The 144,179-nt window shown below is 47.0% G+C and overlaps 1 protein-coding gene across 1 annotated transcript; it reads right to left on the minus strand.

The window, feature by feature from the left end:
• Positions 1 to 7,192: 7,192 nt before the first annotated feature.
• Positions 7,193 to 97,757, minus strand: LOC135057140 (zinc finger protein 16-like). The gene is made up of 10 exons (XM_063963037.1): positions 97,727 to 97,757; positions 95,731 to 95,828; positions 88,901 to 89,105; positions 87,180 to 88,318; positions 45,888 to 45,995; positions 44,104 to 44,262; positions 41,657 to 41,735; positions 41,441 to 41,538; positions 41,017 to 41,284; positions 7,193 to 11,625 (listed from the first exon to the last, which is right to left on the minus strand). Exons 1-10 carry the CDS (start codon positions 97,755 to 97,757, stop codon positions 10,718 to 10,720), a joined length of 3,093 nt encoding a protein of 1,030 aa, XP_063819107.1. The 3' UTR covers positions 7,193 to 10,717.
• Between the last annotated feature and the right edge of the window lie 46,422 nt (positions 97,758 to 144,179).

Below are 144,179 nucleotides of genomic sequence, written 5' to 3' on the forward strand. Positions count from 1 at the left end.
TTTAGCGTGCCTATGTCTCCTGCAGAGCCTGTCTATACCCCATGGTCCTTACAGAGTTCCCAGCATCCTCTAGGATGTAAGAGAAATAGACAAGGCCGAAATCTGGACTTTTATGGAGCCTAGACGTAGGCCCGCATCCACTCCCGACTGCAGAGAAAGCAGGAAACGTCCCAGATGACATTACACTGCAGAATATTGTCTGCTCTCACACTAAGAGACATATTTTCTCCAGATACAATGGTAATGTTTAGACGATACCCTCTTTCGAGCCTGGATCATAGTCGGAATGACCTTGTCAGGAATGCCTCTCCTCGTTAGAATCAGACGTTCAACTTCCATACCGTTAAACGTAGCGGCGGTAAGTCTTGATAGATGAACGGGCCCTGTTGTAGAAGATCCTCGCGAAGAGGTAGAGACCACGGATCTTCGAAGAGCATCTCCAAAAGATCCACATACCAGGCCCTTTCTGGCCAGTCTGGAGCAAAGAGGACTGCTTGAACCTTTTCCCTTTTAATTCTTTTTAGAATTCTTGGGCTCAGAGGACGTGGAGGAAACACGTACACCAGCTGGTAGACCCACGGAGTTGTCAGAGCATCTACCGCCGCTGCTTGTGGGTCTCTTGACCTGGAGCAATACCGCTCGAGCTTCTTGTTGAGACGAGAGGTCATCATTTCGATTTGTGGATATCCCCGACATGTGAACCACTGGAACACCTCCGGGTGAAGGCCCCATGCACCCGGGTGCAGATCGTGTCTGCTGAGGAAGTCTGCTTCCCAGTTGTCTACTTGCGGGATGAAGACCGTCGACAACGCCACTGCGTATTTTTTCACCCAGAGAATTCTTGACACCTCTGACATTGCGGCTCTGCTTTTCGGTCCACCCTGTCGGTTTATGTATGTCACTGCTGTCACATTGTCCGACTGGACCTGAATAGCATGATTCTGAAGAAATGCAGCTTGCTGAAGGGCATTGTATATTAGGGTGAAGTGAGAAATCTAATTTTCACTTTTTTTAGAAATCAAAAAAATGTTTGGGCGTGAGAAAGTTGTTCCTCCATGTACCTAACATCGCCTCAAAATTGGATGTCATCTTGAGGTGCCACAGGGTGTTAAAAGTTTTGAAAAAAGGTATAACATTTCTATTTTTTCTCATTTCCGTGAATTCCATTATTTCAATAAGCTTGGGTATTAAAAATGTTAAGACTGATACTACAGTGCTCTTAAATAAAAATTACCTCCCAAACTGATTCACTTGAGGTGCCACAGGACCATAAAACATAGTTTTGAGCTTTAAAATTGGCTATTCGGTTTTAACACTGATGTTTTTGCAGCTTGTCAAGAATATCTTTTCAGGTAGTACTGCTACAAACTCATCTTTAGTTCCTTCAGAGCTTACATCTGTTACCAATGCTCAAATTTGCAAGAGCCTCCCAACTTTGGCGCGCAAATGTGACAGATGGGGGATATCTGATCGGGGTGCAGCAGCTGTGTCATCTGCACTGCTCCAGGATTGGGGTATAATCTCAATCTCTCTTGTAAACCGCAGTAAGATCAGACGGGAAAGGCAGAAAATCCGGTCTCACTTGAAATGTATCGATACTGATGATCAGACTCCCATGATACAGTCGATTTACTTTGATGGCAGGAAGGACAAGTCTAAGAAAATGATTACCAAAGATGGTGTGAGACATCCAGTAACAGTTATCAAAGTACATGTGGTTTTAGTTTGTGAACCAAATTCAAAATACCTGGGTCACGTAATGCCATCCTCAGGAAACTCTCTTAATATCGCCAAACCTATTACCAATTACTTGTCCGAAAAAGACTACAAAACAAAGAGTTTAGTCTCAATAGGATGTGACGCAAAAATTTGTGAACACTGGCTACGAAAATGGCATTATACTAATGCTGGAAACTCACTACAGGAAGCCTCTTCACTGGTTTGTGTGTCTTCATTTAAATGAGCTTCCTCTAAGACACTTGTTAATCCACTTAGATGGAGTGACACATGGGCCGAATTCTTTTGCTGGTCCCATTGGAAAAGCTTTAAAAGATTGCGCTTTACCTGTTGTTAAGTATGAACCAATTGAAGGAAATCCAATGCCCAATATCGATTTAAAACAGCTGAGTGGTGGCCAGAAATACCTCTATAAAATTGTCGAGGCTGTTACTTCTGGCAAGTGTACACAAGACTTGTCTAATCTTCAACTAGGCCCTATGTCCCATTCAAGGTGGCTGACAACTGCATGTTGGATACTTCGCTTGTTTATTAGCACTGATGACCCAACAGAGAATCTGGTAATTCTAACCAATTATATAGTAAAAGTATCCGCACCAGTTTGGTTTGAAATCAAAACGCTGCCAGAAGTTTGGAATGGACCCCGAAATCTGTGGAAATTGATTTTCTTCAGAAGATACCTTCCTGAAAGTTTGAAAAAACTTGTTGATCCTGTGATGCAGAGAAATGCGTATTTCGGGCAAACCGAAAATATGTTGCTAGCTATGCTAACTTATAACAGAGTGAATATTAGAAAACTGGCTTTTCACCAAATCTTACAGATTAGAAACGAGAACAAAGTTATGAAGCAAATCAGAAAATTCAAGGTACCTGAGCTGAACTTTCATGCTTCGGAATATTTCGAAATGATAGGTCACAAGTGCTACACCAATGATGATTATGAACCACCCTTAACATGATCGATCAGCCGTGAAAATATCGAGAGATGTATCACCAACAAAGAGTTAGTGACATTCCCCAGATTTTTGTGTCACACGCAAGCGGTAGAACGATGTGTTCGTTTAGTAACAGAGGCTGCTGCAGCAGTCTGTGAACCCGAAAGAGATGGATACATTAGAACCAGGTTGAAATCTAGAGACATCATACCTCAATTTAACAAAAAATCTGATTTTAACTTAGCGTGATTTTTAACTTTTAATGTTATCTAATTTAGAGTAGTATTTTGTTGTCTTGTTGTTGAGTTTTTTTGTTCTTGAATTTAGAAACAAGAGTACAATAAAATTTGAGATTGATTCCTATAAATAAAAATATTTGCTTTTTATTTTTTTCCGTCTTCCTTATACTTATTCAATTTTCAACATTTTTTGCTATTTTGTGGCACTAAAAAAGATTTTAGAAATAAGTGTCCATATTTTTTTTCTTACAATTTGTACTTTTACTAACACTTTTAGCACCCAAGCTATATGAAGTTTGAGATGGCTTAGGTATGACAACTCCATAATGAAGATACTCTTGCACCTGTGGTTAGTAGAATCCAATTCTGAATCCTGAACCTGCGGCCCAGACAAGGTGAGATGTTTGTAGCCACTACAAGAGGGAGATCCTGGCTTTTGGGGACAGACGAATCCTCTGGTGCATGTGAAGATGCGATCCGGACCATTTGTCCAACAGATCCAGCTGGAAGTGCCTTGCATGAAACTTTCCGTACTGAATTGCTTCGTAGGAAGCCAATATTTTCCCCCTGAAGGCGGGGACTGTGTCCAGTATCATTCTCAGGAACTGAAGCCTCTGTGTTGGTTCCAGGTGAGATTTTCAAAATTCTGAATCCACCCATTATCCAGAAGTAGTCTGGTCTAGAGGGCAATGCTCTCCAATAGTTGTTCCCTGGACAGTGCCTTTATCAGAAGATCGTCCAGGTACGGAATTATGTTCACTCCCTGTTTGCGGAGTAATAACATCATCTCTGCCATCACTTTGGTGAATACCCTCGGTGCCGTGGAGAGACCAAATGGCAGGGCCTGAAACGGATAGTGACAGTCCTGCAGTGCAAAACGTAGATAAGCCAGGTGAAGTGGCCAGATTGGAATATGAAGGTAGGCATCCTTGATATCCAGAGACACTAGGAATTCCCCCTACTCCAGACCTGAGATCACCGGTCTCAGAGAATCCATCTTGAATCTGAACACTCGTAAGAACGGTTTCCATGATTTTAGGTTCAGAATCGGTCTTACCGAACCGTCGGGCTTCGGTACTACAAACAAGCTGGAATAGTAACCCTTGTTTCGTAGATGATGTGGAACTGGAACAATAACTTGGATCTGTAACAGTTTTTGAATGGCATCCTGTAAGGTTATTCTTGCCTCTCTGAAACTGGTAAGCCTGATTTGAAGGGGTGAGGTGGGAGGTCCTGGAACTCGTCTGTAGCCCTGGGATATAAGGTCTATGACCCAGGGATCCTGGCACGATCTTGTCCATATGTGACTGAATCATTTTAGCCAGGCTCCCACCTGACAGTCTTCCAGGCATTGCGGTCCACCATCATGGGGAAGGTTTTGAGGAAGCAGAGCCTGAACTCTGTTCCGGTGAACCTGTAGTAGCAGGTTTCTGTGGTTTACCTCTAGCCCCTCTGGCTGAGGCAGAGGAACCGTTGGCCTTGCCCTAAATTTTGCTGTCCAAAAGGACTGTAGGTTGGGAACTGAAGAGGTCTTCCTAGCTGGGGGAGCTGCAGAAGGAAGGTATGTGGACTTACCTGCCGTAGCTTTGGAGATCCATTTGTAGAGTTCATCTCCAAATAAGGCCTCGTCTGTGAAAGATAGGCCTTCCACGCCTTTCCTGAAGTCCGCATCCGCAGTCCACTGGAATAGTCATAAACCCCTGCATGCTGACACTGCCATAGCTGTAGTACGTGTATTAAGAAAGCCTATCTCTTTTAAGGCTTCCACCATAAGGTTTGCAGAGTCCTGTATATGTTGCAGGAGCAAAATAATCTCCTCTTGATGCAAGGTATCTAACCCCTCAATAATGTTACTTGACCATTTTGCAATGGCTCGCGTAATCCACCCACATGCTATGGTGGGTCTCTGGGCCAGCCCTGCAGCTGTATACAAAGATGAGAGTAGTCTCAATTTTGCGATCATCCGCGTCTTTTAGGGAGGCTGCACCTGGTACAGGCAGTACAATTTTCCGTGATAGCCTGGATAACGATGCATCCACTATAACGATGCATCCTCTATTGGTAGATTTTTCAATTTTTTACTATCAGGAGGAAAAGGAAAAGATGATAACAACCGTTTAGGGATTTTAAATTTCTTATCTGGATTAACCCACGGTTCTTCAAACAGGGTATTAAGTTCCTTAGACACAGGAAAAGTGTCTGAGGACTTCTTCTTTATATTAAAATGAGATTCCTCAATCTTCCCTGTCACCTAATCAGGGATAGTCAGAACTTCTCTGATAGCTTCTATGAGAGCCTCTATTCCATGACAGAGTACCCTCCCTCACCTCTGAGTCCATCTCACCCACCTCCATGTCAGACCCCTCATCATCAGAGTCAGACTGCAGGACATGGGCCAAAGTACGTTTTTGCGGACAAATGGCAGGGGACTGAGACACTGACTAGAGTACGGAGTCTCTTTTCCGAAACTCAGTCATAGATTGTCTTAAGTATTGCACCTATTTCTCGTTCGGAGATAGCTTAGTAGAAATTGAAGAGATCACCCCCCTAATGGAGTCCAGCCACGCTGGTTCAGCCCCACTAGCCTGGGAAGGGACACTACACTAAGTACACACTAGTGACCCCCCCTGGGGAAGAACACTGTCTGACTCATTGTCTGACATACTGTATAGTGACAGCTTATACACAGAGGAAAAGGATAAATGCACAATTAACCCACAAACAGCCCTTTCAGGGATACACAGAGGTTTGGAACCAGCACACAGCGCCCCTATCGCTAATGCCAAGTTTAGCCAGTTCGCAGACTATGTACCTAGATTAGGGATTTAGTACACTAATAAATCGCTCCCCCCTGCTATGACCCCCTGGTACCGCTGAAGTAATCTGGAGTCTCTCCGGAGGAGCTGCGCGTCCCTGTCAATCAGTGTCTGTGTCACCTGCAGTAGGGAAAATGGCGCCTGTCAGCTGCTGGATCCACTCATATTGAAGCCTCTTCAATGACACGCGGTCTTCCCGCTCTTATTTATACTGGCTGAGGTAATTTTGTGCCTAAAATGGAGTCAGTCCCCCTTTTAAGTCTGTATTGCCAGTCTGGGTACTGTGTACACATCTAGTGTACTGACACTGAGTTCGCCCCCTCAGAAGCTGTGCGTCTGCACTGTGTACCGAGTCTGGAGACCCAGCTGCCCCATGCAGAAGTCGTGCGTCTCTGTACCCTAATACCACCATAATGGCCGGCGATCCGCTAACCAGGACGCCGGCTTTGTACTCACCACTCTTCATTCTTCTAGCTCTGTTAGGGGTGGCGGCGTGCTGCGGGAGTGTACACTCGCCGTGGTGGGGCTTGCGAATAGTTCCCTCAGGAGCTAGTGTCCTGTCAGCGGGGAACTGGATCATTAACCCTGAGAGAGGTTGGGCCTCCCCACCCCCACCCCCCACGAAGCAGGCAGGCTGGTGCCATCAAGTCCTGCCTGAAAATAACAGACTTAGAAAATAAATGCAGAAAACTTCAGGAGCTTCCAGAAGCGTGACCGGCTCCTCTGGGCACATTTTCTAAACCGAGTCTAGTAGGAGGGGCATAGATGGAGGAGCCAGCCCACACTATCATGTTCTTAAAAGTGCCCAATGCTCCCAGTGGACCTGTCTATACCACATGGTACTAAATGGATACCAAGTATCCCCTAGGACGTAAGAGAAACATAACATAATTTCACACAAAACATCTTATCCAGGCATTTTTAGGTTTTTGACGTTAACCCCACCAGCTTCACCTCAATCTATCACTTTCCTCTCTCTGTTGCACCTTGGCAACACATTCTACTGCACAATCAACATCTTCAGCTTCAGAAGTTTCTAAGGATGATCACAGGTAACATACAACAAAAGAGAAAAGAAAGATGCACTTGGAAACAGGCTAACACTAGAACTCTCAATTCTAAACCATAGGAGCTCTTATAATGTAAAAAGAAGAGGACGTGCTGACTACGGAGTCATTTGTTAGTGGAGTATTCTAAACTATGATTCCTAAGCTACAGCAATCCGAGGTTTATAAATGTTTCTAGTTTCACATTCACTAGGGGAGGGTTCATCCATTTTTACAAAAGTTAACATTACTTATCACCTATACATACCCCACCAACTAGACTGGTTATATACTACCAATAAATTCACCAAACATCTTTGATGACCCTTTGCCAAAAACTGCAAGATACATTGACCATCTTTTATGGCAACTTTTCCAATAAATATATGGATGACAAAGGAAATAAAGCCAGGAATACATTCTTATCAACTGAAACTCTAACGTTATTTTATTTTGTTTTAAATTTAATTACACAAGAACACCAGTAAAAATAGCATGATCTATAACAAGGGCATCCCAACTTTTTCTTTGGTGGGGTATCTTTAAAAAATGGCTTTAAACAGAGGTTCAGAACTGGCCTTGAAAAGGGGGAAAGACTTTTTCTGCAAAAAAACAAACAAACAAAAAAAAAACACTGACATGGCTAAAATCTGAACTTTCAGACCCCCACTTTTACCCTGTAACAAGAACCTCCTGTAAAGTTGTGCTAACTTAAAGGTTAAAATGGGAACTTACAGTACATTTGGGTGATGCAGGACACCTAGCATTCATTGTGGTCTTTTTCACATTATCTAAAATGATTTTGTATTTCAGTAACCAATTGGTAAATCTATTCTAGAGCAACAAGTATGCCATGCTCTTTACCTTTTCCAGGACCTTCTGGAGCATGATAAATGAGGGGATAAATCCAAAAGACCATCAGTATGTCAACAAACTTTGACTCCAGATCTCGTCTTGGCACAGTAATGTATTTCTTTGAAGTTCATTCTGGACTATCATATCAATATCTGTTTGAACTTATTTGTCCACTATCTGTTGGAAAACATCTGGATGAAGTGACCATTCCCCCAAATTTTTAGGTTGTCTGCAGAAATCGTCAGCATCCCAGTGCTCACACTGGGAAAATGCAAAGCTGTGAGAGTCGACACATTCTTCTCCACCCAAAGGAAGGTCCTTTATGTCTCCATGGTCTGGGTAATCTTGGTATCCCCTCTGATGGTTCAAAAATGCTACTGCAATAGCACGGTCTAAATCAGTGGTGGCCAACCAGTGGCTCTTGAGCCCCATGAGGCTTTCTTTATTCAAATGTGGCTCCCCAACACTCAAAATCACATGACCACAATATATCTGGAAACTGCTGCACTCCAGCCAGACACACAGCAGCACTACGGTCACTGAGAATTGAGGGAGCCGGATAATATAGGCAAACTGAGGACACATAAGAGGCTGCTTCAATGTCACGAGTTGTAGGGGCTGGTGTGATACAAGGGGGAGCTGGCTGGAGTTACACGAGGGAGCTGGCAGGGGTGACATAAAAGAGTGGTGGCAAGAGTGACACACGTAGTAACTGGCTGGAGTGACACAGTAGGGTGCTGGAAGTAGTGACACATGGGAGAGCTGGCTGGAGTAACACAGAAGGGTGGTACGAGGAGTGACACATGGGAGGGATGGCTGGAGTGATGCAGCAGGGTGATGGCAGGAGTGACTCACGGGGAACTGGCAGGAGTGACATATGCGGGAGCTTGCTGGAGTGATGCAGCAGGGTGCTGGCTGGAGTGACACATAGGGGAGCTGAAATATATTATGTGAATCTGGCTTTTTCAATAATTTTATGTGGAAGTGGCCTTTTCAATGTATTTTATACCGGGGCATGGTCTAGCAGGCACAAGGCCACACCCCTTTTTTGCACGTGTACCTTTGGCTTGATGACGGCTCTTTGATGTACCTAACTGGATTTTTTGTCTCTTTGGCTCTAACTGGTTGGCCACCCTTGGTCTAAATTGACTTAGACTACCTGACCCTTTATGTAGACTTCAGCTAAGAAAAGGTCTATGTAAAGAGATCTTTGGGCACTGAAGGCAGCTCAAAGTTTCAGAACACTGATGTGGAATGAAGGCTCCTCCAGCGTCCACTTGCCCTGAAACCTGTGCTGTCCCTCAACTTCATAGATTAAGGTCTATTGTTCTGACATCATAAAAGAATAACCTGTCTACAACAGTGAACTCAATGGTGAGATGAGATTACAGATGAGGATAGGGATCTGTAGCATTTCCATAAAATCTTTATCTGGAACTTCTAAGAGTGAAATTGGGTGAACGGATTTGCCTCATAGATGGAGACAATTTCGCACAATGCTTTAATGCCTTCTTTTTCAAGAGCCATTTTTGTAAGAATGGAATCTTGTTTCCCAGAAAGAAAACCCCTCCTGAATCTGGTATCAGTCACACTGCCCAGGAAAAGCTTATTTTGAGCTAAAACTATATTTGATTTTAAACAATATATTACCCAACCATGGGAAATGAATTCTTGTTCTGTTACTATGACATGATCTAACAGAATCTCTGGAGAAACTACTGTTCTCAAACCTTAGTAAAGACTCTCGAGTGCAGTTACCAAAATTACTCGTCTGGCTACTGCACGAGGAAAAGGTTTGACAAAAAAACCTCCCACCTCTCTGCCGGCAGGTATCGGGACTTTTGTATAACCTCTTGTAAAGCCAAACACTGGTAGATCTAGAATAAGATTTAAAAAAAGAAACCCATGCATAGGTCTTTTACCCAAGCATCTGAAGTTAAATCTAACCATTTAACCCTGAAGCATAACCTATGAGCTTCCACCAAGGGCTTTTCCTGATGGTCCTTCTTCTCAGTATGCCTAATGTCTGTGTGTTGATCCGGGCCTGGTTGGCTGTCCGACCAATCTGGCATGCCTCAACTACGGCACACTGGACGGGGGTGGTGTTGTATCAGATCCAACACACTCTCTTCCTATTTTCTGGGCATGAAAGGTATGTTTGAGACAAGATAAAGGCCCCCTGCCCCTGGAGGTAGTAGAGAAGGAGAAAGAACTCCCCCACCTACCTCTCTATCAGCCAAAGAGAAAACAAAAAAACATAAAATCTGCCAAACTCAAAACTAGATGGAGCGCATCCTGGAACACCAGCACTAAGAAAAACTGATGTTGGTTGGAAACGTTGTGTGTATGAGGAGGAGCTTGAGTTGGCTTCAGTTTTAAAATGTCCAGGCTCCTAACACCACGCACAATACCTATTGTGTCCAGCCTCCCACAGGGATGAAAGAGTTTGTTATCACATCATTCAGCCGGAGAAAACGACAGGCTCCTCAATTGGAGCTGGCTGTATACCTGTCGCAACTTTTGGATGGAAATAATATCACAGTTAACACAAATCAATTCCTTGGCTTTGGCCAAAATGTGGTGAAAATATATAGCAGACACCTACATCTAAGAGACTGCAATAAGATCCATACATGTGCGATGTGTTCCAGTCTTATGTCGATGACGACCATTCCACTTTGTGGATGGCAAAGACTCAAGTTTTGAATTGCCCTCCAAAACTGTTATGTAATGTTAATATACATTTGAGAATTCACTCTTTAACGGAACTGTACATATTACTATCAATGACTTTTACAATAGGTAGATGTTGCAAAACTCTTTCATGTCAGTCAGATCACCGATATGGTTTTCATCTTGTGTGACTTTTCTGATGTACAACAAGAGCTGATTTTCGCATATAACATTTCCCACACTCAGAGCATGGAAATGGTTTCTTATCTGTGTGATTTTTCAGATGTGTAACAAGACTTGACTTACGTGTAAAACATTTCCCACACTTGGAACATGAAAATGGCTTCTCATCTGTGACTTTTCTGATGTACAACAAGAGCGGATTTTCGCATATAACATTTCCCACACTCAGAGCATTAAATTGGCTTCTCACCTGTGTGACATTTCTGATGCTCAACAATTTTGCATTTCTTTGTAAAACATTTCCCGCATGTAGGGCATGAAAATGGCTTCTCACCTGTATGAATTCTCAGATGTGCAAGAAGAGTGGATTTATGTGCAAGACATTTCCCACACTCAGAACATGGAAACAGCTTCTCACCTGTGTGACTTTTCTGATGTACAACAAGGGCAGATTTCTGTGTGAAACATTTCCCACACTCAGAGCATAGAAATGGCTTCTCACCTGTGTGAAGTCTGTGATGCATAATAAGAGATGATTTCTTTGTAAAACATTTCCCACATTCTGAGCATGGAAATGGCTTCTCACCTGTGTGACTTCTCTGATGTTCAACAAAATTTGCTCTATATTTGAAATATTTCCCACACTCAGAGCATGGAAATGGCTTCTCACCTGTGTGAAGTCTGTGATGCATAATAAGAGATGATTTCTTTGTAAAACATTTCCCACATTCTGAGCATGGAAATGGCTTCTCACTTGCGTGACTTCTCTGATGTTCAACAAAATTTGCTCTATATTTGAAACATTTCCCACACTCAGAGCATGAAAATTGTTTCTTACTTGTGTGATTCTTCTGTCTAACAAAAACTGACTGATTATTACAGGATTTAACAAATTCAGAAGAGGGAATGACTGTAGCATCTGTAGGAGCTGCACTATGTGTAGAAACATCTGAATTAATGTTACCCTCCTCATGGTTAGAGGGATCAGATGATATATCTGCGCTATGAGGCACTGGATGTATAATTGGGGTAATAAGGTTTTCTCCTGCAGAATCTCGTGTGATGTTCTTCTCTTCTAATTTAAAATCTGGAAACAAAGTTAGATGTCCCTCCGAGGTATTCCTGCCCCTCTGTCCATCTGCTGGAGAGATATGGAAATATATACATTATGGTAAGAACTTACAGTTGATTACGGTATTTCTCCTAAGTCCACAGGATCCATAGGATAACATTGGGATAAGAAGAAGCGACAGCGGATTTGCAACATAACGATGAAAGTATTTCGGCCTCCCAGCATGCAACGGGCCCATCCATATAAGCCCGCCTCCTGGCTCAGGCAAATCAGTTGTTTTTCAAAGCTCAAGGCAGGAGGATCATAGAGAGCCCTAATCAGGCGAGAAGAACACACACACATGGACACCTTTCCGTACAAAAAGGAAGAGGTGAGTAAAAGGATCCTCAAATCAGGTGCTTCAGGGTGGGATCCCTGTGGAACCTGTGGACTTAGGAGAAATATCGTTATCAACAGTAAGTTCTTACCATAACGCATATTTCTCCGGCAGGGTCCTCAGAATAACATTGGGATGTGCCAAAGCAATTCAGTGGTAGGGACGCTCCTGATTGGACAGGAGAATCCTTCGCCCGAATTCAGCGTCCTAAGAGGCAACGGTATCAACGGCATAATGTCTAATGAATGTGTTAATGGAAGACCATGTGCCTGCCTTACATATCTGTTCTGCTGAAGCACCACGTTGGATGCCCATGATGGACCTACCTTAATGAGTACAGTGAGCAGAGACATTAGCCGACACATGGAGATCAGCTTGATCAGTATGCTTCTGAAATAGTCTTCCGAAGCCACCTCGCCAGTGTCTGCTTATCAGCAGGCTATCATCTCTTGTGAAATCCGTAGAGAACAAAGAAAGAATCTGTCTTTCTGATAGCACTGATACAATCTATGTAGATCCTTAAGGCACGGAGTACATCCAACGATGCAGAAAGGCCCGGCCCCTGGAAAGCCGGGACTACAATTTCTTTGTTAAGGTGGAATTTAGACACCACCTTAGTAAGATGCCCAGATTTAGTTCTGAGAACTGCTCTATATGGATAAAAAAAAATAAGCAGAAATGGAGGACCACATAACAATGCCCCTAAATCTAAAACTCTTCTAGCTGAAGCCAGGGCCAGTAGAAAGAGAACTTTAGCTGTCAACCATTTAAGATCCACTTTTTTAAGTGGTTCAAATCGGGCAACTTGAAGGGCCTTTAGGACTACACTTAAGTCCCAAGGCACTGTAGGAGGACAAAAGGAGGTTGAATGTGCAGCATTACCTGGGATAAAGTGTGCACATCCTGTAGGTTGGCAATTTTCTTTTGGAATACAGTCAATGCTGATACTTGCACTCTCAAGGAAGCCACCCTTAAACCTTTATCCATTTCTGCCTGAAGGAATGCTATGACCCTGGAAACTCTGAAAGACCTAGGGTCAAATCTCCGTTCACTGCACCACTGAATATAGGCTTACAATATTCTGTGATAAATGCGAGCTGAGGAAGGTTCCCTTGCTCTGAGCATTGTTTGAATTACCTGTTGTGAGAATCCGCTTGACTTCAGGATAGAGGTCTCAAGAGCCACATTGTCATAGACAGTCGCTCCAGGTGTCTGTGATAACAAGAACCCTGCATCAGTAGATCTGGACGTTGAGGAAGCAAAAGTGGGGCATCCATCGACATTCTCTGCAGATCTGTGTACCAATGCCTTCTGGGCCAAGCCGGAACTACTAGTATCACGGCACCCTTTCCTTGCTTTATCTTTCTCACCACCCTGGGTATTAGGGTGATTGGAGGAAACACATAAGCCAGATGAAAGTCCCATCTCACTGACAGGGTATCCACAAAGATCGCTCTGGGATCCTTTGTTCTTGACCCGTATGTGAGAACTTTGTTGTTCTGACGGGACGCCACGAGATCCATCTCCGGCAACCTCCACCTGTCGACCAGGGTCTGGAAGACCTCCGGGTGTAGCGCCCATTCGCTTGCCTGAATGGCGTGTCGACTGAGAAAATACGCTTCACAATTTAGGACTCCCGGGACAAACAATACGGACAAGACTGGATGATGAAGTTCTGCCTACTTTAATGTGCGACTTACCTCCTTCATTGTTTTTGGCTGCGAGTTCCTCGATGATGCCGTTGAATTGTCCGAGCGGATCTGAACTGGTTTCCCCTGAAGGATGTCCTTTGCCTGAATCAGCACCATGTATATGGCCCGAAGTTCCAATATATTTATTGGAAGGAAACTTTTTTCCTTGTCCACTGCCCCTGGAAACAAGACCTTCTTGACACTGCTCCCCAGCCCTGTAGGCTGTCATCCATTGTCAGAATTTCCCAATCTGAGATCCAAAAGGGTCTCCCTTTGTCCAGATGGGATGTCTGCAGTCACTAGGCTACCAGGCTAACAACCTCCTTACTTCCAGAGTAAGGACCATAGTCTGCGTTTTTATTGTCTGATGAAAACCATTCCATTTGGTAAGGATTAGATGTTGCACAGGCCTCGAATGGAACTGAGCATACTCTACCACAGAGGCGGCCAAAACGTTGAACGCAATCTACCGGTAGCTTGCGGAGCTCTCACCGGTAGATCGCGATCCAAGTGTGACTTGCCGCCTCTCTGAGTCTGGAGCGTTCCCATTGATGCATTGTGTGGGTGACATCATGACATCAGCCATGCACCCACACAATGCACAACTGGGAACGCGATGTGAGGATCCTGTGCGCCTGCTAGATCTGGTTTGATCCAGTCAGCTCAGCGCCAGCAGCAGCAGGACAGCAGTGGTGGGGATCCAGCCAGCCAGCGGGGATCCAGCCAGAGGGAACGCACTCAAGCCAGCCAGCGTTAGATAAAGTAATGTTAGTGTGGGCATATGGCACTGTGGGGCATATCTGGCACTGTGGGCACATGGCACTGTAGGGGCATGTGTGTATCTGGCACTGTGGGGGGCATGTGTATCTGGCACTGTGGGGGAATATCTGGCACTGTGGGCACATGGCACTGTAGGGGCATGTGTGTATCTGGCACTGTGGGGGCATATATGTATCTGGCACTGTGGGGGCATATCTGGCACTGTGGGGGAATATCTGGCACTGTGGGCACATGGCACTCTAGGGGCATGTGTATCTGGCACTGTGGGGGCATATCTGGCACTGTGGGGGCATATGTGTATCTGGCACTGTGGGGGCATATGTGTTTGAGGTTTTTACCTGTGGTGGCCAATGTGTTATTTAGTGTTATACCATGCCCCCTTTTGTTATGTCACGCCCTTTTTTGGGCACGCGCAAGTATCCCGCCTAGGTAGATAAAAGCTTTTCTGATTTCAAAGTAGATCACCGACTCCAAAAGTCTGGCCACCCCTGCTCTAACATGTCGAATGTTGAAACCTTCAATCCCATCACACGCATTGCTGCTTGAATGGATACCCTTCGACTATGAAGCACAGAGGTTCTCAAACTCGGTCCTCTGGGGCCCACACAGTGCATGTTTTGCAGGTAACCCAGCAGGTGCACAGGTGTATTAATTACTCACTGACACATTTTAAAAGGTCCACAGCTGGAGCCAATTATTTCACTTGCTATTCTGTGAGGAGACCTGCAAAACATGCACTGTGTGGGCCCCCGAGGACCGAGTTTGAGAACCTCTGATGTAGCAGCTCTTGAATAATTGACTGAACTTTGGATATTTTGTTCAGAGGCTCAAATCCAATACAGCTCCCAAGTGAGTCCACCACTTTGACGGAACCAGAGACGATTTCGCCCAATTTATGAGCCACCCGTGCTTCTGAAGACATGTTATTGTCTGTTGCAGATGACGCAGAAGCAAGTCCTGAGACTGTGCCAGGAGAAAAATATCGTTGAGGTATGGAAAAATTCTTATCCCCTGCTGGCAGAGATAAGCTGCCATTACCACCATAGTTTTGGAAAATACTATGGGGGCTGTGGCCAATCCGGAATGCAGGACCTGGAACTGAAAATGCTGTTGGAGGATAGTGAACCTGAGATAGCGCTGATGGGACTGGGCTATAGGAACATGTAGGTAAGTATAATGGATATCCAGGGATTCCAAAAAATACCCTGGCTCCATGGCCAAATTGATGGAACGTAAAGTCTCCATATGAAAACGAGGCACCCAAATGTACTTGTTCAGCACTTTGAGATTGAGTATGTGCCGGGACAACCCATTTATCTTCTGGACTAGAAACAGGTTGGAGTAAAAACCCTGTCCTTGTTGTGCAGAAGGAACTGGAATGATTACTCCTGACTGAAGCAATTTCTGAACTGCCTCTTGCAAAGCCCTGGCCTTCATCTCTACCAGAGACAGGCTGGTACAAAAAATACCTTTGAGGGAGCTTCCTGAAAGCAAATGCATAACCAAGAGATATCACTTCTTGCACCCAGGCGTCTCTTGTAGACTGATGCCAGATCTGTGCAAATTGAAGAAATTGACCTCCCACCCTGGGATCCAGCAGGTGGAGGCCCGCCCCATCAGGCTGATGGCTTATCTTCTGATTTAGAAACCAGTCCTCTGGGGGGGCATGGCCTGATGATTGAGGGAGGACATGCTTCCTACGAGCTCCCATAATTCCCCTCTAATATACCCCTTTTTTCTAACCTCAATTACCTTTTAACAGCCCCTGTCTTCCCCCTGGCCTCCTCCGGATCCAGGCAGAGTGGTGCAGAGGAGCTGGGGAGCGACTCCTTCACTCCTGCAGGTTGCAGCCCTCCTGTCCTCTCAAAGCCGGGACTTTGATATCCGGGAACGGCGACTGTAGCCATCCAGGGATGCCGCGGCTGACGGATTGCTCCCGCTCGCCATAGAATAGGGACCGAGTGAACCCACGGCACCCGCTGAGCATCCCTGCCAGTGAGGCCATCGACGGATTATCTGAAGAGAGCCCGGCGGGGACCTGCGGCTTGCTGGAGACACTGCGGCAGTGGTGTCCCCCCCAGCAGATGGCCATCCTGGGATCTTGCTTCCTCCTGCATGGCTGCCCCCGGAGCCTGAGGACTAGTGCCCTGCTCTCTCCATATAGCTTCCAGCTGGTGAGTGGCCCCCTGCCTCCACAGTTCTACAGCTGCTTTCATACATACGCTCCATAGCACTGTTACAAAGACCTGAGCAGCCTTTTGGACTGCAGCCTGGGCAGAGGGCCCAGTAGCTATTCCTGGCTCAGTTCCCTCAGATACCCTATGTCTCCTGCGCCCCGTGGAGGTTGGAGACAGCCCAGGCACCCTGGAGAGTTGGGCTATACCACCATACTTACCTCCTACTCTCTGCAACTCTTATAGCCAGCCAACGGCATTTATCTTTCCCTATATTATATTTCATCTTGCATATGTCGGCTGGGAATCGTGATAACTGTAACCACATGAAGCTGCCAATCCCCCTACTACTCTCACAGGCCAGTGAGTTATATCTTTAACTCCAATACCCCCACACAAAGGGTAAGTTTATCAGATATCTGCCTCATCCACTGCTGGGGTACCCCCGCACAAAGGGTCAGTTCTCATCGTCTGCGTTATCGCAATTTCATGTATCCCGCACTTCCTTAAAATATTTTCAAATCCATATTCCTACTAAGATAAAAAAAATTGTATGGCCTAAATCTCTCCCCCATTATTCGATCTATTTTGTCTCAACTACAGAAATGGATGCACTTACCTCTCTCACTACTAGGCAGAATTGCGCTTGTTAAGAGTGTAATATCTCATAATCTCTCATATTGCATACAGATGCTCCTGATTGCCATGTCCAAAGCTGATACTACCATATGTTCTAGAGCGTTCATAAAATTCATATGGCAATCCCAAAAAAACTAAAATTTCTCGTTTACGCTTGGTCTAACCGAAAACCCTCGGTGGAATGGCCCTACCAGATATTCAAGCTTTTTCCTGTGCTGGGTTCTTCCAATATGCCACAGACTGGCTACTAAACCACACTCACTTCACAAATTCCACTCTTGATGATACTTTATTCTCACCCTACGCCCCTACTGCCTTGTTACATCTCCATAGAAAATGTATTCCTCCTCATATACTAAATCATCCCTTTTTTAAAGATACATATTTGGCTTGGATAACGATTAATAGAAGAGTGGGTAGAGACTATACCAGCTCACCCTACATAACAGATGATTTTATGACTGGGCTTGTATAGGAATTAAAGCTATCTGCGACGGCTTCGACTCTGGAGGCCAAATACTCTCTTTCCAACAGTTACAAGAGAAGTTTCACCTTTCAACCTCACAACTTTACATGTACTTACAGTTAAGACATTATACTTCCTCTAAACCACCCTACTCGTTAGCTACAAACTCTATTGCTGCAAACAAAGTCTGTGCAAACATAGCCCAAGGGGGATCAACTTGCACCTGTGTCTGCCTTGTATATTTCAAGAGACCTTGGTCAAAGCTAAAACAGTTTGTACACAAACCATCTTGAACCATATCCTGAAAGGTTAACCCAACTTTGCAAGACAAACATGATACGAGTGTTGGTGCTGCTGTGAGTGTATTTTCCTCTCCCTTGCCGCTCTTAGACATGATAAATAATCAGACACTTGCACAGTGTACTACACAATTTGTGACTGAAATCACTTTAAATTTTGTTAAAGTGACATACAATCCGACCCTACCCTGCTTTGCACCAGCATTGAGGATCGGAATAGACAGAAAAAACTGACAGAATTATAGTAAAGTCAGCAATCACACTAGCAATCAGTCATAGATTATACATTAGTATAATAAGCAATTATGAGCACATAATCAATTACAAATACATTTTAAGTATGTAGGAGAAACATATTACTGCATTACTTTATATAAGATTTAACTGTATTCAGACGCATAGCAAAAGAAAACAACAGTAATAATGATCAGACTCATATGCAATAGCACTTATCCAACTATTCGTAATCAAAAGGTAGATAGAGATGTAGTGCTGTATTACCCATGCTCAGTACAGTGGGATACAGGGAGACTCACCCCGCTTCCAGCACCGATCAATACGTTGGCGAACGCTGAGTGGATCCAGATGCTAATAGTGTACATAGCCGCTCCATAAATCTATAGTGAACACAGACACCCAAGTGAACACTGACGCACCAATCACACAGCCGCATATGCTGCAACTGGGTTCCCTTAGTACACAGCGTCTCAGGCGGAAGCGGGAAAACAGTTCATGGCAGGAGACTTGGAGGAAACTGGTCATGACTCCTCACTGCTGACATCAGCCCTAGGGATTGCGGACTTAAATTACCCCTGGAGCCTATGATTCCTAAGGCCTAGCGCTGGAGCACCCCAAATGTTAGCGACTGTTTGGTAGTATACTCCAAAAACAGTGCGGCTGTGTCCGTGTTCCCCCTCTAAGCAGAACAGATGCCTTACCTTCTACCCGTACTCCGGCCTCAGTCTGGTAACGTCTGCTGGACTTGCTAGTATATCCAACAAAGGCCTGCCGAAACAAAACTGTACTCACGGGTAAGCATTGTCGCGACTAGGTGGGGAGTTGTAGGAGCGACTCTTTCTAAGGCACGTATAAGACGCTTTTTAAAAAGAGCACTCAAAAAAAAAAATAGTAAGACTATAGAAATAAAATAAGAAAGCTTATGGCTGCTAAAAACCAGCAGCCCATTGACCATGGTCCGGCTCCTGCCACACCAAACAAAAAACTGATTTCCCTGAGCCAGGGAGCAGGGATATATGGACGGGCCCGTTGCATGCTGAGAGGCAGAAAAGCTTTGACCATTTGGTGCAAATCCACTGTCGCTTCATCATATCCCAATGTTATCCTGTGGATAACCTGTGAACCCTGCAGGAGAAAATTCTTAAATTTTTTTATTATATATAAATACAACTGTTGAATAAGTAAAACATTAGCTTAAAATGTAACACAATCACGTCACCAAGCATATTGCATGGACCCAAAAGCAGACATTGGTGAGTAACAGTTTCTGAACATACACACGGCCCAGCTGGCATCATAGGACAGGAAGCTTCAATAATCAGATGCCAACCATAATGGCCATTCAGATTCTGTCCCTCACCCCCATACACATTGGTTACTTCAGAGCTGAATAGACATGAGAAAAATTAGCAAAACATCCTAGTCCAATGAAGATCTACAGGTGGACACAGAGGGCCTCAGTCAAAGTCGCTTGGAATGTGGCCGCAATTCCAACTGCCTACCACAAATGGAAATCTCATGTGGACATCAGACAGTATTCTGAGTCAGACATGTCTTATAAACGCTCTGCCCCCAGCTCTACGCTGACTAAAGCGGCCACCACCACTGGAAATGGCACTCACACCTACACCATGCTAGGTGGAACACATCTGACTGATAATGGCATGGAATGGGAGTACACAAGGCATCTCAGTAGAAGAGACATATCCTGCATGTAGCTGTGATCCCAGCACTGCGATCCAACATCGTGACCATCGTAACCCCACAGATGGCCAGCTTGTGCAATTGGCCAATGGAAGCGGGGCTGCAAGGCCAAGTAGTCTGCGTGGTGACATGAAGTCCCTTGGCTCTCCCCTCCTAGAAAACGAGGGCGACGTACCTTCTAATAACACAGTCTTCAGTCCGCCTTCTCCACACGCCCTCAACACCTCAGCCTGTCAATCAGGGAGCGGCAGAGGGGGACTCCGAACAACAGCGCAAGGCCCATTCTAAACATGGCGGACTTTGCACAACCACAGATTACTGATAATCAGAAATTGGTATGAAGCCACGCAACAGCGCAGAACTCTGAATCAGGACCATAGCCAGCAGCTGAGAGCCACAATCAGCATCAATATGTCCTTCTGGCCAGCCGGAGTCCAGCTACTAACTCAGGTGGATGCTTCGGTGTAGATCTTAGGGAGAAGGGAATCACCTGATACTTTGCTTTGGTATTGCAGTGTCATTTCAAATATATTAAAGTACTATATATTAAGATATCAATACACAAGGAAGATAAAGAATAATGTGGTAGAGCACAGACAGGATTATGGGTAATGTCACATGAGGACTCCCATCATTGTTCATGTGATAAAATTACTATGATAGCGTCCCATGGAGACTAGTAAGATCTCTGGGCTGGTAACACACATTGACATGATGTGAGGGGGAGAGCAGGAGTATAATAGAGGATGATGGCTCCTGATGTGTGAGATACACCAGAGAGTGTGGGGAAGAGACTGGTCAGATCTCTGGGCTGGTAACACACAGTGACATGATGTGAGGGGGAGAGCAGGAGTATAATAGGGGCTGATGGCTCCTGATGTATGAGATACACAAGAGAGTGTGGGGAGGAGACTGGTCAGGTCTCTGGACTAGTAACACACAGTGACATGATGTGAGGAGGAGAACAGGAGTATAATAGGGGCTGATGGCTCCTGATGTATGAGATACACCAGAGAGTGTGGGGAGGAGACTGGTCAGATCTCTGGGCTGGTAACACACAGTGACATGATGTGAGGGGGAGAGCAGGAATATAAATAGGATTTTAATTACCTACCGGTAAATCCTTTTCTTGTAGTCCATAGAGGATGCTGGGGTCAATATTAGTACCATGGGGTATAGACGGGTCAACCAGGAGCCATTGGCACTTTAACAGTTTAACAGTGTGGGCTGGCTCCTCCCTCTATGCCCCTCCTACCAGGCTCAGTATAGAAACTGTGCCCGAGGAGACAACATACTTTGAGAGAAGGAAATACACAGATAGTGGCGAGATTCATACCAGCTCACACAACAAGGCAAATCTGGCCAACATGCCGGAACAACTCAGCAACAACTGAAACCGTACTGAAACAGTAAAGAATGCAGAACTTACCTAGGAACCAGGCAGTACTGAACTAAATAATCACTGCAGGATAAGGCGCTCAGCATCCTCTACGGACTACGAGAAAAGGATTTACCGGTAGGTATTTAAAATCCTATTTTCTCTTACGCCCTAGAGGATGCTGGGGTCCATATTAATACCATGGGGATGTACCAAAGCACCCAGAACGGGCGGGAGAGCGCGCAGGCTCCTGCAGAACTGCTTGACCAAACCTGAGGTCATCAGAGGCCAAAGTATCGAACTTGCAAAGCTTAGCAAACGTGTTCGACTCAGACCAAGAAGCCGCTCGGCAAAGCTGAGACACCGGGGCAGCCGCCCGGGAAGAACCCAATTTACGAGTAGAGTGCGCCTTAACAGATTTTGGACACGGCAATCCTGCAGTAGAATATGCATGCTGGGTGGTGAACCTGATCCAGCACGAAATTGTCTGCTTAGAAGTAGGACACCCAATTTCCTTGGGATCATACAGGACAAACAGACAGTCCGATTTTCTGTGACGAGCAGTCCTCTTCACAAAAATTTTCAAAGCCCTCACAACATCCAAGGACTTTGAAGCAACTGAGGAGTCAGTAGCCACTGGCACCACAATAGGTTGGTTGAAATTACACAACCTTAGGAAGGAACTGTTGACGAGTCCTGAGTTCCGCCCTATCTTCATGGAAGACCAGATAAGGACTTTTACAGGACAAAGCCCCCAATTCCGACAAACGTCGCGCAGAAGCTAAGGCCAACAAAGTGACAGCCTTCCACGTGAGAAACTTGACTTCAGCCTCCTGAGGAGGCTCTAACAAATCTGATTGCAGGAAATGCAACACCACATCAAGATCCCAGGGTGCCGTTGGTGCCACAAAGGGAGGCTGGATGTGCAGAACCCCTTTCAGAAAGGTCTGAACCTCAGGGGGACAGCCAATTGTTTCTGGAAGAAAATGGATAAAGCCGAAATCTGGAGCTTGAGGGATCCCAATCTCAGGCCCATATCCACACCTGCTTCCCGGAATAGGAGAAACCGTCCAAGTTGAAACTCCACCACAGGAAACTTCTTGGTGTCACAACTGAGGGTTTAGGCTGACGGGAGGAAGCCTCAGTTGTAGGAGCTGAGATAAAATTAAACCTGGGAGGTTTAATCAGACCCCTGGACATGTAAGTGCAGAATAATTACCCGAAGGTGTGACCATGACAACCAAGTTAAAATTCAAAATAAAAGTGTATTAACAGACTCCGTGATACAACAAAGCAGCATTCAAGATTAGCAGTTGATAGTGGCAAATAACAGTTCCTGGAACACGTAGCCGTAGAAGGTATTGCAGAGCACTGGTAGGTTAGAACAGATGTTAAAAGTCCTTTGATAGAAATCCTTACCAGGTGTCAAAGTCAGAAAAATGTCTCTATGCACGTTGCCATATTTGCACCGCACACTGGTCCGCGCTGCGCATGCGTACGCTCTCCCGTGAAGGCGCATACCCGCGATAGCGTGCACTCGCAGGCGCGGTATGCGTATTTACGGTAGAGTTTACGTAGTCGTAGCGTGCGACCCATTCGTTACAACTGTTCACAATTAATGTAGTTTATAGATCATGGTCCCTTTGATAGATTCTGAAAGTTTGGTTAAAATAGAATGTCCCTGAGCTGAGGAATCCCTCTTTGCATCGTACGAAGGGTCTAACAGGAATCATACAGCAGTGTTTGGTACCCATCGGAAGAGTATTTAATTAGCAATATTCCGGTGTTGGTTTGGAGCGTATTAATCGCTCGTGCGAATAGTTATGGACATAAGAAGTTATGTCCATTTATTTATTATTATTTGTTCTTACTTAGTCATGCATCTGAACAGTAGGAGACAGGCATCAGTGGGTCTCAAATGTCTCTTTGACCTCAGAGATCCCCCAAACAATAGTTTGCATGTTAAGAGGGCCTCATATCTACACATGCATAAGGTAAACACAGGAATAGTAATTGAAGATCAATTGTACTCCAAATCAGTATCTTTCCCGCAGACGGAGTACAATAGCCTTTAATTACACTGAGTTTTTGAGACTCAATAAGGAGGGCCAACACCTGTGTTTACAAATGGGGCTGGATTTGTATACAGGAGAATGAGGGCTGAGATGTCATTGTCTCAACTGAAAGTGGACATCATGAATATAGAACAGAACCCAGACAGGATTCTGTTTTGTATTCGCCAAACAATCGCTCTCCAGAAGACAGGAATGTGTTAGTCATCACCCATTATTTTGCATAACCAGGGCCACTGATATGAATCAACTTATGACCTTTTGTTATGATGCAGGGCCGAATTCCTTCGGCCAATGAACAATGGGATTGTAGGGACTATGAGATTGCATTGTGTGTGGGGCATAAATAGGCAGGCCGACCACATCCAGCTCACTCTCTCTCATCAACGGTTATCTGCTGATAGCCGGGAGCTGGATATCGAGGCGCAGGCGATCAAACCCTTTGTGCGTAAGTTTCTCTCCGTAATCATTGTCTTTCTGTGAGCCAATTTCTCTCTCTCTCTCTATCTCTCTCTCTCCTCTTTTCTCTTATATCTCTCATAGTATTATAGTATTGTACTGTATTGCATTTAGGTCAGTGTAGTATTGTCTTTTTGTATTTATTGTTTAGTTCTGTGGTTAGGAAGTCCTTGTTATATTGTAGTGTATCATTTGTACTGTTATCCCCTTTTACAAGTATATTAGATATAATACAGTTAATAGGCTTTGGAACCTAAACCAGTATCTGTGTATTTTCTATAGTGTTAAGTGTTCACTTGAGCGTCGGTGACGCTCAAGCAGCTTTGTAGTTAGTCAGGTTACACAAGGTTGCACTTACACCCTGTACTCACATTAAGGTATTCAGTGTATTTCATTGGTATAAGGTTTTAACATAAAGGTATAGTGTTGTGAGCATCTGCATCGCTGGTGACCTCCTCGTGGTCTCGAGCGTAAGCTACGCCATAGCGAATCATTACCCTAGACATAACCAATAACGTGTCCTGTGATCGCTGGGCCGCGAGCGAACGTGACGCTTGAGCGTCTCGCCTACGGCCGAGCGATCGTTACGCCAACAGCGTACCATTACGGTACTTCTTAAGTAAACAGCGTACAGTGTTCTTAGCTTCATAAAGGGTTGTTTATACGACAAAGGAATTTAGCATTGTCAATTGGGAACTCGTCCTATACTTCTCACATCTGCACTAGGTAGATCAGCAGACATTATCCCCCAGCAAAGGGTGGGAGATTGTCTCATAGTGCTGGCGGGATAAGCGTCTGCTTCGCTTAGATAAAGAGTGCTGAAGGAACCCGGTAACCGGAAGTAAGAACAAAACGCTTGTGTCTTTTTAAAACTGTTTATTTTTCTTTTGTCTTGCGTACGCACGCATATATCTGCATTTCTGTTTCATTTTCGTATATCACTATTCCTGTTTGCCAATTTTATAGTTGATAGAAAGTGCTAAAAAGAGATTTGCTGTTATTTCATAGTAGAGGTAATAGTTAAAGTATAGAACAAACACACGGTTTGTCTGAGATACAAGGCAGTCAGTGTGGATTGCGGTAGATGATCAGGGATCATTTACATTGATAAAAATATATTGTGTTACGGTGGATCTTTGCATTGCGTACACGTGTCGCTAACAAAGACTAGCGTACGCAATCCAAAGGCAGACGCAACGTAGCGTCCGGTTACGCCCACGTAGCTCAAGTTGTGATAAAGTGAAGTAACGCAAAGGCGATAAGTAACGCACAGCGGTAGATAACGCGACGCGGAAAATAACGCAAGTCTATTTTTGGAGAATCTGAAATTTAGTTTAACAGATCCTGCTCCTAATTGGTAACACTGTTGGGCTAAAGACAAATTTCTGCGCAGAAATAGATATAGAAACAAAAGTGTACATGTGTTGAGTGAGTGTGTTTTGTATACAAAAGTTTATATAACTGTAAGGTGGAACAAAAAGGAAAGCCGGGTACTCGTCAAGGGACATACGTGTAAGTGACATATACGGTGGCTAGGGAGGCATCCCTGGTTAAATAATATTTGAGCATTAGAGTATAGCGGACCATAAGGTAACAAGACCAGGAGGTCATAAGGTAACAAGACCAGGAGGTCATAAGGAACAAGACCAGGAGGTCACAAAATAGACAAAGAGGTCCGCTATAAAAGTCCAGTGGCACAACGCCTGGGGTGTTGGTGCAGAACCCATATAGGCCATAAGCTCTTGCTGAAGGAATCGCGGCCGGAAACATCGATTCCATTGATCTCTCAGTACATAACAAGTAGTGCTTGTGTACTGAACGATTGGACCACACGTAATTGTGTGCAGTAGTTAGTAATCTGACCTAATACCATTAGAGTAAAGTGGTCACAAACGCTATTTGTACACTCTGACGTGATTTGTGTAATTTTTTATTTTTGGAAGGGAAGTTCGCTGGTCACTCAGGAACTATCCAACAACCGATACTTGCTGGGGAACGCGCCCCAGTAAATAAAGGTTCACAGGGGCCCTGGGTTGGGTACCGCAGCTCTGGATACAGTGATTGCAGCACAGGCCAACGTGGGCGAGAAGTAAGTGGGGTACTTGATAAACCGCCACCGCCGGCCTGCCCAGGACTTCTTGGTTTGTTTGTAAGGGTTCGCTGAAAGCCTTGATATTCAAGGAGGAATAAGCAACGCCTGCAGATTATGGGGGCCAGTTGTTCAGGTAGGGGGCGATCAACCTCGGTTCGGGTTGATTCAGAGAACCGATCAATTGGGTCGGCAAGGTACATCATGTGTGAAAAATACGGAAGTCACACAGAAATTTTATGTGATGAATGGGAGAGAATGACTGTACAAGACAGGGACAAATTCCCAAGAATAGGTAGCTTCAGTCCAGTAGTGTTACAAAATTTAAGGAGGAGGATAAGTCTCATTGAACCAACGAAGAGACAAAATAAACATTATGAATATTTACAGTTATGGCAACAGGAAAGTGAATTACAAAAAGAGTCTATTGACTTTTCTGACTCTTATCTTGAGAGGAGAGACAGTGGCATCAGGAGAGGGGTTGATTGCGGAGAGAAAGACACAAGGGTGAACAATAAAAACGCTCTTAGCAACTGTAATATAGATTATAAGAATAAGTGTAATAAATGTAACAATGATTATTGTAATACTGTTGAATGTACAACTATTAACCTGTGCAAGCTGCACCCCATGTCAAACCTCCCTCAGGAATACAAACAAGAAAGTGAGCCCAGAACGATGTCAGCACCTCTTCCAGCAACCATCACAAAAGCCATCCAGGTGGACGCGACAAAATTGGTAAAGGCAATAATCGAACCCCCTAACGGAGGGTCAGGTGAGGTCGTGTCCACAGGTACGTACAATGTTTCATATCACGCACAAACAGATGTACCCCATATTGTAAGACCAACACAAGATGATGTAACTGAGCTCGATCTGGCCAGGGTGATCTCAGTCCCCAATGGGAAGACTGACGATCAGGGAATCATTCCCGTCAAGGACAGTGCAATGCGCTGTCTCTTGTCCCGGACCGAATTGAGATCAATTATGTCTGAATTTCCTGATCCGAGGAAAAATCTAGCCAAATGTCAAAGGTTTATTAAAGAACTAGGAAACGCCACAGAACCCACCAACAAAGAGTGGCGGACAGTGCTGAGGGCATGTTTGCCCTCCAGTGTTGACCCTGAAAAATTCATTGCTGATTGTAAATTAAACACGGAGGTACCCTGTATGGAGGAACACAATCAGGAATGTATTAGGCAAATTAACCGACAGTTAGGAATATATTTCCCAACCACTGTCAAGTGGAATGAAATTTTCTCCATAAGGCAAAACGAAAAGGAAAATGTTTCTAATTATTTCAATCGAGCACTGCAAATAATGGCTAGAAACACTGGGATCGCAGACATCAAGACAAATGCACAACATAAAGGAATAGCGGTTAAGGTATTAATGAATGGTTTAAAGGATGAATTAAAAACAAGGGTACAGACCACCAACCCAAACTGGAGAGAGATCTCGGTGGCCGCACTAAGAGAGGCCGTCATTAATCATGACCAGAATATCACCAGGTACAGAGAGTCACTAAGAGATAAGTTAATGGCAGCAAATATACAGGCCCAAACCACAAGACCACCCCAACAAAAGCCACACACCCCTGCGAGAAATCCAGATATGGAAATCTGTTACAATTGTCATAAAAAGGGACACATTGCAAGAGATTGTAGATCAAGAGAAAGACAACACCATAATCATAAAATCCAAGGAATCAGGGAAGTACAGGGGAAACGATTGATGATGATGAGCATCCGAGCGTTTGAGGAGGCATCAAATCAACCAAAACCTCAGGTCATGGACACGTGGAGGAAGCCCAGGATTTGTTATCAGTGTAGGAGAGAAGGGCATTGTGCTAGCAACTGTAATAACCCACATAAAGTTAGACCCCCTAGACCAAGAAATGAGCAAAATTACAATACACACCATTATAATCAAGGATCACATAGGCAGGAAAGGTGATTATTAGGAATGGAGGCAAGCCTGAAGTAACGGTTAATGAAGTGGGAGGTCATTCACTAAAGACACAGGAATGACCAGGTGAAAAGTTGTAAATGTATTTGTGAAAAATGTTTTTCTCTCCCTCTCTCTATCCCCATCTCTGACTAGTAGTGGTAAGAATTCACACATTGCATATCCACTTGGTCCTTGCAGAAGTCTACCAAACCCCAGCATGACCTCCGCCACAATGTATTTCTGGCCAGATACAGACAGTGGAGTAATGCAGGTGCTGGTGGGAAGGGACTGCTCAGGGAGACCATTAGACACATAGATATGACAGCCTAATAAGTCTGACAATGTTTTTCTAATGCTAACAATGTTTTCTTACAATGTTTAAAAATGCTTTGTTTCTCTTTTCTTATTGATGGTTATTGTCGAGTTATGTAATGTATATATGCACATGAATTGTTCTCTATCTCTTTTGTTTTTTTATTTTCTCTCTCTTTTCACTCATGTTTCCATGGTTTAAAGATGGTATGTCACCCCTCAGTTGGACCAATGGTAATGCCAGATTTTTGCTCCTTACAGAAAGATCGTCGGTTAGGAAGGAATATTGCATCACCAGAATGATCGTTTTTTGAAGACTGAGAGACAGCACCTTTGAGAGGACAGCAGAACAAGAAGAACAACAAGACGAGAGAACTTATTATCGTAACGAGTTCTCCCCCCCCCCCCTCAAACTGTTTTCTTATACCCCCTTTACAAATTTCGTCTTTTCTCCTCCTGTAAGATGGACTTGCCCCAAGAGACTGCGATATGGATTTTCCCGTTAACCATGATGTTGACCAGAGCAGTCTGTTTCGGTGAGAGTACCAGTGAGGTCGAGAAAGGATCCAGAAAGGCTCTAATGACTGAGACGGAGGTGTAAATTTCCAATAGCAACCCAATCACCAAGCAAAGGCGAGTACCGGGCACGATCTAACAACCATGTTATCTGTAAACATTTTCTTTGAAGGATTGTTAGCTCAAAAAAGAAAACTGTATCAGTAGGCTCGGTAACAATAATGCCAATCCAGTTTTAATAACCATAGGGACCGGCATCCATTGAGTGACTATCACTCCTTAGTGGGTAGCGTGTTAAATGAGACAGATTTTTGGGTATGTTCTCAAGTACCTCAAGGGCATAGCAAATCAGGGCTAGTACCATTTCCTTTAACGTTAGGGGAGGTACTTGAGCTAAGTGGTGGGAGACCGGTGGACCGGAGGTTTAACATCTACAGCCCTCCTAGTTTGAAGCTCCACCAATACCATGTGGATAGGTCCCTCATATGTTTTAATATCTCCAATCCCCGTAAGCCGGGAAATTGGGAAGTGTCATGGAGCAACCTTACCATGACCTTTTCACACAGAGCAGATAGAATGCCTACAGATACAGAGCTCGTACGCCACATAGCCAGTAGAGGAAAATCTTTCCGGTATCGATATACCTTAGGAAATAGGATTACTAGAGTTGGAGAGGTATCACCAGGATACTGTGCACACATCGTACAAACCGATACGTGCATTAAGCAGTTGGAAGAATTAGGGTCAGGAGATTTCACCTGGAAGGTTTGTAACATGGTCATGTCCTTCTCCGTCCCCTATGTTCTCCCCGATGACGCATATTTCATATGTGGGAGAAAGGCGTACAAGTGGCTTGCCCCAAACTCTGAAGGATTGTGTTATATTGGAAAAGTATTGCCTGAAGTGATGACTGTTACACATGACAAAATGAAGGACATACACCGTGGTGCCCAAGCTCCTTATACTCACACTCATTACGAGCACCGAGTTAAAAGACAACTGTCAGAAAGGTTAGAGCATCCGGCCTCTGATCTTATCCATGAATCCACCGGGATTCAGGTTCTGGTAGCGTTAGATTTCACTCGCACCGCTCGAGGTGTGATGAATTATAGATACATTTCCGCACTCGCCAATTTGTTAGATAATATCACTGAAATGTATGATGACACGTTTAGATACACTGGAAGAGAACTTCAAGCTTATAAAACAGAACTAGTTCAGCATAGGATGGTTCTTAATTATCTTACAGCAGTAACAGGCGGATATTGTGTTACATTGGCAACACAGTACGGCATAAAGTGTTGCACGTACATCACAAATAGCACCGAGGATCCGGTAGAGGTCATAGACCAAAAGATGGATGATATTCTCCAATTGAAGTGGGAATTTCGTCGAAAACACAATCTCACCCTTGCTGCTGTAGGTAATGAGCTGACTGGTTGGGTGTCATGGTTGAACCCGCGAAATTGGTTCTCCGGTTTAGGAGACTGGGCTCAAGGAGTCATAATGGATGTTGGAAAGTTTCTCCTATGTATCTTGGGTGTCGTTATATCGATTGGATTGATATTTAGATGCGGGCAGGCTTTAATGAGGTGCAAACAAAGTACAAAAGTGATGAGCTTGAGGAGTGAGGAAACTGTAATTAACCTGGATTTGATTTATGACCCAATGATAGAAACCAGAATGTGATGAAAATGCGATTATACGGTCCGTTTCTTTCACCTGTTTTTCTGCTTTTCTCCAAGATACAAAGACCCCTTGGACGAGGAAGTTGACGAGACGGTATACAGACAAGACAACAGACAAGCACCAAAGATGAAGTTTTGATAACCTATGATATGGACACTTGATGAACTTTGCCATGGATCCCCAGTTTCCCTAGTACTTTTAAACTCACGCTAGCCCAACATTTTTTGTAAATCTGATGGCTCAGACAAAGCTATTTGCTCATGCCTAAGGAGCAATACAGCGCAAAGAAGACGACTCTCAACAGATACCGAACACAACCTCAACGACAGATGTACATTTCCCTGACATAGAATATCATTGCATTCTCCATAAGTGTTCTTTATCTTCATCTCTACAACCCTCAGGTAACGACACACATAGACGATAGGGAATACAGGCACAGATATCAGCAACCACATACCTCCCCCATTCATGTATCATCAACTAAAATGTGCTTCCCCATTTTGTTACAACCACAGCCGAAATGAGCTCGGTAGAGTTTGACAGCCCATCCACAGACCTGTACCACAGGATAAGAAGGAATTCAAATGTATACTTCGCAATACCTCGAAGCTTGATTTACCACACGTACGGCACGATGATACATGACCCTCCAAACATGGACTCATACACACATGCTTCTGCTTTCTCACTAGGTCATACCCTTTTCACACCTACTCCTCTCTTCTTCCTTACCCCACCATGGAAATCAATTAACCCCTGACTTACATTTTTCTCCTTAAACGTTTTGTGGCAGTTATTATTGACTGCCAAAGGGTGGACTGTCAAAGTCAGAAAAATGTCTCTATGCACGTTGCCATATTTGCACCGCACACTGGTCCGCGCTGCGCATGCGTACGCTCTCCCGTGAAGGCGCATACCCGCGATAGCGTGCACTCGCAGGCGCGGTATGCGTATTTACGGTAGAGTTTACGTAGTCGTAGCGTGCGACCCATTCGTTACAACTGTTCACAATTAATGTAGTTTATAGATCATGGTCCCTTTGATAGATTCTGAAAGTTTGGTTAAAATAGAATGTCCCTGAGCTGAGGAATCCCTCTTTGCATCGTACGAAGGGTCTAACAGGAATCATACAGCAGTGTTTGGTACCCATCGGAAGAGTATTTAATTAGCAATATTCCGGTGTTGGTTTGGAGCGTATTAATCGCTCGTGCGAATAGTTATGGACATAAGAAGTTATGTCCATTTATTTATTATTATTTGTTCTTACTTAGTCATGCATCTGAACAGTAGGAGACAGGCATCAGTGGGTCTCAAATGTCTCTTTGACCTCAGAGATCCCCCAAACAATAGTTTGCATGTTAAGAGGGCCTCATATCTACACATGCATAAGGTAAACACAGGAATAGTAATTGAAGATCAATTGTACTCCAAATCAGTATCTTTCCCGCAGACGGAGTACAATAGCCTTTAATTACACTGAGTTTTTGAGACTCAATAAGGAGGGCCAACACCTGTGTTTACAAATGGGGCTGGATTTGTATACAGGAGAATGAGGGCTGAGATGTCATTGTCTCAACTGAAAGTGGACATCATGAATATAGAACAGAACCCAGACAGGATTCTGTTTTGTATTCGCCAAACAATCGCTCTCCAGAAGACAGGAATGTGTTAGTCATCACCCATTATTTTGCATAACCAGGGCCACTGATATGAATCAACTTATGACCTTTTGTTATGATGCAGGGCCGAATTCCTTCGGCCAATGAACAATGGGATTGTAGGGACTATGAGATTGCATTGTGTGTGGGGCATAAATAGGCAGGCCGACCACATCCAGCTCACTCTCTCTCATCAACGGTTATCTGCTGATAGCCGGGAGCTGGATATCGAGGCGCAGGCGATCAAACCCTTTGTGCGTAAGTTTCTCTCCGTAATCATTGTCTTTCTGTGAGCCAATTTCTCTCTCTCTCTCTATCTCTCTCTCTCCTCTTTTCTCTTATATCTCTCATAGTATTATAGTATTGTACTGTATTGCATTTAGGTCAGTGTAGTATTGTCTTTTTGTATTTATTGTTTAGTTCTGTGGTTAGGAAGTCCTTGTTATATTGTAGTGTATCATTTGTACTGTTATCCCCTTTTACAAGTATATTAGATATAATACAGTTAATAGGCTTTGGAACCTAAACCAGTATCTGTGTATTTTCTATAGTGTTAAGTGTTCACTTGAGCGTCGGTGACGCTCAAGCAGCTTTGTAGTTAGTCAGGTTACACAAGGTTGCACTTACACCCTGTACTCACATTAAGGTATTCAGTGTATTTCATTGGTATAAGGTTTTAACATAAAGGTATAGTGTTGTGAGCATCTGCATCGCTGGTGACCTCCTCGTGGTCTCGAGCGTAAGCTACGCCATAGCGAATCATTACCCTAGACATAACCAATAACGTGTCCTGTGATCGCTGGGCCGCGAGCGAACGTGACGCTTGAGCGTCTCGCCTACGGCCGAGCGATCGTTACGCCAACAGCGTACCATTACGGTACTTCTTAAGTAAACAGCGTACAGTGTTCTTAGCTTCATAAAGGGTTGTTTATACGACAAAGGAATTTAACATTGTCACAGGCCTGGTTGTAGTAGTGGAGATAGCCGAGGAACATGCCAGTAGTTGTAACAGGTTAATCTGGTAATTTGAGTAAGCTGCTGTATCAGCTGGATGGAACCAGCCAGGTGGTAAAACACGGAGTGGATGCTGAATAGAATCAGCCAGGTACTAAAGTCACGGAGTGGGTGCTGGATGGAACCAGCCAGGTGATGAACTACAGAGTGGATGATGTGAGATGCTAGTGAGCGTAGAAACAGAATAGCTGATAGATGATTACCGGTGGTAGTGGATACTGCTGGTAGATATGATCCGCTGGATCAGCACCGGTGTTTTGTAGAAGCTGGAATCTGTTTGAAAGCTGGCTGCTGGAAGCAGATAGTAGATAGCTGGAAACTGGACAGCCACAGAGGACTGTAAAGTCAGGCTGCACCGCAGGATGGAAAGCAGGTGCGGGTCTCTTTGTGGATGCTGGAGGCAGGAAATGGAACCTGGAGAAACAAGCCACAGGAAAGAGAGACTGGAACAAGGTATGACATTCAAAGCACGGACATCTATCTGGCCTAGACACAGGATACTTATACCTGCTGCTATGCAGGCATTAGCTAGGCAATTATGCAGATTCAGAGATGGTGGATTGGAGGAATTGGAGCATGTGATCAAATCCAACATGGCTGCGCCCATGCTGGAACCTGGAGGGTAAACTGGTTAGAAATGTAATGTGTAAACATAGTGATAATGGCGGCGCCAGCCGCGGAGGACATGAGACGCCAGATGGCAATTATATGCCGAGACACGTGGAGACCGCGGCAGGCATAATAAACCACTCTGAGAACCTGCAGCAATATTACAGGAACGGCGGCGGAGGCCGCAGAGGACGGGAGACGCCATGTTGGATTCAAACATGGCGTCGCTGTAGTAGTGTCTCAGAACAACAGGAGGGATGCACAGAGTGTGGACACAGATGAGATCCGGACTTGGAACGCTGGGCCAGTCTCAGAAGATACCTGAACGGCAGGTAATGGCGTCCAGATACCCGGATCGTGACACTTGGATTCACACAAAGACACATACTTTTTCCAAATTCGATGGTAATATTTAGACGTCACTCCCTTCCTAGCCTGTATCATAGTAGGAATAACTGCGCTCGGAATACCGTTCCGAGCTAAGATCTGGCACTCAACTGCCATGCTGTCAAACGTAGCCGTGGTAAGTATTGATAAGCGAACAGCCCCTGTAGTAGGAGATCCTCCCGAAGAGGCAGAGTCTTTGGATCTTCCAGCAGTAAGTCCAGCAGATCCGCGTACCAAGCCCTCCTTGGCCAGTCCGAAGCAATGAGGATTGTGCCAGAACCTTTGTTCTTTTTACAATCTGCAGAACTCTTGGAATGAGAGGAAGTGGAGGGAACACATACACTGACGGGAACACCCACGGTGTTACCAGTGCGTCCACCGCCACTGCTTGTGGGTCCCTCGACCTGGAAAAGTACCTCTGCAGCTTCTTGTTGAGGCAGGAGGCCATCATGTCTATGTGAGGAACCCCCCACCAACCTGTTACCTCCTCGAACACCTCCGGGAGGAGGCCCCACTCTCCTGGATGGAGATTGTGTCTGCTGAGGAAGTCCGCTTCCCAGTTGTCCACTCCTGGAATTAAGATTGCTGACAGCGCCACTGTGTGCCTTTCTGCCCAGAGGAGGATTCTTGTCACCTCTGACATTGCAGCCCTGCTCTTCGTTCTGCCTTGTCAGTTTTTGTAGGCCACTGTGGTCACGTTGTCTGACTGCGCATGAACAGCCCGATCCTGCAGAAGGTGTGCTGCTTGAAGAAGGCTGTTGTACATGGCTCTCAGCTCCAGGAAGTTTATTGGAAGAAAGGATTCCTGACTTGACCACCTTCCTTGGAAGGTTTTCCCTTGAGTGACTGCTCCCCAACCTCTGAGACTTGCATCCATGGTTAGAAGGATCCAGTCCTGAACCCCGAACCTCCAGAAGGTGAGGCAGTTGCAGCCACCAGAGGAGTGAAATCCTTGCTTTTGGTGACAGACGTATCCTCTGGTGCATGTGTAGGTGGGATCCCGACAACTGGTCCAGGAGATCCAGTTGAAAGGACTGAGCATGAAACCTTCCGTACTGCAGAGTCTCGTAGGAGGCAACCATCTTCCCCAGCAGGTGGATGCACTGATGAACCGATACCCGGGCAGGCTTCAAGACATCACAGACCATTGTTTGTATCACCAACGCTTTCTCCACTGGTAGGAACACCCTCTGCACGTCCGTGTCGAGGATCATCCCCAGAAAAAGACAGCCTCCTTGTCGGCTCCAGATGAGACTTTGGAAGGTTCAGGATCCAACCGTGCTCCCTGAGCAGATGCGTTGTGAGAGCAATGGACCTTAACAACTTCTCCCTGGACGATGCCTTGATCAGCAGGTCGTCCAGATATGGAATTATGTTCACCCCCTGCTTGCGGAGGAGAACCATTATCTCCACCATCACCTAGGTGAAGACCCTCGGTGCCGTGGAGAGACCGAATGGCAGTGCTTTAAATTAATAGTGATCGGCTAACAGTGCAAACCTGAGGTAAGCCTGATGCGGCAACCACATCGGAATGTGGAGGTATGCATTCTTGATGTCCAGGGACACCAGGAACATCCCCTCCGCCAGTTTGGAAATCACCGCTCTCAGAGACTCCATTTTGAATTTGAACTCCTTGAGATAAGGGTTTAACGAGCTCAGTATTGGCCTGAACGAACCGGTTACCTCCTCCATTCGTCTTCTGTACCTTAAAAAGTTTTGCTTAGTAACCCTTGTTTAACTGATGAGGTGGAACTGGAACAATGACCTCCAACAGTTCCAATTTTCGGACAGCGTCCAGTAGAAAAGCTCTGTCTGCCGGCAAAGCTGGCAAGCCTGATTGAAGATTCGGTGAGGTGAAAGAGTTTGAAACTCCAGTCTGTACCCCTGGGACACAATATCCTGTACCCAGGGATCCAGGCCAGACGACACCCAGACGTGGCTGAAATGCCGGAGTCTCGCTCCCACCTGACCTACCTCCAGGCTGTGCGGTCCACCGTTATGCTGAGGGCTTTGAGGCACCAGAAGCAGACTTCTGGTCCTGGGAACCTGCAGTTGCAGGTTTTTTGGATTTGGCACGACCACCTCTAAAGAAGGTGTGAGAGGGCTTATTCTTTCTAGTCCTAGCGGGCCGAAAGGACCGTGACGTGTTGGGAGAAAAAAGTTTCTTCATAGCCGGTGCAGCTGAGAGAAGAAAAGGACACTTACCCGCGGTAGCTGTGGCAATCCACGCATCCAGCGCCTCCACAAAAAGAGCCTGACCTGGGTAGGTTCTCCACACTTTTCCAGGATTCCGCGTCCGCAGACCATTGGCGCGGCCAGAGACCCCTGCGAGCTGAGACGGACATGGAGGAGATCCCCACAGCCATGGAACCCGGATCCTTCATGGATTCTACCAGAAACCTTGCAGAATCCTGTATGGGGATCTGGAATTTTTTATCCGGGTTTTCCCAGGATTTTTCAAATATATAATTTAATTCTTTAGAAGCAGGGAAGGTTAGCGAGGCTTTCTTAATGTCTGTGAAGTAAGCCTCCTCAACCTACACAGGAATTGTGTCTGCAATATTCAACACATCCCGCATGGCCTCAATCATCAACTGCACCTCCTTAGCAAATGATGCCATTCCCCTCAACACATCCCCATCACCGTCTGCCGTGTCAGAATCGGTATCCGTGCCATCTTGCGTAATTTGGGCAAGAGCACGTTTTTGATAGTGTACCGCAGGGGGGCCCGAGTGAACAGAACCGGACCATACTACCATAGAAGACTGCAATACCTGAGTTGCATTCTCAGTCTATGCAACCCTCTCCGAAATCTAAGAAATAAACCCCTTAATAGAGGCAAACCACTCCGGTTCCATAAACGGGATCTGCGCTACAACAGTGCAATCCTGATTACATGGAATGGGATCATACTGAGAAGATATATCCTATGCAGCATATGAGACAGTCTCTAGACATGGTTGCTTGCAAACCCCACATACACACAGGTTAAAGGGCAGACAGAGTTTCCCCCCTCCCAATAATGGCAAAGAGACAGAGTTTGGAGCCAACCCACACACAGCGCTTTCCAGGTATAGGGAGACCCTTAAACAGCACTGACTGTGCCCCTTAATAGGTGACAGTCTATACACAGCCTCCCCCCCCCCTTCTACCATATAGATAACTGGAGTTGCTCTGGACGGACTACTCTTCACAGGCAGCTGCAGGCAGGAAAATGGCGCTGAACGCTGCTGGGTCCGCTCTGAGAAGCTCCGCCCCCTTAATAGCGCCGTCTTCCCGCTTTTTTAAGATTATACTGGCCTAAGGATTTTGCTGCTGGCTGAGTGTCAAAGTCGAAAAATATCATGATTCACATGCCTTGTACTAACCCCAATGCACATGACCGCTGCTCGGGCACCCACTTTCCCGTGCGTACGCATCCCCCCAGGTTGCGTAGGGGACGCTCCAACGTCTCATGCGCATGGAGATGAGTATTTACGGCGGAGTTTGTAAGCGTCTAGCGTGCGACTCGTTCGTAATACATTTAACACAAATAGTGTGTTTTATAGATATTATTCCCATAAACAATGTCAGCAAGTATGTTTAGTGTAAATGGTTCTTGGACAGAGAGATTCCTCTTTGCATGATAGGAAGGGTCAGATAAAGGTTGGTGTCTAGTATCCAGCTGTAGAGTATTTTAATGGTAACATTTTGGTGTTGGTTAGGAAGAGATTGCTCGCTCCTGCGTATACTTATGTACAAAAGTAGTTAATAGACATTTACTGTATTTGCTGTTCATTATCCATGCGGCGGGAAACCTGAGGATACCTCCCACCTGAGCAGTTGGAGAAAGACACAGCCCACCTGCTCGAACCCACCTATGACCTTTTGTTATAATGCAGAGACACATTCCTGTGTCCAATGAACAATGAGATTATAGGGACCATTGTATTGTTACTGTATGCTGTGTATATAAGGACCACCATTGCCTGAGCCAGTCACTTACTCTCTCTGAAAGGCTTTCTCATTGAATGATGAGGGCTGGATCCAGGACGCGCTCTTGAATCATTCCCACGTATGTATTGTTCTCTGTAGCCATTTTGTTATCCTTTGTGTTTGCCATTTATTCTCATTCTGTTTGCTCGTGTTTGCGATTGTATGCTATTGTTCATATTATTCCTTGTTATTCTGTTTAGATTTTGATGTTAGTTTTGTAGTGTTTTCCCTTTTCACTCTAAAGAATCATCCACAAAGTTTTTAAATCCAAACCAGGTCTTGTGTTTTCACTAGTTACTGTAAAGGGTTTTCTTAGCGTCTCAATCGCTCAAACAGCTTACATATTATCAAGGTTAATAAGCGTTACATCATTGTAGTATTACATTGCCAAGGTTTAGAGTATAAGCTTACCCTTACTGTGTGTGGTTAATAAGGTTTTCTGTGTAACATTCTGTGAGCGTCTGCGCCGCTCGTGTCTCACTCACGGCGCAGCGTCCGCTACGCCAATAGCGTAGCATTACGGTGCTCGGGACGCCTATAGCGTGCTCGATACTAAGCGTGATTCTGTGAGCATACGTGTCGCTCGTGCATCGCGCCCACGGCCTAGCGTCTGCTACGCTAAGTGCGTACCCTTACGGTACTCAGTGCGCCAATAGCGTACTTAGTCCGTAAATAGTATATAGCTTATGTTTTAAGGTAATAATTGACATTATCAATTGGGGGCATCGTCCGGGCCTCCTCATATCCACAGCCTAGCGGAACCAGGCAGACTTTATCCATCAGCAAAGGGCAGGAAGGTAGTATCCCCCTGTTAACCATTTGGTGGTCGGGGATATGGTAGTGCTGATTAGATAAGCGTCTGCTCCGCTTGGTTTGTAGGGATGCTGGTGGGATCCGAATCCGAAAGCTAAGAACGTTAAGCTATTGTCTTTTAAACCTGTTTTAATTTCTGTATTGGTGCATATAGCACACGCAACACACCTGTATTTTCATTTGTGTACTTTCACATATCTACCTTTCTGTTTGCCATTGGCATTGATCACGTGCTGAGAAAATTTGTTGCTATTTAGTTAAAAGTAAGATTAATACTTAAGGGAGTAATTGTAAAACACGCACGCAGCCTGACCCAGTTATAAAGGTTATACAGGAGACACTGTGTGGTGCTTGGTAAACGATTATAGTTAAATATCGTTTGCGTTTATAGAAGCGTGTTATTTGTGTTACTGCGGGAGTATCCGGCCTGTGTACACGTGTCTCTGACCGAGTGCGAGACAGCGTACGCAACGCAAAGGCCTACACACGTGGCGTAAATTACGCAATGTGCGTACAGATACGCCCACTAGATACAAATCACACGATAGCATTGTTTTAGTAGGCGATACGGAAGCCACGCGATAATAGCACAGATTTGTTCAGTTTCCAAAATTTTAGTTTAAAAAAGATCCTTCTCTCGTTGCATCTCCTCTGGGATTAGCCTGTGTTACCTGAATGAAAGAAATTTTCTGTACAGAAAAATCAAAGTATATATGAAGAGAAAGAGCATGTGTATGCAAATAAAGGTTTTTGTGTGAACCCCGGAAATCGAGATCTCGTCAAAGGACACCCGTGAAGTGAACACGTGGTGGCGTGGGAGAAGGCCATCTCACGTTAACAGTGTATAAGGTAAAAGGAGCAATTAGTAGTACAGCAGATCAAAAGGTCCGCGAGAGTCAGAAATCCGTTTAAGGTAAGTAACGAAGCACTGAAGACCCTGACTTAAGAAAGGTCAGAGGTAGTGAGCACAGCCCCGGGGGATAGCGTAGTACCCATATAGGCCCGTTTTGAGAATACGCTCCGGCTGAAGGTTTCGCAGCCTAAAAAAACGATTCCGTTGGTCGTGCGGCGGATAAGTAATAGTTACTTATATGCAGTGCGACTGTACCGCATGTAATTGTGTACATTAGTTGGTTACCTTGATACCCTTAATGTAGACATTGTTGATGTATACTACTTGATCTTAATGTTTGTGAATTATAACCTTATGATTTATTTGCTTTTTGTGACTTTCATGATGACTCAATAAAAAGTTATTTGAAAAAAAAAATTCCTGAGATGACACTTGGAAGAAAAAACACCATCTCGGCCAAAATCGAGACCTTAGTAAATATACCCCACTGTCTGTTCTCTAATCTTTTGTGCAATAAATTTTCTTCAGCACTTAACTCCACATATCCAGTCAGGTGTCGGCGTTGTCGACGGAGACACCACACACACACACATTTGCTCCATCTCCTCCGTAGAAGAGCCTTTTACCTCAGACATGTCGACACACACGTACCGACACACCACACACTCAGGGAATTCTCTTATCTGAAGACAGTTCCCCCACAAGGCCCTTTGGAGAGACAGAGAGAGAGAGAGTATGCCAGCACACACCCAGCGCTAATACCCCAGGAAAAACACAGCAATTTAATGTTTACCCAGTAGTGCTGTTATTATTATCTGTGCCGAATTATGTGCCCCCCCCCCCTCCCTCTTCTTTAAAGCCCTCTCTTCTACCATGGTATAAGCAGGGGAGAGTCCGGGGTGCTTCCTCTCAGCGGTGCTGTGGAGAAAAACATGGCACTGGTGAGTGCTGAGGGAGTAGCCCCGCCCCCTCGGCGGCGGGCTTCAGTCCCGCTAAAAGAGTAAAATTGGCGGGGCTCATGCATATATACAGTGTCCAGCTGTATATATGCTCTCTTTTGCCAAATAAGAGGTTTATATTGCTGCCCAGGGCCCATGTCTCCTGCGGAGCCCATCTATCCCCATGGTCCTTACGGAGTCCCCAGCATCCTCTAGGACGTTAATGAAATAGGGGCTGATGGCTCCTGAATCTCCCACTGGGCAGATACATTTCCATCATTAGTCTGTACTGACAGAGGAGGGTGTAGAATAAGAAACTGCTGCAGTGACTGAGTAAGGAGAACATGTGACTGTTCTGTAATAAGTGTTTATTACTCACCTGTGCTGATGGCTGTAGGTATTTGCTCCTCCTTACACTGCTGATCCCCCCTCACATACGTCTCTTCTTCTTCTCCTTCTTCTTCTGTATGTTTTGCCATGTTATCAGTAAAATACGTCTTTTCTTCTCCCTCTATAAATTCTTCTTTCATATCAGTCACATACGACTCTTCTTCTTCTTCTTCTGTATGTTTTGCCATATTATCAGTAAAATACGTCTCTTCTTCTCCCACTATATATTCTGCATTATTATCAGTCAGAAATTCATCCTAAATAACCCACAAAAAAAACACCTTTCTAATAATGTCTGATGTCATTACTTGAGATTAAACAGTATAATATCAGTGTATGATACACAGTTTTAATACAGACGAAGCAGTTAAAAGTCACTTTGGTATATTGGCGAGACCCTAAATCCCACCTACCTGATCCTTCTGTGGGATCCTGTGATTCTCCTCTGTACAATCCTGGGAATACAGAGGACGGGGACATCTCTCTGGGGTATCTCTGTTACTGGGTCCATCTGTAGGAGACACACAGTGACTGAGTACAGTGTATATATGTGATTATCAGATGATGTGTGTATATAGGGGACCCCATACCTGCTCTCCCCTGTACAATGCATGACAGTCTCGTCTTACCCAGTGATGTGAGGGGCCGGTGATTCTCCATCATCACGTCCTTGTACAGACCCCTGTGTTCCTCTATATACTCCCCCTCCTGCATGGAGAGATAGACAGTGACATTCTGACACCTTATAGGAACCTGACACACACAGTGATACAGTCATCACCCAGACACATCCCCTGGTGTTACTGTATAATGTCCCATTCCCAGCAGTCACCTCTCCAGTCATCACCCAGACACGTCCCCTGGTGTTACTGTATAATGTCCCATTCCCAGAAGTCACCTCTCCAGTCATCACCCAGACACGTCCCCTGGTGTTAATGTACAATGCCCCATTCCCAGCAGTCACCTCTCCAGTCATCACCCAGACACATCCCCTGGTGTTACTGTATAATGCCCCATTGCCAGCAGTCACCTCTCCAGTCATCACCCAGACACGTCCCCTGGTGTTACTGTATAATGCCCCATTCCCAGCAGTCACCTCTCCAGTCATCACCCAGACACGTCCCCTGGTGTTACAGTATAATGTCCCATTCCCAGCAGTCACATCTCCTGTCATCACCCAGACACATCCCCTGGTGTTACTGTATAATGTCCCATTCCCAGCAGTCACCTCTCCAGTCATCACCCAGACACGTCCCCTGGTGTTACTGTATAATGTCCCATTCCCAGCAGTCACATCTCCTGTCATCATCCAGACACGTCCCCTGGTGTTACTGTATAATGTCCCATTCCCAGCAGTCACATCTCCTGTCATCACCCAGACACATCCCCTGGTGTTACTGTATAATGTCCCATTCCCAGCAGTCACCTCTCCAGTCATCACCCAGACACGTCCCCTGGTGTTACTGTATAATGCCCCATTCCCAGCAGTCACCTCTCCAGTCAAAACCCAGACACGTCCCCTGGAGTTACTGTATAATGTCCCATTCCCAGCAGTCACCTCTCCAGTCATCACCCGGACACGTCCCCTGGTGTTACTGTATAATGCCCCATTCCCAGCAGTCACCTCTCCAGTCATCACCCAGACACGTCCCCTGGAGTTACTGTATAATGCCCCATTCCCAGCAGTCACCTCTCCAGTCATCACTCAGACACGTCCCCTGGAGTTACTGTATAATGTCCCATTCCGAGCAGTCACCTCTCCAGTCATCACCCAGACACGTCCCCTGGTGTTACTGTATAATACCCCATTCCCAGCAGTCACCTCTCCAGTCATCACCCAGACACGTCCCCTGGAGTTACTGTATAATGCACCATTCCCAGCAGTCACCTCTCCAGTCATCACCCAGACACGTCCCCTGGTGTTACTGTATAATGTCCCATTCCCAGCAGTCACCTCTCCAGTCATCACCCAGACACGTCCCCTGGTGTTACTGTATAATGACCCATTCCCAGCAGTCACCTCTGCAGTCATCACCCAGACACGTCCCCTGGTGTTACTGTATAATGACCCATTCCCAGCAGTCACCTCTCCAGTCATCACCCAGACACGTCCCCTGGTGTTACTGTATAATGCCCCATTCCCAGCAGTCACCTCTCCAGTCATCACTCAGACACATCCCCTGGCGTTACTGTATAATGTCCCATTCCCAGCAGTCACCTCTCCAGTCATCACCCGGACACGTCCATCCGGTGTTACTGTATAATGCCCCATTCCCAGCAGTCACCTCTCCAGTCATCACCCAGACACATCTCCTGGTGTTACTGTATAATGCCCCATTCCCAGCAGTCACCTCTCCAGTCATCACCCAGACACATCTCCTGGTGTTACTGTATAATGCCCCATTCCCAGCAGTCACCTCTCCAGTCATCACCCAGACACGTCCCCTGGTGTTACTGTATAAGGACCCATTCCCAGCAGTCACCTCTCCAGTCATCACCCAGACACGTCCCCTGGTGTTACTGTATAATGACCCATTCCCAGCAGTCACCTCTCCAGTCATCACCCAGACACATCCCCTGCTGTTACTGTATAATGCACCATTCCCAGCAGTCACCTCTCCAGTCATCACCCAGAAACATCCCCTGGTGTTACTGTATAATGTCCCATTCCCAGCAGTCACCTCTCCAGTCATCACCCAGACACATCCCCTGGTGTTACTGTATAATGTCCCATTCCCAGCAGTCACCTCTCCAGTCATCACCCAGACACGTCCCCTGGTGTTACTGTATAATGCCCCATTCCCAGCAGTCACCTCTCCAGTCATCACCCAGACACGTCCCCTGGTGTTACTGTATAATGCCCCATTCCCAGCAGTCACCTCTCCAGTCATCACCCAGACACGTTCCCTGGTGTTACTGTATAATGTCCCATTCCCAGCAGTCACCTCTCCAGTCATCACCCAGACACATCCCCTGGTGTTACTGTATAATGCCCATTCCCAGCAGTCACCTCTCCAGTCATCACCCAGACACATCCCCTGGTGTTACTGTATAATGCCCCATTCCCAGTAGTCACCTCTCCAGATGGCTGCTGAATGATCTTGTTGGTGAGTTCCAGGATCTTCTGGTCATCGTCCCTCTCATGTATCTGTGACTGAGGTGGAGGCACCGTGATGGAGGCACAGCTAATGGTTGTCAGATGGTCAAGGAATGTCTTCTTCACTACTGTGTAACCCTGTGTATTGATAGAGACAACGTTGAAAGTAAATTAATTAGTTTGCCTATTTGAAGTTACACTTTTTAGGGAATACCTGCAAAAAACACAACAGTGTAATCTATGAGGACAACTCCAATCTTACATGGAACCATTTCCTGTATACAGGATAGTGGAGTGTATATAGCACGTCTCCCGCCATCCTCAGTGGGCCCAGCACTCAGTGTCCTCGGTATATGGTCGGCACCCACAGATGAATCACGTGCCTTGGACAGAGTAGTGCAGACAGTAAGATGATGATGTGGAGGGAGCTGGAGGAAAACAGAGGACTGAGAACAGCCGCCCACTGAGAGTGGTGGAGATGCAGGAGAGGTAACACTGTGATACTACTGTTTCTGTAAAGGATCCACAGAGGCTGGAGGTCACACCTCATATTACCAGCTACATCCAAATGTACAAACCTTTTATTAATTATCCTGAATATGTCTAAATAGGTGCATCCTGGAGTCCAGAATCATAAGAAGTGGAGCCTCCCAGATCCACTCACCTCCCCAGTCATCTCCCTGTATTATTACTAAACAGTATATATAAGTGATGTCACTGTGAATCTCCCAGATCCCCTCACCTCCCCAGTCATGTCCCTGTATTATTACTATAGATATAAGTGATGTCAGTGTGAATCTCCCAGATCCCATCACCTCCCCAGTCATGTCCCTGTATTATTACTATAGATCTATAATGGCACTATGAAACTCCCAGATCCCTTCACCTCCCCAGTCATGTCCCTGTATTATTACTATAGATGTAAATTACGTTACTGTGACACTTCCAGATCCCTTCACCTCCCCAGTCTAGTCCCTGTATTACTACTATAGATATGTGATGTTACTGTGACGCTCCCAGATCCCCTCACCTCCCCAGTCATGTCCCTGTATAATTACTATAGATATAAGTGATGTCACTGTGACACTCCCAGATCCCCTCACATCCCCAGTCATGTCCCTGTATTATTACTATAGATATATGTTATGTCACTGTGACGCTCCCATATCCACTCACCTCCCCAACCATGTCCTTGTATTATTACTATAGGTATTAGTGATGTCACTGTGACACTCCCAGATCCCATCACCTCCTCAGTCATGTCCCTGTATTATTACTATAGATGTAAATGGCGTCACTGTGACACTGCCAGATCCCCTCACCTCCCCAGTCATGTCCCGGTATTATTACTGTAGATATATGTGATGTCATTGTGACGTTCCCAGATCCCCTAACCTCTACAGTCATGTCCCTTTATTATTACTACAGATAGAAGTGATGTCACTGTGATACTCCCAGATCCTCTCACCTCCCCAGTCATGTCATTGTATTATTACTATAGATAGAAGTGATGTCACTGTGACACTCCCAGATCCCCTCACCTCCCCAGTCATGTCCCTGCATTATTACTCTAGGTATAAGTGATGTCACTGTGACACTGCCAGATCCCCTCACCTCCCCAGTCATGTCCCTGTATTATTATTATTATAGATGTAAATGACGTCAATGTGACACTCCCAGATCCACTCACCTCCTTAGTCATGTCCCGGTATTATTACTATAGATAGAAGTGATGTCATTGTGACACTCCCAGATCCCCTCACCTCCCCAGTCAGCAGGTGGACGATCTCCAGGGTGAGATGTAATATCCTCTCATTTGTGTGACTCCGGTCCATGTCCATCCTCAAAGTCTCTGGATCCGCACCACGTAATTATCTAGAAATAAATATAATAATTAAAATAATTAACATAACATCACATTAAACACATGTAACATATTCAAATATCTGACCATTTATATCAGTAGAAGGAGCATAAGCCTGAGTACTAATCAGATGACGTTCTGGTATATAACAATATATAGCAGCAGCCTCTCACAGTGTGATAGTGAAAGTACTACAGTGGACGTATACACATCACCAACATTGGGTCACACTAGTGTCTGGCGTGGATGACATCTCTATAGTAATATATAGACAGCTGCATTATGCTCTGATAGACAATCCCACTACCAGTAACTATCTATATGGGCCGTAACATTTCTGAAGCACCCTCTTCATGCCTCACTCATTGCTGTGTCCCCTCTCTACATCCTGGGCTCCCCGCGCTCTATTCTGATTGGCTGCACCAGGAAACAGTAAATAGTTAAAGAATGTGGGAGGAGACAGGCAGGGTCTCTATGATCTCACTTCAGAAAGGATCTGGGCAACAGGAATCCCCTGCTATGTGCGCACCTGCAAATGTATTACTACACTCTTTATCCTCTCATTTCACGATTAATATGTTGTGTGATATTATTTACCCCCAGGTAGTGAGCAGAAGGGACAAAAATAGGATTTTGATATCTACCGGTAAATCCTTTTCTCATAGTCCATAAGGGATATTGGGGACACATTAGTACGATAGGGTATAGACGGGGTCCAAAGGAGCCAGTGCACTTTACATTTCTTCAACTGGGTGTGCTGGCTCCTCCCCTCTATGCTTCCTCTCACAGGCAGTTATAGGTAAAACTATCTGTGTATGTTCCTTCTCTCAAGAAATGACATACTTGAGAGAAGGAACATAATAATAAGTGTGGTGAGATTTACACACCAGCACACCATAACATAACTTGGCCAGCAACAGCTGGCAACATAAACAGCAACAGCTGAAGAGGTAACACATAACAGAGAATCTGCAGAAAGTCACAGCACAGAGGCGGGCGCCCAATATCCCTTAGGGACTACAACAAAAGGATTTACCGGTAGGTAATTAAAAAAAGTATTTTAATTACCTACCTGTAAATCCTTTTTATTCGTAGTCCGTAGAGGATGCCGGGGTCCACATTAGTACCATGGGCTATAGACGGGTCCCCCAGGAGCCATTGGCACTTTAAGAATTTGAGAGTGTGGGCTGGCCCCTCCCTCTACGCCCCTCCTACCAGACTCAGTCTAGAAACTGTGCCCAAGGAGATGGACATCTTCGAGAGAAGGATTATACACAGATAGGGGCGAGATTCATACCAGCTCACACATACAGGGCACATCAAGCTAACGAGCTTGAAAACCTTCAGCAACAGCTGAAACATTACTTACCAAGTAATAATAGGATTTTGATACCTACTGGTAAATCCTTTTCTCTTAGTCCGTAGAGGATGCTGAGGACACTTCAAGAACCATGGGGGTATAGACGGGATCCACAGGAGACATGGGCACTTTAAGACTTTGAAGGGATGTGAACTGGCTCCTCCCTCTATGCCCCTCCTCCAGACTCCAGTTATAGGAACTGTGCCCAGGGAGATGGACATTTCGAGGAAAAAGATTTATTGTTAAGCTAAGGTGAGAGCTCACACCACAAACACGCCGTACAACATGGCATTTAACAGAAACTCCAGTCAACGGCATGAACCATGTCAGCAACAGGCTGACTATAACAGAAACACAACCTGTGTGTAAACATAATTAATAACTAATAACTGCAGATAGAGTCCGCACTGGGACAGGCGCCCAGCATCCTCTACGGACTAAGAGAAAAGGATTTACCGGTAGATATCAAAATCCTATTTTCTCTTACGTCCTAGAGGATGCTGGGGACACTTCAAGAACCATGTGGTTTATACCAAAGGTCTAGAACGGGCGGGAGAGTGCGGATGACTCTGCAGCACCGATTGACCAAACATGAGGTCCTCATCAGCCAGGGTATCAAACTTATAAAATTTTGCAAAAGTGTTTGAACCCGACCAAGTAGCTGCTCGGCAGAGTTGTAATGCCGAGACTCCACGGGCAGCCGCCCAGGATGAGCCCACTTTCCTGGTAGAGTGGGCCTTCACTGATTTCGGTAACGGCAATCCAGCCGTAGAATGAGCATGCTGAATCGTATTGCAGATCCAGCGCGCAATAGTCTGCTTTGAAGCAGTCGTTCCAATCTTGTTGGCAGCATACAGGATAAACAAGGTTTCCATTTTCCTAAGTTGTGCCGTTCTGGCAACATAAATCTTCAAGGCCCTGACAACATTGAGAGATTTTGACTCCGCGAAGGCGTCAGTAGCCACTGGCACCACAATAGGCTGGTTCATGTGGAACGATGAAACCACCTACAGCAGAAATTGTTGACGAATCCTCAACTCCGTTCTATCCTCATGGAAGATTAAATAAGGGCTCTTGTGAGACAAAGCCGCTAACTCAGACAACCGCCTTGCGGATGCTAAGGCCAATAGCATGACCACTTTCCAAGTGAGAAATTTCAACTCAACCTTCTGTAAAGGTTCAAACCAATGTGACTGAAGAAAATGCAACACCACGTTAAGATCCCATGGTGCCACTAGGGGCACAAATGGAGGTTGGATGTGCAAAACTCCTTTCACGAAAGTCTGAACTTCTGGAAGGAAGGCCAATTGTTTTTGAAAGAAAACCGATAAGGCCGAAATTTGTACTTTAAATCGAGCCTAACTTTGGGCCCGCATCAACACCTGCTTGCAGGAAATGGAGAAAACGCCCCAGCTGAAATTCTTCCGTAGGAGCCTTCTTGGATTCACACCAAGACACATATTTTCTCCAAATACGGTGATAATGGTTAGACATTACTACTTTTCTAGCTTGAAGAAGTGTGGGAATGACTTCACTGGAAATACCCTTTCGGCAAGGATCCGGCGTTCAACCGCCAAGCCATCAAACGTAGCCGCAGTAAGACGTGATATACGCACGGCCCCTGCTGTAACAGATCCTCTCGTAGCGGAAGAGGCCAGGGATCTCTTAAGAGTAATTCCTGAAGATCTGGATACCAAGCCCTCCTTGGCCAGTCCAGAACAATGACGATCGCCTGAACCTTTGTTCTTCTTATGATCTTTAGCACCTTTGGAATGAGTGGAAGCGGAGGGAACACGTACACCGACTGAAACACCCATGGTGTCACCAGCGCGTCCACTGCTATTGCTTGAGGATCCCTCGACCTGGAACAATATCTCTGAAGTTTCTTGTTGAGGCGAGACGCCATCATACTATTTGAGGAATTCCCCAAAGAATTGTCACCTCTGTGAAGACCTCTTGATGAAGACCCCACTCTCCTGGATGGAGATCGTGTCTGCTGAGGAAGTCTGCTTCCCAGTTGTCCACTCCTGGAATGAAGATTGCTGACAGAGCGCTTGTATGTCTTTCCGCCCAGCGGAGAACTTTTGTGGCCTCTACCATTGCCGCCCTGCTCTTCGTTCCACCCTGGCAGTTTATGTGCGCCACTGCTGTTATGTTGTCCGAACGTATTAGGACGGGCAGCTTGCGAAGAAGACGTTCCGCTTGAAAAAGGCCGTTATAAACGTTCAGGATTTAAGGGCCATTTACGTGTAAACAAACTTCCTGGCTTGACCATTTTCCCTGGAAGGTTTCCCCCTGTGTGACTGCTCCCCAGCCTCGGTGACTCGCATCCGTGGTTACTAGGATTCAGTCCTGGATTCTGAACCTGCGTCCCTCTAGGGGGTGAGGGGTGTGCAGCCACCACAGGAGTGAGATTCTGGTCTTGGAGGACAGGATTATTTTCCGGTGCATGTGCAGATGGGATCCGGACCACTTGTCCAATAGGTCCCACTGAAACACTCTGGCATGGAATCTACCAAATTGAATGGCCTCGTAGGCCGCCCAGCAATCGAGTGCATTGATGGACTGATACTCTCGCTGGTTTCAGAATTTGTTTGACCAAACCCTGAATTTCCAGAGCCTTCTCTTCTGGAAGAAAAACTCTGTAGTTTTGTGTCCAGAATCATTCCCAAAAACGACAGCCGTTTCGTCGGATTCAACTGTGACTTCGGCAAGTTTAGGGGCCAACCATGTTGCTGCAGAACTGTCAGGGAGAGCGCAATGTCCTGCTCCAGCTTGTCTTTGGATCTCGCCATTATCAGGAGATCATCCAAGTAAGGGACAATTGTGACTCCTTGTCTGCGAAGGAGAACCATCATTTCCGCCATTACCTTGGTGAAAATCCTCGGAGCCGTGGACAGACCAAATGGCAACGTCTGAAATTGGTAATGACAATCCTAAATAGCAAACCTCGGGTAAGCCTGATGCGGAGGATATATGGGGACGTGTAAGTAGGCATCCTTTATGTCGACCAACACGCCTTCCTCCAGACTGGAGATCACCGCTCAGGGAGATTCCATCTTGAATTTGAATTTTCTTAGGTAAAGATTGAGGGACTTTAGGTTCAGAATTGGTCTGACCGAGCCCTCCGGTTTCAGGACCACAAACAGGCTTGAATAAAAGCCTTCTCCCTATTGTGACAGGGGAACCCTGATAATGACCTGATTTAGTCACAACTTCTGTATTGCATCGCATACAGCCTTCCTGTCCGGAAGAGAAACTGGTAAGGCCGATTTGAAAAATCGGTGAGGGGAACGTCTTGAAACTTCAGTTTGTTCCCCTGGGACACTGGCCCTCATTCCGAGTTGTTCGCTCTGTATTTTTCATCGCATCGCAATGAAAATCCGCTTAGTACGCATGCGCAATGTTCGCACTGCGACTGCGCCAAGTAACTTTGCTATGAAGAAAGTAATTTTACTCACGGCTTTTTCTTCGCTCCGGCGATCGTAGTGTGATTGACAGGAAATGGGTGTTACTGGGCGGAAGCACGGCGTTTTATGGGCGTGTGGCTGAAAACGCTACCGTTTCCGGAAAAAACGCAGGAGTGGCCGGAGAAACGGTGGGAGTGTCTGGGCGAACGCTGGGTGTGTTTGTGACGTCAACCAGGAACGACAAGCACTGAACTGATCGCACAGGCAGAGTAAGTCTGAAGCTACTCTAAAACTGCTACGAGGTTTGTGATCGCAATATTGCGATTACCTCAGTCGCACTTTTAAGAAGCTAAGATACACTCCCAGTAGGCGTAGGCTTAGCGTGTGTAACTCTGCTACATTCTCCTTGTGACCGATCAACTCGGAATGAGGGCCACTATTTCTAAAACCCATGGGTCCAGGGCCGAACGAGCCCAGAATTGACTGAAGAGTGTCACAACTGAGGGCTGATGACGGTGACTGGAAGCCTCAATTGTAGGGGCTGACTGGTACCGGAATGTAGGAGGAGAGAGTGGACTCCTAGACATGCGCACAGTAGTAGTAATAGAAGCCTGAAGGCGTGACCACGACAACTGAAATAACTTTGAAGGTTTTTATTAAATAAAAAGTCAAATAAGGTGCATTGAAATAATACTGTCACAAGGGATAAAGAACATACTGCTGGTTGAGACCAGTAATCCGAAATGAATAAAAAGTTCTGTATAAAGCTTGAGGACTCAGGTGAGGATTAACGTGATGATGAGGATGATTTGTGAAGCTGTAAATAATGTGAGTGTTCGTGAGTAAACAGAAGATGAAGCTGAAGTTTGCAGGTAAATGGGAAATGAAACTGGGGTTCGCTGATAAATAAGAAATAAGGCTGGGGTTCGCTGGTAAATAAGAAATGAGGCTGGGGTTCGCTGGTAAATAAGAAATGAGGCTGGGGTTCGCTGGTAAATAAGAAATGAGGCTGGGGTTCACTGATAAATAAGAAATGAGGCTGGGGTTCGCTGGTAAATAAGAAGTGAGGCTGGGGTTCGCTGGTAATTGAGAAATGTAATACCGCTTTCACATCGCTAATGCCGGATCCCACCCGGTAAAAGAAACGTGTCCTTACCGGGTGGGATCCGGCATTTGCTCCCTTCTGCTGGCTTTCCGACCCGGCAATATACCGGGTCGGTTGCCATAGCAGCGGGGGAACGCAGCAGCAGCAGGGGCGGGGGTGGAGGCGGCGCTGGGAGATGAGCTCATCTCCTGCGCCGCCTCTCCCTATGCTGTGAATGGGAACCGTGTCGCATCGACACGGCTCCCATTCACACCGCACCTGACCCGGTAATCAACCCGGGTATAATCCTTCTTTTATACCGGGTTGAATTACCGGGTCAGGCGACCCGCTAATTCAGAGAAAGTGCTTTCACATCGCACACTGACCCGTGTCGACACGGCAATTTGCCGTGTCGATACCGGGTTATTTGTGCGATGTGAAAGGGGTATAAATGAAGAGTGGCTGCTGGGAAGCCGGAGTATACACACTACTTAGCACTGGATGCGGGAACACAGAGAAGCAGGCTGCTCACCAAGCTGGATACAGGAGAGCTGGAATGCACCGCAGGAGGAAACCACTGGAGAGTCAGGCTGAGCTGCAGAGAGAGTCCACAGAGAACTGCACACTGGAGTAGCTGAAGGAAACAGAAGCACTGACAATCTTCTGGGTGTGAATCCAGGATATTTATACCCACAGCTTAGCAGGGATTGGTGGGCAATTAGGCTCCAGCACTGTCAGCACTGCGGATAGGAGGAACAATGTCATGTGATGAAGTCCAACATGGCTGCGCCCATGAACACACACACACAGAAGGGGAACAAAGTACTTTAGCCATGTAAAAATGGCGGCGGAGGCCGCAACAGCAGAGCTTCATGCACCCAGATGCACACAGCGGCCACAGGAATGGCAAAGACACATGGAGGACGTGTATCCAGGATAGGTCCTCGGATGCGGCGGTGACGGCCGCGGCGGGGCAGAGAGCACCGCACTTCCGTGAGTACACATACCCGGGTGGATGCTAAGACCAGCGCTGCAGGCCACAACCAAGGTTAAAGCCTGGCCCTAGCCTGCTGAGCCAACCTCAGGAGGCACCTAACGGGCAGAAAATGGCGTCTCAGTACCCGGATCGTGACAAAGAGCTTGAGACGTGCCCCCACCGGTGCGGACTCCCGCAGAGGAGCCCCAGCGTCATGCGGTGGATTTGGCAGAAGCCGGGGAGGACTTCTGCTCCTGGGAACCTGCCACGGCCGGAGATCTTTTACCTTTTCCCCTTCCTCTATTGGCAAGGAAGGAATAACCTCTGCCTTTTTTGTATTTATTTGGCCGAAAGTACTGTATCTGAAAGTGGTGAGCTTTCTTTTGTTGTGGAGGAACATAAGGCAAAAATGACGACTTACCCACGGTAGCAGTAGATACCAAACCAGTGAGACCCTCACCAAACAAGACACTACCGTTATATGGGAGAGACTCCATAGCTTTCTTAGAGTCAGCATCAGCATTCCATTGATGAATCCACAATGCTCGTCTAGCTGAAATTGCCAAGGCATTGGCTCTTGATCCCAAAATGACAATATCTCTCGCCGCCTCCTTTAGGTAGGCCGCAGCGTCCCTGATATAACCAAAAGTTAACAGGATGCTATCCCTATCTAGGGTATCTATATCAGATGACAAGTTATCTGCCCACTTTTCAATAGCAGTGCTCACCCACGCCGATGCAATGGCCGGTCTGAGCAGCGTACCTGTGGCGACGTAAATGGATTTTAACGTATTCTCCTGTCTACGATCCGCAGGATCCTTAAGGGCTGCAGTGTCAGGAGACAGTAAAGCCACCCTTTTAGACAACCGTGATAGGACCTTGTCCACAATGGGGAAGCACCTGACCTGATGATTCCCACTTATATCTATCCGCAGAGGGGAACGGATACGCCACCTGAATCCTTTTGGGAATCAGAAACTTTTTGTCAGGATTTTCCTACATTTTTTCAAAAAAGGTATTCAGTTCATGAGAGGGCGGAAATGTTACCTCAGGTTTCTTTCCCTTAAACATACAGACCCTAGTATCAGGAACAGCAGGGTCCTCAGTGATATGTAACACGTCTTTTATTGCCACAATCATGTACTGAATGTTCTTTTACAATTTTGGGTCTAATCTGGTATCACTATAGTCGACACCGGAGTCAGTGTCCGTGTCGGTATCTGTGTCTGCCAACTGAGCAAATGAACGTTTGTGTGACCCCGAGGGGTCCGGACCTGTGATAACACATCCTCCACAGATTTCTTCCATGCCTGGTTCTGAGATTCAGATTTATCCAATCTCTTATTAATAAGAGCCACATTAGCATTCAAGGTATTCAACAGATTTACCCAATCAGGAGTCGGTGGTGCTGACAGGGTCACTCCCACAGCCGTTTCTCTCCCTACCACAGTCTCCTCCTGGGAAGAGCACTCCGTCTCAGACATGCCGACACACTTGTACCGACACCCACAGACACACTGGGCAACTAGGGGACAGACCCGCAGTAAAGCCTGTCAGAGAAACACAGAGGGAGTTTGCCAGCTCACAACCCAGCGCTCAATCCCAGATCTGAACCTTTAATATAAAGCCCCAGACCAATAGAGCTTTTATATTTGCACCAAATTATGTACCCCCCCCCCCCCCCCCGTTTTGCACCCTGTTACTTGTATAGCAGTGTTTGGAGGAGAGGACCAGCATCTCTGCAGCTTCTGTGAAGAGAAAATGGCGCTGATGAGAGCTGTGAGAGCTAAGCCCCGCCCCCTTAATGGGGCACGCTTCAGCCCCGCTATTTTCTTAATATAATATACTGGCGGGGGTTCGGATTTTGTGCCCAGGCACTATATACCACTTTTGCCAGCCTGAAAATGAGGATTTTATGCTGCCCAGGGCGCCCGCGCCCTGCACCCTGTCGTGCCGCTGTGTGTGTGGGAGCATGGCGCGCAGCGGGATCGCTGTGCGGTACCTCAGAAAGCCGTCACTGAAGTCTTCTGTCTTCTTCTACTCACCTGTCTTCTGACTTCTGGCTCTGCAAGGCGGGTGACGGCGGGCTCTGGGAGTGAACCCCTAGGCGTTCCTAATGTTCCAAACCCTCAGGAGCTAATGGTGTCCTGTAACCAAGAAGCAGAGCCTTTAAACTCATTAGAAGTAGGTCTGACTTCTCTCCCCTAAGTCCCACGATGGAGGGAGACTGTTGCCAGCAGCGCTCCCTGAAAATAAAAAAACCTAACAAAGTCTTTTCAGAGAAACTCAGTAGAGCTCCCCTGTATGTGACCAGTCTCCCTGGGCACAATTCTAAAACTGGAGTCTGGAGGAGGGGCATAGAGAGAGGAACCAGTTCACACCCCTTCAAAGTCTAAAAGTGCCCATGTCTCCTGCGGATCCCGTCTATACCCTGTGGTTCTTGAAGTGTCCCCAGCATCCTCTAGGACGTATGAGAAAATGCCGTACATAACTAACAACAAAGTTGTACTGAACCAGATAACAACTGCAGGAAAACGAAGCGCTGGGCGGGCGCCCAGCATCCTCTACGGACTACGAGAAAAGGATTTACCGGTAGGTAATTAAAATCCTATTTTCTCTTACGTCCTAGAGGATGCTGGGGTCCATATTAGTACCATGGGGATGTATCAAAGTTCCCAGAATGAGAGGGAGAGCGCGGAGGCTCCTGCAGAACTGATTGACTGAACTTCAGATCATCAGAGGCCAAAGTATCGAACTTGTAGAACTTTGCAAACGTGTTCGTCCCAGACCAAGTTGCTGCTCGGCAAAGCTGTAATGCCGAGACACCCCGGGCAGCCGCCCAGGAAAACCCCACCTTATGAGTAGAGTGGGCCTTAACAGACTTAGGACACGGCAATCCTGCCGTAGAATATGCATGCTGGATAGTGACCCTGATCCAGCGAGAAATTGTCTGCTTAGAAGCAGGACACCCAATTATTGGGGGATTATATAGGACAAAAAGAGAGTAAAATTTTCTGTGATGAGCTCCTTTTCACATATATCTTCAGAGCCCTTAGCACATCTAAGGACTTAGATGAAATTGAGGAGTCAGCAGCAACTGGCACCACAATAGGTTGGTTGATATGAAATGCCGACACAACCTTCAGAAGAAACTGCCGACGCGTCCGGAGCTCAGCTCTATCTGCATGAAAGATCAAGTAGGGGCTCTTACAAGACAAAGCCCCCAACTCCGACACACGTCTAGCAGAAGCTAAGGCCAACAAAGTGACAGCCTTCCACGTAAGAAACTTGACCTCAAGCTCTTGCAGAGGCTCAAACCAGTTAGACTGGAGAAACTGCAACATCACGTTAAGATCCGTGGCGCCGCAGGCGGTACAAGGGGAGGCTGGATGTGCAGAACTCCCTTCAAAAAGGTCTGAACCTCAAGGAGGGCAGCCAATTGTTACTGGAAGAAAATGGATAGGGCTGAAATCTGGACCTTCACAGATCCCAACCTCAGGCCTGCAGGAAGAGGAGAAACCGTCCCAGTTGAAACTCCACCGTAGGAAACCTCTTGGACTCACACCAAGACACATTTTTTCCAAATACGATGGTAATGTATCAGAATAGGAATAACTTTGTTCGGAATGCCCTTCCAAGCTAGTATCAGGAGTTCAACCTCCATGCCGTCAGACGTAGCTGTTGTAAGTCCTGATAATCGAACAGCCCCTGCTGCAACAGGTCCTCTCGAAGAGGAAGGGGCCTCTGCTCTTCTTGTAGTAGATCCAGAAGGTCCGCATACCAAGCCCTTCTCGGCCAGTCTGGAGCAATGAGGATCGCTGGAACCCTTGTTCTCCTTATGAGCTTTAAGATTCTTGGGATGAGTGGGAGTAGTGGAAACACGTACACCGACTGGAACACCCACGGAGACACCACGCTGTCCACTGCCACTGCCTGTGGGTCCTTCGACCTGGAACAATAACGTCAAAGCGTCTTGTTGAGACGAGAGGCCATCATGTCTATTTGGGGTAATCCCCAAAGGTCTGTTATGTGTTGGAGAGTGTGAGGCAGCTCCAGGGCGGGATCACTAGCAGTAGATGGCACCCGGAGCTGGGGGAGGGGCTACAGGTCAAGCACCTTATCCCCTATGCTGGTCCTCACCACCGGGTACTATGGAGCCTTATTAAAATGGATATTTTACTTATCCAACCTGTGCTTCCATGCCCTGGCGGGTATAGAGGGGTCCCTGCACGGCCACAGTATCCATGCCAGCGCCGCGATCCGTCTCCTTAGGCCAAGACCGGAACACGATTTAATGGCGGGTCCCACCTGGGGGACCCTCTTACCTCCTCCCTTAGTAGCAGCCACGCGATCCAGGAGAGCGTCTGCGTTGGTATACCTAGGAACCGTAGCACCTTCGCAGCAAGTACCCAGGAACAGAGCCAACAGGAGTATGCAACGCCGCTGACGTGATGAAACCGTAGCACAGTATGTCACACTGACATATGAAGTCTTCTAAAAAGCTTTTTCAAGGCTGCCTAGCGCCCCCTGTTAGGTTATATAGAGGAGGCACCGCAACACATCCTGGGACAGTCTAAAGCTTTAGCCTGTTGGTGCCTCTGCATCAAGAGCCATCTCTACACCCCGATGAATTCCCTGTGGAACACAGTGTGCCCCGCTGCAGAAATAATAATATCACATATCAGTGTGTGCCGGGTGCTGTGTTATTCCCCCTCATATAGCGGTCCCCTCTCCCCTATATAATACTACTACCACATATCAGTGTGTGTCGGAAGCTGTGTAAATCCTCCTCATATTTCACTGTACAGTCCCCTCTCCCCTATATAATAATACCACATATCAGTGTGTGCCGGGTGCTGTGTTATTCCCCTCATATATCACTGTACGGTCCCCTCTCCCCTATATAATAATACCACATATCATTGTGTGCCGGGAGCTGTGTTATTCCCCCTCATATATCACTGTACGGTCCCCTCTCCCCTATATAATAATAATACCACATATCAGTGTGTGCCGGGAGCTGTGTTATTCCCCCTCAATATCACTGTACAGTCCCCTCTCCCCTATATAATAATAATACCACATATCAGTGTGTGCCGGGGGCTGTGTTATTCCCCATCATTTATCACTGTACGGTCCCCTCTCCCATATATAATAATAATATCACATATCAGTGTGTGCCGGGAGCTGTGTTATTCCCCCTCATATATCACTGTACGGTCCCCTCTCCCCTATATAATAATAATATCACATATCAGTGTGTGCCGGGAGCTGTGTTATTCCCCCTCATATATCACTGTACGGTCCCTTCTCCCCTATATAATAGTATTTTAATTACCTACCAGTAAATCCTTTTCTCGTAGTCCGTAGAGGATGCTGGGGTCCATATTAGTAACAATTAATAATTAGTATAGACGGGTCCACCAGGAGCCATTGACACTAAGAGCTTAAGAGTGTGGGCTGGCTCCTCCCTCTATGCCCCTCCTACCAGACTCAGTCTAGAAACTGTGCCCGAGGAGACGACATACTTCGAGAGAAGGAATTACACAGATAGTGGTGAGATTCACACCAGCTCACACAACATACAAATCTGGCCAACATGCCGGAAAACTCAACAACAGCTGAAACAGTAAATAACGCAGAACTTACCTAGGAACCAGACAGTACTGAACTATGAAACCAACGCAGGAAAACGAAGCGCTGGGCGGGCGCCCAGCATCCTCTATGGACTACGAGAAAAGTATTTACCGGTAGGTAATTAAAATACTATTTTCTCTTACGTCCTAGAGCAGGGGTGGGGAACCTTTTTTCTACCGAGGGCCATTTGGATATTTATAAAATCCTTTGGGGGCCATACAAAAATTTTAAACGTAAAAAAATTACCCTGCCCCCCAGTAGGTCTGCCCCTTAGAGCTACTGTGTGTGCACGCGCCCCAAAAAATGGGTGTGGCCAGTTAAAATGGGAAGTGATACACATATGCCCCCAATAGTGCGGTGCCAGATCCACAATTGCCCCCACAGTGCCAGGTATACAAATGCCCCCACAGTGCCAGGTACACAAATGCCCCCCACAGTGCCAGGTATACAGATGTCCCCACAGTGCCAGGTATACAGATGCCCCTCACAGTGACAGGTATACAAATGCCCCCACAGTGCCAGGTATACAGATGCCCCCACAGTGCCAGGTATACAAATGCCCCCCACAGTGCCAGGTATACAGATGTCCCCACAGTGCCAGGTATACAGATGCCCCTCACAGTGACAGATATACAAATGCCCCCACAGTGCCAGGTATACAGATGCCCCCACAGTGCCAGGTATACAAATGCCCCTCACATTGACAGGTATACAGCCCCCATAGTGCCAGGTATACAGATTCCCCCACAGTGCCAGGTAAACAAATGCCCTCCCCTCCGTGCTGCTTACCGTGGACGCGACGGAGGAGAGCGCGGCTGTCGGGTGAAAGCGGTGTCGTGTAGTACTTCAAATCAGCCGCCGGTTCGAGAGCCAATCAGAGCTCGCGGACTGGCAGCCGCGGCTCCTGATTGGCTGCCGGTCCGCGAGCTCTGATTGGCTCACGGACCGGCGGCTGGTTTGTACTACACGCCGCTGCTCCCATTCTACAGCCGCGCTCTCCTCCGTCTCCCTGTTCTGACAGCTGAGACACGCTGCCGCCCGACTGAGCGGCAGCTTGTCTCACTGACACAAGCTGGTGGGCCGGACCAAACGGCTTCGCGGGCCGGAAGTTCCCCACCCCTGTCCTAGAGGATGCTGGGGTCCATGTTAGTACCATGGGGATGTACCAAAGCTGTTAGTACAGGAGGGAGAGCGTGCAGGCTCCTGCAACACTGCTTGACCAACCTTGAGGTCATCAGAGGCCAAAGTATCGAACTGGTAAAACTTAGCAAACGTGTTCGAACCAGACCAAGTAGCAGCTCGGAAAAGCTGTAAGGCTGAGACACCCAGGGCAGCCGCTCAGGAAGAACCCACTTTACGAGTAGAGTGGGTCTTAACCGATTTCGGACACGGCAATTCTGCCGTAGAATACCCATGCTGGATAGTGAACCTTATCCAGCGCGAAATCGACTGCTTAGAAGCAGGAAACCCAATTTTCTTGGGATCGTAGAGGACAAAGAGAGAGTCAGTTTTTCTATGACGAGCTGTCCTCTTCATATAGATCTTCAAAGCCCTGACAACATCCAAGGCCTTTGAAGCAATTGAGTCAGTAGGCACTGGCACCACAATAGGTTGGTTGATATGGAAAGCCGATACAACCTTAGGCAGGAACTGTGGACGAGTCTTCATGGAAGATCAGATAAGGACTTTTACAAGATAAAGCCCCCAATTCCGACACGCGTCGGGCAGAAGCCAAGGCCAACAAAGGGACCGCCTTCCATGCGAGAAACTTGATGTCAGCCTCCAGTAGAGGCTCAAACCAAACAGACTCTAGGAACTGCAACAGCACATCTAGATCCCAGGGTGCCGTTGGTGCCACAAAGGGAGGCTGGATGTGCAGAACCCCTTTCAAAAAGGTCTGAACCTCAGGGAGGACAACCAACTGTTTCTGAAAAAAGATGGACAAAGCAGAGATTTGGACATTGATAGATCCCAATCTCAGGCCCACATCCACTCCCGCTTGCAGGAAAAGGAGAAAAGTTGAAACTCCACTGTAGGAAATTTTAATTCACACCACGAAACATATTTCTTCCAAATACGGTGGTAATGCTTTGACGTTACCCCCTTCCTAGCCTGAATCAGGGTAGGAATTACTTCACTCGGGATACCTTTCCGAGCTAAGATCTGGCATTCAACCGTCATGCCGTCAAACATATCCGTGGTAAGTCTTGATAGGCGAACGGCCCCTGCAGTAGCAGATCCTCCTGAACAGGTAAGGGCTTTGGATCTTCCAGAAGTAGATCCAGTAGATCCGCATACCAAGCCCTCCTTGGCCAATCCGGAGCAATGAGGATTGCCAGAACCTTTGTTCTTCTTACCAGCCGAAGAACCTTTGGAATCAGAGGAAGTGGAGGGAACACATACAGTGACGGGAACACCCACGGTGTTACCAGTGCGTCCACCGCCACTGCCTGAGGGTCTCTTGACCGGGAACAGTACCTGCCCAGCTTCTTGTTGGGGCGGGAGGCCATCATGTCTACGTGAGGAACCCCCCACCAACCGGTTACCTCCTCGAACACCTCCGGATGGAGGTCCCACTACCCTGGATGTAGATCGTGTCTGCTGAGGAAGTCTGCTTCCCAGTTGTCTACCCCCTGAATGAAGATTACTGACACAGCTACAGCGTGCCATTCCGCCCAGTGGAGGATGCTTGACACCTCTGACATTCCAGCCTTGCTCTTTGTTCCGCCTTGTCGGTTTATGTAGGCCACAGTGGTCACGTTGTCCAACTGCACCTGAAAAGCCTGACCCTGTACATGTGCTGCTAGCAGAAGGGTGTTTTACACAGCCCTTAGCTCCAGGATGTTTATTGGGAGAAGGGATTCTTGATTTGACCACCTTCCTTGAAAGGTTTCCCCCCAGAACGACTGCTCCCCAACCTCTTAGACTTGCATCTGTGGTTAAAAGGATTAAGTCCTGAATTCCGAACCTTCGGCCTTGCAGAAGGTGCGGAAGTTGTAGCCACCAGAGGAGTGAGATCCTGGCTTTCGGAGACAGGCGTATCCTCTTGTGCATGTGTAGGTGAGAGCCTGACCACTGGTCCAAGAGGTCCAGCTGAAAAGGTTGAGCATGAAACATGCCGTACTGCAGAGCCTCGTAGGCGGCAACCATCTTCCCCGGCGGCAACCATCTTCCCCAGCGGCAACCATCTTCCCCAGAAGGCGGATGCACTGATGAACGGATACCGGGTAGGCTTTAAGACATCCCGGACCATTGTTTGAATCACCAATGCTTTCTCCACCGGGGGAAATATCATCTGCACTTCCGTGGCGAGAATCATTCCCAGGAAAGACAGCCTCCTTGTCGGCTCCAGATGAGACTTTGGAAGGTTCAGGATCCAACCGTGCTTCCTGAGCAGCTGTGTCGTGAGCGCGATGGATCGCAACAACCTCTCCCTGGAAGACGCCTTGATCAGAAGATCGTCCAGATATGGAATTATGTTCACACCCTGTTTGTGGCGGAGAACCATCATCTCCGCCATCACCTTGGTGAAGATCCTAGGTGCTGTGGAGAGATCAAACAGCAGCGCCTGGAAATGATAGCGATCGTCCAACAGTGCAAAACTGAGATATGCCTGATGCGGCGAATAAATGGGAATGTGGAGATAAGCGTCCTTGATGTCCAGAGACACCAGGAAATCCCCCTCCGATAGCTCTTAGAGATTCCATCTTGAATTTGAACTCCCTGAGATAAGGGTTCAAAGACTTTAAGTTTAAAATAGACCGTACCGAACCATCCGGTTGTGGTACCACAAAAAGGTTCGAATAATAACCCTTGTTCCACTGCTGAGGTGGAACTGGAACAATGACCTCTGACACCACCAATTTTCTAATGGCCTCCAGAAGAATTGTTCTGTCTGCCAGCAGAGCTGGCAAGCCTGACTTGAAGAAACCGTGAGGTGGGGGATCTTGAAACTCCAGTCTGTACCCCCTGGACACTATTTCCAGAACCCAGGGGTCCAGGCCAGAGGACACCCAGACGTGGCTGAACTTTTGGAGTCTTGTACCCACCTGACCCTCCTCCAGGCCTAGCTGCCCACCATCATGCGGAGGACTTAGGGGTATCAGAAGCGGGCTTCTAGGTTTGGGAACCTGCGGGAGCAGGTTTCTTTCCTTTGGCACGACCACCTCTGAAGAAGGTGTTCGAAGGCTTGTTCTTTCTAGGCCTCGCCGGACAAAAGGACTGTGACGTGGCTGGTGTAAAAGGCTTCTTCGTAGCCGGTGCAGCTGAGGGGAGAAAAGGAGACTTACCCGCGGTAGCCGTGGCAATCCACGCATCCAGCGACTTCCCAAAGAGAACCTGACCTGTATAGGGTAGGCCCTCCACGCTCTTCCTGGATTCCGCGTCCGCAGACTATTGGCGCAGCCAGAGACCCCTGCGAGCCGAGACGGACATGGAGGAGATCCCCGCAGCCAAGGAACCCAGGTCCTTCATGGAATCTACCAGGAACCCTGCAGAATCCTGAATATGGCGTAAAAATAAATCAACGTCACCTCTATCCAGCGGAGTCGACACCAATCCAAGCACAAGCTATAGTAGGCCGTAATATAGCCCCGGAAGCCGTGTAAATGGTTTTAGCGTAGCATCCACCTTGCGATCTGCCTGGTCCTACAATGCGGTAGATCCCGGGACTGGCAACACCACCTGTTTGGACAGCCTGGAGACAGATGCATTGACTATCGGCGGGGACTCCCATTTCTTTTTATCTTCCTCTGGGAAGGGAAAAGCAACCAAGACCCTCTTAGGGATCTAAAATTTATTTCCCAGAGTTTCCCAGGCTTTATCAAAGATAGCGTTTAATTCTTTGGATGCCGGGAAGGTGAGGGGGGGGGGGGCTTCTTATTATCTCTAAAAAAGGCCTCCTCCACCTGCTCAGGACCTGTGTCAGAAATATGTAGAAAATCCCTTACAGCTTCAATCATCAACTGCACCACCTTAGCAAGTGATGCCGTCCCCCTCAACACATCCCCGTCACCGTCTGCAGTGTCAGAGTCGGTGTCCGTGTCATCCTGCATAAGCATTGCAAGTGCACGTTTTTGAGAATGTACCGCAGGGGACTCCGAGGAAGCAGTATCAGACCATACAACCATAGAGGATTGTAGGACCTGAGTGGCATGCTCAGTCCTAGCAACCATATCAGAAGTCTGAGAAATAGTCCTTCCCTGGAGAGACTAACCATTCTGGCTCTCTAGCTGGGATCTGCGCTACAACAGTGCAATCCTGATGACATGGTATAGAGTCTTCCTGGGAAGACAAATCCACTGCAGCATATGAAACAGTGTCCATAGACGTTGTCACACACACCAAACACCCCAAAAACACACAGGGTATTTACTAGACAGAGTTTCCCCCAAGAATGGCAGAGAGACACAGAGATCGGAGCCAACCCACACACAGTGTTATTACAGTATAGGGAGACCCTAAACCCGTGCTGACTGTGTCTCTTAATAGGTGACACAGCCTACATACAGCTCACCTCCCTTCTTCAACCCCCTGGTACCGTACAGATAGCTGGAGTTGCTCTGGAGGGACCTGGACATCCACTGGCAGTGATTGCAGGCAGGACAAATGGCGCTGAACGCTGCTGGGTCCGCTATGAGAAGCTCCGCCCCTTCAATGGTGCTGTCTTCCCGTTCTTGAAGATTATACTGGCCTGAGGAAATTTGTGCTGGCTGAGATTCGCGGACCCCGACAGGCTGGAAATGGTCAGTGTAGGGTTCTGTGATGGCTCAGGGCGCCCATCACAGCGCCGCACCGCAGTACCGCTGAGCCGCCCAGGAGCGCAGTTAATACCGTGTTCCCACCCTTAAGCCGCCCTCTTCACCCTGACCCCCTGCTTGTAAGGGAGGACAGTGACTAACTCGCCACACTTCAGCTCTGTGAGGGGGTGGCGGCTGGCTGCCGGGGTGAGCGTTCCCCTGTGGCGGGGCGCGATCTGTCCCCTCTGGAGCTCAATGTCCATTCAGCGGAGGCAGTGGCTCAAGACCCCGCAGGGCGGACACTGCTCTCCCCCTGTTGCCAGCAGCCTCCCTGTAACATAACAAACTCTAAAAAAAACTTTTACTAGAGAAGCTCTGTAGAGCTCACCTAGCTGTGACGGGCTTCTCCGGGCACATTCTCTAAACTGAGTCTGGTAGGAGGGGCATAGAGGGAGGAGCCAGCCCGCACTCTTAAAGTGCCAATGGCTCCTGGTGGACCTGTCTATACCCCATGGTACTAATATGGACCCCAGCATCCTCTAGGACGTAAGAGAAAATAATAATACCACATATCAGTGTGTGCAGGGAGCTGTGTTATTCCCCCTCATATATCACTGTACGGTCCCCTCTCCCCTATATAATAATACCACATATCAGTGTGTGCCGGGAGCTGTGTTATTCCCCCTCATATATCACTGTACGGTCCCCTCTCCCCTATATAATAATAATACCACATATCAGTGTGTGCCAGGAGCTGTGTTACTCCCCTCATATATCACTGTACAGTCCCCTCTCCCCTATATAATATAATATCATATAGAGTTAAGTTACCTGTTTTAATGAAGATCTCCAAAATGGCGGTTGAGGACTCCCTAACTCCGCCCCCTCTTCTACATCACTCCTTGAGGCTCTGACAACCTATCACGTATAAGAGACTACAGGAAAATGGCCGCAGCACATATGAGGACACTGATAGTAGCTACAGTTGATTACCCTAGTGATGACCTTTGTGATGCAGCTGCCACTATCTACAAGACGTCCGGAGTATTATCAGCCGCCTGATTGGCTTCTCGGTGCGTCAGTCACAGCACTAAAAGGGATGGGGCGGTAGCTGTAGCCATAGTGAGAGTGAGTGGGAGGAGCCGGGAAAAAAGCTGTGAGATGCGATTGGCTGATGTGCGGTGAGCGGGAGGGGACAGCTGCGGGGTGGGCATGTCAGTAGGATAATAGGCGGTAGAGCAGCAGGGACAGTAACCATGGCTACAGAAAGACGCTGAGGAGACGCTTGCACATGGCAAACTTTACTATATAACATTTATGTCAGTTCTTCCATGGAAGTGATGGCATAAAAGGGCTATTATAGTAATAATATTAGTGTTACACCTGCGTTAAACTGAAAGGAAACATCTACAAACCAAAGCCACCACATATGTACTGCATTGATGCCTCAAAAGTATGTCATACATTTCTTATGCTGTTAAAATGTAATTAACATCTGTGTTTTTGAACTCTGAAATGGACAATCTGCTCACTACATTTCTTTCTTTATGCAAACTCATCTATGTTTTTAAAGTTTGTGATGTAATGACTTGCTTGTAATTGGTATTACTTGTGTGGGGAAGCTGTTCAGTGAATCATAGTTTATTGTTGCAGGCTGTCTATGAGGCAATCAGCTCCAATATGTAAATTAACAGTTAGGAGCTGATTGGCTGGTGAGTTATCACCTTGTGCTTATCACTGGTTTATCACTTCCTTATGCCTTCTCCAGGCTTAATACATCTGCCCCTATATCCTGTAATCATTTGGACCATTGGTATTCAAGTGAAGCCTATCTTAAGGGACCTACACACTTTGTGATAACCATGATAGATATGAAGGATATCGTTAAAAAATGAACAATAAGTCATTCATATCGATCAGTGTGTATGCACCAACGATGAACGAAGCCAATCCCCGCATGTCGTTCATCGTTGGTCAATCATCGTTATATATGCAATTCAATTTGGACGATGTATTGTACTGTCGTATCGGCCATAGATATCGTCCAGTGTGTATGCAAAAATCGTTGGGGAAAGATCGACCAAAGATAATACCGTTGGTCGTTAAAATCGCTGAAATCGCCCAGTGTGTAGGGCCCGTTAAACAGACTTTCTCTGACGTCCTAAGTGGATGCTGGGGACTCCGTAAGGACCATGGGGGAATAGCGGCTCCGCAGGAGACAGGGCACAAAAGTAAAAGCTTTAGGATCAGGTGGTGTGCACTGGCTCCTCCCCCTATGACCCTCCTCCAAGCCTCAGTTAGGTTTTTGTGCCCGGCCGAGAAGGGTGCAATCTAGGTGGCTCTCCTAAGGAGCTGCTTAGAGTAAAAGTTTTGTTAGGTTTTTTATTTTCAGTGAGTCCTGCTGGCAACAGGCTCACTGCAACGCGGGACTAAGGGGAGAAGAAGTGAACTCACCTGCGTGCAGGATGGATTGGCTTCTTAGGCTACTGGACACTAGCTCCAGAGGGACGATCACAGGTACAGCCTGGATGGGTCACCGGAGCCGTGCCGCCGACCCCCTTGCAGATGCTGAAGAGAGAAGAGGTCCAGAAATCGGCGGCTGAAGACTTCCCAGTCTTCATGAGGTAGCGCACAGCACTGCAGCTGTGCGCCATTGCTCTCAGCACACTTCACACCAACGGTCACTGAGGGTGCAGGGCGCTGGGGGGGGGGGCGCCCTGGGCAGCAATGAAAGTACCTATACTGGCTAAATATACATCACATATAGCCTCTGGGGCTATATGGATGTATTTAACCCCTGCCAGGTTGTCAGAAAAAACGGGAGAAGAAGCCCGCCGAAAAGGGGGCGGGGCCTATTCTCCTCAGCACACAGCGCCATTTTCCTACACAGCTCAGCTGCTAGGAAGGCTCCCAGGCTCTCCCCTGCACTGCACTACAGAAACAGGGTTAAAACAGAGAGGGGGGGCATTTTTGTGGCGATATTATTACATATTAAGATGCTATAAGGGAAAACACTTATATAAGGTTGTCCCTGTATAATTATAGCGTTTTGGTGTGTGCTGGCAAACTCTCCCTCTGTCTCCCCAAAGGGCTAGTGGGGTCCTGTCCTCTATCAGAGCATTCCCTGTGTGTGTGCTGTGTGTCGGTACGTGTGTGTCGACATGTATGAGGACGATGTTGGTGAGGAGGCGGAGCAATTGCCTGTAATGGTGATGTCACTCTCTAGGGAGTCGACACCGGAATGGATGGCTTGTTTAGAAATTACGTGATAATGTCAACACGCTGCAAGGTCGGTTGACGACATGAGACGGCCGGCAAACCAATTAGTACCTGTCCAAGCGTCTCAAACACAGTCAGGGGCTTTAAAACGCCCATTACCTCTGTCGGTCGACACAGACACTGACACGGACACTGACTCCAGTGTCGACGGTGAAGAAACAAACGTATTTTCCATTAGGGCCACACGTTACATGTTAAGGGCAATGAAGGAGGTGTTACATATTTCTGATACTACAAGTACCACAAAAAAGGGTATTATGTGGGGTGTGAAAAAACTACCTGTAGTTTTTCCTGAATCAGATAAATTAAATGAAGTGTGTGATGATGCGAGGGTTTCCCCCGATAGCAAATTATTGGCGTATTTGACACGCTTATCAAAACAAGTGGCGTTACCGTCTCCAGATACGGCCGCCCTCAAGGAGCCAGCTGATAGGAAGCTGGAAAATGTCCTAAAGAGTATATACACACATACTGGTGTTATACTGCGTCCAGCGATCACCTCAGCCTGGATGTGCAGCGCTGGGGTGGCTTGGTCGGATTCCCTGACTGAAAATATTGATACCCTTGACAGGGACAGTATTTTATTGACTATAGAGCATTTAAAGGATGCATTTCTATATATGCGAGATGCACAGAGGGATATTTGCACTCTGGCATCAAGAGTAAGTGCGATGTCCATGTCCGCCAGAAGATGTTTATGGACACGACAGTGGTCAGGTGATGCAGATTCCAAACGGCACATCGAAGTATTGCCGTATAAAGGGGAGGAGTTATTTGGGGTCGGTCCATCGGACCTGGTGGCCACGGCAACAGCTGAAAAATCCACCTTTTTTTTTTTTTTTACCCCAAATCACATCTCAGCAGAAAAAGACACCGTCTTTTTAGCCTCAGTCCTTTCGTCCCCATAAGGGCAAGCGGGCAAAAGGCCAGTCATATCTGCCCAGGGGTAGAGGAAAGGGAAGAAGACTGCAGCAGGCAGCCCCTTCCCAGGAACAGAAGCCCTCCACCGCTTCTGTCAAGTCCTCAGCATGACGCTGGGGCCGTACAAGCGGACTCAGGTGCGGTGGGGGGTCGTCTCAAGAGTTTCAGCGCGCATTGGGCTCACTCGCAAGTGGACCCCTGGATCCTACAAGTAGGATCCATGGGGTACAGATTGGAAATTCGAGACGTCTCTCCCTCGCAGGTTCCTGAAGTCTGCTTTACCAACGTCTCCCTCCGACAGGGAGGCAGTATTGGAAACAATTCACAAGCTGTATTCCCAGCAGGTGATAATCAAAGTACCCCTCCTACAACAAGGGAAGGGGTATTATTCCACACTATTTGTGGTACTGAAGCCAGACGGCTCGGTGAGACCTATTCTAAATCTGAAATCTTTGAACACTTACATACAAAGGTTCAAATCAAGATGGAGTCACTCAGAACAGTGATAGCGAACCAGGAAGAAGGGGACTATATGGTGTCCCTGGACATCAAGGAAGCTTACCTCCATGTCCAAAATTGCCCTTCTCACCAAGGGTACCTCAGGTTCGTGGTACAGAACTGTCACTATCAGTTTCAGACGCTGCCGTTTGGATTGTTCACGGCACCCCGGGTCTTTACCAAGGTAATGGCCGAAATGATGATTCTTCTTCAAAGAAAAGGCGTCTTAATTATCCCTTACTTGGACGATCTCCTGCTAAGGGCAAGGTCCAGAGAACAGTTGGAGGTCGGAGTAGCACTATCTCAAGTAGTTCTACGACCGCACGGGTGGATTCTAAATATTCCAAAATCGCAGCTGATTCCGACGACACGTCTGCTGTTCCTAGGGATGATTCTGGACACAGTCCAGAAAAAGGTGTTTCTCCCGGAGGAGAAAGCCAGGAAGTTATCCGAGCTAGTTAGGAACCTCCTAGAACCAGGCCAAGTGTCAGTGCATCAATGCACAAGAGTCCTGGGAAAAATGGTGGCTTCTTACGAAGCGATTCCATTCGGCAGATTTCACGCAAGAAGTTTTCAGTGGGATCTGCTGGACGAATGGTCCGGATCGCATCTTCAGATGCATCAGCGGATAATCCTGTCTCCAAGGACAAGGGTGTCTCTTCTGTGGTGGCTGCAGAGTGCTCATTTTCTAGAGGGCAGCAGATTCGGCATGCAGGACTGGGTCCTGGTGACCACGGATGCCAGCCTCAGAGGCTGGGGAGCAGTCACACAGGGAAAACATTTCCAGGGGTCTGGAGATTTCTCTCCACATAAATATACGGGAGCTAAGGGCAATTTACAATGCTCTGAGCCTAGAAAGACCTCTGCTTCAAAAACAACCGGTGCTGATCCAGTCGGACAACATCACGGCAGTCGCCCACGTAAACAGACAGGGCGGCACAAGAAGCAGGAGGGCAATGGCAGCAAGGATTCTTCGCTGGGCGAAAAATCATGTGATAACACTGTCAGCGGTGTTCATTCCGGGAGTGGACAACTGGGAAGCAGACTTCCTCAGCAGGCACGACCTCCACCCGGGAGAGTGGGGACTTCATCTGGAAGTCTTCCACATGATTGTGAACCGTTGGGAAAGACCAAAGGTGGACATGATGGCTGTCAGGCCCGGGTGTTTTTGTGAATCCGTTAACCCGGAACCAACCACAGGTGTAGGTGCTGGGGTATGAAGAAAGCAGGGAGGACGAAGAAAGTTCCGCTTCATATATTTATTAAATAACAATTCAGTAAGGAGTTAAATGACTAGTTGTTAATCATCATTATACTGAAGTATTGCAAGAATGGCAGAAATAATATGCAAGAGAAAACTCAAAAATAAATAAAAGAAATGTTCATGGAAACATATGCAAAAACAAGCTGAAGAATAAATGTTGAATTGTCCAAATATAAACAAGCTTTGATGCTGAACTGCAGATTGTGTTTAACTGGTTAATGCAGACATGGTGAATTAACTGTAAGAATTTGCAATGGAGTTTTGAGGGTTAACTGAGAGACTGTGATGAATTATCCTTGTAATGACAACATAGCAAATAAAAAGTACTGAATTGGGTTACTTGCGGGTTCCGGAGATCACTGTGAAACTGTAGTAGAAGACAAGGTGATGAATGGGTTAAATGCAGAGTTGAACAAACGAACAGCTGAGAGAAACGAATCCTCCAGACTTTGAATGATAGGCAGACTGACAAGGTAACCTCATGCAGGACACTGGGAATCCAACTATTTCCAATAGGAGTGCAATTAACTGACAGGACAGCGGAGAGCCGGTGGATCTTTCAGCAGTGAAGGCTGCAGACGGACCTCTGGGAACGGAGGCGATATCTGGACCACGGGAATAACACAGGAATGCACGGAGAGAGCTCAGAGCTAGAGCACAGCGTTGATACAACAAAGCACTGGCCCAGAGTAACATAATCCCAGCCTACTTAAAGGCAGCACAAGCACGGGATTGGCTTACACCTGCCCACAGGTGTTTTCACAAGTGCTCTGTATTAGCTATTTGGTCTCCAACATGGCCACCTCCTATACAGCAGACACACTGCAGTGCCTTAGGCCATTTGGTCCCCGCACTCACAGTTCCCAGACTCTGCATTACCTGTGCCATTGATCACGCCGTGTCCCCACACGGGCGCACAGCACCGCGAGCAACCGCACTGGCAACGGATGAACCCCAGAACCCGCAAAGGTGAGAGACCGGTTCGTGACAGTACCCCCTCTTCTACGGGTGGTCTCCGAACACCTTTGAACCTTGTCAGGATTTTTGGAGAAGTATTTCTGTACCAGTCTTGGAGCATGAACATCTTCAGAGAAAACCCAGGATCTCTCCTCCGGACCGTAACCCTTCCAGTCAACCAGAAACTGTAAACGTCCATATCGGGAACGTGAGTCCACAATCTCTTTAACTTCAAATTCCTCATTCTGCAAAGAGTGAACTTTAGGAGATTTGGACTGGGTAGTACGGAACTTATTGAGAATCAAAGGCTTCAGTAAAGATGTATGAAAGGCGTTAGGAATTCTCAAAGACGGTGGCAACTTGACTTTGTATGACACAGGGTTGAGTACCTTTACAATGGGAAATGGACCAATAAACCTGGGAGCAAATTTCTTAGAAGGAACTTTGAACTTGAGATTGCGCGTAGAAATCCAAACTTGGTCTCCCACTTTGTAATTCGGTACAGCTTTACGTTTTCTATCTGCAAAAGATTTATAACGAGCGGAAGTTTTGACCAAGGACTTACGTACACAACTCCAGATGCTAGATAGACGTTGAAGCTCTTGATCTGCCGCTGGGACCTCTAGGGCTGGCAATGGATGAAACTCTGGCACACGAGGATGAAAGCCGAAGTTAATATAAAAGGGCGTAGATTCTGAAGATGAATGGAAGAGATTATTATGAGCAAATTCTGCCAATGGAAGGTAGTCAACCCAGTCATCCTGTGAGGACGATATATATAGCCGGAGAAATGTTTCAAGGTCTTGGTTGACTCTCTCAGTTTGTCCATCTGTCTGAGGATGATATGCAGAAGAAAAATTCAACTTGACATTTAAAGATGAACAAAGCGACCTCCAAAACTTGGCCACAAACTGTGTTCCCCGATCAGAGATAATTTCTCGAGGAAGGCCATGCAACTTGAAGATTTCAGAGATGAACAATCTGGCTAGTAAAGGGGCTGATGGTAACCCAGTTAATGGAATGAAATGTGCCATTTTCGAAAATCGATCCACTATCACCCAAATGGTATTTCGCCCTTTTGATGGAGGTAGATCGGTCACGAAATCCATTGAGATATGAGTCCATGGTTGTTTGGGTATGGATAGTGGATGTAATAAACCTGGTGGAGAACTTCTTGGACTTTTATGTTGGGCACATTTAGGACATGCTGCTATAAACTCTTGGACATCGGCTTTGAGATGTGGCCACCAATAAGACTGTTGAATAAATTTGAGAGTCTTTAGAACCCCAGGATGACCCATGAAGGAAGAGGAGTGAGCCCAGGTAAGCAGCCGTTTTCGAAGACTTGTGGCGACAAAGGTCTTGCCAGGCGGAGGAACTGGAGAGGCTCGAGTCATTAAAAAGGACGTAGGATTCACAATGGCTTGATTCGTGGTAGCATCATTTAATTCAGAAGAAGCAAAGGACCGGGAAAGGGCATCTGCCTTTTTGTTCTGAGATCCTGGACGATAGGTGAGTTTGAAATCAAATCGTGAGAAAAAAAGCGCCCATCGAGCTTGTCGTGGATTCAAACACTGAGCTGACTGCAGATACAGAAGATTCTTATGATCCGTATAAACTGTAATGCGATGTTGAGCTCCTTCTAGAAGGTATCTCCACTCCTCAAATGCCAACTTGATGGCAAGTAACTCTTGCTCACCGATTGCATAATTACGTTCTGCCGGGAGGAACTTACGGGAGAAATATCCGCAGGGATGGACCTTGTTATCTTCAAAGACTTGTGACAACACAGCTCCTACTGCTTCTGTAGATGCATCCACCTCTAGTAGAAAGGGACGATTCAAATCAGGCTGTCAAAGAATGGGGGCTGACACAAAGGCTTGCTTTAAATCAGAGAAGGCTTTGATTGCTTCTGAAGACCAGTTCGTAGGATTTGCTCCCTTACGAGTTAGGGCTGTGATGGGAGCAGCTAACGTAGAATAATTCTTAATGAATCTCCTATAGAAATTAGCAAAGCCGAGAAATCGCTGAATCCCCTTGAGAGTTGTAGGAGTGGACCAATCTCGGATAGCTTGTACCTTACCGGGATCCATACATAGCTCTGATCCAGAAATGATGTAACCAAGGAACGGTATGGAAGATACTTCAAAAGTGCACTTCTCTAACTTACAATAAAGTTGATTTTTCCTCAGACGTGTCAGTACCTCTTTAACTTGGTGACGGTGAGACTTTATATCCCTAGAGAATATTAGGATATCGTCCAGGTACACTACTAGACACTTGTAGAGAAGATCACGAAAAAGTTCATTCACATAGCTTTGAAAAACTGCAGGTGCATTACAAAGACCGAAAGGCATTAAAAGGTATTCGTAATGCCCATCCCGGGTATTAAAAGCAGTCTTCCACTCGTCCCCTTCTCAGATGCGGATTAAATTGTAGGCCCCTCGGAGATCCAGTTTTGTAAACACAGTAGCTCCTTTTACCCGGTCAAATAATTCTGGAATTAAGGGTAATGGATACTTGTTTTTCACGGTGATCTCATTGAGTCCACGGTAATCTATGCATGGTCGTAACCCACCGTCCTTCTTCTTAACGAAAAAGAATCCGGCTCCTGCAGGTGAAGAAGATGGTCTGATAAATCCTTTGGTTAGATTTTCCTGTATATAATCAGACATAGCTTGCGTCTCTGGGATGGATAGCGGATAAATTCGTCCCCTAGGAGGTGTTTTACCCGGAACCAGGACAATTGGGCAGTCCCATTCGCGATGAGGAGGTAGAGAGTCTGCTGCTTGTTTACTGAAAACATCCGCAAAGGATTGATACACCGGAGGTAGGTCGGGAAGGCTAATTGACCGGAGAGGTACAATTGAGGCTAAACAGTCCTTGGTACAAGATTTACCCCATGAAAGGACTTCCATGGTTTGCCATAGTTTGCATAAACTGCACTATTTGTGTCTGTATAGACTCCTGGTTTTCCAGACGGGAAAGGATATCTGACGTAGCACCGCCTCCTGCGAATTGGTCACTTGACGGATCCATGTGGCCAGTGCTTACTGTCAGGCCCGGGTGTTTTTGTGAATCCGTTAACCCGGAACCAACCACAGGTGTAGGTGCTGGGGTATGAAGAAAGCAGGGAGGACAAAGAAAGTTCCGCTTCATATATTTATTAAATAACAATTCAGTAAGGAGTTAAATGACTAGTTGTTAATCATCATTATACTGAAGTATTGCAAGAATGGCAGAAATAATATGCAAGAGAAAACTCAAAAATAAATAAAAGAAATGTTCATGGAAACATGCAAAAACAAGCTGAAGAATAAATGTTGAATTGTCCAAATATAAACAAGCTTTGATGCTGAACTGCAGATTGTGTTTAACTGGTTAATGCAGACATGGTGAATTAACTGTAAGAATTTGCAATGGAGTTTTGAGGGTTAACTGAGAGACTGTGATGAATTATCCTTGTAATGACAACATAGCAAATAAAAAGTACTGAATTGGGTTACTTGCGGGTTCCGGAGATCACTGTGAAACTGTAGTAGAAGACAAGGTGATGAATGGGTTAAATGCAGAGTTGAACAAACGAACAGCTGAGAGAAACGAATCCTCCAGACTTTGAATGATAGGCAGACTGACAAGGTAACCTCATGCAGGACACTGGGAATCCAACTATTTCCAATAGGAGTGCAATTAACTGACAGCACAGCGGAGAGCCGGTGGATCTTTCAGCAGTGAAGGCTGCAGACGGACCTCTGGGAACGGAGGCGATATCTGGACCACGGGAATAACACAGGAATGCACGGAGAGAGCTCAGAGCTAGAGCACAGCGTTGATACAACAAAGCACTGGCCCAGAGTAACATAATCCCAGTTTACTTAAAGGCAGCACAAGCACGGGATTGGCTTACACCTGCCCACAGGTGTTTTCACAAGTGCTCTGTATTAGCTATTTGGTCTCCAACATGGCCACCTCCTATACAGCAGACACACTGCAGTGCCTTAGGCCATTTGGTCCCCGCACTCACAGTTCCCAGACTCTGCATTACCTGTGCCATTGATCACGCCGTGTCCCCACACAGGCGCACAGCACCGCGAGCAACCGCACTGGCAACGGATGAACCCCAGAACCCGCAAAGGTGAGAGACCGGTTCGTGACAATGGCGTCCCGTCTGAACAAAAAACTGGACAGGTATTGCGCCAGGTCAAGAGACCTTCAGGCAATAGCTGGGACGCTCTGGTAACACCATGGGTGTACCAGTCGGTGTATGTGTTCCCTCCTCTGCCTCTCATACCCAAGGTACTGAGAATTATAAGACGGAGAGGAGTAAGAACTATACTCGTGGCTCCGGATTGGCCAAGAAGGACTTGGTACCCGGAATTTCAAGAGATACTAAGAAGGGACTTGCTTCAGCAAGGATCATGTCTGTTCCAAGACTTACTGCGGCTGCGTTTGACGGCATGACGGTTGAACGCCGGATCCTAAGGGAAAAAGGCATTCCGGAAGAGGTCATCCCTACCCTGGTCAGAGCCAGGAAGGAGGTGACCGCACAACATTATCACCGCATTTGGCGAAAATATGTTGCATGGTGTGAGGCCAGGAAGGCCCCACGGAGGAATTTCAACTCGGTCGATTCCTGCATTTCCTGCAAACAGGAGTGTCTATGGGTCTCAAATTTGGGTCCATTAAGGTTCAAAGTTCGGCCCTGTCGATTTTCTTCCAGAAAAAATTGGCTTCAGTTCCTGAAGTCCAGAAGTTTGTCAAGGGAGTACTGCATATACAACCCTTTTTGTGCCTCCAGTGGCACTGTGGGATCTCAACGTAGTTTTGGGATTCCTCAAATCACATTAGTTTAAACCGCTTAAATCTGTGGATTTGAAATATCTCACATGGAAAGTAACCATGCTGTTGGCCCTGGTCTCGGCCAGGCGAGTGTCAGAATTGGCGGCTTTGTCTCACAAAAGCCCATATCTGATTGTCCATTCGGACAGGGCAGAGCTGCGGACTCGTCCCCAGTTTCTCCCTAAGGTGGTGTCAGCGTTTCACCTGAACCAGCTTATTGTGGTACCTGCGGATACTAGGGACTTGGAGGACTCCAAGTTGCTAGATGTTGTCAGGGCCCTGAAAATATATGTTTCCAGGACGGCTGGAGTCAGGAAAACTGACTTGCTGTTATCCTGTATGCACTCAACAAACTGGGTGCTCTTGCTTCTAAGCAGACGATTGCTAGTTGGATGTGTAGTACATTTCAGCTTGCACATTCTGTGGCAGTAACAAAAGAGGGCGACCCGGCACCGGTCTATATTAATTTTTTGATCACAAAAAAACAAAAATTGGACAATTTTTAAGTAAATCTTTAGTACAGTGTCCAGTTTGGGGGTGCGCCCAGAGCCAGAAACACATGCATGAACAAAAGGAGAAAAGAGAAGGCTCTTGTGTGGGCGCACTCATTAATTTAAATAACTTGAATGATTAACCCTTGGTTAATCTATTAGCAGATAAAACACAATTTATTTAGAGATAATATTTAAAATAGGTATAATTGCCCCTTATCAAAGAGATGTGAATGATCCTAGATAAATAAAATGTTCTGGTCCTGCCTCAGGAAATGAGATAGAGAAGGGTGAAGACACTGCAAGTCATAAACCCATCTCACCCGACCAGTACAGATAATCTGTATTAATGAGATCAATTAAGTCAATTGATTTTTAATTCTGTCATAATCCAAATAAAGAAATAACAGCTTGTTTAAGCAGTATGCAATTGTTCATAAGCTGTGCTTGGTTGATTAGTAACCTGTAGCGATATGTTTATAGTATATTCTAAATTAGGAAAGATAAAAGGGTATATCTTAGTAGGGAGTGGAGAGGATAGAAGCAAGTGGTGATACTGCTGTTGGAGTCACATACCACACATCATATGAGATGATTATTGCACTACAACACTGGGTATTCCCTGTGAGTCTCCACTTCAGGTACTAACTCAGCCCACACTGTTTCGCTTCCAAGATCGGACGAGATCGGGCATTAGCAGTGTGGTTTGATAGTAGAGAGATTAGGTCAGACTCCAATGAGAGTGCACCTATATAGAGAGGAGTGACTTGTTGGGTCACAAAGATGCAGTGTGGATCTGCTGTTTATGTTAGGCAGGAGACATCAAATCCCACCGAGGTGGTATTGTGCCCCTGGATCATAAATGAGAGTCCACGAAAGAAGAGAAAGGTATATGAATTACGGCGTAATATGATATATGCCCTTATAAAAAAAGTTAATGAAGCTTATGTTATTAGGCTAAAGGTACTGAAAAATACCCGTATGTCAGCGTACACAACGGTAGAAAAACAAGGATCAAGAAAAACCTTTTTTTGTTTTTGTATATGTGTACACAGATAGGGAGGCCAATCCCGGGATCGGGATCGGCGGGATCCCGGGATTTAGGCCCAAAAATGTCCGGGATTCAATCCCGGGATTGGAAGCTCCAATCCCGGGGATTGAGGGATCAGCGTTGAGCGTCGTCAGGATGCTCAGACGCTGCCCGGCTCCCTCCTCTTGGCTCCCCCTGCGCAGTGTGACCTGTGCCTGTGAGGTCACACTGCGCTGTCAGCAGCTGAAGAGACGGAAAGTACGGCGGGCTTCACCCGCCGCCTCGTCCCGGCTCCCCCTGCATTCACTCGCCGCCTACTCCCGGCTCCCCAGCACTCACCCACCGGCTCCCCAGCACTCACCCGCTGGATCCTCCTCACCCTCAGCCTCGCTGTGCAAGTTTGTAGGTTTTTTTTTATGTCTGCAGGGCGGGTGGGGAGGGGTGGCGCGATGGCCGGACACAGTCTAAAGCCAATCCCGGGTATCCCGGGAATCCCGGGATTGACCATTTTTCAATCCCGATACCCGGGATTGAAAAAATGGCCCGGGATTGGCTTCCCTATACACAGATGCTAAGATTGAAGATAATTCAAAAATAATTATGGATACAGATTAATAATACTGGTATATAAGGTGAGGATTCTTTTATGAAGAAAATGTCACTGAAAACACTAGGTATGAATTAGAGCTGTTATAATTACTGAAACATAAGGAAACAGAAATGAAATCTTGCATGACCTATGCAGCAATGAAACATTAGGATCACAGGAAGAAAGTCAAAAAATAATGCAGTATTTTCTTCCTATAAGAATGCAGTTTAAGCGTCAGAAGGTGGTTAAGCAAGTTTTACCTCACTCTGCCCACCTAGTGGATATACATCAGGAACCCTGGGAAAACCCGGGTACGAAGTTTGTGCCTCAAAAGAAGATGCTGGCTCGCTATCCCCTTGCGCCAGAGCTGTCTAAAAATTGGGAAACGCCTCCTCCAGTGGACTCACATGTGGCTAGGATGGTGGTTTCCTCAGCTCTACCTGTCACTACCGTCACGTCTCTAAAAGAGCCTACGGATAAACGTGTGGAGGGTTGTCTTAAAGCGATCTACATCCTCACGGGTGCTGCACAAAGGCCCACTATTGCAGCTACATGGGCTGCCGAGGCAATTGAAGCATGGGCCTTGGAGTTAGAAGCTGAAATCTCTTCTGACCATGCTATACAATGCTTGTCATATATTGTCACAGCTTCTCGATATATTAAAGAGGCGGCTTCTGATGCCGGTATCCTAGCAGCCAAGGCCTCTACTACGTCAGTCCTGGCTCGCCGAATATTGTGGCTGAGATCCTGGTCTGTGGATCTGGACTCTAGAAAAACCCTGGAGGTACTCCCTTTCAAGGGGAAGTTTGGGGAGGACTTAAACAAGATTGTGGCTGACTTGGCTACTGCCAAAACTGCCTGTCTGCCTAATACCGCTCCTTCTGTGTCGAAGGCTAAAGGTACGTCCTTTCGCCCCTTTCGTCCTTCAGGTAAAGCAAATGGTCAGGCGTACCATAAGCAGGCCCCCACTTCCAAGCCTGGTAAGCCGAAGCCCAAAAGAGCCTGGGCTGCCCGTCAGCCAGTTGCCAAGACTGATAAGCCTGCCGCATGACGGGGCGGGCCTCCCCCTGGGGGATCCCAGGGTGGGGGGCCGGCTTCTAGGGTATACCCAGGAATGGTTGAAGACCACTTCAGATGCCTGGGTACGGGAAGTCGTCACTCGAGGTTACGCCATAGCCTTCAAAAACCGACCCCCTCATCGATTTTGCCAGACAGGCGTCCCTTTGGACCAGACCAAGGCAAAAACTCTACACTCGGTGGTACAGACCCTCCTGGATACAGGAGTCGTCGTACAGGTGCCTCTTGCTCAGAGGGGTCGGGGGTACTATTCTCTGCTGTTTCTAGTCCCGAAACCGAATGGGTCCTCCCGGCCCATTCTCAACCTCAAGGCATTGAACAGGTTTGTGAAGGTCTCAAAGTTCCGTATGGAAACCTTTCGCTCTATAGTTCTGGCCTTTGGAACCTGGGGACTACATGGTCTCCCTGGACATACAGGATGCTTACCTGCATATTCCTATAGCGGTGTCACATCAACAATACCTGAGGTTTGCTATTGGCAACCTACATTACCAGTTTCGGGCGTTACCTTTTGGTTTAACAACGGCTCCGCGAGTCTTCACCAAAGTTATGGCGGTGATGACGGTGGTACTCCGCCGTCAAGGGGTCAGGATACTGCCGTATCTGGACGACTTGTTAATCCTGGCAAATTCCCTAGATCTTCTCCTGCGTCATCTGGATATGACGGTCTGGTTTCTACAAGCCCACGGGTGGCTCATCAACTGGAAGAAATCCTCCCTGGTCCCTGCTCAGTGCATGGTGCACCTGGGAGCGTTGTTGGGACACTCACAACCAGAGGTTGACTTGTCTCAGGAGAAAAACCTGAAGATTCAGGACAAGATTCGTTGCTTCCTTTCTCGTCCGCAAGTGTCGATACATTCGGCAATGCAGGTGCTGGGCCTAATGGTATCAGCATTCGACATGGTGGAGTATACTCAATTCCATTCTCGCCCCCTCCAGAGGCTGATTCTAGCCAAGTGGGACAGCCTGCCTCACCGGATCAGATCTCAAATGATCTTTTTGACTCCGGAGGTCCGTCTGTCGCTACACTGGTGGCTCCGGGACCAACAATTATGCAGGGGTCGTCCCTTCTGGATATCCAACTGGGTCCTGTTGACGACAGATGCCAGTCTAAGAGGTTGGGGTGCGGTGCTGGAGCAACACTCCCTTCAGGGTCGGTGGACCAAGGAGGAATCTCTCCTCTCGATCAACATTCTGGAATTGCGGGCGGTCTTCAATGCGTTGAACCTGGCCCAGCATTTAATTCAGAACCGTCCTGTTCAAGTACAGTCGGACAACGCCACCACAGTGGCTTACATAAATCATCAAGGCGGCACTCGAAGCCGTTTGGCAATGAAGGAAGCCTCACGGATTCTTCGTTGGGTGGAACCCCATCTACCGGCTATATCGGCAATATTCATTCCGGGAGTCCTGAATTGGGAAGCGGACTTTCTCAGTCATCAGGACGTGCATGCCGGCGAGTGGGGCCTCAATCCAGAAGCGTTTCAACTCCTCGTGGAAAAGTGGGGTCTTCCAGATGTGGATCTGATGGCGTCTCGACACAATCACAAGGTTCCGGTCTTCGGAGCAAGGACAAGGGATCCTCAAGCAGCATTCGTGGATGCGCTGGCGGTACCGTGGAGGTTTCGGCTGCCGTATGTGTTCCCTCCGGTGTCACTCCTGCCCAGGATAATTTGGAAGTTCAAGCATGAAAAAGGAAATCTGCTTCTCATAGCTCCAGCGTGGCCCAGACAGCACTGGTTCTCAGACCTGCAGGGCCTATCGTCAGAGCGTCCAATTCTACTTCCACAACGCCCAGATCTCCTCGTTCAGGGCCCCTGTGTCTACCAGGACCTAGCCCGGCTGTCTTTGACGGCGTGGCTCTTGAAGCTTCCGTCTTAAGGGCTAAGGGTTTTTCTGAAGAGGTCATTAAAACTATGTTACGGGCCCGGAAACCGGCTTCTGCTCGGATTTACCATAGGGTCTGGCATTCCTACTTTGCTTGGTGCGCATCTAACAATGATGCTTCCAAGTTTAGTACAGCCAAGCATTTGGCTTTTCTGCAGCAAGGTCTAGAGTTGGGCCTGCGTCTGGCCTCCCTAAAGGTTCATATTTCTACCTTGTCGGTGTGGTTTCATAGAAAAATTGTGACTTTGCCTGATGTTCATACTTTCACTCAGGGTGTGTTGCGTATCCAACCTCCCTATGTCCCGCATGTGGCTCCTTGGGACTTGTCGGTGGTTTTGGAGGCGTTGCAGGAGCCTCCGTTTGAACCCCTTGGTTCAGCTGACCTTAAGTGGCTTTCCCTTAAGGTGGTGTTCTTGCTGGCTATTGCCTCTGCTAGAAGAGTGTCGGATCTTGGTGTCTTGTCTTGTAGTTCCCCATATCTGATTTTTCACCGTGATCGGGCGGTTCTTAGGACTCGTCCCGGATATTTACCTAAGGTGGTTTCTTCGTTTCACCTTAATCAGGGAATTGTGGTTCCGGCCTTTGTCTCTCCTGATTTGTCTCCCAAAGAGCGGTCTTTGGATGTGGTACAGGCTCTCCGTATCTATGTGAAGAGAACTGCTTCTATCTGAAAATCTGATTCTCTCTTTGTTTTGTTTGGATTTCACAAACGTGACTAGCCTGCTCACAAGCAGACCCTGGCCAGATGGATTAGAATGGTGATTGCACATGCTTATGTGAAGGCTGGTCTCTCTGCTCCTGATCAGATTAAGGCCCATTCTACTCGGTCTGTTGGACCTTCTTGGGCGGCCCAACGTGGTGCGACCCTTGAACAATTGTGCAAGGCGGCTACGTGGTCTTCCGGGAACACGTTCATAAGGTTCTATGCCTTCGATACTGCCGCTTCCCAGGATGCTTCCTTTGGACGCCGGGTTCTTGTGACCACAAGGTCGCGATATTTTTCTGAAACCAAACCGACAAGGCCGAAATATGAACCTTGATGGAGGCCAGATGAAGGCCTAAGTCCAGGCCCTGTTGTAGGAAGGCCAAAAAGTTTGGCCATACTAAACTTGTAAACGTCATGATCGTTAGATGCGCACCAAGTAAAGTAAACATTCCAGACCCTATGGTAAATCCGAGCAGAAGCATGGTTTGAATGATCGCCTCAGAAAATCCTTTGGCCCTCAAGAGGAAAGCTTCAAGAGCCACGCCGTCAAAGCCAACCGGGCTAAATCCTGATATACACAAGGGCCCTGAACGAGGAAATCTGTGGAAGTAGAAGTAAGATATATCTATTGTATTCTATCGAGAGACCCTGAAGGTCTGAGAACCAATGCCGTCTGGGCCACGTGGGAGTGATCAGAATTTGGATTCCTCCTTCTTGCTTGAACTTCCTTACTACTCTGGGCAGGAGTGACACCGGAGGGAACACGTACGGCAGCCAAAAGTTCCACGGAATTACCAGAGCATCCACGAACGCTGCTTGAGGATCCCTTTTCAGGAATTGGTACTACTGTATTTTGTGATTACGCACCTTTCCCATGAAGCCATGCTCCTATATTGTTGGTGCACGCCTTAGGTGTACATTGTCCCTATTTTAAATATATGGGGATAGGGGCACCAATTCTGGCTCTATTTAGTTAATCTAGTCATGTGGTATATTCCCCACTCACACATATGTTTTTAATAAATCCTTTCTAATATTAGGTTATATGGTATATTTTACTTTACACCCTCTACTTATTTATGATATGACTGCCTTCTGCATAATTAAATTAGCAACTGTTTTAGACTGCGGTTGGATTAACACACATTTGCTCACCCGTGCTGCCTAACATAATCAAGGAGGTATAAATAGGACAGCCTGGAGCGACACCTCCTGACATAGGTGTAGGTTATTCTACATGGAAACGCGTTGAGCCTATATTGGACACTATGCAATACTGGACTTGATACCACTGACCACCTTAAATCCGGACCAACTTATACCTGAGAGGAGACAATAATTGGAGTCCTAGGAGATTACAATTCCACCTGCATTAAGAATATATGGACGTATAGTTCAATATACCGGAGATTTTTTTATCCATATGTGGAATTATATTGGCATCACCTTTATAGAGGGACAAAATTTATCTAATCCTCCCACACATTATGAGGAATTTTTATTGCTTGGTACACAATATACCGGACAATAAGACATCAGAGTTTAGTGTTACTCTCCAGTAGTGTCCCTATATCAGTAGATATTTATATATGTTTTTATATATTTAATGTATTAACACTTAGTTATATTCCAACCGTTGTCCATTCTTTTGTAAATTCATCCAGAAACTCCAAACGCCGTTTTCTCCCCAATACCAAATATATTCTGATAGGAGCCTCACACACTCCCAAAACAGCTGCTAATAGCTGCACCAAATTCAGTCTATTCTTTCGATTGGTACGGCTCTGATTATCATGCGTGTACTGGCAGTATTCACATATTTATCAAGGGGCACAGATCATACATTCTTTAATGGGTAGCCAAGCCTCTGTGTTGGCTAGCCTCACCCCCTCTGGAGACATGGTCACACCCTTAAGCATGTGTCCCTACCACTACATTCCCCCCGTGCCCCACTCCAGCACTGCTTAAACGCATTGGTACTCTACTGATTTTCTCTCTCATTTTCATGCACAGCGATCAGTGAGTAAGATATATCTATTGTATTTCGTTTCTTTGGTACCATGAATCAGAAATCATATTAAAAATTCTCAAGTTGAAGGTTTAAATATATCATATTCTGAGCCATACTAATTTTTGTGTGTGAATATTACAGTAAAGTTGACACCTTGAAAAATACGTTGTATAAATTATTTTATTCATAGTAAGCTGATCACATTAAAGGTCATTGTACGGCATAATAGAAAGGTTTCACCGAATAAAATACAAAAACATTTATGTTCGTGTCCCACATAACTAAAAAGTTCACAAGATCTGGCACCGTTGTAGTCGTAACATTATAGTATAATAGGTGGGGAAGCATCAACATAACAGGAGAAACCTAGTAGCACAACACAATGATAACATAATTCTGCACAAAACATCTTATTAACACTTTTTTAGATTTTTGCCGTTAACCCCACCAGCTTCACCTCACACTCTCACTTTCCTCTCTCTGCTGCTCCTTGGTAACACTATTGCACAGATCAACATCTTCACCTTCAGAGTTTTCCAAGGATGACCACGGGTAACGTACAACAAAAGGGAAAAGAAAGATGCACTTGGGAACGGACCAACAGCTAGAACTCACCGTTCTAAACCATAGGAGCTCTTATAATGTAAAAAGAAGAGGACGTGCTGACTACGGAGTCATTTGTTAGTGGAGTATTCTAAACTATGATTCCTAAACTACAGCAATGCGATGTGTATAAATGTCTCTAGTTTCACATTCACTTTACAAAAGCTACCATTACTTATCACATATATATACCCCACAACGGAAACTTTCTCATTGACTGAAAATCTAAATAGTTCTTATCATTTGTTTGAATTACACAAGTCCACCAGTGAAAAAAGCATGGTCTATAACAGGAGCATCCAAACTTTTTCCTTGGACGGCCATATTTAAAAAATGCCTTTGAACAGAGGTTGAGTACTGGCCTTGAAAATGGGGAAAGCTTTGCAAAAGTCTAGAACTCTGGAATTGTTACTAGTTTTTTACTGATTAAAAAAACAAAACACTGACATGACTGAACTTTCAGATAACCCCACCTTTACGCTGCATCAAGACCCTCCTGTAAAACATGAACAGTTGTGCCAACGTGAAGGTCAAAGTGGGGACCTTCATCCATTCACACCAGGCCACATAAGATTTCCACACTCTGTGATACCTTTTGGCTGATGCAGGCCACCTAACATTCATTGTGGTCTTTTTCAACTTATCTGAATACATTTTGGATCTGAATAACCAAGCTAGATGCGGTAATGCTGATTGTAGGAATCTCCCCTGGATTAAGGGACCAGGCAATGCAAGAGCCTGCCACCTGCACAGCAGATCCAAATTCCCAGACCCTTTATGGCCAGTCTAAAGCAACAAGAATGACGTACCTTTTCCATGACCTTCTGCAGCATGGTAAATGAGGGGATAATCCTAAAAGACCATCACTACCACAACTAATACCAACCCTGGATCTCTTATCCTGGTACAGTAATGTCTTACTTTGAAGTTCAATGTGGACACTATCATATTAATATCTGGTTGAACCCATTTGTCCACTATCTGTTGGAAAACATCTGGATGGAGTGATCATTCCCCCAAATGTTGGTTCTGTCTGCTGAGATAGTCCATTGCCCAATGCTCACCTCGGGAAAATACAAAGCGGCGAGAGACCGCACATTCCTCTCCACTCATAGGAAGATCCTTGATGTCTCTGTGGTCTGGGCAATCTTGGTATCCCCTGATGGTTCAAATATGCTATTATAATAGCAATGTCTAAATTAACTGAGACTGTCTGACCCTTTATGTAGACTTGAGGAACTGGTCTATGTAAAGGGAATTTCGGGCACTGAAGACCAGCCTAAAGTTTCAGAACATGGATATGGAGTAAGGACTCTTCGAGAAACCACCTGCCCTGAAACATGTAATGTCATTCTGACATTACAAAAGAATGACCTGTTAGGTTGCTACAACAGTGAACAGAATGAAATACATATTACAGATGAAGATGGGACCTGTATCATCTGCATCAAATCTTTATCTGTAACCTCTGAGAGTGAAATTGGGCAAAATGATTTGCCTGATAAGTGAAGACCATCTTGCCCAATGCCTTTATGCAATAAAGTACCAACACGTCTCTATTTCAGGAGCTATGTTACCATTTTTTGTAGGAAGGGAATCTTGCTTCCAGAAGGAAAAACCCTCATAAGTCTGATTTTGAACAGTTTGCCCAGGAAAATCCAGAACTAGACTTGATTATTTAATTTTAAACAATATATTACCCAACCATGGGAAACCAACTCTTCGTTCTGTTAATCTGACACGATCTAACAGAATCTCTGGAGTAACTACTTTTATTAAACCTTAGCAAGGCCTCCATCACCTTGGTAAAGACTCTGAATGCAGTGGCCCAAAAGACCCGTCTGGCTTCTGACCAAGGAAAAGGTTTCAATAAAATATCACATCTCTCTGCCGGCAGGTACTGGGACAATTCCTGCTGAAACTTCTAAATTGCCTCTTGTAAAGCCAGACACTTTCTTGGATCAAGTGAACTGGTAGAAGATCTATAATATAAACCTATGTAAATATCTCTTACCAAGTCTCTGAAGTGGATTCTAACCACTTGTCCATGAAACATAACAGATGAGCTTTTACCAAGGGCTTCTCCTGATGGGCTACCTTCTCACGATGTCTAATATCGGTGTGTTGGTCTGGGGCCTGTTTGGCTGTCTGACTAAACTGGCATGCCGCAACTACGGTATACTAAAGTTCTGGGCTTGAAAAGAACATAATTGATCAGCTAAAGGCTCCATAGAAAAATGGAGGGAAAGAACTCACCCACTCACCCCCTATTAGCCAAAGAGGAAAGAATAAAACGTAAAAATCTCCCAAATTCTTAACAAGCTGGAGTACAACTCAGAACACTAGCTTTACTTGTCACAAAAAAAAAACTTAGGCACCAAAAACTGGTGTCGGTAGGACAGGTTGCATATGAAGAGGAGGAGCTTGAGTCCCTCGATTGGAGCTGGTTGTACCCCTGTCCCAACTTATTAAATCTTCTTTACTTGCTGCAAATAAGACCACAGTCAAAACAAATTAATTCCTTGGCTTTGGCCAAAATGTTGTGAAGAGATATAACAGATACCGACATCTAACAGAATAAGTAGATTGCAATAACATCCATACATGTACATTCTGTTCCAGTCTTACGTCGATGGCGAAAATTTCACCTATGTCTGTGTATGGCAACGACTTGAATTTTTAATTGTCCTCTATAATGAATAGGTGAGGAAAATATACCTTTGAGAATACACTCCGTACTTGAATTGCAAATTTTAATATCAATGCTTTTCATAATATATAGATTGCTGCAATCCTCTTTCATATCGGTGAGCTCATTGATATTGTTTTCATTTTGTGTGAATTTTCTGATGTCTAACCAGATCAGATCTATGTGTAAAACATTTCCCACACTCAGAGCATGGAAATGGTCTCTCTCCTGAGTGATTTCTCTGATGTCTAACAAGAGCTGATTTACGTGTAAAAAATTTCCCACACTCAGCACATGGAAATGGTCTCTCACCTGTGTGAGTTCTCCGATGATTAACAAGATATGATTTCTGTTTAAAACATCTCCCACACTCAGAGCATAAAAATGGCTTCTCACCTGTGTGCCTTCTCTGATGTATCACAAGATCGGATTTCTGTGTAAAACATTTCCCACACTCAGAGCATGGAAATGGCCTTTCACCTGTGTGACGTCTCTGATGTGCAGCAAGATCTGATTTCTGTGTAAAACATTTCCCACACTCAGAACATGGAAATGGCCTCTCAACTGTGTGAGTTATCTGATGTCTAACAAGATCTGATTTCTTTTTAAAACATTTCCTACACTCAGAACATGGAAATGGCTTCTCACCAGTGTGACTTCTTTCATGTATGACAAGAAATGATTTATATGTAAAACATTTTCCACACACAGAACATGAAAATGGCTTCTCACCTGTGTGACTTCTCTTATGTATGACAAGACGTGATTTATATGTAAAACATTTCCCACACTCAGAGCATGAAAATGGTCTCTTATCTCTGTGATTTTTTAGATGTGTAACAAGATTCGACTTCTGTGTAAAACATTTCCCACATTCAGAGCATGGAAATGGCTTCTCGCCTGTGTGACTTCTCTGATGTTCAATAAAATTTGCTTTATATTTAAAACATTTCCCACACTCAGAGCATGAAAATTGTGTCTTACTTGTGCGATTCTCCTGTGTAACAAAGACTGACTGATTATTACAGGATTTAACAAATTCAGAAGAGGGAAAGACTGTAGAATCTGTAGGAGCTGTACTATGTGTAGCAACATCTGAATTAATGTTACACTCCTCATGGTTAGCGGGAACAGATGATATATCGGCACTGTGAGGTACTGGATGTATAATTGGGGTAATGGAGTATTCTCCTCCAGAATACCATGAGATGCTCTCTTCTAATTTCAAATCTGGAAACATAGTTAGATGTCTCTCCGAGGTATTCCTGCCTCTCTGTCCATCTGCTGGAAGATAAATATATGGAAATAATTGTTTCTTTTTTATTATTATATATAATACAACTGCTGAACAGGTAAAACTTTAGCTTAATATGTAACACAACACATCACACAGCACAGTGCACAGACCTAAATACAGACACTGGCATGTAACACTCCTCTGGGCTGGTAACACACAGCGACATGTGAGGGGGAGAGCAGGAGTATAATAGGGGCTGAAGGCTCCTGATGTATGAGATACACCAGAGAGTGGTGGGAGGAGACTGGTCAGATCTCTGGGCTGGTAACACACAGTGACATGATGTGAGGAGGAGAGCAGGAATATAATAGGGGCTGATGGCTCCTGATGTATGAGATACACCAGAGAGTGGTGGGAGGAGACTGGTCAGATCTCTGGGCTGGTAACACACAGTGACATGATGTGAGGTGGGGAGCAGGAGTATAATAGGGGCTGACGTTCCCACACTGGGCAGATACATTTACCACATTAGTTTGATATGACAGTGGAGGGTGGAGGGGAAGAGACTTCTGTAGTGACTCAGCAAGGAGAATATGTGACTCTTTTCTGTAATATGGATTATTACTCACCTGTGCTGATATCTGTAGGAATTTCCTCCTCCTTACACAACTGATCACCTCTCACATACATCTCTTCTTCTCTCTCTACATCTTCTGCCTTTATATCAGTCACATACGTCTCTTCTTCCTCTGTATCTTCTGCAATATTAACTGTCACATACGTCTCTTCTTCTCTCTTTATATCTTCTGCCTTATTATCAGTCAGATCTTCACCCTAAGAAACCCACAAAAAGAGGATTTTGGTACTTACCGATAAATCCATTTCTCTAAATCCTCTAGGGGACACTGGAGTCCTATACAGTAGGGGTGTGAAGCCTTGAACCGGAGGTGTGGCACAATCTAAAATTAGCATTGTCTGCACAGCCCGCTCCTCCCCCTTCACATCCCTCCTCCCTCAGTTTGAAAAATTTGACTGAGAATAGGACATGACACTATAGCACATGGCGAGCAACCGAACCGTACAGCGCCCAAGAACTCTTGACCGAATAAGGAACACCATTTATACGAACTGTTTAAAACAAGAACTTAGAACACAGCAGGTTGACAGCACCGAGGCGGGCGTCCAGTGTCCCCTAGAGGATTGAGAGATGGATTTATCGGTAAGTACCAAAATCCTCTTTTCTCTTTCATCCACTAGGGGACACTGGAGTCTTATACAGTAGGGGACGTCCCAAAGTTATCCCACAGGGAGGGAGTGCTGTCGGTGGCCTGCAAAACTAAACGTCCAAACTTAGAGTCTCCGGACGCAAAGGTATCAAACTTGTAAAATTTCGCAAACGTGTGGGCTGAGGACCACGTCGCCGCTCTGCAAAGTTGAATAGTGGGAGCACCTCTGGCAGCCGCCCATGAGGCACCCACGGATCGGGTGGTTTGAGCACCCGTCTGTACCGGAACCTGTTTACCACAGGAAATATAAGCTTGCCGAATGGCAAGTCTAATCCATCTAGACAAAGACTGCTTAGATGCTGGCCAACCCTTCTTTGGCCCATCATAAAGAACAAACAAATGGTCCGACTTTCTGAAGGACGACGTAACTTGTACGTATACCCGTAAAGCTCGGACAACATCCAAGGACACGTCCCCATCTGGGAGACCCTGGAAAGAGGAGATCACAATTGGCTGGTTTACGTGAAACCCCGAAACAACCTTAGGAAGGAAATCAGCTCTTGTATGGTGTTCTGCCCTATCCTCATGAAAAATGTAAAAAGGACTCTTACAGGATAAGGCTCCCAACTCAGAAATCCTCCTGGCCGAAGCCAAGGCAAGCAATAACGTGACTTTCCAAGAGAGATATGTCAGGTCTGTTCTTGCTAACGGTTCAAAAGTTGGTGATCTCAAAAATTCCAACACCAAATGTTAGTCCCATGGCGCAGTTGGAGGACGAAAAGGGGGTTGTATCCTTAGGACCCCCTGTAAAAAGGTTTGAATCTCTTGTAAGGATGCTAACCGCTGTTGAAACAGGATGGAGAGAGATGAAATTTGAAGCTTCAGAGAGCCCAGCCTCAGTCCTTCATCTAGACCGGCCTGAAGGAAAAGTAGAAGTCTGGATAAGTGGAAGTTCGTCGGATTCCACCCACGTTCCTGACAAACCCTGTAGTAGCAAATGGCTGTGACCGGCTTCCTAGTGGCAATCATCGTAGGAATGGCCGTTCTTGGTATCCCTCTGTTTCTTAAGATCCAATAGCCACGCCGTTAAAAGCAGCCTGTTCAGGTCTGGGTGTAGGAACGGTCCCTGAGAAAGCAGGTCCTCTCTCTGAGGTAACTGCCAAGGATCTTCTGCTAGTAACCCCCGCAGGTCGGAGTACCAACTCCTGCGGGGCCAATCTGATGCGATTAGAATTGCCCACACTCGTTCTCATTTCAACCTTTTCAGAACCCTGGGTATGAGTGGGAAAGGTGGAAAAATGTAAACCCTCCTATAAAACCAAGGAAGTGTTAATGCGTCCCATCCTTCTGCTGCTGGATCTCTTGTCCTGGATACATATCTGGGCAGCTGATGGTTTTGCCGAGACGCCATTAGGTCCACTTGAGGTAGACCCCATCTCCTCACCACCATGTTGAAAATCCATGGATGTAGGCACCACTCTCCCGGATGCATGTCCTGGCGACTGAGATAATCTGCTTCCCAGTTCTCCACACCTGGAATGAACACTGCCGAGAGGATGATGTTTCGCCTTTCTGCCCACAACAAGATCTTTGTGGCTTCCTTCAACGCCATCCTGCTCTTTGTTCCTCCTTGATAGTTTATGTAAGCCGTTGTCGTGACATTGTCCGACTGTATCCTTACGTGTTGACCCATGACTAGGTCTTCGGCTAAGAGAAGCGCATTGTAAACTGCTCTTAGTTCGAGAATGTTTATGGGTAGTCTGCACTCCAGGAACGTCCATCTGCCCTGAAACTGATGTTCCTCTAAGACGGCACCCCAACCTCTGAGACTGGCGTCCATTGTCAGGATCCTCCAATCCCAAATGCCGAATCTCTTGCCTGCTACAAGATTCCTGTGCAACGACCACCAAATTAAGGAGGTTCGTATGCGCGGTGGAAGTCGGATTCTTCTATGTAAAAGCCAGTGCGAACCTGCTCCCTCAGCAATGATGTTCATCTTGAATGGTCGGGAATGAAGTCTGCCATTTTGGAGAGTCTCGAACGACGCCACCATCTTCCTGAGAAGCTGCACACAGAGGTGTAGAGAGACCATTTGTGTCTTCAGAACCTGACCCACTAATCTCTGTAGGTCTTGGACCTTGTTCTCTGGTAGGAAAACTCTCAATTGTACCGTGTCCAAGATGAGACCGAGGAACTGAATCCGTTGAGTTGGCATGAGGTTGGATTTCTGGAAATTCACAATCCGCCCATGTTGAATAAGAAATTGATGAGATGTCTGAACATCCTTGATCAGCTGTTCCTAAGATGATGCCTTGATCAGTAGATCATCTAGATAAGGTATTATTGTGACCCCCAACAGTCTCAATCCTGCAACCATTATTGCCATGATCTTCATAAAGATTCTTGGGGCTGATGATAGACCGAACGGCAAGGCCCTGAGTTGTTATTGATCCGTCACCAGTGTGAACCTTAAGTAAGCCTGGTGAGGAGTCCAGATTGGGATATGCATCTTGTATGTCCATGGATACCATGAACTTGCCCTGTTCTAAGCCTGCAATGACCGACTGGATTGATTCCATCTTGAATTTGTAGACCCTTAGAAACTGGTTTAAAACTTTTAAATTGAGTATTGGTCTGACCGTTCTCTCTGAGAGGCGGGAACCGGAATAATGACCTCTGACTGTAGCAATTTTTGAATTGCTGTCAGTAGTGCTTTTGCTTTCTGAGGGCACTGAGGCAATCCTATTGTAAAAAACTGTGAGGCCTCTGTTGAAAATCCAGTTTGTATCCCTGAGAGATTATGTTTATCCAAAATTCTGGTGAGGTTCTGGCCCAGACATCCTGAAAACCCTCCAGATGTGCGCCCACCAAGGGGGACCCCAGGTGAGCTGGGAGGCCGTCATGCCACGGCCTTGTCAGCAGGTTTACCTGCTTCTGATTGCTGCCTGTGAGCGGCCTCTACCTTTGCCCCCACGTACTTGTGTACCGAAACCTGTTGTGATCTAAATGAAGTAAACACTGGTCCCGAATAACCTCTCCTAACCTGTGGAATGGTTCTCGTATAAGGAGTAGGTAGGAAGCTGGACTTCCCAGCTGTAGCCTGCGAGATCCACTTGTCCAACTCTGGACCGAAAAGCATCTCGCCCCCAAAGGGAATGGATTCTACCGCCTTCTTGGTGTCAGAGTCTCCTTGCCATTCTCTGAGCCATAAAATCCGTCTAGCCGATATGGGCAATGCCGAGATGCGTGATGCAATACTGCTAATATCCTTTGAGGCTTGACATAAGTATGAAGCTGATTCTCAAATGTGTTTCGCCAGTTGGGTAATCTCTTCTAAACTATTTTCCTCCTCAATAGCCTGTACAATATGTCCAGACCATGCTCCTATGGCCTTGTTGACCCAAGCACAGATGATCGTAGGTTTCTGTGCTGCACCTGCTGCTACAAAAATTTACTTTAAAGTTGTGTCAACCTTTCAGTCTGAAGCATCCTTTAAAGTCGTTACATTAGGTATTGGTAAGATTGTCTTCTTTGACAACCTTCCTAGGGAAGCATCCACTACTGGTGGGGTCTCCCACTTATCCATTACACCCTTGGGTAGGGGATAAGTTACTTGAAACCTATTTGGAAACTGAAAGCGCTTGTCAGGTTGTTTCCAAGCCTTCTCCATTTGAGATTGGAGGGATTTAGGAATGTGAAACACTGCTGAAGGCGGATTTTGGGATTCGAACAATTAGAAATCTTCCGGCTCCTTTGTTTCTTCTACCTTAAAGTTTAGGATCTCCTTTACTGCGTCAATTAAAGAATCAAGACCCGAGATTGCCGTGTCGTCTTCTGGAAAATCGGCGTCTAGGTTAGATTCAATTAACTCACCTTCCTATGTATCAAGGAGAAAACCTTCTTCCTCCTCTGATTCCGTATAATAGGAAGAGGTCTTAACAGCCTTGCGCACATTCGTTTCTGCTTGTGCGGGCGGTGTTAACTTGATGAGAAATTCCTCCATTGTCTTTGAGAATCCCGCAGCCCATTCCGAGTGCTGCTTGCGCGATTCTGCCATCTCCTTGGAGATTCTATTTGCAAGGTTGTCTTCCCATGACCAAGACGGAGCACTGCTCCCAGGTGGAGCGTCCTTGTCTAAGCAGGAGTCGCACACCCTGGAGCTGCCAACCCGCGTGCTTTTCCTGTTACATTTCGTACAAACATAACAGGTCTTGGAGGTCCTAGTTGGTGCTTTAGACACGTTGTTAAAACCCTCTACCAGGGTATTACGCAGCGCTTCCACCCTTTAAACTAGGAAGAGAAAGACTGAGAGATGATGGAAGCAAAGGTATCGGATCCGGCAGAAATTACCCTTCCCTTCAGTATATAGAAAAGGAGCAGGACAAAATAAATAAAAAAATAATTTATTACACCAGCCGACTCGCATGCCTCACAACCCAACTGTAAATCAGATACGAACCATCCCTCTTGTATCTATACGAGGGGGAGAGCTTATCCCTGCCCCTTGGAATGACGCCCGTTTGGTATAGGTAAAATGACCCCCACTGAAACATTTTAGGCACTTCACAAACAGTGTTTATTAAAACTCACTAGCCTTATCCTATTAGCCAGCGCTTCTACATATACGGGGAGGCGAACTGTCAACGCTTATTAAACTTTTTTCCCTCACGCGGCTGAGAGAATCTCCCCAGCCGCGCGGCAATCAACGGCAGCGTCTACAACCCCCCCTCCCCCCCGGCCAGCGCGCTCCGGGACCTGCTCCTAAGTCCCATAGCGGCGCCCGTCAGCGCGTGGCTAAAGGGACTGTCTGCCCCCTGGTGTGCGCGCTCCGGACCCTGTCACTAAGTCTCATAGCGGCGCCCATCAGCGAGGCTAAAGGGACTGTCTGACCCCTGGTGTGCGCGCTCCGGGACCCTGTCACTAAATCCCATAGCGGCGCCCGACAGCGCGGCTAAAGGGACTGTCTGACCCCTGGTGTGCGCGCTCCGGACCCTGTCACTAAGTCTCATAGCGGCGCCCATCAGCGAGGCTAAAGGGACTGTCTGACCCCTGGTGTGCGCGCTCCGGGACCCTGTCACTAAATCCCATAGCGGCGCCCGACAGCGCGGCTAAAGGGACTGTCTGCCCCCTGGTGCGCGCGCTCTGGGACCCTGTCACTAAGTCTCGTAGCGGCGCCCATCAGCGCGGATAAAGGGACTGTCTGACCCCTGGTGTGCGCGCTCCGGACCCTGTCACTAAGTCTCATAGCGGCGCCCATCAGCGCGGATAAAGGGACTGTCTGCCCCCTGGTGTGCGCGCTCCGGGACCCTGTCACTAAGTCTCATAGCGGCGCCCATCAGCGCGGATAAAGGGACTGTCTGCCCCCTGGTGTGTGCGCTCCGGGACCCTGTCACTAAATCCCATAGCGGCGCCCGTCAGCGCGGCTAAAGGGACTGTCTGCCCCCTGGTGTGCGCGCTCCGGGACCCTGTCACTAAGTCCCGTAGCGCTAGTCAGCGGCTGTACAGTGTGGGCGGCTTACTCACATCCACCCGGCGCACTCCTCCAGCCCTGCGCTACTCACTGCGATCGCTGGTGACCTCATGTTATACGAGAGTAACCTCTCGGGCTTTGCTGACAAGGGGATTAAATAATAAAAATAAAAAAGCTAACTGGGTCCTTATTTATTTTTTTTATTTTTTTTATAGTACTCACTCTGAGTTTCTCTGAGGATCTCCTTGTCGAGAGATACAGGTCCCTTCAAAATGGATCTTTGTCTCTCCAATATAAAGATGCCTTGTCTCTCTTTTATTAGGTGGATGCCGCACACTGTTTTAGAAATGTTAGTCAGGAGCTCAGTGTTTCCACGTGCTGTACCTCTAGCACAATTTTTCAAACTGGGGGAGGAGGGATGTGAAGGGGGAGGAGCCGGCTGTGCAGACAATGCTAATTTTTAGATTGTGCCACACCTCCGGTTGCAAGCTTCACACCCCTACTGTATAGGACTCCAGTGTCCCCTAGTGGATGAAAGAGAAATAAAGTTTTCCAGCATTTGTGGGCTACGTGCAAAAGTAGCCAGTAATAACCCTGCATGCAAACACAATGTATTTGCCTATCCCTTGCATTATAAAATGGTTTTCCAGGTAGCCACTTACTCTTACTGTATTCCTAAATAAGAATCAGGCCCACAGTTTCACTAGATATCATATAGTGACAGTCACTTTGGAATATTATGGAAACTCTAATTCCCACCTACCTGATCCTCCTGTGGGGTCCAGTGATTCTCCTCTGTACAGTCCTGGGAATACAGAGGACGGGGACATCTCTCTGGGGTATCTCTGTTACTGGGTCCATCTGTAGGAGACACACAGTGACTGAGTACAGTGTATATATGTGAATATCAGATGGTGTGTGTGTGGCCGGAGCCCCCCTGGCCAATAGCAGCAGCGGCACTAAAAGGGTTAACCCTCCATGCCTAGCACCATTTAAATGGACAATGGGCGCTTGGCGACATTTTTAAAAGGAACACTTGGCTCTAGGCACCATGCACTGTACATGACTAAATGTATGTTCAATAATGTGTCTTAATATGTTATATTGCTGCGCTGTGCGCAGTTGGAGAATTATGGACGGCACGGTTATAGAACTGCAGGGACATGACACATATGAGAAAAGTATGAGGTATTTGGTTTCTAAAAGGCCTTGAGAATTGTTTTTAGACATTTTAGCACAGAAAGTCATGTTAATTGTCCTAGCTCCAGCAAGGGAGAGGTGTCAAGTGGCAGGCTTTTGGTGGGCAAATATGGTCTTTGTTATATCTACCCCCCCTGCAGTGCACATGGTTTTGCCCAACTGCTAAAAAAATTCCTGCTGCGATCAACTACCCCCTGTGTTTTACGAATGCAAAGTAGGGCATCTTTCCAGTAGGTTTTCGTGTGATAACAATTTGGTTTAATATTTACTAGGCTGCATTATCTAGGATGCAGAGTTATGTTTAAACGACAAGAACGTTGTCTATGGGTGAGAGGGTGAGTGCAATTTAAATTCTAGTTATATTCACATTTGTGAAAGAGACAGGGATATGATAAGCAGATTGTGTTTGGTTAAGCACACTGGTTTGGTTTATGTATGAAAGGGAGCAGAATTTTGCTTTATCCAATTGTTAAACTCTTTTGAAATGTAACATGTACAGGTTGAGTCTCCCTTATCCAAAATGCTTGGGACCAGAGGTATTTTGGATATCGGATTTTTCCATATTTTGGAATAATTGCATACCATAATGAGATATCATGGTGATGGGACCTAAATCTAAGCACAGAATGCATTTATGTTACATATACACCTTATACACACAGCCTGAAGGTAACTTTAGCCAATATTTTTTATAACTTTGTGCATTAAACAAAGTGTGTGTACAAACACACAATTAATTTATGTTTCATATACACCTTATACACACAGCCTGAAGGTCATTTAATACAATATTATTAATAACGTTATGTATTAAACAAAGTTTGTGTACATTGAGCCATCAAAAAACAAAGGTTTCACTATCTCACTCTCACTCAAAAAAGTCCGTATTTCGGAATATTCCGTATTTCGGAATATATGGATATGGGATACTCAACCTGTATTTATATATATTTTTTGTGAGATAGAATGAAGGTGGGACTACCCCCTATGGTAATGTATGTTGGTTTTAGATAAAAAGGAGGCCTGCGAGCCTCAGAGTGTATTATACCATCTTCTTTCTGCTGTGAACATCTTGCTGTGTTGCTGTTCCACTGGAAACAGGGAGGGTCCTTTTAAGGACTTTATTTGAGCGAATAAACATCTTTTGACTCAAGACGACCGCTTCATCTTGTGACCAGCAGGGATACATGAAATGTAGCCCCGTTCTCTGGCTGTCCAGGGTAACCCTAGTGTCTTCAAGCTCCGCCTTCCGCCAGCTACCATGCAGAGGCCTGGTCAAGCGACCAGTGGGGATCAATCAACGCCACACAGCTGTGGTAAGATGCCACGGGAGCAAGGAGTCTGGTGGTGGCAGCTTTGTACCTGCCGACTGCGCAGTGGGTGGAGTCAGTAACAGTAAGCGTGAATCTTTTAATTGGCCAGGTCCCGTGTGACCTAAAGCCGTTCCGTGACCGTGGGACACAAGTCAGTGAGGGCTTGGGAAGCATCTGGTCACAGTGTGTATATAGGTAGCCCCCATACCTGCTCCCTTTATACAATAAATGATAATCTCCTCTTACCCAGTGATGGGAGGGGCCGGTGATTCTCCATCATCACGTCCTTGTACAGACCCCTGTGTTCTTCTATATACTCCCCCTCCTGCATGGAAACATAGACAGTGACATCCTGACACCTTATAGGAACCTGACACACACAGTGATACAGTCATCACCCAGATACATCCCCTGGTGTTACTGTATAATGCCCCATTCCCAGCAGTCACCTCTCCAGTCATCACCCAGACACGTCTCCTGGTGTAACTGTATAATGTCCCATTCCCAGCAGTCACCTCTCCAGTCATCACCCAGACACATCCCCTAGTGTTACTGTATAATGTCCCATTCCCAGCAGTCACCTCTCCAGTCATCACCCAGACACATCCCCTAGTGCAGTGGTGGCCAAACAGTCGATCGCGATCGACTGGTCGATCGCGGACATGCGACCAGTCGATCGCGATCATCTGCCCGTCCACACTCAGTCACACACAAACGCTGTAGCAGGGGGAGCCGGGGAGCCAAGGCAGCAGCGCTGACGAAGTGCAGCAGAGAGCCGGTGAGCAGCGACGGGTGCGGAAGAGCCAGGGACCGAGTCAGCGGCGATGTCCAGGAGGGCAGAGGCAGCGGCGGTGAGCAGGTAAGACGGGGAGCGGAGACAGCCGCAACAGGTGCGGGAGAGCCGGGGACCGAGTCAGCGGCGATGTCCAGGAGGGCAGAGGCAGCGCCGGTGAGCAGGTAAGACGGGGAGCAGAGACAGCAGCAACAGGTGCGGGAGACCCGGGGACCGAGTCAGCGGCGATGTCCAGGAGGGCAGAGGCAGCGGCGGTGAGCAGAGAGCCGGGGAGCAGATGTAGTGTGCGGGGGAGCCGGGTAACTGTCACCCCTATATTCATGTATGGCACGGTTGCAACGAAAGGGTGGTTAACCCTTGTGCTGCCGCCGGTGTGCGCAGTGTGGTGCTGCTGCTGACAGCGATGAGTAGTGTGTCATTAATAATTATTATTATTATTATTATATACGTCGATGTATGTATATAATAATAATAATAATAATAATAATAACACACTCCCATCTGTAGCCGTGATGTGTGGCAGACACTCCCCCTCTGCCTCCGACACTCCCCCTCCACCTTTTGGAAACAGCTAAATTAGCAGGCGTGGGCCGTGATTGGAAGTCAGGGCGGGTGGTTTCTATTGGCCACTGTCCCGGTCATGTGGTACAGCGCCAGCCTATTGGATTTTGATCTCACATGTCTCCATAGTGTCCATGCGTCAGCTTTCCTTACTGCCCGCCATTTGCTGTTAACACTGACAGTGAGCAGACCTGTGAGGAGAGCTCACTGTGTTGTTTGATATAAAAAAAATTGGAGGGTTTTTTGTTACATAATTAAGAGAAATCCTGTGCTGTAATTTAATCACAGGGATCTGTGTACTCCTGGCTGTAATTTAAACACAGGTATCTGTGTACTCCTGGCTGTAATTTATCTTAAAAACACAGGGATCTGTATACTGCTGGCTGTAATTTAAACACAGGGATCTGTGTACTCCTGGCTGTAATTTAAGCACAGGGATCTGTGTACTCCTGGCTGTAATTTAAGCACAGGGATCTGTGTACTCCTGGCTGTAATTTAAGCACAGGGATCTGTGTACTCCTGGCTGTAATTTAAACACAGGTATCTGTGTACTCCTGGCTGTAATTTAATCACAGGGATCTGTGTACTGCTGGCTGTAATTTAATCACAGGGATCTGTGTACTCCTGGCTGTAATTTAAAAACAGGGATCTGTGTACTGCTGGCTGTAATTTAATCACAGGGATCTGTGTACTGCTGGCTGTAATTTAATCACAGGGATCTGTGTACTCCTGGCTGTAATTTAAGCACAGGGATCTGTGTACTCCTGGCTGTAATTTAAGCACAGGGATCTGTGTACTCCTGGCTGTAATTTAATCACAGGGATCTGTGTACTCCTGGCTGTAATTTAAAAACAGGGATCTGTGTACTGCTGGCTGTAATTTAATCACAGGGATCTGTGTACTCCTGGCTGTAATTTAAACACAGGTATCTGTGTACTCCTGGCTGTAATTTATCTTAAAAACACAGGGATCTGTATACTGCTGGCTGTAATTTAAACACAGGGATCTGTGTACTCCTGGCTGTAATTTAAGCACAGGGATCTGTGTACTCCTGGCTGTAATTTAAGCACAGGGATCTGTGTACTCCTGGCTGTAATTTAAGCACAGGGATCTGTGTACTCCTGGCTGTAATTTAATCACAGGGATCTGTGTACTCCTGGCTGTAATTTAAAAACAGGGATCTGTGTACTGCTGGCTGTAATTTAATCACAGGGATCTGTGTACTCCTGGCTGTAATTTAAACACAGGTATCTGTGTACTCCTGGCTGTAATTTAATCACAGGGATCTGTGTACTGCTGGCTGTAATTTAATCACAGGGATCTGTGTACTCCTGGCTGTAATTTAAAAACAGGGATCTGTGTACTGCTGGCTGTAATTTAATCACAGGGATCTGTGTACTGCTGGCTGTAATTTAAGCACAGGGATCTGTGTACTCCTGGCTGTAATTTAAGCACAGGGATCTGTGTACTCCTGGCTGTAATTTAATCACAGGGATCTGTGTACTCCTGGCTGTAATTTAAAAACAGGGATCTGTGTACTGCTGGCTGTAATTTAATCACAGGGATCTGTGTACTCCTGGCTGTAATTTAAACACAGGTATCTGTGTACTCCTGGCTGTAATTTATCTTAAAAACACAGGGATCTGTATACTGCTGGCTGTAATTTAAACACAGGGATCTGTGTACTCCTGGCTGTAATTTAAGCACAGGGATCTGTGTACTCCTGGCTGTAATTTAAGCACAGGGATCTGTGTACTCCTGGCTGTAATTTAAGCACAGGGATCTGTGTACTCCTGGCTGTAATTTAATCACAGGGATCTGTGTACTCCTGGCTGTAATTTAAAAACAGGGATCTGTGTACTGCTGGCTGTAATTTAATCACAGGGATCTGTGTACTCCTGGCTGTAATTTAAACACAGGTATCTGTGTACTCCTGGCTGTAATTTATCTTAAAAACACAGGGATCTGTATACTGCTGGCTGTAATTTAAACACAGGGATCTGTGTACTCCTGGCTGTAATTTAAGCACAGGGATCTGTGTACTCCTGGCTGTAATTTAAGCACAGGGATCTGTGTACTCCTGGCTGTAATTTAATCACAGGGATCTGTGTACTCCTGGCTGTAATTTAATCACAGGGATCTGTGTACTCCTGGCTGTAATTTAAAAACAGGGATCTGTGTACTGCTGGCTGTAATTTGATCACAGGGATCTGTGTACTCCTGGCTGTAATTTAAACACAGGTATCTGTGTACTCCTGGCTGTAATTTAAACACAGGTATCTGTGTACTCCTGGCTGTAATTTATCTTAAAAACACAGGGATCTGTGTACTCCTGGCTGTAATTTATCTTAAAAACACAGGGATCTGTATACTGCTGGCTGTAATTTAAACACAGGGATCTGTGTACTCCTGGCTGTAATTTATCATAAAAACACAGGGATCTGTATACTGCTGGCTGTAATTTAAACACAGGGATCTGTGTACTGCTGGCTGTAATTTATCTTAAAAACACAGGGATCTATGTACTCCTGGCTGTAATTTATCTTAAAAACACAGGGATCTATACTGCTGGCTGTAATTTAAACACAGGGATCTGTGTACTCCTGGCTGTAATTTATCATAAAAACACAGGGATCTGTATACTGCTGGCTGTAATTTATCATAAAAACACAGGGATCTGTGTACTCCTGGCTGTAATTTATCTTAAAAACACAGGGATCTATACTGCTGGCTGTAATTTAAGCACAGGGATCTGTGTACTCCTGGCTGTAATTTATCATAAAAACACAGGGATCTGTATACTGCTGGCTGTAATTTAAACACAGGGATCTGTGTACTGCTGGCTGTAATTTATCTTAAAAACACAGGGATCTGTATACTGCTGGCTGTAATTCTAACACAGGGATCTGTGTACTCCTGGCTGTAATTTATCATAAAAACACAGGGATCTGTATACTGCTGGCTGTAATTTAAACACAGGGATCTGTGTACTGCTGGCTGTAATTTATCTTAAAAACACAGAGATCTATACTGCTGGCTGTAATTTAAACACAGGGATCTGTGTACTGCTGGCTGTAATTTATCTTAAAAACACAGGGATCTATACTGCTGGCTGTAATTCTAACACAGGGATCAGTGTACTCCTGGCTGTAATTTATCATAAAAACACAGGGATCTGTATACTGCTGGCTGTAATTTAAACACAGGGATCTGTGTACTGCTGGCTGTAATTTAATCACAGGGATCTGTGTACTCCTGGCTGTAATTTAAACACAGGTATCTGTGTACTCCTGGCTGTAATTTATCTTAAAAACACAGGGATCTGTATACTGCTGGCTGTAATTTAAACACAGGGATCTGTGTACTCCTGGCTGTAATTTAAGCACAGGGATCTGTGTACTCCTGGCTGTAATTTAAGCACAGGGATCTGTGTACTCCTGGCTGTAATTTAAGCACAGGGATCTGTGTACTCCTGGCTGTAATTTAATCACAGGGATCTGTGTACTCCTGGCTGTAATTTAAAAACAGGGATCTGTGTACTGCTGGCTGTAATTTAATCACAGGGATCTGTGTACTCCTGGCTGTAATTTAAACACAGGGATCTGTGTACTCCTGGCTGTAATTTATCTTAAAAACACAGGGATCTGTATACTGCTGGCTGTAATTTAAACACAGGGATCTGTGTACTCCTGGCTGTAATTTATCATAAAAACACAGGGATCTGTATACTGCTGGCTGTAATTTAAACACAGGGATCTGTGTACTGCTGGCTGTAATTTATCTTAAAAACACAGGGATCTATACTGCTGGCTGTAATTTAAACACAGGGATCTGTGTACTCCTGGCTGTAATTTATCATAAAAACACAGGGATCTGTATACTGCTGGCTGTAATTTAAACACAGGGATCTGTGTACTGCTGGCTGTAATTTATCTTAAAAACACAGGGATCTGTGTACTGCTGGCTGTAATTCTAACACAGGGATCTGTGTACTCCTGGCTGTAATTTATCATAAAAACACAGGGATCTGTATACTGCTGGCTGTAATTTAAACACAGGGATCTGTGTACTGCTGGCTGTAATTTATCTTAAAAACACAGAGATCTATACTGCTGGCTGTAATTTAAACACAGGGATCTGTGTACTCCTGGCTGTAATTTATCATAAAAACACAGGGATCTGTATACTGCTGGCTGTAATTTAAACACAGGGATCTGTGTACTGCTGGCTGTAATTTATCTTAAAAACACAGGGATCTATACTGCTGGCTGTAATTTAAACACAGGGATCTGTGTACTCCTGGCTGTAATTTATCATAAAAACACAGGGATCTGTATACTGCTGGCTGTAATTTAAACACAGGGATCTGTGTACTGCTGGCTGTAATTTATCTTAAAAACACAGGGATCTGTGTACTCCTGGCTGTAATTTATCTTAAAAACACAGGGATCTGTATACTGCTGGCTGTAATTTAAACACAGGGATCTGTGTACTCCTGGCTGTAATTTATCATAAAAACACAGGGATCTGTATACTGCTGGCTGTAATTTAAACACAGGGATCTGTGTACTGCTGGCTGTAATTTATCTTAAAAACACAGGGATCTGTATACTGCTGGCTGTAATTCTAACACAGGGATCTGTGTACTCCTGGCTGTAATTTATCATAAAAACACAGGGATCTGTATACTGCTGGCTGTAATTTAAACACAGGGATCTGTGTACTGCTGGCTGTAATTTATCTTAAAAACACAGAGATCTATACTGCTGGCTGTAATTTAAACACAGGGATCTGTGTACTCCTGGCTGTAATTTATCATAAAAACACAGGGATCTGTATACTGCTGGCTGTAATTTAAACACAGGGATCTGTGTACTGCTGGCTGTAATTTATCTTAAAAACACAGGGATCTATACTGCTGGCTGTAATTTAAACACAGGGATCTGTGTACTCCTGGCTGTAATTTATCATAAAAACACAGGGATCTGTATACTGCTGGCTGTAATTTAAACACAGGAATCTGTGTACTGCTGGCTGTAATTTATCTTAAAAACACAGGGATCTGTGTACTCCTGGCTGTAATTTATCTTAAAAACACAGGGATCTGTATACTGCTGGCTGTAATTTAAACACAGGGATCTGTGTACTCCTGGCTGTAATTTATCATAAAAACACAGGGATCTGTATACTGCTGGCTGTAATTTAAACACAGGGATCTGTGTACTGCTGGCTGTAATTTATCTTAAAAACACAGGGATCTATACTGCTGGCTGTAATTTAAACACAGGGATCTGTGTACTCCTGGCTGTAATTTATCATAAAAACACAGGGATCTGTATACTGCTGGCTGTAATTTAAACACAGGGATCTGTGTACTGCTGGCTGTAATTTATCTTAAAAACACAGGGATCTGTATACTGCTGGCTGTTTATATTTTTTCTTAAACACAGGGATCTGTGTACTGCTGGCTGTAATTTGGCCCTCATTCCGAGTTGTTCGCTCGTTCTTTTTCATCGCATCGCAGTGAAAATCCGCTTAGTACGCATGCGCAAAGTTCGCACTGCGACTGCGCCAAGTAACTTTACTATGAAGAAAGTATTTTTACTCACGGCTTTTTCTTCGCTCCGGCGATCGTAATGTGATTGACAGGAAATGGGTGTTACTGGGCGGAAACACGGCGTTTCAGGGGCGTATGGCTGAAAACGCTACCGTTTCCGGAAAAAACGCAGGAGTGGCCGGGGAAACGGTGGGAGTGCCTGGGCGAACGCTGGGTGTGTTTGTGACGTCAACCAGGAACGACAAGCACTGAAATGATCGCACAGGCAGAGTAAGTCTGGAGCTACTCAGAAACTGCTAAGTAGTTAGTAATCGCAATATTGCGAATACATCGGTCGCAATTTTAAGAAGCTAAGATTCACTCCCAGTAGGCGGCGGCTTAGCGTGTGTAACTCTGCTAAATTCGCCTTGCGACCGATCAACTCGGAATGAGGGCCTTTATCTTAAAAACACAGGGATCTGTGTACTCCTGGCTGTAATTTATCTTAAAAACACAGGGATCTGTATACTGCTGGCTGTAATTTAAACACAGGGATCTGTGTACTCCTGGCTGTAATTTATCATAAAAACACAGGGATCTGTATACTGCTGGCTGTAATTTAAACACAGGGATCTGTGTACTCCTGGCTGTAATTTATCATAAAGACACAGGGATCTGTATACTGCTGGCTGTAATTTAAACACAGGGATCTGTGTACTGCTGGCTGTAATTTATCTTAAAAACACAGGGATCTGTATACTGCTGGCTGTTTATATTTTTTCTTAAACACAGGGATCTGTGTACTGCTGGCTGTAATTTATCTTAAAAACACAGGGATCTGTGTACTCCTGGCTGTAATTTATCTTAAAAACACAGGGATCTGTATACTGCTGGCTGTAATTTAAACACAGGGATCTGTGTACTGCTGGCTGTAATTTATCTTAAAAACACAGGGATCTGTATACTGCTGGCTGTAATTTATCTTAAAAACACAGGGATCTGTATACTGCTGGCTGTAATTTAAACACAGGGATCTGTGTACTCCTGGCTGTAATTTATCATAAAAACACAGGGATCTGTGTACTGCTGGCTGTAATTTATCTTAAAAACACAGGGCTCTGTGTACTCCTGGCTGTAATTTATCTTAAAAACACAGGGATCTGTGTACTCCTGGCTGTAATTTATCTTAAAAACACAGGGATCTGTATACTCCTGACTGTAATTTATCTTAAAAACACAGGGATCTGTATACTGCTGGCTGTTTATATTTTTTCTTAAACACAGGGATCTGTGTACTGCTGGCTGTAATTTATCTTAAAAACACAGGGATCTGTGTACTCCTGGCTGTAATTTATCTTAAAAACACAGGGATCTGTGTACTCCTGGCTGTAATTTATCTTAAAAACACAGGGATCTGTGTACTCCTGACTGTAATTTATCTTAAAAACACAGGGATCTGTATACTGCTGGCTGTAATTTTTCTTAAACACAGGGATCTGTACCCTGGCTGTAATTTTTCTTTAACACGGGGATCTGTGAACTGCTGTAATTTATCTTAAAAACAGGGATCTGTGTACTTCCTGCTGGATGTAATTTATCTGAAAACACAGGGATCTGTGTACCTTCTTACCCTGTTATAGTGTTCATTACAGAAGAGATTTTTATATATAAATTGTTTTTTAACACACTTACTGAACATGAGTGTTTCTAAAAGGCCAAAAAACTACCATTTTCATGAAGAATGGGAACATGATTTTTTTTTTACAATGTTTAAAGACAAATGCATATGTTTAATATGCCGTGCTAAAGTTGGTCTGGCGAAGAAGGGGAATTTACAGAGACATTACTCAAGTCTGCATCAGAAATATGATCAAGACTTTCCACCTAATAGTGAATTAAGGAAGACTAAACTGAAATCCATGAAAACTAATTTAGGAGTGCAACAGCTCACATTCACAAAACCTATTTTGCAGTCCCAGGCAGCGGCTGAAGCATCTTTCCGTATTACAAATATTTTAGTGAAACATAAGAAACCTTTCCAGGATAGTGAAATGTTGAAGGAAGCTTTCCTTAATGCTGGAAATGTTTTATTTGAAACATTTAAAAATAAAGATGACATCTTGAAAGCAATTCAAGATATTCCACTATCTCGTCAAACTACAGTGAGACGAGTAGAGGCAATTGGCAATGACTTACAGAACCAGCTGAGAAAACACATCAGTAACTGTTGTTACTTCTCCTTGCAGTTTGATGAATCCACTGATATAGTGGATACTTCTCAATTAATTGTTTTTATAAGAATGGTATTTCCTGATATGAGTTATAAGGAGGAGTTTTTAACTCTCATCCCTATGAAGGGTAAAACTAGAGGTGAAGACATTTACAAAGGCTTTGCTAGTTTTGCCAAGGAAACTAGTCTTCCTCTTAGCAAACTAGTGTGCATTGCTACTGATGGTGCCCCGGCCATGGTTGGCAAGAATAATGGGTTTCTTGCACTGTGTCAAAAAAATGATGATTTTCCCGATTTTACAAGAATCCATTGTGTTATACATCAGAATGCACTGTGTGCTAAAGTTTTAAACATGGCTGATGTTATGGACATTGCCGTGAAAATCGTAAACTCAGTTCATGCAAGGAGTTTACGAAGACGACTTTTCCGTACCTTACTGGAGGAAAGTGAGTCTGAATATGAAGATTTGCTGCTGTATAATGATATTAGGTGGCTTAGTCGGGGGCAATTCTTGGAACGATTCCAGTCCTTGCTGCCTGACATTACTGAATTCTTGGAATCACTTGGAGAAAGTCCACCTCAGCTGCATGATTCATCATGGTTGCTACAGTTGGCTTTTATAACAGATTTAACCAGTCACTGCAATGCATTCAACCTTGAACTTCAGGGCAAGGATAAAAATATTATCCAATTAATTAGTTCAATAAATGCTTTTAAATCAAAATTGCAGTTTTTAAAGTCACAGCTTGCAAAGGGAATTTTGAGGAACTTCCCTAGTTTTGAGAAAGTGATAGAAGAGAATCCTGAAGGCAGCAGCACATATAATACATTCTGTGCTGTGATCCAAAATCTTTGGGGAGAACTAGAGAGGCGATTTCAAGACATTAAGCAGCTTGAGCCTATCCTAGTCTTCATGTCATTTCCATTTGCTGATGTTGACATTGATGAAATTTCTGGTAATATCTCCTCTATGTTCAATATGAATACATCAAGTGTAGAGGAAGAAATATTAAAACTGCAATCTGATATCCCTTTGAAAGCAAGAGCTTCTGATATTAATTTCTGGAAACTAATAAGTGAAGAACTGTACCCAAGCTTGAGATCATTAGCTCTTCACTTGACAGCATTTTTTGGGTCAACTTATCTTTGTGAATCTGCTTTTTCACAAATGAAGATAATTAAATCAAGATACAGAAGCCGTATGAATGATGAACATTTAAAATACTGCCTTCATATGTGCCTAACTAACTTGGAACCGTGTTTTAGCAAGTTAACAGCAGACATGCAGCCTCATGCGTCGTCAACTTCACACTGTCAATAACTTTAGTTTATGTGAAAAACACCCGTTAATTAGGCTAACATTGATGTTTAGTTCGTTCCATGTGTTCATTGCCTCACTGTTCCCTAAAAACGAATGCATTATGATGATTTTGTACTATGGTAGATCACAAAAGATTTTTGAAATTTGGAGTAGATCTCCAAGTCCGAAAGTCTGGCCACCCCTGCCCTAGTGTTACTGTATAATGTCCCATTCCCAGCAGCCACCTCTCCAGTCATCACCCAGACACATCCCCTGGTGTTACTGTATAATGCCGCTTTCCCAGCAGTCACCTCTCCAGTCACCACCCAGACACATCCCCTAGTGTTACTGTATAATACCCCATTCCCAGCAGTCACCTCTCCAGTCATCACCCAGACACATCCCCTGGTGTTACTGTATAATGTCCCATTCCCAGCAGTCACCTCTCCAGTCATCACCCAGACACGTCTCCTGGTGTAACTGTATAATGTCCCATTCCCAGCAGTCACCTCTCCAGTCATCACCCAGACACATCCCCTAGTGTTACTGTATAATGTCCCATTCCCAGCAGCCACCTCTCCAGTCATCACCCAGACACATCCCCTGGTGTTACTGTATAATGCCCCTTTCCCAGCAGTCACCTCTCCAGTCATCACCCGGACACGTCCCCTAGTGTTACTGTATAATGCCCCATTCCCAGCAGTCACCTCTCCAGTCATCACCCAGACGCGTCCCCTGGTGTTACTGTATAATGCCCCATTCCCAGCAGTCACCTCTCCAGTCATCACCCAGACACGTCCCCTGGTGTTACTGTATAATGCCCCATTCCCTGCATTCACCTCTCCAGTCATCACCCAGACACATCCCCTGGTGTAACTGTATAATGACCCATTCCCAGCAGTCACCTCTCCAGTCATCACCCAGACACGTCCCCTGGTGTTACTGTATAATGTCCCATTCCCAGCAGTTGCCTCTCCAGTCATCACCCGGACACGTCCCCTAGTGTTACTGTATAATACCCCATTCCCAGCAGTCACCTCTCCAGTCATCACCCAGACGCGTCCCCTGGTGTTACTGTATAATGCACCATTCCCAGCAGTCACCTCTCCAGTCATCACCCAGACGCGTCCCCTGGTGTTACTGTATAATGCCCCATTCCCAGCAGTCACCTCTCCAGTCATCACCCAGACACGTCCCCTGGTGTTACTGTATAATGCCCCATTCCCTGCAGTCACCTCTCCAGTCATCACCCAGACACGTCCCCTGGTGTAACTGTATAATGACCCATTCCCAGCAGTCACCTCTCCAGTCATCACCCAGACACGTCCCCTGGTGTTACTGTATAATGTCCCATTCCCAGCAGTTGCCTCTCCAGTCATCACCCAGACACGTCTCCTGGTGTAACTGTATAATGTCCCATTCCCAGCAGTCACCTCTCCAGTCATCACCCAGACACATCCCCTAGTGTTACTGTATAATGCCCCATTCCCAGCAGTCACCTCTCCAGTCATCACGCAGACGCGTCCCCTGATGTTACTGTATAATGTCCCATTCCCAGCAGTCACCTCTCCAGTCATCACCCAGACACATCCCCTAGTGTTACTGTATAATACCCCATTCCCAGCAGTCACCTCTCCAGTCATCACCCAGACACGTCCCCTGGTGTTACTGTATAATGCCCCATTCCCAGCAGCCACCTCTCCAGTCATCACCCAGACACGTCCCCTGGTGTTACTGTATAATGACCCATTCCTAGCAGTCACCTCTCCAGTCATCACCCAGACACATCCCCTGGTGTTACTGTATAATGTCCCATTCCCAGCAGTCACCTCTCCAGTCATCACCCAGATACGTCCCCTGGAGTTACTGTATAATGTCCCATTCCCAGCAGTCACCTCTCCAGTCATCACCCGGACACGTCCCCTAGTGTTACTGTATAATGCCCCATTCCCAGCAGTCACCTCTCCAGTCATCACCCAGACACATGCCCTGGTGTTACTGTATAATGTCCCATTCCCAGCAGTCACCTCTCCAGTCATCACCCGGACACGTCCCCTGGTGTTACTGTATAATACCCCATTCCCAGCAGTCACCTCTCCAGTCATCACCCAGACGCGTCCCCTGGTGTTACTGTATAATGCCCCATTCCCAGCAGTCACCTCTCCAGTCATCACCCAGACGCGTCCTCTGGTGTTACTGTATAATGCCCCATTCCCAGCAGTCACCTCTCCAGTCATCACCCAGACACGTCCCCTGGTGTTACTGTATAATGCCCCATTCCCTGCAGTCACCTCTCCAGTCATCACCCAGACACGTCCCCTGGTGTAACTGTATAATGACCCATTCCCAGCAGTCACCTCTCCAGTCATCACCCAGACACGTCCCCTGGTGTTACTGTATAATGTCCCATTCCCAGCAGTTGCCTCTCCAGTCATCACCCAGACACATCCCCTGGTGTTACTGTATAATGCCCCTTTCCCAGCAGTCACCTCTCCAGTCATCACGCAGACACGTCCCCTGGTGTTACTGTATAATGCCCCATTCCCAGCAGTCACCTCTCCAGTCATCACGCAGACGCGTCCCCTGATGTTACTGTATAATGTCCCATTCCCAGCAGTCACCTCTCCAGTCATCACCCAGACACATCCCCTGGTGTTACTGTATAATGTCCGCTTCCCAGCAGTCACCTCTCCAGTCATCACCCAGACACGTCCCATGGTGTTACTGTATAATGCCCCATTCCCTGCAGTCACCACCCAGACACGTCCCCTGGTGTTACTGTATAATGACCCATTCCCTGCAGTCACCTCTCCAGTCATCACCCAGACACGTCCCCTGGTGTTACTGTATAATGTCCCATTCCCAGCAGTTGCCTCTCCAGTCATCACCCAGACACATCCCCTGGTGTTACTGTATAAATGTCCCATTCCCAGCAGTCACCTCTCCAGTCATCACCCAGACGCGTCCCCTGGTGTTACTGTATAATGTCCCATTCCCAGCAGTCACCTCTCCAGTCATCACCCAGACACATCCCCTGGTGTTACTGTATAATGTCCCATTCCCAGCAGTCACTGCTCCAGTCATCACCCAGACACGTCCCCTGGTGTTACTGTATAATGTCCCATTCCCAGCAGTAACCTCCCCAGTCATCACCCAGACACATCCCCTGGTGTTACTGTATAATGTCCCATTCCCAGCAGTCACCTCTCCAGTCATCACCCAGACACATCTCCTGGTGTTACTGTATAATACCCCATTCCTAGCAGTCACCTCTCCAGTCATCACGCAGACGCGTCCCCTGGTGTTACTGTATAATGTCCCATTCCCAGCAGTCACCTCTCCAGTCATCACCCAGACACATCTCCTGGTGTTACTGTATAATGCCCCATTCCTAGCAGTCACCTCTCCAGTCATCACCCAGACACGTCTCCTGGTGTAACTGTATAATGTCCCATTCCCAGCAGTCACCTCTCCAGTCATCACCCAGACACATCCCCTAGTGTTACTGTATAATGTCCCATTCCCAGCAGCCACCTCTCCAGTCATCACCCAGACACATCCCCTGGTGTTACTGTATAATGCCCCTTTCCCAGCAGTCACCTCTCCAGTCATCACCCGGACACGTCCCCTAGTGTTACTGTATAATGCCCCATTCCCAGCAGTCACCTCTCCAGTCATCACCCAGACACATGCCCTGGTGTTACTGTATAATGTCCCATTCCCAGCAGTCACCTCTCCAGTCATCACCCGGACACGTCCCCTAGTGTTACTGTATAATGCCCCATTCCCAGCAGTCACCTCTCCAGTCATCACCCAGACACGTCCCCTGGTGTTACTGTATAATGTCCCATTCCCAGCAGTTGCCTCTCCAGTCATCACCCGGACACGTCCCCTAGTGTTACTGTATAATACCCCATTCCCAGCAGTCACCTCTCCAGTCATCACCCAGACGCGTCCCCTGGTGTTACTGTATAATGCACCATTCCCAGCAGTCACCTCTCCAGTCATCACCCAGACGCGTCCCCTGGTGTTACTGTATAATGCCCCATTCCCAGCAGTCACCTCTCCAGTCATCACCCAGACACGTCCCCTGGTGTTACTGTATAATGCCCCATTCCCTGCAGTCACCTCTCCAGTCATCACCCAGACACGTCCCCTGGTGTAACTGTATAATGACCCATTCCCAGCAGTCACCTCTCCAGTCATCACCCAGACACGTCCCCTGGTGTTACTGTATAATGTCCCATTCCCAGCAGTTGCCTCTCCAGTCATCACCCAGACACATCCCCTGGTGTTACTGTATAATGCCCCTTTCCCAGCAGTCACCTCTCCAGTCATCACGCAGACACGTCCCCTGGTGTTACTGTATAATGCCCCATTCCCAGCAGTCACCTCTCCAGTCATCACGCAGACGCGTCCCCTGATGTTACTGTATAATGTCCCATTCCCAGCAGTCACCTCTCCAGTCATCACCCAGACACGTCTCCTGGTGTAACTGTATAATGTCCCATTCCCAGCAGTCACCTCTCCAGTCATCACCCAGACACATCCCCTAGTGTTACTGTATAATGCCCCATTCCCAGCAGTCACCTCTCCAGTCATCACGCAGACGCGTCCCCTGATGTTACTGTATAATGTCCCATTCCCAGCAGTCACCTCTCCAGTCATCACCCAGACACATCCCCTAGTGTTACTGTATAATACCCCATTCCCTGCAGTCACCTCTCCAGTCATCACCCAGACACGTCCCCTGGTGTAACTGTATAATGACCCATTCCCAGCAGTCACCTCTCCAGTCATCACCCAGACACGTCCCCTGGTGTTACTATATAATGTCCCATTCCCAGCAGTTGCCTCTCCAGTCATCACCCAGACACATCCCCTGGTGTTACTGTATAATGCCCCTTTCCCAGCAGTCACCTCTCCAGTCATCACGCAGACACGTCCCCTGGTGTTACTGTATAATGCCCCATTCCCAGCAGTCACCTCTCCAGTCATCACGCAGACGCGTCCCCTGATGTTACTGTATAATGTCCCATTCCCAGCAGTCACCTCTCCAGTCATCACCCAGACACGTCTCCTGGTGTAACTGTATAATGTCCCATTCCCAGCAGTCACCTCTCCAGTCATCACCCAGACACATCCCCTAGTGTTACTGTATAATGCCCCATTCCCAGCAGTCACCTCTCCAGTCATCACGCAGACGCGTCCCCTGATGTTACTGTATAATGTCCCATTCCCAGCAGTCACCTCTCCAGTCATCACCCAGACACATCCCCTAGTGTTACTGTATAATACCCCATTCCCAGCAGTCACCTCTCCAGTCATCACCCAGACACGTCCCCTGGTGTTACTGTATAATGTCCCATTCCCAGCAGTCACCTCTCCAGTCATCACCCAGATACGTCCCCTGGAGTTACTGTATAATGTCCCATTCCCAGCAGTCACCTCTCCAGTCATCACCCGGACATGTCCCCTAGTGTTACTGTATAATGCCCCATTCCCAGCAGTCACCTCTCCAGTCATCACCCAGACACATGCCCTGGTGTTACTGTATAATGTCCCATTCCCAGCAGTCACCTCTCCAGTCATCACCCGGACACGTCCCCTGGTGTTACTGTATAATACCCCATTCCCAGCAGTCACCTCTCCAGTCATCACCCAGACGCGTCCCCTGGTGTTACTGTATAATGCCCCATTCCCAGCAGTCACCTCTCCAGTCATCACCCAGACGCGTCCCCTGGTGTTACTGTATAATGCCCCATTCCCAGCAGTCACCTCTCCAGTCATCACCCAGACACGTCCCCTGGTGTTACTGTATAATGCCCCATTCCCTGCAGTCACCTCTCCAGTCATCACCCAGACACGTCCCCTGGTGTAACTGTATAATGACCCATTCCCAGCAGTCACCTCTCCAGTCATCACCCAGACATGTCCCCTGGTGTTACTGTATAATGTCCCATTCCCAGCAGTTGCCTCTCCAGTCATCACCCAGACACATCCCCTGGTGTTACTGTATAATGCCCCTTTCCCAGCAGTCACCTCTCCAGTCATCACGCAGACACGTCCCCTGGTGTTACTGTATAATGCCACATTCCCAGCAGTCACCTCTCCAGTCATCACGCAGACGCGTCCCCTGATGTTACTGTATAATGTCCCATTCCCAGCAGTCACCTCTCCAGTCATCACCCAGACACATCCCCTGGTGTTACTGTATAATGTCCGCTTCCCAGCAGTCACCTCTCCAGTCATCACCCAGACACGTCCCCTGGTGTTACTGTATAATGCCCCATTCCCTGCAGTCACCTCTCCAGTCATCACCCAGACACGTCCCCTGGTGTAACTGTATAATGACCCATTCCCAGCAGTCACCTCTCCAGTCATCACCCAGACACGTCCCCTGGTGTTACTGTATAATGTCCCATTCCCAGCAGTTGCCTCTCCAGTCATCACCCAGACACATCCCCTGGTGTTACTGTATAATGCCCCTTTCCCAGCAGTCACCTCTCCAGTCATCACCCAGACACGTCCCCTGGTGTTACTGTATAATGCCCCATTCCCAGCAGTCACCTCTCCAGTCATCACGCAGACGCGTCCCCTGGTGTTACTGTATAATGTCCCATTCCCAGCAGTCACCTCTCCAGTCATCACCCAAACACATCCCCTGGTGTTACTGTATAATGTCCGCTTCCCAGCAGTCACCTCTCCAGTCATCACCCAGACACGTCCCATGGTGTTACTGTATAATGTCCCATTCCCAGCAGTCACCTCTCCAGTCATCACCCAGACACGTCCCCGGGTGTAACTGTATAATGTCCCATTCCCAGCAGTCACCTCTCCAGTCATCACCCAGACACGTCCCCTGGTGTTACTGTATAATGTCCCATTCCCAGCAGTCACCTCTCCAGTCATCACCCAGACACATCTCCTGGTGTTACTGTATAATGCCCCATTCCTAGCAGTCACCTCTCCAGTCATCACGCAGACGCGTCCCCTGGTGTTACTGTATAATGTCCCATTCTCAGCAGTCACCTCTCCAGTCATCACCCAGACGCGTCCCCTGGTGTAACTGTATAATGACCCATTCCCAGCAGTCACCTCTCCAGTCATCACCCAGACACGTCCCCTGGTGTTACTGTAAAATGTCCCATTCCCAGCAGTTGCCTCTCCAGTCATCACCCAGACACATCCCCTGGTGTTACTGTATAATGCCCCTTTCCCAGCAGTCACCTCTCCAGTCATCACCCAGACACATCCCCTGGTGTTACTGTATAATGTCCCATTCCCAGCAGTCACCTCTCCAGTCATCACCCAGACACGTCCCCGGGTGTAACTGTATAATGTCCCATTCCCAGCAGTCACCTCTCCAGTCATCACGCAGACACGTCCCCTGGTGTTACTGTATAATACCCCATTCCTAGCAGTCACCTCTCCAGTCATCACGCAGACACATCCCCTGGTGTTACTGTATAATGTCCCATTCCCAGCAGTCACCTCTCCAGTCATCACCCAGACACATCTCCTGGTGTTACTGTATAATGCCCCATTCCTAGCAGTCACCTCTCCAGTCATCACGCAGACGCGTTCCCTGGTGTTACTGTATAATGCCCCATTCCTAGCAGTCACCTCTCCAGTCATCACCCAGACACATCCCCTGGTGTTACTGTATAATGCCCCATTCCTAGCAGTCACCTCTCCAGTCATCACCCATACACGTCCCCTGGTGTTACTGTATAATGTCCCATTCCCAGCAGTCACCTCTCCAGTCATCACCCAGACACATCTCCTGGTGTTACTGTATAATGTCTCTTTCCCAGCAGACACCTCTCCAGTCCTCACCCAGACGCGTCCCCTGGTGTTACTGTATAATGTCCCGTTCCCACCAGTCACCTCTCCAGTCATCACCCAGACACATCCCCTGGTGTTACTGTATAATGTCCCATTCCCAGCAGTCACCTCTCCAGTCATCACCCAGACACATCCCCCGGTATTACTGTATAATGTCCCATTCCCAGCAGTCACCTCTCTAGTCATCACCCAGACACACTCCCTGGTGTTACTGTATAATGCCCCATTCCCAGCAGTCACCTCACCAGTCATCATCCAGACACATCCCCTGGTGTTACTGTATAATGTCCCATTCCCAGCAGTCACCTCTCCAGTCATCACCCAGACACATCTCCTGGTGTTACTGTATAATGTCCCATTCCCAGCAATCACCTCTCCAGTCATCACCCAGACACGTCCCCTGGTGTTACTGTATAATGCCCCATTACCAGCAGTCACCTCTCCAGTCATCACCCAGACACGTCCCCTGGTGTTACTGTATAATGACCCATTCCCAGCAGTCACCTCTCCAGTCATCACCCAGACACGTCCCCTGGTGTTACTGTATAATGACCCATTCCCAGCAGTCACCTCTCCAGTCATCACCCAGACACGTCCCCTGGTGTTTGTGTATTGTCGAAGTCGAAAATATTACTGCCATACACATCACGAACTAACTCCACACAGATGGCCTCTGAGCGCGTACTTGTTCTGACGTGCGTGCACATATTCGCAAGTTGCGTATGACCGCTCACGCGGTCCTGCGTATTAGTGCGTGGTATGAATAATTACGGTAGCATTTGTATTCGCACGGAAAAGCCACAAAGACATCTCATATTTAATCCACATAGTGCAAAATGTACACATAGCCCACATGCACCACACTAGCAAGTTATACTTGTTTAAAAAGGTACAACAACAAAGGGATTCACCTTTACAGGATATGAGGGGACAGCATTAAGTTAGGAGGTGGTGTTTGGTATCCATCTGTAGGGTATTTTAAGAGCAACATTCTGGTAGGAGTTTGCAGAAGATAGCATGCTCCACTGTATTTACTGTACTCTGATATTCGGAGGGAACCCAGTGGAGACCCACTGCAAGTGCACCTGGACCAGGCATCGCCCACCTATTCAAACCAACCTATGACCCCTCCTGTACTGTAAATGACCAGCCCTTTGACCTATAGATGAAGAGATTACAGTTTCTATTGTATTATGTTTTAGCCAAATGTATAAAAAGCCCAGCTGCCTGGCAGGACTCTCTCTCTCTCTCTCTTTGAAGGTCATCTTGACTGAGCACCGGGTCCGTGTGGCGCTGGCGAAACAAACGTATGTACTATTGATTGTAGCCTCTTTTCTCTTATTGTAATTGTATTGTTATTGTAACCCCCTTTTTGAAATTATATGTTGGTGGGTCGGATCCCAGCATTTTAAATACAATTGGTGTTGTGTCTCTTTAGGTTTAAAGTGTATTTCAGCCACACGTGTAGCTGCATTGTGCTTACAGCGTGTCGGTGTGTGTGTACGCTCAGTGAGTAAAAATAGGATTTTAATACCTACCAGTAAATTCTTTTCTCCTAGTCCGTAGAGGATGCTGGGGACTCCAAAAGGACCATAGGGTAGACGGGATCCGCAGGATCTTGGGCACACTATAAAGACTTAAACTGGGTGTGAATTGGCTCCTCCCTCTATGCCCCTCCTCCAGACCTCAGTAACAGGAACAGTGCCCAGGAGAGACGGACATTTAGAGGAAAGGATTTTTGTTTAAACTAAGGCGAGAATCATACCAGCCCACATCACAACATACCGTACAACTGGAATAGAACGAAACCAGATAACCGTATGAACTAACAGCAACAAGCTGAAGAAAACCAATACAAAATCCGTGTGTAAACCAGTACAACCAGTAATAATACAACTGCAAGAAACAGTCCGCATTGAGATGGGCGCCCAGCATCCTCTACGGACTAGGAGAAAAGGATTTACCAGTAGGTATTAAAATCCTATTTTCTCTTACGTCCTAGAGGATGCTGGGGACTCCAAAAGGATCATGGGGTCTATACCAAAGCTCCAGAACGGGCGGGAGAGTACGTATGACTCTGCAGCACCGATTGGGCAAACATTAGGTCCTCCTCAGCCAGGGTATCAAACCTGTAAAACTTAGCAAAAGTGTTTTAACCCGACCACGTAGCTGCTCGGCAAAGCTGAAGTGCCGAGACTCCTCGGGCGGCCGCCCAAGATGAGCCCACATTCCTGGTAGAATGGGCCTTTACTGACTTCGACAATGGTAGCCCTGCCGAAGAATGAGCTTGCTGAATCGTATTACAAGTCCAGCGAGCAATAATTTGCTTAGAAGCAGGATTTCCAATCTTGTTGGAAGCATTCAGGACAAACAAAGCCTCTGTTTTCCTGGTAAGAGCCGTTCTGGCGACGTAAATTTTCAAGGCATTTACAACATCAAGAGACCTTGGAACCGCCACAGCATCAGTAGCTACAGGCACCACAATAGGTTGGTTGATGTGAAAAGAAGAAACCACCTTCGGCAGAAATTGTTGACAAGTCCTCAATTCCGCTCTATCCGAATGGAATATCAAATAAGGGCTCTTGTGAGACAAGGCCGCCAATTCAGACACTCGCCTGGCCGACGCCAGAGCCAAAAGCATGACCACTTTCCAAGTGAGAAACCTTAACTCAACCTTACGCAAAGGTTCAAACCAAGGAGACATAAGGAACTGCAAGACCACTTCAAGATCCCACGGCACCACCGGCGGCACAAATGGAGGTTGTATATGCAACACACCCTTCACAAAGGTCTGAACCTCAGGAAGGACGGCCAATTCTTTCTAAAAGAAAATAGATAAAGCCGAAATCTGCACTTTTATGGAACCCAATTTCAGGCCTGCATCTACGCCTGCCTGCAAAAAATGGAGAAACCGACCAAAGTGAAACTCCTCTGCCGGAGCTGCTTTGGTCTCACACCATGAAACATATTTCCTCCAAATACTGTGATAATGTTTTGCCGTAACCTCCTTTCTAGCTTTAAGGAGAGTGGCGATGACCTCCCCGGGAATACCCTTCCGAGCTAAGATTTGGCGCTTTACTTACACGCCGTCAAACGCAGCCGCAGTAAGCCCGGAAACATGCAGGGCCCCTGCAATAACAGGTACTCTCTTGGAGGAAGCGGCCAGGGATCTTCCACTAGTAATTCTTGAAGATCTGGATACCAGGCCCTCCGTGGCCAATCTGGAACGACGAGTATCGCCTGAACCCTTGCTTGTCGAACGATCCTCAGCACCTTTGGAATGAGAGGAAGCGGAGGCAACACATACACCGACTGAAACACCCACGGAATCACCAGTGGGTCCACTGCGCTGGCTTGGGGGTCCCTTGACATGGAACAATACCTCGGAATCTTCTTGTTGAGGCGAGACGCCATCATGTCTATCAGAGGAATTCCCCAACGCTTTGTCACTTCTGCAAATACCTCTTGATGAAGAGCCCACTCTCCCGAGGGAGATCATGTGTGCTGAGGAAGTCTGCTTCCCAGTTGTCCACTCCCGGGAGGAAGACTGCTGACAGAGCACTCATGTGCTGTTCCGCCCAGCGTAGTATTCTTGTGGCCTCGTCCATAGCCACCCTGCTCCTTTTTCCGCCTTGGCGGTTTACGTACGCCACCGCTGTTATGTTGTCCGACTGGATCAGGACAGGGAGACCCTGAAGAACGTTCTTTGCTTGTAGCAGGCCGTTGTAAATGGCTCTCAACTCGAGAACATTTATGTGGAGACAAGATTCCTGGCTTGACCATTTTCCCTGGAAATTGATTCCTCGCGTGACTGCGCCCCAGCCTCGGAGACTTGCATCTGTTGTCAGCAGGACCCAGTCCTGAATTCAGAAATGGCGTCCCTCTAGAACAGGGCTGGCCAAACCAGTCCTCGAGATCTACCAACAGTGCATGTTTTCCAGACCTCCTGGAGACCTGTAGAATTTTCAGTTAGGAATGAATGCAGCACATCTTAAATTACTACTGAGTACACCTGTGCACCAGCTAGGTGGTCTGGAAAATGTGAACTGTTGGTAGATCTCGAGGACCGGTTTGGCCAGCGCTGCTCTAGAAGGTGAGAGCTTTGCAGCCACCACAGGAGCGAAATCCTGGCCCTGGAAGATAGACTTATTTTCCGGTGCATGTGCAGGTGAGACCAGGACCATTTTTTCAGCAGATCCCACTGAAACACCCGGGCATGAAACCTGCCAAACGGAATGGCTTTGTAAAGCCGCAACCATCTTCCCTAGTACCTGAGTGCATTGATGAATCAACACACTTGTCGGCCTCAGATGCTCCCTTGACCATGGTCTGGATTTCCATAGCTTTGACCTCCGGAAGAAACACTCTCTGTATTTCCGTGTCTAGGACCATGCCCAGGAAGGGCAGCCAAGTGGTCGGGATCAACTGAGACTTTGGCAAATTTAGTATCCAACCGTGATGTCGCAGAACCGACAGGGAGAGCTCCACATTTCTTAAGAACTGTTCCTTGGACCTCGCCTTTATCAGGAGATCGTCCAAGTACGGGATAACTGTGACCCCTTGCTTGCGAAGGAGGACCATCATCTCCGCCATTACCTTGGTGAAAACCCTCGGGCCGTGGAAAGCCCAAACGACAACGCCTGAAATTGGTAATGACAATCCTGCACCGCAAACCTCAGGAAAGCCTGATGAGGACAGAATATCGGGATGTGTAAGTAAGCATCCTTTATGTCTACAAACGCCATAAAATCCCCCCATTCGAGGGTGGAGATCACCGCTTGAAGAGACTCCAACGTTTTCAAATATGGGTTGAGGGATTTTAGGTTCAGAATCGGTCTGACCGAACCGTCCAGCTTCGACACCACAAAGAGGCTCGAATAGAACCCATTCCCCCGATCTGACGGGGGAACCGGCACCACGACTCTCTGTTGACACAACTTTTGTATCGCATCCCTCACCACCTCTCTTTCGGGAAGAGAAGTTGACAAAGCCGACACGAAAAACCGGTTGGGGGGCATCTCCTGAAACTCCAGTCTGTACCCTTGGGACACTATGTCTAAGACCCAAGGATCCAGGGCCGAACGAACCCAGACCTGTTTAAAGAATTGGAGACGGCCCCCCACCGGTAGGGACTCCCCCCAAGGGAGCCCTAACGTCATGCGGTGGACTTGGTAGAGGCAGGGGAGGACTTTTGGTCCTGGGTGCCTGACACTGCAGGCGACTTCCTTCCCCTACCTCTACCCTTTGAAGCGAGGAAGGACGAGCCCTTACCTCTTTTGTACTTATTAGGCCGAAAGGACTGCATCTGCTGATAAGGTGCCTTTTCTGTTGTGGTGGAACATATGGAAGAAAAGATGACTTTTACCCGCAGAAGTGGTCGACACCAGGTCAGCCAGTCGGTCACCGAACAAGGACACTACCTTTAAAAGGGAGAGCTTCCATATTCTTCTTGAAGTCGGCATCAGCATTCCAATGGTGAATCCACAGCGCCCTCCTGGCCGAAATCGCCATGGCATTGGCTCTTGATCCTAAGAGGCCAACATCCCTCGCCGCATCCTTTAGGTAATCTGCAGCGTCCTTAATATAACCAAGAGTCAAAAGAATATTATCTTTATCAAGAGCATCCATATCAGAAGCCAAATTTTCAGCCCACTTTGATATAGCACTACTCACCCATACCGACGCCACAGCAGGTCTGAGCAATGCACCAGTATTGACGAAAATGGACTTCAATGTCGTCTCCAGCATGCGATCCGCAGGATCCTTGAGGGCAGCCGTGTCAGGAGACGGAAGCGCCACTTTCTTGGACAATCGCGCAAGAGCTTTATCCACATTTGGAGACGACTCCCATTTGTCCCTATCGTCAGAGGGGAAAGGATATGCCATCAAAATTCGCTTGGGAATCTGCCACCTTTTTTCAGGGGACTCCCAAGCCTTTTCACAAAGTTCATTCATTTCATGAGAGGGAGGAAATATTACCTCAGGTCTTTTCCCCTTAAATAAACAAACCCTTGTGTCAGGAACGGTAGGTTCCTCAGATATACGTAAAACATCTTTAATGGCTATAATCATGTACTGAATACTCTTGACAACCCGTGGGTGCAAAGAAGCCTCATTCAAATCGACATCGGAGTCAGAGTTCGTGTCGGTACCTGTATCTGCCATCTGGTTAGAAGCACGCTTCTGTGACTCTGAGACTGTTTGTACCTGAGACAATGCGTCCTCTACCGACTGTCTCCATGTTTGTGTCTGAGAATCAGATTTATCCAGTCTCTTAGATAATAAAGCCACATTTGTATTCAGTGTACTCAGCGTAGTCATCCAATCAGCAGTCGGCTGTGCCGACAGACACATACTTAAATCTTTCTCTGCAGCCCCCATAACTTCCTCCGGGGAGGAACACCCAGGCTCAGACATGTCGACACCTCGTGCCGACACACTCACACTTACACAGTCCACAAGCACGGGAACAGCCCCACAGAGAAGCCCTTAGGGAGAACACAGAGAGGGTATGCCAGCTCACACCCCAGCGCCCATATACTAACAGAAGTTAGTAATATGCTCAGTGCCAACAATATAACTTGAAAAGCACCAAATTAAAGTGCCCCCCCCCCCCCCCCCCCCCCCCGTTTTCCCTCCCCAAGTACTTGTGGGAGCTCGGAGGTCTGGGCAGTGTCTCTGCAGCACTGTAAGAATAGGAGAAAATGGCGCTGGTGAGCAATGTGCGGCTAAGCCCTGCCCCCTTCCCGGCGCGCTGTAGCCCGCTAAAATTTGAAATTGCAAAGTGGCGGGGGTACTCTATACAGTGATCGGACACCGTATAGCCTTCTTTTACCACCAAAAAACCTCAGTAACTGCTGCCCAGGGCGCTCCCCCTGGCTCCGGTATGAATGGTCGGCCATGTTATGGTCGACAGTCATTAGGTCGACCACTATTGGTCGACATTGACATGGTCGACATGGACACATGGTCGACACATGAAAATGGTCGACACATGAAAGGTCGACGTGAGGTTTTTTTTTACTTTTTTTACTTCTTTTCCATACTTTAACTTTTTTACTTTTTTTGGTGTCGTTTTTTGTGTAAAGTGACGGGGACCCCAATTAGTGCACCGCGTCCCCTGACATGGCTCGCTTCGCTCGCCACAGATTACCGTTCCAATCGTAGTCCACGTGGATCGTAAAGTATGGAAAAGTTCCCCAAAAGTAAAAAAAATAAGGATTTTACTTACCGATAAATCTATTTCTCGTAGTCCGTAGTGGATGCTGGGACTCCGTCAGGACCATGGGGATTAGCGGCTCCGCAGGAGACAGGGCACAAAAATAAAGCTTTAGGATCAGGTGGTGTGCACTGGCTCCTCCCCCTATGACCCTCCTCCAAGCCTCAGTTAGGATACTGTGCCCGGACGAGCGTACACAATAAGGAAGGATTATGAATCCCGGGTAAGACTCATACCAGCCACACCAATCACACCGTACAACTTGTGATCTGAACCCAGTTAACAGTATGACCAACGTAGGAGCCTCTGAACAGACGGCTCACAACAACAACCCGATTTTTTTGTAACAATAACTATGTACAAGTATTGCAGACAATCCGCACTTGGGATGGGCGCCCAGCATCCACTACGGACTACGAGAAATAGATTTATCGGTAAGTAAAATCTTATTTTCTCTGACGTCCTAGTGGATGCTGGGACTCCGTCAGGACCATGGGGATTATACCAAAGCTCCCAAACGGGCGGGAGAGTGCGGATGACTCTGCAGCACCGAATGAGTGAACTCCAGGTCCTCTTTAGCCAGGGTATCAAATTTGTAGAATTTTACAAACGTGTTCTCCCCCGACCACGTAGCTGCTCGGCAGAGTTGTAATGCCGAGACAACCTCGGGCAGCCGCCCAGGATGAGCCCACCTTCCTTGTGGAATGGGCCTTGATAGATTTAGGCTGTGGCAGGCCTGCCACAGAATGTGCAAGTTGAATTGTGCTACAAATCCAACGAGCAATCGTCTGCTTAGAAGCAGGAGCACCCAGCTTGTTGGGTGCATACAGTATAAACAGCGAGTCAGATTTTCTGACTCCAGCCGTCCTTGAAATATATATTTTCAATGCTCTGACAACGTCCAGCAACTTGGAATCCTCCAAATCGCTAGTAGCCGCAGGCACCACAATAGGCTGGTTCAGGTGAAACGCTGACACCACCTTAGGCAGAAACTGAGGACGCGTCCGCAGTTCTGCTCTGTCCGAATGGAAAATCAGATATGGGCTTTTATACGATAAAGCCGCCAATTCTGATACTCTCCTGGCTGAAGCCAGGGCCAGTAGCATGGTTACTTTCCACGTAAGATATTTCAAATCCACGGATTTGAGTGGCTCAAACCAATGGGATTTGAGAAAATCCAAAACTACATTAAAGTCCCACGGAGCCACTGGGGGCACAACCGGGGGCTGTATATGTAGTACCCCTTTTACAAAAGTCTGGACTTCAGGAACTGAAGCCAATTCTTTCTGGAAGAAAATCGACAGGGCCGAAATTTGAACCTTAATGGACCCCAATTTTAGGCCCATAGACAATCCTGTTTGCAGGAAATGTAGGAATCGACCCAGTTGAAATTCCTCCGTGGGGGCCTTCCTGGCCTCACACCACGCAACATATTTTCTCCAAATGCGGTGATAATGTTGTGCAGTCACCTCCTTCCTGGCTTTTACCAGTGTAGGAATGACCTCTTCTGGAATGCCTTTTTCCCTTAGAATTCGGCGTTCAACCGCCATGCCGTCAAACGCAGCCGCGGTAAGTCTTGGAATAGACACGGTCCCTGCTGAAGCAGGTCCCGTCTTAGAGGTAGAGGCCAAGGATCTTCCGTGAGCATCTCCTGAAGTTCCGGGTACCAAGTTCTTCTTGGCCAATCCGGAGCCACGAGTATCGTTCTTACTCCCCTTTGCCGTATAATTCTCAGTACTTTTGGTATGAGAGGCAGAGGAGGGAACACATACACTGATTGGAACACCCACGGTGTTACCAGAGCGTCCACAGCTATTGCCTGAGGGTCTCTTGACCTGGCGCAATACCTGTCCAGTTTTTTGTTGAGGCGAGACGCCATCATATCCACCTTTGGTTTTTCCCAACGGTTCACAATCATGTGGAAGACTTCTGGATGAAGTCCCCACTCTCCCGGGTGTAGATCGTGTCTGCTGAGGAAGTCTGCTTCCCAGTTGTCCACTCCCGGAATGAACACTGCTGACAGTGCTATCACATGATCTTCCGCCCAGCGAAGAATCCTTGCAGCTTCTGCCATTGCTCTCCTGCTTCTTGTGCCGCCCTGTCTGTTTACGTGGGCGACTGCCGTGATGTTGTCCGACTGGATCAACACCGGCTGACCCTGAAGCAGGGGTTTTGCCAGACTTAGAGCATTGTAAATCGCTCTTAGCTCCAGTATATTTATGTGAAGGGACATCTCCAGGCTTGACCATACTCCCTGGAAGTTTCTTCCCTGTGTGACCGCTCCCCAGCCTCTCAGACTGGCATCTGTGGTCACCAGGACCCAGTCCAGTATGCCGAATCTGCGGCCCTCTAACAGATGAGCATTCTGCAACCACCACAGAAGAGACACCCTTGCCCGTGGCGATAAGGTTATCCGCTGATGCATCTGCAGATGCGATCCGGACCATTTGTCCAGCAGATCCCACTGAAAAGTTCGTGCGTGGAATCTGCCGAATGGAATCGCTTCGTAAGAAGCCACCATCTTTCCCAGTACTCTTGTGCATTGATGCACAGACACTTTTCCTGGTTTTAGGAGGTTCCTGACAAGTTCGGATAACTCCCTGACTTTCTCCTCCGGAAGAAACACCTTTTTCTGAACCGTGTCCAGAATCATTCCCAGAAACAGCAGACGAGTCGTCGGGTTCAATTGAGATTTTGGAAAATTCAGAATCCACCCGTGCTGTTGCAGCACTACTTGAGTTAGTGCTACTACGTCCTCCAGCTGTTCTCTGGACCTCGCCCTTATCAGGAGATCGTCCAAGTAAGGGATAATTAATACGCCTTTTCTTCGCAGAAGAAACATCATTTCGGCCATTACCTTGGTAAAGACCCGAGGTGCCGTGGACAATCCAAACGGCAGCGTCTGAAACTGATAATGACAGTTTTGCACCACGAACCTGAGGTACCCTTGGTGTGAAGGGCAAATTGGGACATGCAGGTAAGCATCCTTGATGTCCAGGGACACCATAAAGTCCCCTTCTTCCAGATTCGCTATCACTGCTCTGAGTGACTCCATCTTGAACTTGAATTTTTTTATGTACAGGTTCAAAGATTTCAGATTTAGAATAGGTCTTACCGAGCCGTCCGGCTTCGGTACCACAAATAGAGTGGAATAATACCCCTTTCCCTGTTGTAGGAGGGGTACCTTGACTATCACCTGCTGAGAATACAGCTTGTGAATGGCTTCCAATACCGTCGCCCTGTCTGAGGGAGACGTTGGCAGAGCAGACTCTAGGAACCGGCGAGGGGGAGACTTCTCGAATTCCAACCTGTAACCCTGAGATACTATCTGCAGGATCCAGGGGTCCACCTGTGAGTGAGCCCACTGTGCGCTGAAATTCTTGAGTCGACCCCCCACCGCCCCTGAGTCCGCTTGTAAAGCCCCAACGTCATGCTGAGGGCTTTGCAGAAGCCGGGGAGGGCTTCTGCTCCTGGGAAGAAGTTGCTTGGTGCACTCTCTTACCCTTTCCTTTGCCTCGGGGCAGATAAGACTGTCCTTTCGCCCACTTGTTCCTAAAGGAACGAAAGGACTGCGGCTGAAAAGACGGTGTCTTTTTCTGTTGGGAGGGGACCTGAGGTAAAAAGGTGGATTTCCCGGCTGTTGCCGTGGCCACCAAATCCGATAGACCGACCCCAAATAATTCCTCCCCCTTATACGGCAATACTTCCATATGCCGTTTGGAATCCGCATCACCTGACCATTGACGCGTCCATAAACTTCTTCTGGCAGATATGGACATCGCACTTACTCTCGATGCCAGAGTGCAAATATCCCTCTGAGCATCTCGCATATAAAGAAAAGCATCCTTTAATTGCTCTAAAGTCAATAAAATACTGTCCCTATCCAGGGTATCAATATTTTCAGTCAGGGAATCCAACCAAACCACCCCAGCACTGCACATCCATGCAGAGGCGATGGCTGGTCGCAGTATAACACCAGTATGAGTGTATATACTTTTCAGGGTAGTTTCCAGCCTCCTATCCGCTGGATCCTTGAGGGCGGCCGTATCTGGAGACGGTAACGCCACTTGTTTTGATAAGCGTGTGAGCGCCTTATCCACCCTAGGGGGTGTTTCCCAGCGCGCCCTAACCTCTGGCGGGAAAGGATATAATGCTAATAACTTCTTTGAAATTAGCAGTTTTCTATCAGGGTTAACCCACGCTTCATCACACACTTCATTCAATTCGTCTGATTCAGGAAAAACTACAGGTAGTTTTTTCAGACCCCACATAATACCCCTTTTTGTGGCACATGCAGTATCAGAGATATGCAAAGCCTCCTTCATTGCCGTGATCATATAACGTGTGGCCCTACTGGAAAATACGTTTGTTTCTTCACCGTCGACACTAGATTCAGTGTCCGTGTCTGGGTCTGTGTCGACCGACTGAGGTAAAGGGCGTTTTACAGCCCCTGACGGTGTCTGAGACGCCTGTACAGGTACTAACTGGTTTGCCGGCCGTCTCATGTCGTCAACTGATTTTTGTAATGTGCTGACATTATCACGTAATTCCATAAACAGCGCCATCCATTCCGGTGTCGACTCCCTAGGGGGTGACCTCACCATTACAGGCAATTTCTCCGCCTCCACACCGACATCGTCCTCATACATGTCGACACACACGTACCGACACACAGCAGACACACAGGGAATGCTCTTATCGAAGACAGGACCCCACTAGCCCTTTGGGGAGACAGAGGGAGAGTTTGCCAGCACACACCCAAGCGCTATAAATATATAGGAACAACCCTATAGAAGTGTTGTCTCCTTTATAGCAGCTTATATATATATAAATCGCCAAAAAAGTGCCCCCCCCTCTCTGTTTTACCCTGTTTCTGTAGTGCAGTGCAGGGGAGAGTCCTGGGAGCCTTCCTCGCAGCGGAGCTGAGCAGGAAAATGGCGCCGTGTGCTGAGGAGATAGGCTCCGTCCCCTATTTCGGCGGGCTCTTCTCCGGTGTTTGTGAGACCTGGCAGGGGTTAAATACATCCATATAGCCCCAGGGGCTATATGTGATGTATTTTTTAGCCAGAACGAGGTATTATCACTGCTGCCCAGGGCGCCCCCCCCAGCGCCCTGCACCCTCCGTGACCGCCGGTGTGAAGTGTGTGACAACAATGGCGCACAGCTGCAGTGCTGTGCGCTACCTCATGAAGACTGAAAAGTCTTCTGCCGCCGGTTTCTGGACCTCTTCACTTTTCGGCATCTGCAAGGGGGTCGGCGGCGCGGCTCCGGGACCGGACTCCATGGCTGGGCCTGTGTTCGATCCCTCTGGAGTTAATGGTGTCCAGTAGCCTAAGAAGCCAATCCATCCTGCACGCAGGTGAGTTCACTTCTCTCCCCTAAGTCCCTCGATGCAGTGAGCCTGTTGCCAGCAGGACTCACTGAAAATAAAAAACCTAATAACTTTTTCTAAGCAGCTCTTTAGGAGAGCCACCTAGATTGCACCCTGCTCGGACGGGCACAAAAACCTAACTGAGGCTTGGAGGAGGGTCATAGGGGGAGGAGCCAGTGCACACCACCTGATCCTAAAGCTTTATTTTTGTGCCCTGTCTCCTGCGGAGCCGCTAATCCCCATGGTCCTGACGGAGTCCCAGCATCCACTAGGACGTCAGAGAAAAGTAAAAAAACTCATGTCGACCTTTTCATTTGTCGACCATTTTCATGTGTGGACCATGTGTCCATGTCGACCATGTCAATGTAGACCAATAGTGGTCGACCTAATGACTGTCGACCATAAAATGGTCGACCATGTGAACGCTGCACCCTGTGAGTGCCGTTGGTGAAGTGTGTGGGAACATGAAGCGCAGCGCTACCGCTGCGCTGTACCTCCGTTACTGAAGTCTTCTGCCGTCACTGAAGTCTTCGGATCTTCTCATAATCACCCGGCTTCTTTCTCCTGGCTTCTGTGAGGGGGGTGACGGTGCGGTTCCGGGAACAAGCAGCTAGGCGAACCAAGTGATCTAACCCTCTGGAGCTAATGGTGTCCAGTAGCCTAAGAAGCAGAGACTTTAAGTAACAGAAGTAGGTCTGCTTCTCTCGCCTCACTCCCACGATGCAGGAAGCCTGTAGCCAGCAGGTCTCCCTGAAAATAATAAACCTAACAAAAGTCTTTCCAAAGAAACTCTGTAGAGCTCCCCTAGTGTGTGTCCAGTCAGTCCTGGGCACAAAGTCTAACTGAGGTCTGGAGGAGGGGCATAGAGGGAGGAGCCAGTTCACACCCAGTTTAAGTCTTTACAGTGTGCCCAAGCTCCTGCGGATCCCGTCTATACCCCATGGTCCTTTTTGGAGTCCCCAGCATCCTCTAGGACGTAAGAGAAAAGTACGTGGGTTAAAGATTACATCCAGCAGCCACAGCTGCTCGAATTTCAGCGTAAAAGGTATTGCTTTTTCTGTCCTGTATGTAAATCAGCTTTTACATTATAATGTCCCATTACCAGCAGTCACCTCTCCAGTCATCACCCAGACACGTCCCCTGGTGTTACTGTATAATGTCCCATTACCAGCAGTCACCTCTCCAGTCATCACCCAGACACGTCCCCTGGTGATACTGTATATTGCCCCATTCCCAGCAGTCACCTCTCCAGTCCTCACCCAGACACGTCCCCTGGTGATACTGTATATTGCCCCATTCCCAGCAGTCACCTCTCCAGTCATCACCCAGACACGTCCCCTGGTGTTACTGTATAATGCCCCATTCCCAGCAGTCACCTCTCCAGTCATCACCCAAACACGTCCCCTGGTGTTACTGTATAATTTCCCATTCCCAGCAGTCACCTCTCCAGTCATCACCCGGACACGTCCCCTGGTGTTACTGTATAACGCCCCATGGTGTTACTGTATAATGTCCCATTCCCAGCAGTCACCTCTCCAGTCATCACCCAGACACGTCTCCTGGTGTTGCTGTATAATGTCCCATTCCGAGCAGTCACCTCTCCAGTCATCACCCAGACACGTCCCCTGGTGTTACTGTATAATGTCCCATTACCAGCAGTCACCTCTCCAGTCATCACCCAGACACATCCCCTGGTGTTACTGTATAATGTCCCATTCCCAGCAGTCACTGCTCCAGTCATCACCCAGACACGTCCCCTGGTGTTACTGTATAATGTCCCATTCCCAGCAGTAACCTCCCCAGTCATCACCCAGACACATCCCCTGGTGTTACTGTATAATGTCCCATTCCCAGCAGTCACCTCTCCAGTCATCACCCAGACACATCTCCTGGTGTTACTGTATAATACCCCATTCCTAGCAGTCACCTCTCCAGTCATCACGCAGACGCGTCCCCTGGTGTTACTGTATAATGTCCCATTCCCAGCAGTCACCTCTCCAGTCATCACCCAGACACATCTCCTGGTGTTACTGTATAATGCCCCATTCCTAGCAGTCACCTCTCCAGTCATCACGCAGACGCGTTCCCTGGTGTTACTGTATAATGCCCCATTCCTAGCAGTCACCTCTCCAGTCATCACCCATACACGTCCCCTGGTGTTACTGTATAATGTCCCATTCCCAGCAGTCACCTCTCCAGTCATCACCCAGACACATCTCCTGGTGTTACTGTATAATGTCTCTTTCCCAGCAGACACCTCTCCAGTCATCACCCAGACGCGTCCCCTGGTGTTACTGTATAATGTCCCGTTCTCACCAGTCACCTCTCCAGTTATCACCCAGACACATCTCCTGGTGTTACTGTATAATGCCCCATTCCCAGCAGTCACCAAACCAGTCATCACCCAGACACATCCCCTGGTGTTACTGTATAATGTCCCATTCCCAGCAGTCACCTCTCCAGTCATCACCCAGACACATCCCCCGGTATTACTGTATAATGTCCCATTCCCAGCAGTCACCTCTCTAGTCATCACCCAGACACACTCCCTGGTGTTACTGTATAATGCCCCATTCCCAGCAGTCACCTCACCAGTCATCATCCAGACACATCCCCTGGTGTTACTGTATAATGTCCCATTCCCAGCAGTCACCTCTCCAGTCATCACCCAGACACATCTCCTGGTGTTACTGTATAATGTCCCATTCCCAGCAATCACCTCTCCAGTCATCACCCAAAAACGTCCCCTGGTGTTACTGTATAATGCCCCATTACCAGCAGTCACCTCTCCAGTCATCACCCAGACACGTCCCCTGGTGTTATTGTATAATGACCCATTCCCAGCAGTCACCTCTCCAGTCATCACCCAGACACGTCCCCTGGTGTTACTGTATAATGACCCATTCCCAGCAGTCACCTCTCCAGTCATCACCCAGACACGTCCCCTGGTGTTTGTGTATTGTCGAAGTCGAAAATATTACTGCCATACACATCACGAACTAACTCCACACAGATGGCCTCTGAGCGCGTACTTGTTCTGACGTGCGTGCACATATTCGCAAGTTGCGTATGACCGCTCACGCGGTCCTGCGTATTAGTGCGTGGTATGAATAATTACGGTAGCATTTGTATTCGCACGGAAAAGCCACAAAGACATCTCATATTTAATCCACATAGTGCAAAATGTACACATAGCCCACATGCACCACACTAGCAAGTTATACTTGTTTAAAAAGGTACAACAACAAAGGGATTCACCTTTACAGGATATGAGGGGACAGCATTAAGTTAGGAGGTGGTGTTTGGTATCCATCTGTAGGGTATTTTAAGAGCAACATTCTGGTAGGAGTTTGCAGAAGATAGCATGCTCCACTGTATTTACTGTACTCTGATATTCAGAGGGAACCCAGTGGAGACCAACTGCAAGTGCACCTGGACCAGGCATCGCCCACCTATTCAAACCAACCTATGACCCCTCCTGTACTGTAAATGACCAGCCCTTTGACCTATAGATGAAGAGATTACAGTTTCTATTGTATTACGTTTTAGCCAAATGTATAAAAAGCCCAGCTGCCTGGCAGGACTCTCTCTCTCTCTCTCTTTGAAGGTCATCTTGACTGAGCACCGGGTCCGTGTGGCGCTGGCGAAACAAACGTATGTACTATTGATTGTAGCCTCTTTTCTCTTATTGTAATTGTATTGTTATTGTAACCCCCTTTTTGAAATTATATGTTGGTGGGTCGGATCCCAGCATTTTAAATACAATTGGTGTTGTGTCTCTTTAGGTTTAAAGTGTATTTCAGCCACACGTGTAGCTGCATTGTGCTTACAGCGTGTCGGTGTGTGTGTACGCTCAGTGAGTAAAAATAGGATTTTAATACCTACCAGTAAATTCTTTTCTCCTAGTCCGTAGAGGATGCTGGGGACTCCAAAAGGACCATAGGGTAGACGGGATCCGCAGGATCTTGGGCACACTATAAAGACTTAAACTGGGTGTGAATTGGCTCCTCCCTCTATGCCCCTCCTCCAGACCTCAGTAACAGGAACAGTGCCCAGGAGAGACGGACATTTAGAGGAAAGGATTTTTGTTTAAACTAAGGCGAGAATCATACCAGCCCACATCACAACATACCGTACAACTGGAATAGAACGAAACCAGATAACCGTATGAACTAACAGCAACAAGCTGAAGAAAACCAATACAAAATCCGTGTGTAAACCAGGTCAACCAGTAATAATACAACTGCAAGAAACAGTCCACATTGAGATGGGCGCCCAGCATCCTCTACGGACTAGGAGAAAAGGATTTACCAGTAGGTATTAAAATCCTATTTTCTCTTACGTCCTAGAGGATGCTGGGGACTCCAAAAGGATCATGGGGTCTATACCAAAGCTCCAGAACGGGCGGGAGAGTACGTATGACTCTGCAGCACCGATTGGGCAAACATTAGGTCCTCCTCAGCCAGGGTATCAAACCTGTAAAACTTAGCAAAAGTGTTTTAACCCGACCACGTAGCTGCTCGGCAAAGCTGAAGTGCCGAGACTCCTCGGGCGGCCGCCCAAGATGAGCCCACATTCCTGGTAGAATGGGCCTTTACTGACTTCGACAATGGTAGCCCTGCCGAAGAATGAGCTTGCTGAATCGTATTACAAGTCCAGCGAGCAATAATTTGCTTAGAAGCAGGATTTCCAATCTTGTTGGAAGCATTCAGGACAAACAAAGCCTCTGTTTTCCTGGTAAGAGCCGTTCTGGCGACGTAAATTTTCAAGGCATTTACAACATCAAGAGACCTTGGAACCGCCACAGCATCAGTAGCTACAGGCACCACAATAGGTTGGTTGATGTGAAAAGAAGAAACCACCTTCGGCAGAAATTGTTGACAAGTCCTCAATTCCGCTCTATCCGAATGGAATATCAAATAAGGGCTCTTGTGAGACAAGGCCGCCAATTCAGACACTCGCCTGGCCGACGCCAGAGCCAAAAGCATGACCACTTTCCAAGTGAGAAACCTTAACTCAACCTTACGCAAAGGTTCAAACCAAGGAGACATAAGGAACTGCAAGACCACTTCAAGATCCCACGGCACCACCGGCGGCACAAATGGAGGTTGTATATGCAACACACCCTTCACAAAGGTCTGAACCTCAGGAAGGACGGCCAATTCTTTCTAAAAGAAAATAGATAAAGCCGAAATCTGCACTTTTATGGAACCCAATTTCAGGCCTGCATCTACGCCTGCCTGCAAAAAATGGAGAAACCGACCAAAGTGAAACTCCTCTGCCGGAGCTGCTTTGGTCTCACACCATGAAACATATTTCCTCCAAATACTGTGATAATGTTTTGCCGTAACCTCCTTTCTAGCTTTAAGGAGAGTGGGGATGACCTCCCCGGGAATACCCTTCCGAGCTAAGATTTGGCGCTTTACTTACACGCCGTCAAACGCAGCCGCAGTAAGCCCGGAAACATGCAGGGCCCCTGCAATAACAGGTACTCTCTTGGAGGAAGCGGCCAGGGATCTTCCACTAGTAATTCTTGAAGATCTGGATACCAGGCCCTCCATGGCCAATCTGGAAGAGATCTACCAACAGTGCATGTTTTCCAGACCTCCTGGAGACCTGTAGAATTGTCAGTTAGGAATGAATGCAGCACATCTTAAATTACTACTGAGTACACCTGTGCACCAGCTAGGTGGTCTGGAAAATGTGAACTGTTGGTAGATCTCGAGGACCGGTTTGGCCAGCGCTGCTCTAGAAGGTGAGAGCTTTGCAGCCACCACAGGAGCGAAATCCTGGCCCTGGAAGATAGACTTATTTTCCGGTGCATGTGCAGGTGAGACCAGGACCATTTTTTCAGCAGATCCCACTGAAACACCCGGGCATGAAACCTGCCAAACGGAATGGCTTTGTAAAGCCGCAACCATCTTCCCTAGTACCTGAGTGCATTGATGAATCAACACACTTGTCGGCCTCAGATGCTCCCTTGACCATGGTCTGGATTTCCATAGCTTTGACCTCCGGAAGAAACACTCTCTGTATTTCCGTGTCTAGGACCATGCCCAGGAAGGGCAGCCAAGTGGTCGGGATCAACTGAGACTTTGGCAAATTTAGTATCCAACCGTGATGTCGCAGAACCGACAGGGAGAGCTCCACATTTCTTAAGAACTGTTCCTTGGACCTCGCCTTTATCAGGAGATCGTCCAAGTACGGGATAACTGTGACCCCTTGCTTGCGAAGGAGGACCATCATCTCCGCCATTACCTTGGTGAAAACCCTCGGGCCGTGGAAAGCCCAAACGACAACGCCTGAAATTGGTAATGACAATCCTGCACCGCAAACCTCAGGAAAGCCTGATGAGGACAGAATATCGGGATGTGTAAGTAAGCATCCTTTATGTCTACAAACGCCATAAAATCCCCCCATTCGAGGGTGGAGATCACCGCTTGAAGAGACTCCAACGTTTTCAAATATGGGTTGAGGGATTTTAGGTTCAGAATCGGTCTGACCGAACCGTCCAGCTTCGACACCACAAAGAGGCTCGAATAGAACCCATTCCCCCGATCTGACGGGGGAACCGGCACCACGACTCTCTGTTGACACAACTTTTGTATCGCATCCCTCACCACCTCTCTTTCGGGAAGAGAAGTTGACAAAGCCGACACGAAAAACCGGTTGGGGGGCATCTCCTGAAACTCCAGTCTGTACCCTTGGGACACTATGTCTAAGACCCAAGGATCCAGGGCCGAACGAACCCAGACCTGTTTAAAGAATTGGAGACGGCCCCCCACCGGTAGGGACTCCCCCCAAGGGAGCCCTAACGTCATGCGGTGGACTTGGTAGAGGCAGGGGAGGACTTTTGGTCCTGGGTGCCTGACACTGCAGGCGACTTCCTTCCCCTACCTCTACCCTTTGAAGCGAGGAAGGACGAGCCCTTACCTCTTTTGTACTTATTAGGCCGAAAGGACTGCATCTGCTGATAAGGTGCCTTTTCTGTTGTGGTGGAACATATGGAAGAAAAGATGACTTTTACCCGCAGAAGTGGTCGACACCAGGTCAGCCAGTCGGTCACCGAACAAGGACACTACCTTTAAAAGGGAGAGCTTCCATATTCTTCTTGAAGTCGGCATCAGCATTCCAATGGTGAATCCACAGCGCCCTCCTGGCCGAAATCGCCATGGCATTGGCTCTTGATCCTAAGAGGCCAACATCCCTCGCCGCATCCTTTAGGTAATCTGCAGCGTCCTTAATATAACCAAGAGTCAAAAGAATATTATCTTTATCAAGAGCATCCATATCAGAAGCCAAATTTTCAGCCCACTTTGATATAGCACTACTCACCCATACCGACGCCACAGCAGGTCTGAGCAATGCACCAGTATTGCCGAAAATGGACTTCAATGTCGTCTCCAGCTTGCGATCCGCAGGATCCTTGAGGGCAGCCGTGTCAGGAGACGGAAGCGCCACTTTCTTGGACAATCGCGCAAGAGCTTTATCCACATTTGGAGACGACTCCCATTTGTCCCTATCGTCAGAGGGGAAAGGATATGCCATCAAAATTCGCTTGGGAATCTGCCACCTTTTTTCAGGGGACTCCCAAGCCTTTTCACAAAGTTCATTCATTTCATGAGAGGGAGGAAATATTACCTCAGGTCTTTTCCCCTTAAATAAACAAACCCTTGTGTCAGGAACGGTAGGTTCCTCAGATATACGTAAAACATCTTTAATGGCTATAATCATGTACTGAATACTCTTGACAACCCGTGGATGCAAAGAAGCCTCATTCAAATCGACATCGGAGTCAGAGTTCGTGTCGGTACCTGTATCTGCCATCTGGTTAGAAGCACGCTTCTGTGACTCTGAGACTGTTTGTACCTGAGACAATGCGTCCTCTACCGACTGTCTCCATGTTTGTGTCTGAGAATCAGATTTATCCAGTCTCTTAGATAATAAAGCCACATTTGTATTCAGTGTACTCAGCGTAGTCATCCAATCAGCAGTCGGCTGTGCCGACAGACACATACTTAAATCTTTCTCTGCAGCCCCCATAACTTCCTCCGGGGAGGAACACCCAGGCTCAGACATGTCGACACCTCGTGCCGACACACTCACACTTACACAGTCCACAAGCACGGGAACAGCCCCACAGAGAAGCCCTTAGGGAGAACACAGAGAGGGTATGCCAGCTCACACCCCAGCGCCCATATACTAACAGAAGTTAGTAATATGCTCAGTGCCAACAATATAACTTGAAAAGCACCAAATTAAAGTGCCCCCCCCCCCCCCCCCCCGTTTTCCCTCCCCAAGTACTTGTGGGAGCTCGGAGGTCTGGGCAGTGTCTCTGCAGCACTGTAAGAATAGGAGAAAATGGCGCTGGTGAGCAATGTGCGGCTAAGCCCTGCCCCCTTCCCGGCGCGCTGTAGCCCGCTAAAATTTGAAATTGCAAAGTGGCGGGGGTACTCTATACAGTGATCGGACACCGTATAGCCTTCTTTTACCACCAAAAAACCTCAGTAACTGCTGCCCAGGGCGCTCCCCCTGGCTCCGGTATGAATGGTCGGCCATGTTATGGTCGACAGTCATTAGGTCGACCACTATTGGTCGACATTGACATGGTCGACATGGACACATGGTCGACACATGAAAATGGTCGACACATGAAAGGTCGACGTGAGTTTTTTTTTTACTTTTTTTACTTCTTTTCCATACTTTAACTTTTTTACTTTTTTTGGTGTCGTTTTTTGCGTAAAGTGACGGGGACCCCAATTAGTGCACCGCGTCCCCTGACATGGCTCGCTTCGCTCGCCACAGATTACCGTTCCAATCGTAGTCCACGTGGATCGTAAAGTATGGAAAAGTTCCCCAAAAGTAAAAAAAATAAGGATTTTACTTACCGATAAATCTATTTCTCGTAGTCCGTAGTGGATGCTGGGACTCCGTCAGGACCATGGGGATTAGCGGCTCCGCAGGAGACAGGGCACAAAAATAAAGCTTTAGGATCAGGTGGTGTGCACTGGCTCCTCCCCCTATGACCCTCCTCCAAGCCTCAGTTAGGATACTGTGCCCGGACGAGCGTACACAATAAGGAAGGATTATGAATCCCGGGTAAGACTCATACCAGCCACACCAATCACACCGTACAACTTGTGATCTGAACCCAGTTAACAGTATGACCAACGTAGGAGCCTCTGAACAGACGGCTCACAACAACAACCCGATTTTTTTGTAACAATAACCATGTACAAGTATTGCAGACAATCCGCACTTGGGATGGGCGCCCAGCATCCACTACGGACTACGAGAAATAGATTTATCGGTAAGTAAAATCTTATTTTCTCTGACGTCCTAGTGGATGCTGGGACTCCGTCAGGACCATGGGGATTATACCAAAGCTCCCAAACGGGCGGGAGAGTGCGGATGACTCTGCAGCACCGAATGAGTGAACTCCAGGTCCTCTTTAGCCAGGGTATCAAATTTGTAGAATTTTACAAACGTGTTCTCCCCCGACCACGTAGCTGCTCGGCAGAGTTGTAATGCCGAGACCCCTCGGGCAGCCGCCCAGGATGAGCCCACCTTCCTTGTGGAATGGGCCTTGACAGATTTAGGCTGTGGCAGGCCTGCCACAGAATGTGCAAGTTGAATTGTGCTACAAATCCAACGAGCAATCGTCTGCTTAGAAGCAGGAGCACCCAGCTTGTTGGGTGCATACAGTATAAACAGCGAGTCAGATTTTCTGACTCCAGCCGTCCTTGAAATATATATTTTCAATGCTCTGACAACGTCCAGCAACTTGGAATCCTCCAAATCGCTAGTAGCCGCAGGCACCACAATAGGCTGGTTCAGGTGAAACGCTGACACCACCTTAGGCAGAAACTGAGGACGCGTCCGCAGTTCTGCTCTGTCCGAATGGAAAATCAGATATGGGCTTTTATACGATAAAGCCGCCAATTCTGATACTCTCCTGGCTGAAGCCAGGGCCAGTAGCATGGTTACTTTCCACGTAAGATATTTCAAATCCACGGATTTGAGTGGCTCAAACCAATGGGATTTGAGAAAATCCAAAACTACATTAAAGTCCCACGGAGCCACTGGGGGCACAACCGGGGGCTGTATATGTAGTACCCCTTTTACAAAAGTCTGGACTTCAGGAACTGAAGCCAATTCTTTCTGGAAGAAAATCGACAGGGCCGAAATTTGAACCTTAATGGACCCCAATTTTAGGCCCATAGACAATCCTGTTTGCAGGAAATGTAGGAATCGACCCAGTTGAAATTCCTCCGTGGGGGCCTTCCTGGCCTCACACCACGCAACATATTTTCTCCAAATGCGGTGATAATGTTGTGCAGTCACCTCCTTCCTGGCTTTTACCAGTGTAGGAATGACCTCTTCTGGAATGCCTTTTTCCCTTAGAATTCGGCGTTCAACCGCCATGCCGTCAAACGCAGCCGCGGTAAGTCTTGGAATAGACACGGTCCCTGCTGAAGCAGGTCCCGTCTTAGAGGTAGAGGCCAAGGATCTTCCGTGAGCATCTCCTGAAGTTCCGGGTACCAAGTTCTTCTTGGCCAATCCGGAGCCACGAGTATCGTTCTTACTCCCCTTTGCCGTATAATTCTCAGTACTTTTGGTATGAGAGGCAGAGGAGGGAACACATACACTGATTGGAACACCCACGGTGTTACCAGAGCGTCCACAGCTATTGCCTGAGGGTCTCTTGACCTGGCGCAATACCTGTCCAGTTTTTTGTTGAGGCGAGACGCCATCATATCCACCTTTGGTTTTTCCCAACGGTTCACAATCATGTGGAAGACTTCTGGATGAAGTCCCCACTCTCCCGGGTGTAGATCGTGTCTGCTGAGGAAGTCTGCTTCCCAGTTGTCCACTCCCGGAATGAACACTGCTGACAGTGCTATCACATGATCTTCCGCCCAGCGAAGAATCCTTGCAGCTTCTGCCATTGCTCTCCTGCTTCTTGTGCCGCCCTGTCTGTTTACGTGGGCGACTGCCGTGATGTTGTCCGACTGGATCAACACCGGCTGACCCTGAAGCAGGGGTTTTGCCAGACTTAGAGCATTGTAAATCGCTCTTAGCTCCAGTATATTTATGTGAAGGGACATCTCCAGGCTTGACCATACTCCCTGGAAGTTTCTTCCCTGTGTGACCGCTCCCCAGCCTCTCAGACTGGCATCTGTGGTCACCAGGACCCAGTCCAGTATGCCGAATCTGCGGCCCTCTAACAGATGAGCACTCTGCAACCACCACAGAAGAGACACCCTTGCCCGTGGCGATAAGGTTATCCGCTGATGCATCTGCAGATGCGATCCGGACCATTTGTCCAGCAGATCCCACTGAAAAGTTCGTGCGTGGAATCTGCCGAATGGAATCGCTTCGTAAGAAGCCACCATCTTTCCCAGTACTCTTGTGCATTGATGCACAGACACTTTTCCTGGTTTTAGGAGGTTCCTGACAAGTTCGGATAACTCCCTGGCTTTCTCCTCCGGAAGAAACACCTTTTTCTGAACCGTGTCCAGAATCATTTCCAGAAACAGCAGACGAGTCGTCGGGTTCAATTGAGATTTTGGAAAATTCAGAATCCACCCGTGCTGTTGCAGCACTACTTGAGTTAGTGCTACTACGTCCTCCAGCTGTTCTCTGGACCTCGCCCTTATCAGGAGATCGTCCAAGTAAGGGATAATTAATACGCCTTTTCTTCGCAGAAGAAACATCATTTCGGCCATTACCTTGGTAAAGACCCGAGGTGCCGTGGACAATCCAAACGGCAGCGTCTGAAACTGATAATGACAGTTTTGCACCACGAACCTGAGGTACCCTTGGTGTGAAGGGCAAATTGGGACATGCAGGTAAGCATCCTTGATGTCCAGGGACACCATAAAGTCCCCTTCTTCCAGATTCGCTATCACTGCTCTGAGTGACTCCATCTTGAACTTGAATTTTTTTATGTACAGGTTCAAAGATTTCAGATTTAGAATAGGTCTTACCGAGCCGTCCGGCTTCGGTACCACAAATAGAGTGGAATAATACCCCTTTCCCTGTTGTAGGAGGGGTACCTTGACTATCACCTGCTGAGAATACAGCTTGTGAATGGCTTCCAATACCGTCGCCCTGTCTGAGGGAGACGTTGGCAGAGCAGACTCTAGGAACCGGCGAGGGGGAGACTTCTCGAATTCCAACCTGTAACCCTGAGATACTATCTGCAGGATCCAGGGGTCCACCTGTGAGTGAGCCCACTGTGCGCTGAAATTCTTGAGTCGACCCCCCACCGCCCCTGAGTCCGCTTGTAAAGCCCCAACGTCATGCTGAGGGCTTTGCAGAAGCCGGGGAGTGCTTCTGCTCCTGGGAAGAAGTTGCTTGGTGCACTCTCTTACCCTTTCCTTTGCCTCGGGGCAGATAAGACTGTCCTTTCGCCCACTTGTTCCTAAAGGAACGAAAGGACTGCGGCTGAAAAGACGGTGTCTTTTTCTGTTGGGAGGGGACCTGAGGTAAAAAGGTGGATTTCCCGGCTGTTGCCGTGGCCACCAAATCCGATAGACCGACCCCAAATAATTCCTCCCCCTTATACGGCAATACTTCCATATGCCGTTTGGAATCCGCATCACCTGACCATTGACGCGTCCATAAACTTCTTCTGGCAGATATGGACATCGCACTTACTCTCGATGCCAGAGTGCAAATATCCCTCTGAGCATCTCGCATATAAAGAAAAGCATCCTTTAATTGCTCTAAAGTCAATAAAATACTGTCCCTATCCAGGGTATCAATATTTTCAGTCAGGGAATCCAACCAAACCACCCCAGCACTGCACATCCATGCAGAGGCGATGGCTGGTCGCAGTATAACACCAGTATGAGTGTATATACTTTTCAGGGTAGTTTCCAGCCTCCTATCCGCTGGATCCTTGAGGGCGGCCGTATCTGGAGACGGTAACGCCACTTGTTTTGATAAGCGTGTGAGCGCCTTATCCACCCTAGGGGGTGTTTCCCAGCGCGCCCTAACCTCTGGCGGGAAAGGATATAATGCTAATAACTTCTTTGAAATTAGCAGTTTTCTATCAGGGTTAACCCACGCTTCATCACACACTTCATTCAATTCGTCTGATTCAGGAAAAAATAAGAATTTACTTACCGATAATTCTATTTCTCGGAGTCCGTAGTGGATGCTGGGGTTCCTGAAAGGACCATGGGGAATAGCGGCTCCGCAGGAGACAGGGCACAAAAGTAAAGCTTTCCGATCAGGTGGTGTGCACTGGCTCCTCCCCCTATGACCCTCCTCCCAGCCAGTTAGGTACTGTGCCCGGACGAGCGTACACAATAAGGGAGGAATTTTGAATCCCGGGTAAGACTCATACCAGCCACACCAATCACACCGTACAACTTGTGATCTAAACCCAGTTAACAGTATGATAACAGCGGAGCCTCTGAAAAGATGGCTCACAACAATAATAACCCGATTTTTGTAACTATGTACAAGTATTGCAGATAATCCGCACTTGGGATGGGCGCCCAGCATCCACTACGGACTCCGAGAAATAGAATTATCGGTAAGTAAATTCTTATTTTCTCTATCGTCCTAGTGGATGCTGGGGTTCCTGAAAGGACCATGGGGATTATACCAAAGCTCCCAAACGGGCGGGAGAGTGCGGATGACTCTGCAGCACCGAATGAGAGAACTCCAGGTCCTCCTTAGCCAGGGTATCAAATTTGTAGAATTTAGCAAACGTGTTTGCCCCTGACCAAGTAGCTGCTCGGCAAAGTTGTAAAACCGAGACCCCTCGGGCAGCCGCCCAAGATGAGCCCACCTTCCTTGTGGAATGGGCATTTACATATTTTGGCTGTGGCAGGCCTGCCACAGAATGTGCAAGCTGAATTGTATTACACATCCAACTAGCAATAGTCTGCTTAGAAGCAAGAGCACCCAGCTTGTTGGGTGCATACAGGATAACAGCAAGTCAGTTTTCCTGACTCCAGCCGTCCTGGAACATATTTTCAGGGCCCTGACAACATCTAGCAACTTGGAGTCCTCCAAGTCCCTAGTAGGTGCAAGGCACCACAATAAGCTGGTTCAGGTGAAACACTGACACCACCTTAGGGAGAGAACTGGGGACGAGTCCGCAGCTCTGCCCTGTCCGAATGGACAAACAGATATGGGCTTTTTTGAGAAAAAACCACCAATTTGACACTCGCCTGGTCCAGGCCAGGGCCAAGAGCATGGTCACTTTTCATGTGAGATGCTTCAAATCCACAGATTTGACTGGTTTTAAACCAATGTGATTTGAGGAATCCCAGAACTACGTTGAGATCCCACAGTGCCACTGGAGGCACCAAAGGGGGTTGTATATGCAATACTCCCTTGACAAACTTCTGGACTTCAGGAAATGAAGCCAATTCTTTCTGGAAGAAAATCGACAGGGCCGAAATTTGAACCTTAATGGACCCCAATTTGAGGCCCATAGACACTCCTGTTTGCAGGAAATGCAGGAAACGACCGAGTTGAAATTTCTTTGTGGGGCCTTCCTGGCCTCACACCACGCAACATATTTTCGCCACATGTGGTGATAATGTTGTGCGGTCACCTCCTTTCTGGCTTTGACCAGGGTAGGAATGACCTCTTCCGGAATGCCTTTTTCCCTTAGGATCCGGCTTTCCACCGCCATGCCGACAAACGCAGCTGCGGTAAGTCTTGGAACAGACATGGTACTTGCTGAAGCAAGTCCCTTCTTAGCGGCAGAGGCCATAAGACCTCTGTAAGCATCTCTTGAAGTTCCGGGTACCAAGTCCTTCTTGGCCAATCCGGAGCCATGAGTATAGTTCTTACTCCTCTACGTCTTATAATTCTCAGCACCTTAGGTATGAGAAGCAGAGGAGGGAACACATACACCGACTGGTACACCCACGGTGTTACCAGAACGTCCACAGCTATTGCCTGAGGGTCTCTTGACCTGGCGCAATACCTGTCCCGTTTTTTGTTCAGACGGGACGCCATCATGTCCACCTTTGGTATTTCCCAACGGTTTACAATCATGTGGAAAAAACTTCCCGATGAAGTTTCCACTCTCCCGGGTGGAGGTCGTGCCTGCTGAGGAAGTCTGCTTCCCAGTTTCCATTCCCGGGATGAAACACTGCTGACAGTGCTATCACATGATTTTCCGCCCAGCGAAAAGTCCTTGCAGTTTTTGCCATTGCCCTTCTGCTTCTTGTGTCGCCCTGTCTGTTTACGTGGGCGACTGCCGTGATGTTTTTCCCACTGGATCAATACCGGCTGACCTTGAAGCAGAGGTCTTGCTAAGCTTAGAGCATTATAAATTTACCCTTAGCTCCAGTATATTTATGTGGAGAAAAGTCTCCAGACTTGATCACACTCCCTGGAAATTTTTTCCTTGTGTGACTGCTCCCCAGCCTCTCGGGCTGGGCTCCGTGGTCACCAGCATCCAATCCTGAATGCCGAATCTGCGGCCCTCTAGAAGATGAGCACTCTATAACCACCACAGGAGAGACACCCTTGTCCTTGGATATAGGGTTATCCGCTGATGCATCTGAAGATGCGATCCGGACCATTTGTCCAGCAGATCCCACTGAAAAGTTCTTGCGTGAAATCTGCCGAATGGAATTGCTTCGTAGGAAGCCACCATTTTTACCAGGACCCTTGTGCAATGATGCACCGTTTTTAGGAGGTTCCTGACTAGCTCGGATAACTCCCTGGCTTTCTCTTCCGGGAGAAACACCTTTTTCTGGACTGTGTCCAGAATCATCCCTAGGCACAGCAGACGTGTCGTCGGGATCAGCTGCGATTTTGGAATATTTAGAATCCACCCGTGCTGTTGTAGCAGTATCCG

The sequence above is a fragment of the Pseudophryne corroboree genome, chromosome 3 (genome assembly GCF_028390025.1).
Source record: "Pseudophryne corroboree isolate aPseCor3 chromosome 3, aPseCor3.hap2, whole genome shotgun sequence".
Taxonomy (NCBI): domain Eukaryota; kingdom Metazoa; phylum Chordata; class Amphibia; order Anura; family Myobatrachidae; genus Pseudophryne; species Pseudophryne corroboree.

Excerpts from the sequence above, each read along its gene's own strand:
- LOC135057140 (XM_063963037.1), bottom strand. The coding sequence starts at position 97,757 with ATGGAGAATCACCGGCCCCTCCCATCACTGG. Across the intron at positions 44,263-45,887 it reads TCCACCTGCTGACTGGGGAG|GGTTACACAGTAGTGAAGAA; the intron begins GTGAGGGGATCT and ends ATCAATACACAG. Across the intron at positions 41,736-44,103 it reads TTCAGCAGCCATCTGGAGAG|GAGGGGGAGTATATAGAGGA; the intron begins GTGACTACTGGG and ends CTCTCCATGCAG.